Below are 139,856 nucleotides of genomic sequence, written 5' to 3'. Positions count from 1 at the left end.
CCCTTCGGGTCGCGATGGCCGAAAGCAACTTTTGAAGCCGAAAACGGCGACCCGGGCTGCGTTACCAGTAGTACACATCTGAAACCCGAAAACTTCCTCTTCGTGCTGCGGTGCCCGAAATCGACCTTTAAAGCCGAGAACGGCGATCCGGTCTGCGGAGCCAGAAATCCATGTCCTGAGCCTGAAAACACCCCCTTTGGGTCTCGATGGCCGAAAGCGACTTTTGAAGCCAAAAACGGCAAACTGGGCTGCAGAGCCAAAAATCCATGCCCGAAGCCCGAAAAAGCTCTCCTCGGGCCAAAATCGACTTTTGAAGCCGAAAATGGCGACCCGGGCCGCGAAGCGAAAAAATCACGTCCGGAGTCCGAAAACATCCTGTTCGGGCCGCGATGGCCGAAATCGACTTTTGAAGCCGAAAACGGTGACCTGGGCTGCGGAGCAAGAAATTCATGTTCAGAACCCGAAAACGTCCTCCTCGGGCCGCGATGGTCGAAATCGACTTTTGAAGGCGAAAACGGCGACCCAGGCCACGGAGCGAGAAATCACGTCCAGAGTCCGAAAACGTCCTGTTCGGGCCGCGATGGCCGAAATCGACTTTTGAAGCCAAAAACGGTGACACGGGCTTTGGATGCCAAAATGAACGTTCGGAGCCCGAAAACGACCTCCTCGAGCCGCGATGGCCGAAATCGACTTTTGAATCCGAAAATGGCGAATCTGGCTTCGGAGGCCTAAACCCACGTCTGGAGCCCGAAAACGCACTCTTTAGGCAGCGATGGCCGAAATCGACTTTTGAAGCCGAAAACGGCGACCCGGGCTGCGGAACCAGTAATCCACGACCTGAGCCCGAAAACGTCCTCTTCGGGCACCAATGGCTGAAATCGACTTTTAAAGCTGAAAACTGCAACCCGGGCGGTGGAGCACTAAAATCACTTCCGGAGCGCGAAATAGCTCTCCTCGGGCCACGATGGCTGAAATCGACTTTTGAAGCCGAAAATGGCGAAACTGGCTTCGGAGGCCTAAATCCACGTCTGGGTCCTGAAAACGCAATCTTCAGGCGCTGATGGCCGAAATCAACCTTTGAAGGAGAAAACGGCGACCCGGGCTGCCGAGTCGGAAATCCACATCAGGAACCGGAAAACGTCCCCCTCAGGCCACGATGGCCAAAATCGACTTTTGAAGCCGAAATTGGTGTCCCCGGCAGCGGAGCGAGAAATCCTTCTGGAGCCCGAAAAAGCTCTCCTCGGGCCAATATGGCCGAAATCGACTTTTGAAGCCGAAAACAGCAACACGGGCTACGGAGGCCAAAATGCACGCTCGGAGCCCGAAAACGCCCTCCTCGTGCCGCGATGGCCGAAATCGACTTTTGAAGCTGAAAACGACGACCTGTGCTGCTGAGCCAGAAATCCACGTCCGGAGCCCGAAACAGCTCTCCTCGGGCCACGATGGCCGAAATCAACTTTTGAAGCTGAAAACGACGACCTGTGCTGCTGAGCCAGAAATCCACGTCCGGAGCCCGAAACAGCTCTCCTCGGGCCACGATGGCCGAAATCAACTTTTGAAGCCGAAAACGGTGACCCAGGCCGCGGAGCGAGAAAACCACGTCCGGAGCCCGAAAACGCCCTACTTGGGCCGCAATGGACGAAATCAACTTTTGAACCCGAAAACGGCGAAACGGGCTTCGGAGGCCTAAATCCACGTCCAGAGGCGAAAGTGACCTACTCGGGCCGTGATGGCCGAAATCGACTTTTGAAGACGAAAACGGCTATCCTGGCCACCGGGTCAGTAATCCATGTCCCGAGCCCGAAAACGCCCCCCTCGGGCCACGATGGCAGAAATCGACTTTTGAAGCCAAAAACCGCGACCCGGGAGTCATGGATCAAATACTGTGTTCAGATACAGGATCACACTGTTAATGGGAATAAGGAGGGTGGAATATTGGGAATGCCTTACTTTTGTCAGGGGAGACGAATAGTGGATTTAGCCAATGGGCTTCTATGGGCAAATAGCGAAGAGCTAGGGGAAACATGAGTCGAAAAGTTTCCTGGGGGTTGGGCTAAAATAAATTGGTGTGGAAAAATTGATGCTTAGGTTTTAATTTGAGAGCCTGACCCTCCTCCACAGCATCAATACAAGTATCCCCAGGAGGTAGAAGGAAAGTTTGTTAGAACAGGGTGTTATTGTGCAAATGGCTAGCACTAAGAATGCCCCAATTTGGCCTGTACTGAGAGGGGATGGGAAAACCTGGTGAATGACAGTGGATTTTAGAGCATTACATGCAGTAACCCCTGCCACTGCAGCAGTCGAGGCTAAGTACCAAGAAGTAGTTGCTGCAGTAGCTGAAGGAGCACACTGCTTTTCAGTAATGGATTTACCAAATGCCTTTTTTGCCATTCTCTTGTACTCTGGCTATGTCTACTCTGCCCCCATTTAGGATAAAAAATATGCAAATGAGGCAGTGTGGAATATCACTGTGCCTCATTTGCATAATTAATGAGCAGCCGTTTTTGTGCAAGCGTCTTTTGCGCAAAAACGAGTACTGTAGTCTGCCCCTTTTTGCGCAAAAGCCTCTTGCAGCAAAACGGAGCCTCGTTAATTATGCAAATGAAGAGTGGCAATATTCCACACTTTGCCTCATTTGCATAATTTTTGGGCAAAATAGGAGCAGTGTAGACATAGCCCCTGAGTTGAGGTACAAATGTGGGTTCTCTTACAGGGGAAGCAGTTCTATTTCACAAGAACACCACAGGGTTTTCATAACACCCCTGCAATTTGTCACTCTCATGTGGTTAAGATATGGGAAAATTGACACCTGAAGACCAAAAGGGAGTAATTTCCTGTGTTGATGATATACTGGTGCAGGGGGACAAGAGGGAGGAGGTTGGTAGGATAACGGAGAGTGTGTTACAGATCATCCAAAACACTGGATTCAAGGTTAGCTGAGCCAAAGCCCAATTGGTGCAGCAAGAGGTAAAGTATTTAGGGGGGTCACATTGGGAAAAGAAGGAAGAACCTAAGATGCACAATGGGTGGAACTGATTGGAAAACTTCCTGCCTCTACTGATGTGGAGCCCTTTTGGGAACCCTGACTTTCTCGAAAATTTGATTGAAATGTTTGATGACAAGAGTCGCTCACTGTATTTTTCCTAAAGAAAGGGCGGCAATTGGAATGGGGACCTGATCAAGCAAATGCCTGTCTATTAAATATAATAACAATAACAATTAGTCTCCTTCCCATTACAAACACCAATGGCTAACAGTTATTTAGTTCCACCCAGATGCTCCTTATCTCAAGGTCCCTACCAGAGTCAGCATTCTATCCTTATCTCCGTATGGAGGTGAGAGGCGAAGGCAGCGTCTAATTACAGATCTCGCGTTGTCAGGCCACAGACTTAGCCTGACTCTTGCGCTCTTGTTAACAAGACCAAGATGGCTGCATACAAATTCCCTTATTCCCTTTTCCTGCCTCCACAGCTAGGAGGGTGATGAAGCACTGGAATGGGTTACCTAGGGAAGTAGTGGAGACTCCATCCTTAGAGGTGTTTAAGTCTCAGCTTGCCCAAAGCCCTGGCCGGGTTGATTTAGTTGGAATTGGTCCTGCCTAGAGCAGGGGGCTGGACTTGATGACCTTCTGAGGTCTCTTCCAGTTCTATGATTCTAAGGGCATTTTGGGGTGGACAAAACTGTGGAAAGAGTCAGATACAGGGTGGTGGCCCACCCTAAGGGAAGATGTAAAGTGGTGGTCTAATAATTGTTTACGATGTGCTATGGTCAATGCAGACCCATAGGTACAAAATAGCCCCATTGCTCACCATAGGGTTGAGGGTCCGTGGGCCTGGTTACAGACAGATTATGTCGGACCACTACCAGTTACTCAAAGGACTAACAAGTAATGTTTGGTAATTGGAGATCCATTTACAAAATGGATTGAAGTCATCCCAACAAAGATTAACACAGCTTTGACTACAGCCAGGCAATTGTTTAATGTGTTGTTTAGCCAGTGGGGGCTGCCAACAGGGCCGAATTAAGGGAGGGGGGCTAGCCAGGCAGCTGCCCAGGGCACCAACCTATGGGGGGCCACTTACTACTTCAATCAAGTACTCCCCATAGGTTGGCACCCGGGGGCGGGGCCATGGCACCCCTTACCATGTCAATCAGGTGACACACGGCTGGAGGCAGGGCTGCGCATGCGACATGCTCGCTGCCCAGGGCACAAGTATGGCTCGGTCCGGCACTGGCTGCCAAAGGAAATTGATTCAGATCAAAGTCCACACTTCATTGGGAAAGCTATGCATGAACTGTGTAAAATGTTAGGCATTAAGCAAAGGTTAGATATAGTGGGACACCCCCAATCCTCAGGTTAAGTGGAATGAACTAACCACACTCTAAAGGAAGCTCTGAGAAAAACGGTAAAAGAAAATGGAAAAGATTGGAATGAAAAGCTGCCTATGATTCTAATGGCCCTAACCAGCAAGTCATGGTTACACTCCCTTTGTAGCAATGACAGGAAGGGACATGCGAACACCCCAACAGTGATGGTTAGATGTTGATATTCCAGGTGGGTGTTACATGACCAGCAGATCTAGTCTCTTGTAGAGGCATTAACATAAATCTACAATGAAATAGAAGAACAGCTAGAGCCAGAAATCCAAGTCCGGAGCCCGAAAACGCCCCTTCGGGCCGTGTTGGCCGAAATCAACTTTTGAAGCCGAAAACGGCAACCCGTGCTGCGGAGCCAGAAATCCACGTGAGGAGCCCGAAAACATCCTCCTCGAGCCGAGTTGGCCCAAATCGACTTTTGAAGCCGAAAATGGCAAAATGGGCGTCGGAGGCCAAAATCCACATCCGGGGCCCGAAAACGCCCTTTTGGGGCCGTGATGGCCGAAATCAACTTTTGTAGCCGAAAAAGGCGACCCCGGCTGCGTAGCCAGTAATCCATGTCCGGAGCCCGAAAACGCCCTCCTCAAGCCGCGATGGCCGAAATCGACTTTTGAAGCCAAAGACGGTGAAACGGGCTTCGGGGGCCTAAATCCACGACCGGGGCCCGAAAATGCCCTCTTCGGTCCATGATGGCCAACATCAACTTTTGAAGGCGATAATGGCTACCCTGGCCGCCCAGCCAGAAATCCATGTCCGGAGCCTGAACGGGCCAGGATGGCTGAAATCGACATCGGAAGCCAAAAATGCCGATCCGGGCTGCAGAACCAGAAAAACACGTCTGGAGCCTGAAAATGTCCTCCACGGGCCGCGATGGCCGAAATCGACTTTTGAAGCCGAAAACTGCGACCCGCGCTGCGGAGCAGGAAATCCACGTCCGGAGCCTGAAAAAGCTCTCGAAGTGCCACGATGGCCGAAATCGACTTTTGAAGGCTGAAGCTCAAGTCTAGCATTTTCCTCCTTGGCTAGGGCCATCTTCTCTGCATGCTCCGCCATTTCCTTAAGCTGACGTCTGGCCCTCTCTGCCCTTCTCTCTGCATCCTCTGCCATTCTCTCTGCATGTTCTGCTTTTCTCATCTCAAGTTCCCGATCCATCTCCTGCTTTCTCTTAGCAATTTCTTCATCTGCCTTCCGCCTTCTTTCAGCAGCTTCCTTGGCTCGCTTCTGCTCCTTTTCATCCACATCTCTGGTTAGTAACAACACTACCAGATCTAGTTTACAGGCCCTTTTCCTAAAGGCAATGCTTCTCCCCGAGCACAAATCCTTCAGAGCCTCTTTATTTAGGCTCTCATACTGGCACTGACTCATTTTGGCTGCCTTTTCCCCAACCAAACTCTCAGTACTAAAAATCAAATTTAGACAGCGTGGGGTCCTGATCCCAAAGCTCAATTGACCAAGATCTGTGGATCCTGCCGACTACGCCACTGTGACGGACCGGGCCGTGTCTGGGCACAGCTGAGGGCATCCGCTCAGGGCGAATTGCTCAAATCCGGGGCTCCTTACAGCCCCCAGACTGGTGACCTCTCCAAACAGGCCACAAACCAGTCCCACAGAGTGCTTTAGCAACCTGCCTGAAGCCTCCCGAGCAAAACCCCTCTGATACCCCAGCAATATCCGTGCCCCAGGTGGCCCCGGGCCTCATACACAGGTGGGGGGGTCCTAGCACCCAATCCCACCTACCCAGAACAAGTTCTGTCCGGTTCCAAGAAACCAGCCACAGATCCCTGGTCAATTTACCCTCTGGATCTTACCCACAAATCACGCTGGGCCAAACCTTTAGAATATATATCTAAAGGTTTATTATTACAATAAAGAAAAGCATGAGAGTAAGGTTGTTAAAGAATAGTACGTTACATGCACCAAATCTCCCAGTCCTCGATGCAGGCTCTAGCAGAGATTTTACAGCTGCTGGTTTAAAAGTTCTTGTTGCACATCCTATCATCAGGATGGGTTCACAGGTCTTCTGGGCTCTTCGATCCCTGCAATGCTGCCTCTGGGATGAAGTGCTGAGCTGCGAACAAAATGTCATCGACAACATGGCCTCTTTATACCTCCTTCCTGGCCTTTTCTTGTATGCAGCAAGTCACCTGGTCAGAGGCCAATCTCTATGTTCCCTGCTGGCTGCTCTCAGGTGACAGCCCCCATTCTTTGGCCCATCAAGTGGCATTGTCCTACAGGGCCTGGCTAATTAGCCTGTCCATAGCAATGCTTAACCACATTCAGAGAAATATTCAGCTTCCACACAGATTACAGATTCCTACCTACACACATAGACATTATAAACTCACATAAATAGCGTACATAAGATCAACAAACAATAAGCTCCCATTCAACACCCCACATGGCTCTCTTTTATACCAATTTCTGGGGCAAACACCCCCGCCAAGGTGTGCAGCAGCGATCTGGCTGCTACCCTCCAATTCGGAAAAATGACAGAAGCCAAAAACGGTGCTGTGGAGCCAGAAATCCACGTCCGGAGCCTGAAAATGTCCTCCTTGGGCCGCGATGGCCGAAATCGACTTTTGAAGCCGAAAACGGCTACCCGGGCTGCAGAGCCAGAAATCCACATCCGGAGCTCGAAAAAGCTCTCCTCGGGCCACGATGGCTGAAATCGACTTTTGAAGCAGAAAACGGCGACACGGGCTTCAGAGGCCAAAATACACGTTCGGAGCCCATAAAAGGCCTTCCTCGAGCCACGATGGTCGAAATCGACTTTTGAAGCCCAAAACGGTGAAACAGGCTTCGGAGGCCTAAATCCACGTTAGGGGCCCGAAAATGCCCTCTAAGGGCCGTGATGGCCGAAATCAACCTTAGACGGCAAAAACGGCGACCCCGGCTGCGGAGACAGAAATCCACGTCTGGAGCCCGAAAAATCTCTCCTCGGGCCAATATGGCCGAAATCGACTTTTGAAGATGAAAACGGCGACACAGTCTTCGCAGGCCAAAATGCACGTCCGGAGCCCGAAAACGCCCTCCTCGAGCCGCGATAGCCGAAATCGAATTTGAAGCCGAAAACGGTGAAACTGGCTTCAGAGTCCTAAATCCAGGTCCGGAGCCTGAAAACACCCCCCTTGAGCAGCGATGGCCAAAATCGAATTTTGAAGCCGAAAATGGTGACTCCGGCTGCGGAGCCAGAAATTCACGTCTGGAGCCGGAAAACGTCCTCCTAGGGCCATGATGGCCGAAATCGACTTTTGAAGCCGAAAATGGCGACCCAGGCAACGGAGCCAGAAAATTCCGTCCGGAGCCTGAAAAAGTCCTCCTCGGGCCGAAATCAACTTTTGAAGGCGAAAATGGCGACCCGGACTGCGGAGCAAGAAATTCACGTCCGGTGCCCGAAAACGTCCTTCCCTGGGCAGCAATAGCAGAAATCGACTTTTGAAGGCGAAAACGCCTAACCTAGCTGTCGAGCCAGAAATCCACGTCTGGAGCCCGAAAAAGCTCTCCTCGGGCCAATATGGCCGAAATCGACTTTTGAAGCCGAAAACGGCAACCTGGGCTGTGGAGCCGGAAATCCCTGTCCGGAGCCCGAAAACGTCCTCCTCGGGTTGAGATGGCCGAAATCGACTTTTGAAGGTGAAAATGGCGACCCGGACAGCGGAGCAAGATATTCACGTCCGGTGCCTGAAAATGTCCTTCCCTCAGCAGCAATAGCAGAAATCGACTTTTGAAGGCGAAAACGGCGAACCCGGCTGCGGAGCCAGAAATCCACGTCTGGAGCCCGAAAAAGCTCTCCTCGGGCCATAATGGCCGAAATCGACTTTTAAAGCCGAAAACGGTGACCCGTGCCGCGGAAGCAGAAAATCACGTCCGGAGCCTGAATATGTCCTCCATGGTCAGCGATGGCCAGAATCGACTTTTGAAGGCGAAAACGGCGAACCGGGCTGTGGAGTCAGAAATCCACTTCCGGAGCCCGAAAAAGCTCTCATCGGGCCACGATGGCCGAAATCGACTTTTGAAGCCGAAAATGGTGACCCGTGCCGCAGAAGCAGAAAATCACGTCCGGAGCCTGAAAATGTCCTCCATGGTCCGCGATGGCCGGAATCGACTTTTGAAGGCGAAAACGGCGACCCAGGCTGCGGAGTCAGAAATCCACGTCCGGAGCCCGAAAAAGCTCTCCTCGGGCCACGATGGCCGAAATCGACTTTTGAAGCCGAAAATGGCGACCCGGGCCGCGGAGCCAGAAATTCACGTCCGGCGCCCGAAAAACGTCCTCCTCGGGCCGCGATTGCGGAAATCGACTTTTGAAGCCAAAAACGGCGACTCGGACCGCGGAACAAGAAAATCACTTTCAGAGCCCGAAAACGCCCTACTAGGGCCACGATGGCCGAAATCGACTTTTGAAGCCGAAAATGGCGACCCGGGCCGCGGAGCCAGAAATTCACGTCCGGCGCCCGAAAACGCCATCTTCGGGCCGTGATGGCCGAAATCGACTTTTGAAGCCGAAAACGGTGACCCCGGCCCCGCGGAGCGAGAAAATCACGTCCGTACCCCGAAAAAGCCCTATTCGGGCCGCGATGGCCGAATGCGACTTTTGAAGCCGAAAACTGCGACCTACGCTGCGAAGCCGGAAATCCACGTCCGGAGCCCGAAAAAGCTCTCCTCGGGTCACGATGGCCGAAATCGACTTTTGAAGGCTGAAGCTCAAGTCTAGCATTTTCCTCCTTGGCTAGGGCCATCTTCTCTGCATGCTCCGCCATTTCCTTAAGCTGACGTCTGGCCCTCTCTGCCCTTCTCTCTGCATCCTCTGCCATTCTCTCTGCATGTTCTGCTTTTCTCATCTCAAGTTCCCGATCCATCTCCTGCTTTCTCTTAGCAATTTCTTCATCTGCCTTCCGCCTTCTTTCAGCAGCTTCCTTGGCTCGCTTCTGCTCCTTTTCATCCACATCTCTGGTTAGTAACAACACTACCAGATCTAGTTTACAGGCCCTTTTCCTAAAGGCAATGCTTCTCCCCGAGCACAAATCCTTCAGAGCCTCTTTATTTAGGCTCTCATACTGGCACTGACTCATTTTGGCTGCCCTTTCCCCAACCAAACTCTCAGTACTAAAAATCAAATTTAGACAGCGTGGGGTCCTGATCCCAAAGCTCAATTGACCAAGATCTGTGGATCCTGCCGACTACGCCACTGTGACGGACCGGGCCGTGTCTGGGCACAGCTGAGGGCATCCGCTCAGGGCGAATTGCTCAAATCCGGGGCTCCTTACAGCCCCCAGACTGGTGACCTCTCCAAACAGGCCACAAACCAGTCCCACAGAGTGCTTCAGCAACCTGCCTGAAGCCTCCCGAGCAAAACCCCTCTGATACCCCAGCAATATCCGTGCCCCAGGTGGCCCCGGGCCTCATACACAGGTGGGGGGGTCCTAGCACCCAATCCCACCTACCCAGAACAAGTTCTGTCCGGTTCCAAGAAACCAGCCACAGATCCCTGGTCAATTTACCCTCTGGATCTTACTCACAAATCACGCTGGGCCAAACCTTTAGAATATATATCTAAAGGTTTATTATTACAATAAAGAAAAGCATGAGAGTAAGGTTGTTAAAGAATAGTACGTTACATGCACCAAATCTCCCAGTCCTCGATGCAGGCTCTAGCAGAGATTTTACAGCTGCTGGTTTAAAAGTTCTTGTTGCACATCCTATCATCAGGATGGGTTCACAGGTCTTCTGGGCTCTTCGATCCCTGCAATGCTGCCTCTGGGATGAAGTGCTGAGCTGCGAACAAAATGTCATCGACAACATGGCCTCTTTATACCTCCTTCCTGGCCTTTTCTTGTATGCAGCAAGTCACCTGGTCAGAGGCCAATCTCTATGTTCCCTGCTGGCTGCTCTCAGGTGACAGCCCCCATTCTTTGGCCCATCAAGTGGCATTGTCCTACAGGGCCTGGCTAATTAGCCTGTCCATAGCAATGCTTAACCACATTCAGAGAAATATTCAGCTTCCACACAGATTACAGATTCCTACCTACACACATAGACATTATAAACTCACATAAATAGCGTACATAAGATCAACAAACAATAAGCTCCCATTCAACACCCCACATGGCTCTCTTTTATACCAATTTCTGGGGCAAACACCCCCGCCAAGGTGTGCAGCAGCGATCTGGCTGCTACCCTCCAATTCGGAAAAATGACAGAAGCCAAAAACGGTGCTGTGGAGCCAGAAATCCACGTCCGGAGCCTGAAAAAGCTCTCCTCGGGCCACGATGGCTGAAATCGACTTTTGAAGCAGAAAACGGCGACACGGGCTTCAGAGGCCAAAATACACGTTCGGAGCCCATAAAAGGCCTTCCTCGAGCCACGATGGTCGAAATCGACTTTTGAAGCCCAAAACGGTGAAACAGGCTTCGGAGGCCTAAATCCACGTTAGGGGCCCGAAAATGCCCTCTAAGGGCCGTGATGGCCGAAATCAACCTTAGACGGCAAAAACGGCGACCCCGGCTGCGGAGACAGAAATCCACGTCTGGAACCCGAAAAATCTCTCCTCGGGCCAATATGGCCGAAATCGACTTTTGAAGATGAAAACGGCGACACAGTCTTCGCAGGCCAAAATGCACGTCCGGAGCCCGAAAACGCCCTCCTCGAGCCGCGATAGCCGAAATCGAATTTGAAGCCGAAAACGGTGAAACTGGCTTCAGAGTCCTAAATCCAGGTCCGGAGCCTGAAAACACCCCCCTCGAGCAGCGATGGCCAAAATCGAATTTTGAAGCCGAAAATGGTGACTCCGGCTGCGGAGCCAGAAATTCACGTCTGGAGCCGGAAAACGTCCTCCTAGGGCCATGATGGCCGAAATCGACTTTTGAAGCCGAAAATGGCGACCCAGGCAACGGAGCCAGAAAATTCCGTCCGGAGCCTGAAAAAGTCCTCCTCGGGCCGAAATCAACTTTTGAAGGCGAAAATGGCGACCCGGACTGCGGAGCAAGAAATTCACGTCCGGTGCCCGAAAACGTCCTTCCCTGGGCAGCAATAGCAGAAATCGACTTTTGAAGGCGAAAACGCCTAACCTAGCTGTCGAGCCAGAAATCCACGTCTGGAGCCCGAAAAAGCTCTCCTCGGGCCAATATGGCCGAAATCGACTTTTGAAGCCGAAAACGGCAACCTGGGCTGTGGAGCCGGAAATCCCTGTCCGGAGCCCGAAAACGTCCTCCTCGGGTTGAGATGGCCGAAATCGACTTTTGAAGGTGAAAATGGCGACCCGGACAGCGGAGCAAGATATTCACGTCCGGTGCCTGAAAATGTCCTTCCCTCAGCAGCAATAGCAGAAATCGACTTTTGAAGGCGAAAACGGCGAACCCGGCTGCGGAGCCAGAAATCCACGTCTGGAGCCCGAAAAAGCTCTCCTCGGGCCATAATGGCCGAAATCGACTTTTAAAGCCGAAAACGGTGACCCGTGCCGCGGAAGCAGAAAATCACGTCCGGAGCCTGAATATGTCCTCCATGGTCAGCGATGGCCAGAATCGACTTTTGAAGGCGAAAACGGCGAACCGGGCTGTGGAGTCAGAAATCCACTTCCGGAGCCCGAAAAAGCTCTCATCGGGCCACGATGGCCGAAATCGACTTTTGAAGCCGAAAATGGTGACCCGTGCCGCAGAAGCAGAAAATCACGTCCGGAGCCTGAAAATGTCCTCCATGGTCCGCGATGGCCGGAATCGACTTTTGAAGGCGAAAACGGCGACCCAGGCTGCGGAGTCAGAAATCCACGTCCGGAGCCCGAAAAAGCTCTCCTCGGGCCACGATGGCCGAAATCGACTTTTGAAGCCGAAAATGGCGACCCGGGCCGCGGAGCCAGAAATTCACGTCCGGCGCCCGAAAAACGTCCTCCTCGGGCCGCGATTGCGGAAATCGACTTTTGAAGCCAAAAACGGCGACTCGGACCGCGGAACAAGAAAATCACTTTCAGAGCCCGAAAACGCCCTACTAGGGCCACGATGGCCGAAATCGACTTTTGAAGCCGAAAATGGCGACCCGGGCCGCGGAGCCAGAAATTCACGTCTGGCGCCCGAAAACGTCCTCCTCGGGCCGCGATTGCGGAAATCGACTTTTGAAGCCAAAAACGGCGACTCGGACCGCGGAACAAGAAAATCACTTTCAGAGCCCGAAAACGCCCTACTAGGGCTGCGATGGCCGAAATCGACTTTTGAAGCCTAAAATGGCGACCCGGGCCACGGATCCAGAAATTCACGTCCGGAGCCCGAAAAAGTCCTCCTCGGGCCGCGATGGCCGAAATTGACTTTTGAAGCCAAAAACGGCGACCCAGACCGCGGAGCAAAAAAATAACATCCAGAGCCCGAAAAAGCCCTAATCGGGCCGCGATGGCCGAAATCGAATTTTGAAGCGAAAACGGCAACCCCGGCTGCGGAGCTAGAAATCCCTGTCTGGAGCCCGAAAACGTCCTCCCCGGGCCGCGATGGCTGAAATCGACTGTTGAAGCAGAAAACGGCGATCCGGGCCTCGGAGCGAGAAAATATCGTTCAGAGCCCGAAAAAGCCCTTCTCGGGCCACGATGGCAGAAATCAACTTTTGAATGCTGAAAACGGCGACTGCGGTCCGGAGCCAGATATCCACATCCGGAGCCCAAAAACGTCCTCCTCGGGCCACGTTATCCGAAATCGACTTTTGAAGATGAAAACGGTGACACGGGCTTCAGAGGCCAAAATACACGTTCGGATCCCGAAAATGCCCTCCTCGAGCTGCGATAGCTGAAATCAACTTTTGAAGCCAAAAATGGCGAAACTGTCTTTAGAGCCAAAAATGCACATCCGGAGCCCGAAAAAGCTCTCCTCGTGCCACGATGACCGAAATCTACTTTTGAGGCCGAAAACGGAGACACGGGCTTCGGAGGCCAAAATGCACGTTCGGAGCCTGAAAACGCCCTCTTCGGGCCGTGGTGGCCGAAATTAACTTTTGAAGCCAAAAACGGCGACCCGGGCCGCGGAGCGAGAAAATCACATCCAGAGCCTGAAAACGTCTTCCTCGGGCCGTGATGGCCGAAATCGACTTTTGAATCCTGAAAACGGCGACCCCTGCTCCGGAGCCAAAAATCCAAGTCCGGAGCCCTAAAACGCTCTCCTCGGGCCACGATGGCCGAAATCGACTTTCGAAACCGAAAACGGCGACCCGGGACGCCGAGCCAGTAATCCAAGTCTGGAGCTGGAAAACGCCCCCCTCGGGCCGCGATGGCCGAAATCGACTGTTGAAGCAGAAAACTGCGACCCGGGCCTCGGCGCGAGAAAATATCGTCCGGAGCCCGAAGAAGCCCTTCTTGGGCCGCGATGGCCGAAATCGAATTTTGAAGGGGAAAACGGGAACCCGGGTCGCGGAGTCAGAAATCCACGTCCAGATCCCGAAAAGACTATCCTAGGGCCGCGATGGCCGAAATCGGCATTTGAAGCTGAAAACGGCGACCCGGGCCACGGAGTGAAAAAATATCGTCCAGAGCCTGAAAAAGCCCTTCTCAGTCTTTTAAAGGTGAAAACAGCGACCCGGGCTGTGGATCCAGAAATCCAAGTCCGGAGCCCTAAAATGCTCTACTCGGGCCGCGATGGCCGAAATGGACTTTTGAAGCTGAAAACGGCGACCCGGGCCGCGGAGTGAGAAAATCAAATGCGGAGCCCGAATATGCCCTAATCAGGCTGCAATGGCCAAGATCGACTTTTGAAGCCAGAAATGGCGACCCGGGCTGCCGAGCCAGAAATTCACCTCTGGAGCCCAAAAACGTCCTCCTCATACTGCGATGGCCGAAATTGACTTTTGAAGCCAAATACGGCGACCCGGGCCGCGAAGTCAGAAATCCCCGTCCAGAGCCCGAAAACGCTATCCTCGCGCCCCGATAGCCAAAATCGAATTTTGAAGCCGAAAATGGTGACCCGGGCCGCGGCGCCAGAAATTCATCTCCGGAGACTGAAATCCTCCTCCTCGGGCCATGATGGCCGAAGTCCACTTCTAACGGTGACCCGGGCCGCGGAGGGAGAAAATCACGACCGAAGCCCGAAAACGCTCATATCGTGCTGCGATGGCCGAAATCGACTTCAGAAGTCGTAAACGGCGACCCAGGCCATGGAGCGAGAAAACGAAGTCCGGAGCCTGAAAATGGCCTACACGGGCCGCGATGGCCAAAATCGACTTTTGAAGCCGTTATACCAATTAAAATCAAGGAGGATCTTTTTAGGCGGATAAGGCAAAAAGCCACTTTTATTGTAAAGATAATAATAAAAAATATAAAGAAAAGATAGACGCAAACAACGTTGTTTAACTACATAGTCCTCCCATAATAGCCAAATTGCTGCTGCTTCTTCTTTGGCAGCATTAGAAGGCTTGAACATGTACTGTGCCAATCTATCCTCTAGGTCCAAAATATTCCAAACATCTTCAAGGGCTTTTTCAGTCCAAGGACTTGTACCCATATCTCTGAAGGATTTTTTTTAAAGGGTGTTCTTTCTTTATAAAAGGAGAGGTTTCAGTTCCTTCAAACTCTATTCCTCCCTCTGAGACCGCTTTCCCTGTTCTTTTTTAAAATATCTTTAATACTTGTTTAGTTTCCTTTATCACCCCTGAACCCTTGCAGCGATTGACAAAGCCTAGACTATCAATGAATAATCGTAGCTCCTTTTTAAAGCCTAAATTATTTCAATAATTGTAGCTTCTGGTTACACAGTCTAGATAATTCCAATTAGTAATCATAGCTTCTTACACAGCCTAGATTATTTCAATCAATAACCGTAGCTTCTATTTACAGCCTAAATTATTTCAATAATAGCTTCTTTTTACTATGAGCTCTTTTGTGAAACCTCTACCCTCTGGAGGTCAAAAGGCTTTGGTTAACCAAAAAAAGAAAGAAAAGAGAAAAAAAATAGCACTTCTCTCTGTAGTCAGCTGTGTGCACACCAATGTCCACAATACCTGAGGCTCTTTTACCAATATTATGTAACAATGCCCTTAGTCAATTACAGGGATGGGCTCCCATACAAGAGTTAGTGGCTTGACAATGCACTGTTACAATGTATGTCTGCAATGCCAATTTCAAGCAGCGCCGTGCACAAGATTGACTATGCCTGGGGCACGGGGGGGGGGAGGGAGGAGGGGAAGGGCTGTTTCTGGCTACATAGGCTTACATTCTTAACAGTTCTAAGTTTCATGACCTAATATATTATATTCTAAAGGGGCAATAATAATAAATCTAACTATTTAACAATCTTAACTAATAAGAAGAAGAGGAAGAATGAATTAATGAATAATAAATCTGAACAATTTAGGTTGTGGGGAACAAATTATGGGGGTCACTTCCATTTGGAGGAATCATTTTCAATACATTAATATTTTACATACTCCCCCTTTTGACACTACGATAACTGGTATAATCGTAGTGTCACTTTTTATTTAATGTGTTTAAGAGAAGATATTGTGAGGCAACATGTGTTTGTGATTGTAATGTAACAAATATGCTCTTTATCCAGGTTAGGTGACTTTGCCCAGAGCGAGAGAAAATAGTGATTTTTTCCATGGCAGCAATCTGAAACCCAATTAACAGTGCATGAATGTATGTGCACTCATCTCACATAGTGTAGGCATCCTTGCATCTAGTCGTGAAAACAAAATTGGTGGTGTGCCTCAGTTTCCCTTTTCACATTACACACTAATTTTGGATTCCCCTTTCTCAGGTGAGAGGCTCCAACACTAATTACAAGTACGAACAATAAAATACCAGTGTCACAAGGCTTTTGAACATACAATGTGCTCTTGGGTACATTTTTTTAACCATTTCCAGGGTTTTGATACAAAATCCTGCACATTCAACATTGTTACATTCTTAGTAACTGCAGTAAAGTGGTCATGAACGTTAGCATAAGTAGCAGGAACCAATCCATCCCAAGTGTACACTGACAATTTTGGGTTTCTAGGTTGAAAAACCTGCAGCCTTCCTCGGCCACACAAGTCTTGCCCCATTGCCCTGTGGTTTCAAATCTAAAACTCCCTCTTCCAAAGACAAAAGACATGACTGTGTGTGCCTCCCCTGGGAACACTCCTGTCCCAAACACACTGACTTCCCAGCAAGCTGGTCATATACCCAGTCACTTGGTTGCCAGACTGCTCCAATTCTCTGGCTGATTCTCCCTCTTCTGAAACAACCCTCAGTCCCTCTGAGATCTCTCCTCAGCATCCACACTGGGTTTCTCTAAATGCAGTTAAAATGTTTAATGCTTATTGATCCTTTCCTGCCTAGTGCAGATTACGTTTAACACAGTATTCTAGTTTGTCAGATAGACAGACATGAGACAAAAACAAAACAGAGAGAGATTTTTTTTTCTTCTTTGCAGGTAGCTAAGTGCAGGTAGCTGTTATTACATGCCTCCCATAATAGCCAAATTACTGCTGCATCTTCTTTGCCAGCATTAGAAGGTTTGTACATGTACTGTGCCAATCTATCCTCTAGGTCCAAAATATTACAAACATCTTCAAGGGCTTGTTCAGTCCAAGGACTGATATATGTGTGTGTGTATAACGGTTAAGTAGAGTTAAACAACATTGTTTGCTTATTATCTTTACAATAAATGTGGCTTTTTGCCATATCTCCCTCATAAGATCCTGCTTGCTTTTATTTGGTATAAGATTTTGGTGGAGAATGCGAAAGGGGGAATATTGGTAAAAGAACCTCATATATTGTGGACTTTGGTGTGCACACAGCTGACTACAGAGAGCAGTTCTATTTTTTTCTCTCGCTTTCTCTTGTCTTTTTTGAGGTGGTCCTCAAATTAAATGACTATAAGGATTCAGATATGAAACTGCAAAATGTAAAAGCCTCTGCTGCAGAAGCAAAAAGGTAGAAATGTCTGTCCCTCAGTACCCAGACAAAGCTAGATTCCCTTAAGGATGGGTACTGAGAGTTAAAGTAGCACTCTCAAACTTTTCAGGGAAAAAGGACCAGGAGGTGTGGGGTTTAGTGAACAAGTCCACCCCTCCTTACTAAACTGGTAATGGGACAAAGCCTGTGTCCATAGAAAAGGGGCATTCAGCAAGAAAAACAGGATCAGGCCCAGACAAGCAGAATTTAACTCTACAGAGTATGGAAGGAATTGAGCAGTTGTGAAAATGCTAAAATGTTATAGGAAAAGATTTCTTGGTTCGATGCAAAAATTAATATGGCTAAATAACATTATAAACAAAGAATGCACATTTTCCTGTAACATGCAATGTATACTGGAGAAGGGGTAAAAACTGGAAACAAATTAAACTCCTGGGAGGGCTCCAGGAGTCACAAGAGGATGTAATTTCCTTTTCATGCTGCTGTGAGAGAGCAGGTCTTAAATTAAAAACTCAAAACTGTAAATCTCTGGCAAAAGTTATTGTGTCCCTTTTTAAGACAAAGCTACAAACAGCTCTTAATCTAAAAGCAAGCCAGAAAGTGTCTGTGGTGCAAATGCCCTACCTGGCAACACAAAAAAAATGTTTGCAGGTAAATAAATAGTTAGATTAGCAAACTACCTGAGACCAGAACAAAAAGGGGTCTGCATATGGAAGAATTTCAAGATAGTTTTGAACACACTGGCCTCACGGCTAAGTTGTCTAAATAAAAGGCATGCTATCACAGGATACTTAAACACCTATTGAGAAGATGCACAGGGCTACTTGTTATATAATGCTAATGTTCATAAGTAACCCAGTAATATGTACATGATTTTCTTTAAAAAAAAAAAAAAAAAAAACCTTTAAAATGTTAAAATAATCATTGGAAACACATCTCACACTTAAAACCCTCCCAGCATTGTAGTAATAATGCTACTTGGCTACTCTCTATTCATAAATTTAACACAGCAGAAACTTACGAACTTAGTCTGCTGTATAAGAGGAAAACTAAAGTACACCTCCAAAAATTAATAATTACACAGTGGGATAATTCACCACAAGACGGGTAAAAACCAGTGAAACCTGTTTCGCCTACAAAACAAAAATATTTAACTATAGGAGTAAGTGTAAGCAGAGAGAAATGAAAACATATTTGTAAAACAGAAAGTATGTAAATAATGCCACCCAAAAAGGGGTAGAAGTATGGGTTTTTTTTAGGTCTTTCAGAAAATCAGGACACACTGGTACCAGCTAAATACCCTACAACACCATAGATGTATTGTTGCAACAAAGAATGTTTTGTGTTTGTCTCATGTCTGTCTGACTAACTAGTATACTGTGTTAAAGGTAATCTGCACTAGGCAGGAAAGGGTCAATAAGCATTAAACATTTTAACTGCATTTAGAGGAAACCCAGTGTGAATGGCTGTGGAGAGATCTCAGAGCGACTGAGGGTTGTTTCAGAAGAGGCAAAATCAGCCAGAGAATTGGAGCAGTCTGGCAACCAAGTGACTGGGTATATGACCAGCTTGCTGGGAAGTCAGTGTGTTTGGGACAGGAGTGTTCCCAGGGGAGGCACACACAGTCATGTCTTTTGTCTTTGGAAGAGGGAGTTTTAGATTTGAAACCACAGGGCAATGGGGCAAGACTTGTGTGGCCGAGGAAGGCTGCAGGTTTTTCAACCTAGAAACCCAAAATAGTCAGTGTACACTTGGGATGGATTGGTTCCTGCTACTTATGCTAACGTTCATGACCACTTTACTGCAGTTACTAAGAATGTAACAATGTTGAATGTGCAGGATTTTGTATCAAAACCCTGGAAATGGTTAAAAAAATGTACCCAAGAGCACATTGTATGTTCAAAAGCCTTGTGACACTGGTATTTTACTGTTCATACTTGTAATTAGTGTTGGAGCTTCTCACCTGAGAAAGGGGAATCCAAAATTGGTGTGTAATGTGAAAAGGGAAACTGAGGCACACCACCAATTTTGTTTTCACGACTAGATGCAAAGATGCCTACACTATGTGAGATGCCTCACAATATCTTCTCTTAAACAGATTAAATAAAAAGTGACACTACGATTATACCAGATATCGTAGTGTCAAAAGGGGCAGTATGTAGGGATAACATATTAATGTATTGAAAATGATTCCTCCAAATGGAAGTGACCCCCCCCATAATTTGTTCCCCACAACATAAAGTGTTTACATTTATTATTCATTCATTCTTCTTATGATTATTATTTGTTAAGATTGTTAAATGTTTAGATTTATTATTATTGCCCCTTTAGAATATAATATATTAGGTCATGTAACTTAGAACTGTTAAGAATAGAATCCTATGTAGCCGGACACAGCCCCCCCTCGTGCCCCAGGCATGGTCAAGCTTGTGCAAGGCACTGCTTGAAATTGACATTGCAGACATACATTGTAACACTGCATTGTCAAGCCACTAACTCTGCTATGGGAGCTAAGCCCTGTAATTGACCACGGGCATTGTTACTTAATTGACGCCTGTTCTCTTTAAAACATTGTAACTTTACTCAGCACTCTGAGAATGTTTTAATTACTACAACGCAGAAAATTTTGTTACTACAACTTTTATTATTATACAAAATACTGTATGAATGTATGAGAGAGTGCTTGGCCGATGAATGAATGGTTCTGAGAGGTGCCAGCCTGAGAATACAGTAAGAAAGAGCTGAATAATGCGTCAGGTGCCAGTGCAACCAAAAGGTGTCAAGTGGAGAAAACCAAGTACTGGCGGTCCACCCGATGGGATCACTGACGAGCACCTGGCAGCCACCCTGGAGACATCAGTATGATGCAGCAATTTCCATAGACTGGCATAGGAAAATATTCCTATAAGAAATGGACTAAAATATTCCTATAAGAACTGGACTAAAAAACCATGGAATCAGAGTCCAAGTTTCTGCTGCCAGCATACCAGGAGCTTCAGATGCGCATCTGAATTCAGATGCTCCCCACTACCATCACGTGTGTACAGAATACCTGGCCACTATTATGTTACAAGCAACATCCACAGAACTTGCATGAATGGATGTATTCCGGGCAGAGTAGGGCGTTTTCGCGCTCTGAACGTTATTTTCTCACTCCGCAACCTGGGTCGCCGTTTTCGGCTTCAAATGTCAATTTCGACCATCGATGCCCGAGAAGGGCATTTTCGGGATCCGGATGTGGATTTCTGGCTCCGCAGCCCGGGTCGCTGTTTTCGGCTTCAAAAGTCGATTTCGGCCATCGCGGCTCGAGAGGCACGTTTTCGGGCTCCGGATGTGGATTTCTGGCTTGACGGCCAGGGTAGCCGTTTTCGCCTTCAAATGTCGATTTCGGCTATCGCTGCCCAGGGGAGGACGTTTTCGGGCTCCGGACATGGATTTCTGTTTCCGCAGCCGGTGTCGCCATTTTCGGCTTGAAAAGTCGATTTCGGCCATCGCGGCCCGAGGAGGACGTTTTCGGGCTCCGGACATGGATTTCTGGCTTCGCAGCCGGGGTCACCATTTTCGGCTTCAAAAGTGGATTTCGGCCATCGCTGCTCGAGGGGGGCTTTTTCGGGCTCCGGACGTGATTTTCTAGCTCCGTGGCCCGGGTCGCCGTTTTATGCTTCAAAAGTCGATTTCAGCCATCATGGCCCGAGAAAGGCTTCTTCGGGCTCAATCCAATCCAATTGAATAAATCCAATAGTGTTCAGTCACACCCAGGAGTGGCAGGTTTCTATAATTTTTGGTGGTGCCCAGAACTGGTCTAGTCTCACCACTCCCCCCAATACCCCACCCACCCTGTAAGCCAATATATATTTTAAATTAGTTCCACGAGGAGTAACAGTTAATCCGAACTAAGGACATAGTTCGGATTAACTTTAAACTGCCGTGTGTAGCCAGTTAGTTCGGACTAAGGAGGATTTAAAAACGGCGGCACCTGGGAACATGCAAATGAAGCCCAGGATATTTAAATCCTGGGTTTCATTTGCAACTCTGGTTGCCCTCATTACCCCACCTAGCTCGAATTAACGAGCTAGTGTAGCCATACCCTAAGATATCACAGTGGGAATTTATTCAAAAGAGTATTAATAATGTTGATATTCTTAAATATTTTTTTCTTACGACAGTGATATAGTGCTCTAAAGGAAAACTGTTAAATGCTTACAGTTTTGAGTCAATTTTTACATTGACTCCCGGGCAGGGAGGGGGCAGTTAGAGGTTACTGCTTGGAGTCCCCTTTCCCTGGTTTAAGCTGGGAAGAATGGAAACATTTTAACTTTGCCTCTTTGACCACATTTCTACTTGGTACACTGTTGGGCTGGCCTTTTCCACAATATGCACTGGGCCTTCCCATTTCATTCTCAAAGTGTGATCTTGCTCTGTAAACTTCCGATACAGCACCTGATCTCTGACTTCCCATTCAACAGGCCTTTTCACCCAACTCAGCCTTCTATCCATGTTAACATCTAGCTGTTCTGCTATTTCATTGTAGATTTATGTTAATGCCTCTACAAGAGACGAGATCCGCTGGTCATGTAACACTTTGGGTTGCCACCCATCTGGAATATCAACATCTAACCATCACTGTTGGGGTGTTCACATGTCCCTTTCTGTCATTGCTACAAAGGGAGTGTAACCATGACTTGCTGGTTAGGGCCATTAGAATCATAGGCAGCTTTTCATCCCAATCTTTTCCATTTTCTTTTACCGTTTTTCTCAGAGCTTCCTTTAGAGTGCGGTTAGTTCATTCCACTTAACCTGAGGATTGGGGGTGGAACCTTTGCTTAATGCCTAATATTTTACACAGTTCATGCATAGTTTTCTGAATGAAGTGTGGACTTTGATCTGCAGCCTGGGTGGCCGTTTTAGGCTTCAAAAGTCGATTTCGGCCATCGCGGCCCGAGAAGGGCTTTTTCGGGCTCCGGACGTGGTTTTCTCGCTCTGCGGCCCGGGTCGCCGTTTTCACCTTCAAAAGTTGATTTCGGCCATCGCGGCCCAGGAAGGGCTTTTTCGGGCTCCGCACGTGATTTTCTCAGTCCTTGGCCCGGGTCGCCGTTTTCGGCTTCAAAAGTCGATTTCGGACATCGCGGCCCGAATAGGGCATTTTCGGGCTCCGCAGGTGATTTTCTCACTCCGCTGCCCAGGGTCACCGTTTTCACCTTCAGAAGTGGATTTCGGCCATCATGGCCCGAGGATGATGTTTTCAGGCTCCGGACATGAATTTCTGGCGCCGCGGCCCGGGTCGCCGTTTTCGGCTTCAAAACTCGATTTTGGCCATCGCGGCCCGAGTAGGGCGTATTCAGGCTCTGGAAGTGATTTTCTCGGTCCGCAGCCCGGGTCGCCGTTTTTGTCTTCAAAAGTCAATTTCGGCCATCGCAGCATGAGGAGGACGTTTTTGGGCTCCGGAGGTGAATTTCTGGCTCCACAGCCCGGGTCTCCGATCCGGCTTCAAAAGTCGATTTTCGCCATCGCGGCCCGAGTAGGGCGTATTCAGGCTCTGGAAGTGATTTTCTCGGTCCGCAGCCCGGGTCGCCGTTTTTGGCTTCAAAAGTCGATTTCGGTCATCGCGGCACGAGGATAGCGTTATCGGGCTCCGGACATGGATTACTGGCTCCACAGCCCGGGTCGCCGTTTTCGGCTTCAAAAGTCGATTTCGGCCATCAAGGCCCAAAGAGGGTGTTTTCGGGCACCGGATGTGGATTTAGGCCTACGCAGCCCGTTTCGACGTTTTCAACTACAGAAGTCAATTTTGTCCATCGCGGGTTGAGGAGGGCGTTTTCAGCCTCCGAACGTGCATTTTGGCCTCCGAAGCCCGTGTCTCCATTTTTGGCCTCAAAAGTCGATTTCGGTCATCGTGGTGCGAGGAGGACGTTTTTGCGCTCTGAATGTGGATTTCTGGCTCCGCAGCCCGGGTCGCCGTTTTCGGCTTCAAAAGTCGATTTCGGCCATCGCGGCCCGAGAAGGGATTTTTCGGGCTCCGCACGTGATTTAATCGATCCGCGGCCAGGGTCACCGTTTTCACCTTCAAAAGTCAATTTCGGCCATCGCGGCCCAGGAAGGGCATTTCGGGCTCCGCAGGTGATTTTCTCTCTCCGCCGCCCGGGGTCACCGTTTTCACCTTCAGAAGTGGATTTCGGACATCATGGCCCGAGGAGGATGTTTTCAGGCTCCGGACATGAATTTCTGGCGCCGCGGCCCGGGTCGCCGTTTTCGGCTTCAAAACTCGATTTTGGCCATCATGGCCCGAGGATGATGTTTTCAGGCTCCGGAAATGAATTTCTGGCGCCGCGGCCCGGGTCGCCGTTTTCGGCTTCAAAACTCGATTTTGGCCATCGCAGCATGAGGAGGACGTTTTTGGGCTCCGGAGGTGAATTTCTGGCTCCACAGCCCGGGTCTCCGATTCCGGCTTCAAAAGTCGATTTTGGCCATCGCGGCCCGAGTAGGGCGTATTCAGACTCTGGAAGTGATTTTCTCGGTACGCAGCCCGGGTCGCCGTTTTCGGCTTCAAAAGTCGATTTCGGCCACCGCGGCCCGAATAGGGCGTTTTCGGGCTCCGCAGATGATTTTCTCACTCCGCTGCCCGGGTCACCGTTTTCACCTTCAGAAGTGGATTTCGGCCATCATGGCCCGAGGAGGATGTTTTCAGGCTCCCGACATGAATTTCTGGCACCGCGGCCCGGGTCGCCGTTTTCGGCTTCAAAACTCGATTTTGGCCATCGCGGCCCGAGTAGGGCGTATTCAGGCTCTGGAAGTGATTTTCTCGGTCCGCAGCCCGGGTCACCGTTTTTGTCTTCAAAAGTCAATTTCGGCCATCGCAGCATGAGGAGGACGTTTTTGGGCTCCGGAGGTGAATTTCTGGCTCCAAAGCCTGGGTCTCCGATTCCGGCTTCAAAAGTCGATTTTGGCCATCGCGGCCCGAGTAGGGCGTATTCAGGCTCTGGAAGTGATTTTCTCGGTCCGCAGCCTGGGTCGCCGTTTTTGTCTTCAAACGTCAATTTCGGCCATCGCAGCATGAGGAGGACGTTTTTGGGCTCCGGAGGTGAATTTCTGGCTCCACAGCCCGGGTCTCCGATCCGGCTTCAAAAGTCGATTTCGGCCATCGCGGCCCGAATAGGGCGTTTTCGGGCTCCGCAGATGATTTTCTCACTCCGCTGCCCGGGTCACCGTTTTCACCTTCAGAAGTGGATTTCGGCCATCATGGCCCGAGGAGGATGTTTTCAGGCTCCGGACATGAATTTCTGGCGCCGCGGCCTGGGTCGCCGTTTTTGGCTTCAAAACTCGATTTTGGCCATCGCGGCCCGAGTAGGGCTTATTCAGGCTCTGGAAGTGATTTTCTCGGTCCGCAGCCCGGGTCGCCGTTTTTGGCTTCAAAAGTCGATTTCGGCCATCGCGGCACGAGGATAGCGTTTTCGGCCTCCGGACATGGATTACTGGCTCCGCAGCCCGGGTTGCCGTTTTCGGCTTCAAAAGTCGATTTCGGCCATCACGGCCCGAAGAGGGTGTTTTCGGGCACCGGACGTGGATTTAGGCCTACGCAGCCCGTTTCGACGTTTTCAACTACAGAAGTCAATTTTGTCCATCGCGGGTTGAGGAGGGCGTTTTCAGCCTCCGAACGTGCATTTTGGCCTCCGAAGCCCGTGTCTCCATTTTTGGCCTCAAAAGTCGATTTCGGTCATCGTGGTGCGAGGAGGACGTTTTAGCGCTCTGAATGTGGATTTCTGGCTCCGCAGCCCGGGTCGCCGTTTTCGGCTTCAAAAGTCGATTTCGGCCATCGCGGCACGAGGATAGCGTTTTCGGCCTCCGGACATGGATTACTGGCTCCGCAGCCCGGGTCGCCGTTTTCGGCTTCAAAAGTCGATTTCGGCCATCACGGCCCGAATAGGGCGTTTTCGGGCTCCGCAGGTGATTTTCTCTCTCCGCCGCCCGGGGTCACCGTTTTCACCTTCAGAAGTGGATTTCGGCCATCATGGCCCGAGGAGGATGTTCTCAGGCTCCGGACATGAATTTCTGGCGCCACGGCCCGTGTCGCCGTTTTCGGCTTCAAAACTCGATTTTGGCCATCGCGGCCCGAGTAGGGCGTATTCAGGCTCTGGAAGTGATTTTCTCGGTCCGCAGCCCGGGTCGCCGTTTTTGTCTTCAAAAGTCAATTTCGGCCATCGCAGCATGAGGAGGACGTTTTTGGGCTCCGGAGGTGAATTTCTGGCTCCACAGCCCGGAACTCCGATTCCGGCTTCAGAAGTCGATTTTGGCCATCGCGGCCCGAGTAGGGCGAATTCAGGGTCTGGAAGTGATTTTCTCGGTCCGCAGCCCGGGTCGCCGTTTTTGGCTTCAAAAGTCGATTTCGGCCATCGCGGCACGCGGATAGCGTTATCGGGCTCCGGACATGGATTACTGGCTCCGCAGCCCGGGTCGCCGTTTTCGGCTTCAAAAGTCTATTTTGGCCATCACGGCCCGAAGAGGGTGTTTTCGGGCACCGGACGTGGATTTAGGCCTACGAAGCCCGTTTCGACGTTTTCAGCTACAGAAGTCAATTTTGTCCATCGCGGCTTGAGGAGGGCATTTTCAGGCTCCGAACGTGCATTTTGGCGTCCGAAGCCCGTGTCTCCATTTTTGGCCTCAAAAGTCGATTACAGTCATAGTGGCACGAGGAGGAAGTTTTCGCGCTCTGGATGTGGATTTCTGGCTCCGCAGCCCGGGTCGCCGTTTTCGGCTTCAAAAGTCGATTTCGGCCATCGCGGCCCGAATAGGGCGTTTTCGGGCTCCGCAGGTGATTTTCTCACTCCGCTGCCCGGGTCACCGTTTTCACCTTCAGAAGTGGATTTCGGCCATCATGGCCCGAGGATGATGTTTTCAGGCTCCTGACATGAATTTCAGGCGCCGCGGCCCGGGTCGCCGTTTTCGGCTTCAAAACTCGATTTTGGCCATCGCGGCCCGAGTAGGGCGTATTCAGGCTCTGGAAGTGATTTTCTCGGTCCGCAGCCCGGGTCGCCGTTTTCGGCTTCAAAAGTCGATTTCGGCCATCGCGGCCCGAATAGGGTGTTTTCGGGCTCCGCAGGTGATTTTCTCACTCCGCTGCCCGGGTCACCGTTTTCACCTTCAGAAGTGGATTTCGGCCATCATGGCCCGAGGAGGATGTTTTCAGGCTCCGGACATGAATTTCTGGCGCCGCGGCCCGGGTCGCCGTTTTCGGCTTCAAAACTCGATTTTGGCCATCGCGGCCCGAGTAGGGCGTATTCAGGCTCTGGAAGTGATTTTCTCGGTCCACAGCCCGGGTCGCCGTTTTTGTCTTCAAAAGTCAATTTCGGCCATCGCAGCATGAGGAGGACGTTTTTGGGCTCCGGAGGTGAATTTCTGGCTCCACAGCCCGGAACTCCGATTCCGGCTTCAGAAGTCGATTTTGGCCATCGCGGCCCGAGTAGGGCGAATTCAGGGTCTGGAAGTGATTTTCTCGGTCCGCAGCCCGGGTCGCCGTTTTTGGCTTCAAAAGTCGATTTCGGCGATCGCGGCACGCGGATAGCGTTATCGGGCTCCGGACATGGATTACTGGCTCCGCAGCCCGGGTCGCCGTTTTCGGCTTCAAAAGTCTATTTTGGCCATCACGGCCCGAAGAGGGTGTTTTCGGGCACCGGACGTGGATTTAGGCCTACGAAGCCCGTTTCGACGTTTTCAGCTACAAAAGTCAATTTTGTCCATCGCGGCTTGAGGAGGGCGTTTTCAGGCTCCGAACGTGCATTTTGGCGTCCGAAGCCCGTGTCTCCATTTTTGGCCTCAAAAGTCGATTACAGTCATCGTGGCACGAGGAGGAAGTTTTCGCGCTCTGGATGTGGATTTCTGGCTCCGCAGCCCGGCTCGCCGTTTTCGGCTTCAAAAGTCGATTTCGGCCATCGCGGCCCGTGAAGGGATTTTTCGGGCTCCGCACGTGATTTTCTCGCTCCGCGGCCCGGGTCGCCGTTTTCACCTTCAAAAGTCGATTTCGGCCATCGCAGCATGAGGAGGACGTTTTTGGGCTCCGGAGGTGAATTTCTGGCTCCACAGCCCGGGTCTCCGATTCCGGCTTCAAAAGTCGATTTTGGCCATCGCGGCCCGAGTAGGGGGTATTCAGGCTCTGGAAGTGATTTTCTCGGTCCGCAGCCCGGGTCGCCGTTTTTGGCTTCAAAAGTCGATTTCGGCCATCGCGGCACGAGGATAGCGTTATCGGGCTCCGGACATGGATTACTGGCTCCGCAGCCCGGGTCGCCGTTTTCGGCTTCAAAAGTCTATTTTGGCCATCACGGCCCGAAGAGGGTGTTTTCGGGCACCGGACGTGGATTTAGGCCTACGAAGCCCGTTTCGACGTTTTCAGCTACAGAAGTCAATTTTGTCCATCGCGGCTTGAGGAGGGCGTTTTCAGGCTCCGAACGTGCATTTTGGCGTCCGAAGCCCGTGTCTCCATTTTTGGCCTCAAAAGTCGATTACAGTCATCGCGGCACGAGGATAGCGTTATCGGGCTCCGGACATGGATTACTGGCTCCGCAGCCCGGGTCGCCGTTTTCGGCTTCAAAAGTCTATTTTGGCCATCACGGCCCGAAGAGGGTGTTTTCGGGCACCGGACGTGGATTTAGGCCTACGAAGCCCGTTTCGACGTTTTCAGCTACAGAAGTCAATTTTGTCCATCGCGGCTTGAGGAGGGCGTTTTCAGGCTCCGAACGTGCATTTTGGCGTCCGAAGCCCGTGTCTCCATTTTTGGCCTCAAAAGTCGATTACAGTCATCGTGGCACGAGGAGGAAGTTTTCGCGCTCTGGATGTGGATTTCTGGCTCCGCAGCCCGGCTCGCCGTTTTCGGCTTCAAAAGTCGATTTCGGCCATCGTGGCCCGAGAAGGGATTTTTCGGGCTCCGCACGTGATTTTCTCGCTCCGCGGCCCGGTTCGCCGTTTTCACCTTCAAAAGTCGATTTCGGCCATCGCGGCCCAGGAAGGGCTTTTTCGGGCTCCGCACGTGATTTTCTCAGTCCTTGGCCTGGGTCGCCGTTTTCGGCTTCAAAAGTCGATTTCGGCCATCGCGGCCCAAATAGGGCGTTTTTGGGCTCCGCAGGTGATTTTCTCACTCCGCTGCCCGGGTCACCGTTTTCACCTTCAGAAGTGGATTTCGGCCATCATGGCCCGAGGAGGATGTTTTCAGGCTCCGGACATGAATTTCTGGCGCCGCGGCCCGGGTCGCCGTTTTTGGCTTCAAAACTCGATTTTGGCCATCGCGGCCCGAGTAGGGCGTATTCAGGCTCTGGAAGTGATTTTCTCGGTCCGCAGCCCGGGTCGCAGTTTTTGTCTTCAAAAGTCAATTTCGGCCATCGCGGCATGAGGAGGACGATTTTGGGCTCCGGAGGTGAATTTCTGGCTCCACAGCCCGGGTCTCCGATTCCGGCTTCAAAAGTCGATTTTGGCCATCGCGGCCCGAGTAGGGCGTATTCAGGCTCTGGAAGTGATTTTCTCGGTCCGCAGCCCGGGTCGCCGTTTTCGGCTTCAAAAATCGATTTCGGCCATCGCGGCCCGAATAGGGCGTTTTCGGGCTCCGCAGGTGATTTTCTCACTCCGCTGCCCGGGTCACCGTTTTCACCTTCAGAAGTGGATTTCGGCCATCATGGCCCGAGGATGATGTTTTCAGGCTCCTGACATGAATTTCTGGCGCCGCGGGTCGCCGTTTTAGGCTTCAAAACTCGATTTTGGCCATCGCGGCCCGAGTAGGGCGTATTCAGGCTCTGGAAGTGATTTTCTCGGTCCGCAGCCCGGGTCGCCGTTTTTGTCTTCAAAAGTCAATTTCGGCCATCGCAGCATGAGGAGGACGTTTTTGGGCTCTGGAGGTGAATTTCTGGCTCCACAGCCCGGGTCTCCGATTCCGGCTTCAAAAGTCGATTTCGGCCATCGCGGCCCGGATAGGGTGTTTTCGGGCTCCGCAGGTGATTTTCTCACTCCGCTGCCCGGGTCACCGTTTTCACCTTCAGAAGTGGATTTCGGCCATCGCGGCCCGAGAAGGGATTTTTCGGGCTCCGCACGTGATTTTCTCGCTCCGCGGCCCGGTTCGCCGTTTTCACCTTCAAAAGTCGATTTCGGCCATCGCGGCCCAGGAAGGGCTTTTTCGGGTTCCTCACGTGATTTTCTCAGTCCTTGGCCCGGGTCGCCGTTTTCGGCTTCAAATGTTGATTTCGGCCATCATGGCCCGAGGATGATGTTTTCAGGCTCCGGACATGAATTTCTGGCGCCGCGGCCAGGGTCGCCGTTTTCGGCTTCAAAACTCGATTTTGGCCATCGCGGCCCGAGTAGGGCGTACTCAGGCTCTGGAAGTGATTTTCTCACTCCGCTGCCCGGGTCACCGTTTTTGTCTTCAAAAGTCAATTTCGGCCATCGCAGCATGAGGATGATGTTTTCAGGCTCCTGACATGAATTTCAGGCGCCGCGGCCCGGGTCGCCGTTTTCGGCTTCAAAACTCGATTTTGGCCATCGCGGCCCGAGTAGGGCGTATTCAGGCTCTGGAAGTGATTTTCTCGGTCCGCAGCCCGGGTCTCCGTTTTTGGCTTCAAAAGTCGATTTCGGCCATCGCGGCACGAGGATAGCGTTTTCGGCCTCCGGACATGGATTACTGGCTCCGCAGCCCGGGTCGCCGTTTTCGGCTTCAAAAGTCTATTTTGGCCATCACGGCCCGAAGAGGGTGTTTTCGGGCACCGGACGTGGATTTAGGCCTACGAAGCCCGTTTCGACGTTTTCAGCTACAGAAGTCATTTTGTCCATCGCGGCTTGAGGAGGGAGTTTTCAAGCTCCGAACGTGCATTTTGGCCTCCGAAGCCCGTGTCTTCATTTTTGGCCTCAAAAGTCGATTACGGTCATCGTGGCGCGAGGAGGAAGTTTTCGCGCTCTGGATGTGGATTTCTGGCTCCGCAGCCCGGGTCGCCGTTTTCGGCTTCAAAAGTCGATTTCGGCCATTGCGGCCCAAGAAGGGATTTTTCGGGGTCCGCACGTGATTTTCTCGCTCCGCGGCCCGGTTCGCCGTTTTCACCTTCAAAAGTCGATTTCGGCCATCGCGGCCCAGGAAGGGCTTTTTCGGGTTCCGCACGTGATTTTCTCAGTCCTTGGCCCGGGTCGCCGTTTTCGGCTTCAAATGTCGATTTCGGCCATCACAGCCCGAAGAGGGTGTTTTCGGGCACCGGACGTGGATTTAGGCCTACGAAGCCCGTTTCGACGTTTTCAGCTACAGAAGTCAATTTTGTCCATCGCGGTTTGAGGAGGGCGTTTTCAGGCTCCGAACGTGCATTTTGGCCTCCGAAGCCCGTGTCTCCATTTTTGGCCTCAAAAGTCGATTTCGGTCATCGTGGCACGAGGAGGACGTTTTCGCGCTCTGGATGTGGATTTCTGGCTCCGCGGCCCGGGTCGCCATTTTGACCTTCAAAAGTCGATTTCGGCCATCGCGGCCCGAGAATTGATTTTTCGGGCTCCGCACGTGATTTTCTCTCTCCGCGGCCCGGGTCGCCGTTTTCACCTTCAAAAGTCGATTTCGGCCATCGCGGCCCAGGAAGGGCTTTTTCGGGCTCCGCACGTTATTTTCTCAGTCCTTGGCCCGGGTCGCCGTTTTCGGCTTCAAAAGTCGATTTCGGCCATCGCGGCACGAGGATAGCGTTATCGGGCTCCGGACATGGATTACTGGCTCCGCAGCCCGGGTCGCCGTTTTCAGCTTCAAAAGTCTATTTTGGCCATCACGGCCCGAAGAGGGTGTTTTCGGGCACCGGACGTGGATTTAGGCCTACGAAGCCCATTTCGATGTTTTCAGCTACAGAAGTCAATTTTGTCCATCGCGTCTTGAGGAGGCCGTTTTCAGGCTCTGAACGTGCATTTTGGCCTCCGAAGCCCGTGTCTCCATTTTTGGCCTCAAAAGTCGATTTCGGTCATCGTGGCGCGAGGAGGACGTTTTAGCGCTCTGGATGTGGATTTCTGGCTCCTCAGCCCGGGTCGCCATTTTCACCTTCAAAAGTCGATTTCGGCCATCGCGGCCCGAGAAGGGCTTTTTCGGGCTCCGGACGTGATTTTTTCGCTCCGCGGCCCGGGTCGCCATTTTGACCTTCAAAAGTCAATTTCGGCCATCGGGGCCCGAATAGGGCGTTTTCGGGCTCAGCAGGTGATTTCCTCTCTCCGCCGCCCGGGGTCACCGTTTTCACCTTCAGAAGTGGATTTCGGCCATCATGGCCCGAGGAGGATGTTTTCAGGCTCCGGACATGAATTTCTGGCGCCGCGGCCCGGGTCGCCGTTTTCGGCTTCAAAACTCGATTTTGGCCATCGCAGCCCGAGTAGGGCGTATTCAGGGTCTGGAAGTGATTTTCTCGGTCCGCAGCCCGGGTCGCCGTTTTTGTCTTCAAAAGTCAATTTCGGCCATCGCAGCATGAGGAGGACGTTTTTGGGCTCCGGAGGTGAATTTCTGGCTCCACAGCCCGGGTCTCCGATTCCGGCTTCAAAAGTCGATTTTGGCCATCGCGGCCCGAGTAGGGCGTATTCAGGCTCTGGAAGTGATTTTCTCGGTCCGCAGCCCGGGTCGCCGTTTTTGGCTTCAAAAGTCGATTTCGGCCATCGCAGCATGAGGAGGACGTTTTTGGGCTCCGGAGGTGAATTTCTGGCTCCACAGCCCGGGTCTCCGATTCCGGCTTCAAAAGTCGATTTTGGCCATCGCGGCCCGAGTAGGGCGTATTCAGGCTCTGGAAGTGATTTTCTCGGTCTGCAGCCCGGGTCGCCGTTTTTGGCTTCAAAAGTCGATTTCGGCCATCGCGGCACGAGGATAGCGTTATCGGGCTCCGGACATGGATTACTGGCTCCGCAGCCCGGGTCGCCGTTTTCGGCTTCAAAAGTCTATTTTGGCCATCACGGCCCGAAGAGGGTGTTTTCGGGCACCGGACGTGGATTTAGGCCTACGAAGCCCATTTCGACGTTTTCAGCTACAGAAGTCAATTTTGTCCATCGCGTCTTGAGGAGGCCGTTTTCAGGCTCTGAACGTGCATTTTGGCCTCCGAAGCCCGTGTCTCCATTTTTGGCCTCAAAAGTCGATTTCGGTCATCGTGGCGCGAGGAGGACGTTTTAGCGCTCTGGATGTGGATTTCTGGCTCCTCAGCCCGGGTCGCCATTTTCACCTTCAAAAGTCGATTTCGGCCATCGCGGCCCGAGAAGGGCTTTTTCGGGCTCCGGACGTGATTTTTTCGCTCCGCGGCCCGGGTCGCCATTTTGACCTTCAAAAGTCAATTTCGGCCATCGGGGCCCGAATAGAGCGTTTTCGGGCTCAGCAGGTGATTTCCTCTCTCCGCCGCCCGGGGTCACCGTTTTCACCTTCAGAAGTGGATTTCGGCCATCATGGCCCGAGGAGGATGTTTTCAGGCTCCGGACATGAATTTCTGGCGCCGCGGCCCGGGTCGCCGTTTTCGGCTTCAAAACTCGATTTTGGCCATCGCGGCCCGAGTAGGGCGTATTCAGGCTCTGGAAGTGATTTTCTCGGTCCGCAGCCCGGGTCGCCGTTTTTGTCTTCAAAAGTCAATTTCAGCCATCGCAGCATGAGGAGGACGTTTTTGGGCTCCGGAGGTGAATTTCTGGCTCCACAGCCCGGGTCTCCGATTCCGGCTTCAAAAGTCGATTTTGGCCATAGCGGCCCGAGTAAGGCGTATTCAGGCTCTCGAAGTGATTTTCTCGGTCCGCAGCCCGGGTCGCCGTTTTCGGCTTCAAAAGTCGATTTCGGCCATCGCGGTCCGAATAGGGCGTTTTCGGGCTCCGCAGGTGATTTTCTCACTCCGCTGCCCGTGTCACCGTTTTCACCTTCAGAAGTGGATTTCGGCCATCATGGCCCGAGGATGATGTTTTCAGGCTCCGGACATGAATTTCTGGCGCCGCGGCCAGAGTCGCCGTTTTCGGCTTCAAAACTCGATTTTGGCCATCGCGGCCCGAGTAGGGCGTACTCAGGCTCTGGAAGTGATTTTCTCGGTCCGCAGCCCGGGTCGCCGTTTTTGTCTTCAAAAGTCAATTTCGGCCATCGCAGCATGAGGAGGACGTTTTTGGGCTCCGGAGGGGAATTTCTGGCTCCACAGCCCGGGTCTCCGATTCCGGCTTCAAAAGTCGATTTTGGCCATCGCGGCCCGAGTAGGGCGTATTCAGGCTCTGGAAGTGATTTTCTCGGTCCGCAGCCCGGGTCGCCGTTTTTGGCTTCAAAAGTCGATTTCGGCCATCGCCGCACGAGGATAGCGTTTTCGGCCTCCGGACATGGATTACTGGCTCCGCAGCCCGGGTCGCCGTTTTCGGCTTCAAAAGTCAATTTCAGACATCACGGCCCGAAGAGGGTGTTTTCGGGCACCGGACGTGGATTTAGGCCTACGCAGCCCGTTTCGACGTTTTCAACTACAGAAGTCAATTTTGTCCATCGCGGGTTGAGGAGGGCGTTTTCAGCCTCCGAACGTGCATTTTGGCCTCCGAAGCCCGTGTCTCCATTTTTGGCCTCAAAAGTCGATTTCGGTCATCGTGGCGCGAGGAGGACGTTTTCGCGCTCTGGATGTGGATTTCTGGCTCCGCAGCCCGGGTCGCCGTTTTCACCTTCAAAAGTCGATTTCGGCCATCGCGGCCCGAGAAGGTATTTTTCGGGCTCCGCACGTGATTTTCTCGCTCCGCGGCCCGGTTCGCCGTTTTCACCTTCAAAAGTCGATTTCGGCCATCGCGGCCCTGGAAGGGCTTTTTTGGGTTCCGCACGTGATTTTCTCAGTCCTTGGCCCGGGTCGCCGTTTTCGGCTTCAAATGTCGATTTCGGCCATCACAGCCCGAAGAGGGTGTTTTCGGGCACCGGACGTGGATTTAGGCCTACGAAGCCCGTTTCGACGTTTTCAGCTACAGAAGTCAATTTTGTCCATCGCGGCTTGAGGAGGGCGTTTTCAGGCTCCGAACGTGCATTTTGGCCTCCGAAGCCCGTGTCTCCATTTTTGGCCTCAAAAGTCGATTTCGGTCATCGTGGCACGAGGAGGACGTTTTCGCGCTCTGGATGTGGATTTCTGGCTCCGCAGCCCGGGTCGCCGTTTTCACCTTCAAAAGTCGATTTCGGCCATCGCGGCCCGAGAAGGTATTTTTCGGGCTCCGCACGTGATTTTCTCGCTCCGCGGCCCGGTTCGCCGTTTTCACCTTCAAAAGTCGATTTCGGCCATCGCGGCCCAGGAAGGGCTTTTTTGGGTTCCGCACGTGATTTTCTCAGTCCTTGGCCCGGGTCGCCGTTTTCGGCTTCAAATGTCGATTTCGGCCATCACAGCCCGAAGAGGGTGTTTTCGGGCACCGGACGTGGATTTAGGCCTACGAAGCCCGTTTCGACGTTTTCAGCTACAGAAGTCAATTTTGTCCATCGCGGCTTGAGGAGGGCGTTTTCAGGCTCCGAACGTGCATTTTGGCCTCCGAAGCCCGTGTCTCCATTTTTGGCCTCAAAAGTCGATTTCGGTCATCGTGGCACGAGGAGGACGTTTTCGCGCTCTGGATGTGGATTTCTGGCTCCGCAGCCCGGGTCGCCATTTTCACCTTCAAAAGTCGATTTCGGCCATCGCGGCCCGAGAAGTGATTTTTCGGGCTCCGCACGTGATTTTCTCTCTCCGCGGCCTGGGTCGCCGTTTTTGGCTTCAAAAGTCGATTTCGGCCATCGCGGCACGAGGATAGCGTTATCGGGCTCCGGACATGGATTACTGGCTCCGCAGCCCGGGTCGCCGTTTTCGGCTTCAAAAGTCTATTTTGGCCATCACGGCCCGAAGAGGGTGTTTTCGGGCACCGGACGTGGATTTAGGCCTACGAAGCCCATATCGACGTTTTCAGCTACAGAAGTCAATTTTGTCCATCGCGTCTTGAGGAGGCCATTTTCAGGCTCTGAACGTGCATTTTGGCCTCCGAAGCCCGTGTCTCCATTTTTGGCCTCAAAAGTCGATTTCGGTCATCGTGGCGCGAGGAGGACGTTTTAGCGCTCTGGATGTGGATTTCTGGCTCCTCAGCCCGGGTCGCCATTTTCACCTTCAAAAGTCGATTTCGGCCATCGCGGCCCGAGAAGGGCTTTTTCGGGCTCCGGACGTGATTTTTTCGCTCCGCGGCCCGGGTCGCCATTTTGACCTTCAAAAGTCAATTTCGGCCATCGGGGCCCGAATAGAGCGTTTTCGGGCTCAGCAGGTGATTTCCTCTCTCCGCCGCCCGGGGTCACCGTTTTCACCTTCAGAAGTGGATTTCGGCCATCATGGCCCGAGGAGGATGTTTTCAGGCTCCGGACATGAATTTCTGGCGCCGCGGCCCGGGTCGCCGTTTTCGGCTTCAAAACTCGATTTTGGCCATCGCGGCCCGAGTAGGGCGTATTCAGGCTCTGGAAGTGATTTTCTCGGTCCGCAGCCCGGGTCGCCGTTTTTGTCTTCAAAAGTCAATTTCAGCCATCGCAGCATGAGGAGGACGTTTTTGGGCTCCGGAGGTGAATTTCTGGCTCCACAGCCCGGGTCTCCGATTCCGGCTTCAAAAGTCGATTTTGGCCATCGCGGCCCGAGTAAGGCGTATTCAGGCTCTCGAAGTGATTTTCTCGGTCCGCAGCCCGGGTCGCCGTTTTCGGCTTCAAAAGTCGATTTCGGCCATCGCGGTCCGAATAGGGCGTTTTCGGGCTCCGCAGGTGATTTTCTCACTCCGCTGCCCGTGTCACCGTTTTCACCTTCAGAAGTGGATTTCGGCCATCATGGCCCGAGGATGATGTTTTCAGGCTCCGGACATGAATTTCTGGCGCCGCGGCCAGAGTCGCCGTTTTCGGCTTCAAAACTCGATTTTGGCCATCGCGGCCCGAGTAGGGCGTACTCAGGCTCTGGAAGTGATTTTCTCGGTCCGCAGCCCGGGTCGCCGTTTTTGTCTTCAAAAGTCAATTTCGGCCATCGCAGCATGAGGAGGACGTTTTTGGGCTCCGGAGGTGAATTTCTGGCTCCACAGCCCGGGTCTCCGATTCCGGCTTCAAAAGTCGATTTTGGCCATCGCGGCCCGAGTAGGGCGTATTCAGGCTCTGGAAGTGATTTTCTCGGTCCGCAGCCCGGGTCGCCGTTTTCGGCTTCAAAAGTCGATTTCGGCCATCGCGGCACGAGGATAGCGTTTTCGGCCTCCGGACATGGATTACTGGCTCCGCAGCCCGGGTCGCCGTTTTCGGCTTCAAAAGTCAATTTCAGCCATCACGGCCCGAAGAGGGTGTTTTCGGGCACCGGACGTGGATTTAGGCCTACGCAGCCCGTTTCGACGTTTTCAACTACAGAAGTCAATTTTGTCCATCGCGGGTTGAGGAGGGCGTTTTCAGCCTCCGAACGTGCATTTTGGCCTCCGAAGCCCGTGTCTCCATTTTTGGCCTCAAAAGTCGATTTCGGTCATCGTGGCGCGTGGAGGACGTTTTCGCGCTCTGGATGTGGATTTCTGGCTCCGCAGCCCGGGTCGCCGTTTTCACCTTCAAAAGTCGATTTCGGCCATCGCGGCCCGAGAAGGTATTTTTCGGGCTCCGCACGTGATTTTCTCGCTCCGCGGCCCGGTTCGCCGTTTTCACCTTCAAAAGTCGATTTCGGCCATCGCGGCCCAGGAAGGGCTTTTTTGGGTTCCGCACGTGATTTTCTCAGTCCTTGGCCCGGGTCGCCGTTTTCGGCTTCAAATGTCGATTTCGGCCATCACAGCCCGAAGAGGGTGTTTTCGGGCACCGGACGTGGATTTAGGCCTACGAAGCCCGTTTCGACGTTTTCAGCTACAGAAGTCAATTTTGTCCATCGCGGCTTGAGGAGGGCGTTTTCAGGCTCCGAACGTGCATTTTGGCCTCCGAAGCCCGTGTCTCCATTTTTGGCCTCAAAAGTCGATTTCGGTCATCGTGGCACGAGGAGGACGTTTTCGCGCTCTGGATGTGGATTTCTGGCTCCGCAGCCCGGGTCGCCATTTTCACCTTCAAAAGTCGATTTCGGCCATCGCGGCCCGAGAAGTGATTTTTCGGGCTCCGCACGTGATTTTCTCTCTCCGCGGCCCGGGTCGCCGTTTTCACCTTCAAAAGTCGATTTCGGCCATCGCGGCCCAGGAAGGGCTTTTTCGGGCTCCGCACGTGATTTTCTCAGTCCTTGGCCCGGGTCGCCGTTTTCGGCTTCAAAAGTCGATTTCGGCCATCGCGGCCCGAATAGGGCGTTTTTGGGCTCCGCAGGTGATTTTCTCACTCCGCTGCCCGGGTCACCGTTTTCACCTTCAGAAGTGGATTTCGGCCATCATGGCCCGAGGATGATGTTTTCAGGCTCCGGACATGAATTTCTGGCGCCGCGGCCCGGGTCGCCGTTTTCGGCTTCAAAACTCGATTTTGGCCATCGCGGCCCGAGTAGGGCGTATTCAGGCTCTGGAAGTGATTTTCTCGGTCCGCAGCCCGGGTCGCCGTTTTTGGCTTCAAAAGTCGATTTCGGCCATCGCGGCACGAGGATAGCGTTATCGGGCTCCGGACATGGATTACTGGCTCCGCAGCCCGGGTCGCCGTTTTCGGCTTCAAAAGTCTATTTTGGCCATCACGGCCCGAAGAGGGTGTTTTCGGGCACCGGACGTGGATTTAGGCCTACGAAGCCTGTTTCGACGTTTTCAGCTACAGAAGTCAATTTTGTCCATCGCGTCTTGAGGAGGCCGTTTTCAGGCTCTGAACGTGCATTTTGGCCTCCGAAGCCCGTGTCTCCATTTTTGGCCTCAAAAGTCGATTTCGGTCATCGTGGCGGGAGGAGGACGTTTTCGCGCTCTGGATGTGGATTTCTGGCTCCGCAGCCCGGGTGGCCATTTTCACCTTCAAAAGTCGATTTCGGCCATCGCGGCCCGAGAAGGGCTTTTCGGGCTCCGGACGTGATTTTCGCTCCGCGGCCCGGGTCGCCATTTTGACCTTCAAAAGTCAATTTCGGCCATCGGGGCCCGAATAGAGCGTTTTCGGGCTCAGCAGGTGATTTCCTCTCTCCGCCGCCCGGGGTCACCGTTTTCACCTTCAGAAGTGGATTTCGGCCATCATGGCCCGAGGAGGATGTTTTCAGGCTCCGGACATGAATTTCTGGCGCCGCGGCCTGGGTCGCCGTTTTCGGCTTCAAAACTCGATTTTGGCCATCGCGGCCCGAGTAGGGCGTATTCAGGCTCTGGAAGTGATTTTCTCGGTCCGCAGCCCGGGTCGCCGTTTTTGTCTTCAAAAGTCAATTTCAGCCATCGCAGCATGAGGAGGACGTTTTTGGGCTCCGGAGGTGAATTTCTGGCTCCACAGCCCGGGTCTCCGATTCCGGCTTCAAAAGTCGATTTTGGCCATCGCGGCCCGAGTAGGGCGTATTCAGGCTCTGGAAGTGATTTTCTCGGTCCGCAGCCCGGGTCGCCGTTTTCGGCTTCAAAAGTCGATTTCGGCCATCGCGGTCCGAATAGGGCGTTTTCGGGCTCCGCAGGTGATTTTCTCACTCCGCTGCCCGGGTCACCGTTTTCACCTTCAGAAGTGGATTTCGGCCATCATGGCCCGAGGAGGATGTTTTCAGGCTCCGGACATGAATTTCTGGCGCCGCGGCCCGGGTCGCCGTTTTCGGCTTCAAAACTCGATTTTGGCCATCGCGGCCCGAGTAGGGCGTATTCAGGCTCTGGAAGTGATTTTCTCGGTCCGCAGCCCGGGTCGCCGTTTTTGTCTTCAAAAGTCAATTTCAGCCATCGCAGCATGAGGAGGACGTTTTTGGGCTCCGGAGGTGAATTTCTGGCTCCACAGCCCGGGTCTCCGATTCCGGCTTCAAAAGTCGATTTTGGCCATCGCGGCCCGAGTAGGGCGTATTCAGGCTCGGAAGTGATTTTCTCGGTCCGCAGCCCGGGTCGCCGTTTTCGGCTTCAAAAGTCGATTTCGGCCATCGCGGTCCGAATAGGGCGTTTTCGGGCTCCGCAGGTGATTTTCTCACTCCGCTGCCCGGGTCACCGTTTTCACCTTCAGAAGTGGATTTCGGCCATCATGGCCCGAGGATGATGTTTTCAGGCTCCGGACATGAATTTCTGGCGCCGCGGCCCGGGTCGCCGTTTTCGGCTTCAAAACTCGATTTTGGCCATCGCAGCCTGTGTAGGGCGTATTCAGGGTCTGGAAGTGATATTCTCGGTCCGCAGCCCGGGTCGCCGTTTTTGTCTTCAAAAGTCAATTTCGGCCATCGCAGCATGAGGAGGACGTTTTTGGGCTCCGGAGGTGAATTTCTGGCTCCACAGCCCGGGTCTCCGATTCCGGCTTCAAAAGTCGATTTTGGCCATCGCGGCCCGAGTAGGGCGTATTCAGGCTCTGGAAGTGATTTTCTCGGTCCGCAGCCCGGGTCTCCGTTTTTGGCTTCAAAAGTCGATTTCGGCCATCGCAGCATGAGGAGGACGTTTTTGGGCTCCGGAGGTGAATTTCTGGCTCCACAGCCCGGGTCTCCGATTCCGGCTTCAAAAGTCGATTTTGGCCATCGCGGCCCGAGTAGGGCGTATTCAGGCTCTGGAAGTGATTTTCTCGGTCTGCAGACCGGGTCGCCGTTTTTGGCTTCAAAAGTCGATTTCGGCCATCGCGGCACGAGGATAGCGTTATCGGGCTCCGGACATGGATTACTGGCTCCGCAGCCCGGGTCGCCGTTTTTGTCTTCAAAAGTCAATTTCGGCCATCGCAGCATGAGGAGGACGTTTTTGGGCTCCGGAGGTGAATTTCTGGCTCCACAGCCCGGGTCTCCGATTCTGGCTTCAAAAGTCGATTTTGGCCATCGCGGCCCGAGTAGGGCGTATTCAGGCTCTGGAAGTGATTTTCTCGGTCCGCAGCCCGGGTCGCCGTTTTTGGCTTCAAAAGTCGATTTCGGCCATCGCGGCACGAGGATAGCGTTTTCGGCCTCCGGACATGGATTACTGGCTCCGCAGCCCGGGTCGCCGTTTTCGGCTTCAAAAGTCAATTTCAGCCATCACGGCCCGAAGAGGGTGTTTTCGGGCACCGGACGTGGATTTAGGCCTACGCAGCCCGTTTCGACGTTTTCAACTACAGAAGTCAATTTTGTCCATCGCGGGTTGAGGAGGGCGTTTTCAGCCTCCAAACGTGCATTTTGGCCTCCGAAGCCCGTGTCTCCATTTTTGGCCTCAAAAGTCGATTTCGGTCATCGTGGCGCGTGGAGGACGTTTTCGCGCTCTGGATGTGGATTTCTGGCTCCGCAGCCCGGGTCGCCGTTTTCACCTTCAAAAGTCGATTTCGGCCATCGCGGCCCGAGAAGGTATTTTTCGGGCTCCGCACGTGATTTTCTCGCTCCGCGGCCTGGTTCGCCGTTTTCACCTTCAAAAGTCGATTTCGGCCATCGCGGCCCAGGAAGGGCTTTTTTGGGTTCCGCACGTGATTTTCTCAGTCCTTGGCCCGGTTCGCCGTTTTCGGCTTCAAATGTCGATTTCGGCCATCACAGCCCGAAGAGGGTGTTTTCGGGCACCGGACGTGGATTTAGGCCTACGAAGCCCGTTTCGACGTTTTCAGCTACAGAAGTCAATTTTGTCCATCGCGGCTTGAGGAGGGCGTTTTCAGGCTCCGAACGTGCATTTTGGCCTCCGAAGCCCGTGTCTCCATTTTTGGCCTCAAAAGTCGATTTCGGTCATCGTGGCACGAGGAGGACGTTTTCGCGCTCTGGATGTGGATTTCTGGCTCCGCAGCCCGGGTCGCCCTTTTCACCTTCAAAAGTCGATTTCGGCCATCGCGGCCCGAGAAGGTATTTTTCGGGCTCCGCACGTGATTTTCTCTCTCCGCGGCCCGGGTCGCCGTTTTCACCTTCAAAAGTCGATTTCGGCCATCGCGGCCCAGGAAGGGCTTTTTCGGGCTCCGCACGTGATTTTCTCAGTCCTTGGCCCGGGTCACCGTTTTCGGCTTCAAAAGTCGATTTCGGCCATCGCGGCCCGAATAGGGCGTTTTTGGGCTCCGCAGGTGATTTTCTCACTCCGCTGCCCGGGTCACCGTTTTCACCTTCAGAAGTGGATTTCGGCCATCATGGCCCGAGGATGATGTTTTCAGGCTCCGGACATGAATTTCTGGCGCCGCGGCCCGGGTCGCCGTTTTCGGCTTCAAAACTCGATTTTGGCCATCGCGGCCCGAGTAGGGCGTATTCAGGCTCTGGAAGTGATTTTCTCGGTCCGCAGCCCGGGTCGCAGTTTTTGTCTTCAAAAGTCAATTTCGGCCATCGCGGCATGAGGAGGACGTTTTTGGACTCCGGAGGTGAATTTCTGGCTCCACAGCCCGGGTCTCCGATTCCGGCTTCAAAAGTCGATTTTGGCCATCGCGGCCCGAGTAGGGCGTATTCAGGGTCTGAAAGTGAATTTCTCGGTCCGCAGCCCGGGTCGCCGTTTTCGGCTTCAAAAGTCGATTTCGGCCATCGCGGCCCGAATAGGGTGTTTTCGGGCTCAGCAGGTGATTTTCTCACTCCGCTGCCCGGGTCACCGTTTTCACCTTCAGAAGTGGATTTCGGCCATCATGGCCCGAGGAGGATGCTTTCAGGCTCCGGACATGAATTTCTGGTGCCGCGGCCCGGGTCGCCGTTTTCGGCTTCAAAACTCGATTTTGGCCATCGCGGCCCGAGTAGGGCGTATTCAGGCTCTGGAAGTGATTTTCTCGGTCCGCAGCCCGGGTCGCCGTTTTTGGCTTCAAAAGTCGATTTCGGCCATCGCGGCACGAGGATAGCGTTATCGGGCTCCGGACATGGATTACTGGCTCCGCAGCCTGGGTCGCCGTTTTCGGCTTCAAAAGTCTATTTTGGCCATCACGGCCCGAAGAGGGTGTTTTCGGGCACCGGACGTGGATTTAGGCCTACGAAGCCTGTTTCGACGTTTTCAGCTACAGAAGTCAATTTTGTCCATCGCGTCTTGAGGAGGCCGTTTTCAGGCTCTGAACGTGCATTTTGGCCTCCGAAGCCCGTGTCTCCATTTTTGGCCTCAAAAGTCGATTTCGGTCATCGTGGCGGGAGGAGGACGTTTTCGCGCTCTGGATGTGGATTTCTGGCTCCGCAGCCCGGGTGGCCATTTTCACCTTCAAAAGTCGATTTCGGCCATCGCGGCCCGAGAAGGGCTTTTTCGGGCTCCGGACGTGATTTTTTCGCTCCGCGGCCCGGGTCGCCATTTTGACCTTCAAAAGTCAATTTCGGCCATCGGGGCCCGAATAGAGCGTTTTCGGGCTCAGCAGGTGATTTCCTCTCTCCGCCGCCCGGGGTCACCGTTTTCACCTTCAGAAGTGGATTTCGGCCATCATGGCCCGAGGAGGATGTTTTCAGGCTCCGGACATGAATTTCTGGCGCCGCGGCCCGGGTCGCCGTTTTCGGCTTCAAAACTCGATTTTGGCCATCGCGGCCCGAGTAGGGCGTATTCAGGCTCTGGAAGTGATTTTCTCGGTCCGCAGCCCGGGTCGCCGTTTTTGTCTTCAAAAGTCAATTTCAGCCATCGCAGCATGAGGAGGACGTTTTTGGGCTCCGGAGGTGAATTTCTGGCTCCACAGCCCGGGTCTCCGATTCCGGCTTCAAAAGTCGATTTTGGCCATCGCGGCCCGAGTAGGGCGTATTCAGGCTCTGGAAGTGATTTTCTCGGTCCGCAGCCCGGGTCGCCGTTTTCGGCTTCAAAAGTCGATTTCGGCCATCGCGGTCCGAATAGGGCGTTTTCGGGCTCCGCAGGTGATTTTCTCACTCCGCTGCCCGGGTCACCGTTTTCACCTTCAGAAGTGGATTTCGGCCATCATGGCCCGAGGATGATGTTTTCAGGCTCCGGACATGAATTTCTGGCGCCGCGGCCCGGGTCGCCGTTTTCGGCTTCAAAACTCGATTTTGGCCATCGCGGCCCGAGTAGGGCGTATTCAGGCTCTGGAAGTGATTTTCTCGGTCCGCAGCCCGGGTCGCCGTTTTTGTCTTCAAAAGTCAATTTCAGCCATCGCAGCATGAGGAGGACGTTTTTGGGCTCCGGAGGTGAATTTCTGGCTCCACAGCCCGGGTCTCCGATTCCGGCTTCAAAAGTCGATTTTGGCCATCGCGGCCCGAGTAGGGCGTATTCAGGCTCGGAAGTGATTTTCTCAGTCCGCAGCCCGGGTCGCCGTTTTCGGCTTCAAAAGTCGATTTCGGCCATCGCGGTCCGAATAGGGCGTTTTCGGGCTCCGCAGGTGATTTTCTCACTCCGCTGCCCGGGTCACCGTTTTCACCTTCAGAAGTGGATTTCGGCCATCATGGCCCGAGGATGATGTTTTCAGGCTCCGGACATGAATTTCTGGCGCCGCGGCCCGGGTCGCCGTTTTCGGCTTCAAAACTCGATTTTGGCCATCGCGGCCCTAGTAGGGCGTATTCAGGCTCTGGAAGTGATTTTCTCGGTCCGCAGCCCGGGTCGCCGTTTTTGTCTTCAAAAGTCAATTTCAGCCATCGCAGCATGAGGAGGACGTTTTTGGGCTCCGGAGGTGAATTTCTGGCTCCACAGCCCGGGTCTCCGATTCCGGCTTCAAAAGTCGATTTTGGCCATCGCGGCCCGAGTAGGGCGTATTCAGGCTCGGAAGTGATTTTCTCGGTCCGCAGCCCGGGTCGCCGTTTTCGGCTTCAAAAGTCGATTTCGGCCATCGCGGTCCGAATAGGGCGTTTTCGGGCTCCGCAGGTGATTTTCTCACTCCGCTGCCCGGGTCACCGTTTTCACCTTCAGAAGTGGATTTCGGCCATCATGGCCCGAGGATGATGTTTTCAGGCTCCGGACATGAATTTCTGGCGCCACGGCCCGGGTCGCCGTTTTCGGCTTCAAAACTCGATTTTGGCCATCGCAGCCCGAGTAGGGCGTATTCAGGGTCTGGAAGTGATATTCTCGGTCCGCAGCCCGGGTCGCCGTTTTTGTCTTCAAAAGTCAATTTCGGCCATCGCAGCATGAGGAGGACGTTTTTGGGCTCCGGAGGTGAATTTCTGGCTCCACAGCCCGGGTCTCCGATTCCGGCTTCAAAAGTCGATTTTGGCCATCGCGGCCCGAGTAGGGCGTATTCAGGCTCTGGAAGTGATTTTCTCGGTCCGCAGCCCGGGTCGCCGTTTTTGGCTTCAAAAGTCGATTTCGGCCATCGCAGCATGAGGAGGACGTTTTTGGGCTCCGGAGGTGAATTTCTGGCTCCACAGCCCGGGTCTCCGATTCCGGCTTCAAAAGTCGATTTTGGCCATCGCGGCCCGAGTAGGGCGTATTCAGGCTCTGGAAGTGATTTTCTCGGTCTGCAGACCGGGTCGCCGTTTTTGGCTTCAAAAGTCGATTTCGGCCATCGCGGCACGAGGATAGCGTTATCGGGCTCCGGACATGGATTACTGGCTCCGCAGCCCGGGTCGCCGTTTTTCTCTTCAAAAGTCAATTTCGGCCATCGCAGCATGAGGAGGACGTTTTTGGGCTCCGGAGGTGAATTTCTGGCTCCACAGCCCGGGTCTCCGATTCTGGCTTCAAAAGTCGATTTTGGCCATCGCGGCCCGAGTAGGGCGTATTCAGGCTCTGGAAGTGATTTTCTCGGTCCGCAGCCCGGGTCGCCGTTTTCGGCTTCAAAAGTCGATTTCGGCCATCGCGGCACGAGGATAGCGTTTTCGGCCTCCGGACATGGATTACTGGCTCCGCAGCCCGGGTCGCCGTTTTCGGCTTCAAAAGTCAATTTCAGCCATCACGGCCCGAAGAGGGTGTTTTCGGGCACCGGACGTGGATTTAGGCCTACGCAGCCCGTTTCGACGTTTTCAACTACAGAAGTCAATTTTGTCCATCGCGGGTTGAGGAGGGCGTTTTCAGCCTCCGAACGTGCATTTTGGCCTCCGAAGCCCGTGTCTCCATTTTTGGCCTCAAAAGTCGATTTCGGTCATCGTGGCGCGTGGAGGACGTTTTCGCGCTCTGGATGTGGATTTCTGGCTCCGCAGCCCGGGTCGCCGTTTTCACCTTCAAAAGTCGATTTCGGCCATCGCGGCCCGAGAAGGTATTTTTCGGGCTCCGCACGTGATTTTCTCGCTCCGCGGCCCGGTTCGCCGTTTTCACCTTCAAAAGTCGATTTCGGCCATCGCGGCCCAGGAAGGGCTTTTTTGGGTTCCGCACGTGATTTTCTCAGTCCTTGGCCCGGGTCGCCGTTTTCGGCTTCAAATGTCGATTTCGGCCATCACAGCCCGAAGAGGGTGTTTTCGGGCACCGGACGTGGATTTAGGCCTACGAAGCCCGTTTCGACGTTTTCAGCTACAGAAGTCAATTTTGTCCATCGCGGCTTGAGGAGGGCGTTTTCAGGCTCCGAACGTGCATTTTGGCCTCCGAAGCCCGTGTCTCCATTTTTGGCCTCAAAAGTCGATTTCGGTCATCGTGGCACGAGGAGGACGTTTTCGCGCTCTGGATGTGGATTTCTGGCTCCGCAGCCCGGGTCGCCATTTTCACCTTCAAAAGTCGATTTCGGCCATCGCGGCCCGAGAAGTGATTTTTCGGGCTCCGCACGTGATTTTCTCTCTCCGCGGCCCGGGTCGCCGTTTTCACCTTCAAAAGTCGATTTCGGCCATCGCGGCCCAGGAAGGGCTTTTTCGGGCTCCGCACGTGATTTTCTCAGTCCTTGGCCCGGGTCGCCGTTTTCGGCTTCAAAAGTCGATTTCGGCCATCGCGGCCCGAATAGGGCGTTTTTGGGCTCCGCAGGTGATTTTCTCACTCCGCTGCCCGGGTCACCGTTTTCACCTTCAGAAGTGGATTTCGGCCATCATGGCCCGAGGATGATGTTTTCAGGCTCCGGACATGAATTTCTGGCGCCGCGGCCCGGGTCGCCGTTTTCGGCTTCAAAACTCGATTTTGGCCATCGCGGCCCGAGTAGGGCGTATTCAGGCTCTGGAAGTGATTTTCTCGGTCCGCAGCCCGGGTCGCAGTTTTTGTCTTCAAAAGTCAATTTCGGCCATCGCGGCATGAGGAGGACGTTTTTGGACTCCGGAGGTGAATTTCTGGCTCCACAGCCCGGGTCTCCGATTCCGGCTTCAAAAGTCGATTTTGGCCATCGCGGCCCGAGTAGGGCGTATTCAGGGTCTGAAAGTGAATTTCTCGGTCCGCAGCCCGGGTCGCCGTTTTCGGCTTCAAAAGTCGATTTCGGCCATCGCGGCCCGAATAGGGTGTTTTCGGGCTCAGCAGGTGATTTTCTCACTCCGCTGCCCGGGTCACCGTTTTCACCTTCAGAAGTGGATTTCGGCCATCATGGCCCGAGGAGGATGCTTTCAGGCTCCGGACATGAATTTCTGGCGCCGCGGCCCGGGTCGCCGTTTTCGGCTTCAAAACTCGATTTTGGCCATCGCGGCCCGAGTAGGGCGTATTCAGGCTCTGGAAGTGATTTTCTCGGTCCGCAGCCCGGGTCGCCGTTTTTGGCTTCAAAAGTCGATTTCGGCCATCGCGGCACGAGGATAGCGTTTTCGGCCTCCGGACATGGATTACTGGCTCCGCAGCCCGGGTCGCCGTTTTCGGCTTCAAAAGTCAATTTCAGCCATCACGGCCCGAAGAGGGTGTTTTCGGGCACCGGACGTGGATTTAGGCCTACGCAGCCCGTTTCGACGTTTTCAACTACAGAAGTCAATTTTGTCCATCGCGGGTTGAGGAGGGCGTTTTCAGCCTCCAAACGTGCATTTTGGCCTCCGAAGCCCGTGTCTCCATTTTTGGCCTCAAAAGTCGATTTCGGTCATCGTGGCGCGTGGAGGACGTTTTCGCGCTCTGGATGTGGATTTCTGGCTCCGCAGCCCGGGTCGCCGTTTTCACCTTCAAAAGTCGATTTCGGCCATCGCGGCCCGAGAAGGTATTTTTCGGGCTCCGCACGTGATTTTCTCGCTCCGCGGCCTGGTTCGCCGTTTTCACCTTCAAAAGTCGATTTCGGCCATCGCGGCCCAGGAAGGGCTTTTTTGGGTTCCGCACGTGATTTTCTCAGTCCTTGGCCCGGTTCGCCGTTTTCGGCTTCAAATGTCGATTTCGGCCATCACAGCCCGAAGAGGGTGTTTTCGGGCACCGGACGTGGATTTAGGCCTACGAAGCCCGTTTCGACGTTTTCAGCTACAGAAGTCAATTTTGTCCATCGCGGCTTGAGGAGGGCGTTTTCAGGCTCCGAACGTGCATTTTGGCCTCCGAAGCCCGTGTCTCCATTTTTGGCCTCAAAAGTCGATTTCGGTCATCGTGGCACGAGGAGGACGTTTTCGCGCTCTGGATGTGGATTTCTGGCTCCGCAGCCCGGGTCGCCCTTTTCACCTTCAAAAGTCGATTTCGGCCATCGCGGCCCGAGAAGGTATTTTTCGGGCTCCGCACGTGATTTTCTCTCTCCGCGGCCCGGGTCGCCGTTTTCACCTTCAAAAGTCGATTTCGGCCATCGCGGCCCAGGAAGGGCTTTTTCGGGCTCCGCACGTGATTTTCTCAGTCCTTGGCCCGGGTCACCGTTTTCGGCTTCAAAAGTCGATTTCGGCCATCGCGGCCCGAATAGGGCGTTTTTGGGCTCCGCAGGTGATTTTCTCACTCCGCTGCCCGGGTCACCGTTTTCACCTTCAGAAGTGGATTTCGGCCATCATGGCCCGAGGATGATGTTTTCAGGCTCCGGACATGAATTTCTGGCGCCGCGGCCCGGGTCGCCGTTTTCGGCTTCAAAACTCGATTTTGGCCATCGCGGCCCGAGTAGGGCGTATTCAGGCTCTGGAAGTGATTTTCTCGGTCCGCAGCCCGGGTCGCAGTTTTTGTCTTCAAAAGTCAATTTCGGCCATCGCGGCATGAGGAGGACGTTTTTGGACTCCGGAGGTGAATTTCTGGCTCCACAGCCCGGGTCTCCGATTCCGGCTTCAAAAGTCGATTTTGGCCATCGCGGCCCGAGTAGGGCGTATTCAGGGTCTGAAAGTGAATTTCTCGGTCCGCAGCCCGGGTCGCCGTTTTCGGCTTCAAAAGTCGATTTCGGCCATCGCGGCCCGAATAGGGTGTTTTCGGGCTCAGCAGGTGATTTTCTCACTCCGCTGCCCGGGTCACCGTTTTCACCTTCAGAAGTGGATTTCGGCCATCATGGCCCGAGGAGGATGCTTTCAGGCTCCGGACATGAATTTCTGGTGCCGCGGCCCGGGTCGCCGTTTTCGGCTTCAAAACTCGATTTTGGCCATCGCGGCCCGAGTAGGGCGTATTCAGGCTCTGGAAGTGATTTTCTCGGTCCGCAGCCCGGGTCGCCGTTTTTGGCTTCAAAAGTCGATTTCGGCCATCGCGGCACGAGGATAGCGTTATCGGGCTCCGGACATGGATTACTGGCTCCGCAGCCCGGGTCGCCGTTTTCGGCTTCAAAAGTCTATTTTGGCCATCACGGCCCGAAGAGGGTGTTTTCGGGCACCGGACGTGGATTTAGGCCTACGAAGCCTGTTTCGACGTTTTCAGCTACAGAAGTCAATTTTGTCCATCGCGTCTTGAGGAGGCCGTTTTCAGGCTCTGAACGTGCATTTTGGCCTCCGAAGCCCGTGTCTCCATTTTTGGCCTCAAAAGTCGATTTCGGTCATCGTGGCGGGAGGAGGACGTTTTCGCGCTCTGGATGTGGATTTCTGGCTCCGCAGCCCGGGTGGCCATTTTCACCTTCAAAAGTCGATTTCGGCCATCGCGGCCCGAGAAGGGCTTTTTCGGGCTCCGGACGTGATTTTTTCGCTCCGCGGCCCGGGTCGCCATTTTGACCTTCAAAAGTCAATTTCGGCCATCGGGGCCCGAATAGAGCGTTTTCGGGCTCAGCAGGTGATTTCCTCTCTCCGCCGCCCGGGGTCACCGTTTTCACCTTCAGAAGTGGATTTCGGCCATCATGGCCCGAGGAGGATGTTTTCAGGCTCCGGACATGAATTTCTGGCGCCGCGGCCCGGGTCGCCGTTTTCGGCTTCAAAACTCGATTTTGGCCATCGCGGCCCGAGTAGGGCGTATTCAGGCTCTGGAAGTGATTTTCTCGGTCCGCAGCCCGGGTCGCCGTTTTTGTCTTCAAAAGTCAATTTCAGCCATCGCAGCATGAGGAGGACGTTTTTGGGCTCCGGAGGTGAATTTCTGGCTCCACAGCCCGGGTCTCCGATTCCGGCTTCAAAAGTCGATTTTGGCCATCGCGGCCCGAGTAGGGCGTATTCAGGCTCTGGAAGTGATTTTCTCGGTCCGCAGCCCGGGTCGCCGTTTTCGGCTTCAAAAGTCGATTTCGGCCATCGCGGTCCGAATAGGGCGTTTTCGGGCTCCGCAGGTGATTTTCTCACTCCGCTGCCCGGGTCACCGTTTTCACCTTCAGAAGTGGATTTCGGCCATCATGGCCCGAGGATGATGTTTTCAGGCTCCGGACATGAATTTCTGGCGCCGCGGCCCGGGTCGCCGTTTTCGGCTTCAAAACTCGATTTTGGCCATCGCGGCCCGAGTAGGGCGTATTCAGGCTCTGGAAGTGATTTTCTCGGTCCGCAGCCCGGGTCGCCGTTTTTGTCTTCAAAAGTCAATTTCAGCCATCGCAGCATGAGGAGGACGTTTTTGGGCTCCGGAGGTGAATTTCTGGCTCCACAGCCCGGGTCTCCGATTCCGGCTTCAAAAGTCGATTTTGGCCATCGCGGCCCGAGTAGGGCGTATTCAGGCTCGGAAGTGATTTTCTCAGTCCGCAGCCCGGGTCGCCGTTTTCGGCTTCAAAAGTCGATTTCGGCCATCGCGGTCCGAATAGGGCGTTTTCGGGCTCCGCAGGTGATTTTCTCACTCCGCTGCCCGGGTCACCGTTTTCACCTTCAGAAGTGGATTTCGGCCATCATGGCCCGAGGATGATGTTTTCAGGCTCCGGACATGAATTTCTGGCGCCGCGGCCCGGGTCGCCGTTTTCGGCTTCAAAACTCGATTTTGGCCATCGCGGCCCTAGTAGGGCGTATTCAGGCTCTGGAAGTGATTTTCTCGGTCCGCAGCCCGGGTCGCCGTTTTTGTCTTCAAAAGTCAATTTCAGCCATCGCAGCATGAGGAGGACGTTTTTGGGCTCCGGAGGTGAATTTCTGGCTCCACAGCCCGGGTCTCCGATTCCGGCTTCAAAAGTCGATTTTGGCCATCGCGGCCCGAGTAGGGCGTATTCAGGCTCGGAAGTGATTTTCTCGGTCCGCAGCCCGGGTCGCCGTTTTCGGCTTCAAAAGTCGATTTCGGCCATCGCGGTCCGAATAGGGCGTTTTCGGGCTCCGCAGGTGATTTTCTCACTCCGCTGCCCGGGTCACCGTTTTCACCTTCAGAAGTGGATTTCGGCCATCATGGCCCGAGGATGATGTTTTCAGGCTCCGGACATGAATTTCTGGCGCCACGGCCCGGGTCGCCGTTTTCGGCTTCAAAACTCGATTTTGGCCATCGCAGCCCGAGTAGGGCGTATTCAGGGTCTGGAAGTGATATTCTCGGTCCGCAGCCCGGGTCGCCGTTTTTGTCTTCAAAAGTCAATTTCGGCCATCGCAGCATGAGGAGGACGTTTTTGGGCTCCGGAGGTGAATTTCTGGCTCCACAGCCCGGGTCTCCGATTCCGGCTTCAAAAGTCGATTTTGGCCATCGCGGCCCGAGTAGGGCGTATTCAGGCTCTGGAAGTGATTTTCTCGGTCCGCAGCCCGGGTCGCCGTTTTTGGCTTCAAAAGTCGATTTCGGCCATCGCAGCATGAGGAGGACGTTTTTGGGCTCCGGAGGTGAATTTCTGGCTCCACAGCCCGGGTCTCCGATTCCGGCTTCAAAAGTCGATTTTGGCCATCGCGGCCCGAGTAGGGCGTATTCAGGCTCTGGAAGTGATTTTCTCGGTCTGCAGACCGGGTCGCCGTTTTTGGCTTCAAAAGTCGATTTCGGCCATCGCGGCACGAGGATAGCGTTATCGGGCTCCGGACATGGATTACTGGCTCCGCAGCCCGGGTCGCCGTTTTTGTCTTCAAAAGTCAATTTCGGCCATCGCAGCATGAGGAGGACGTTTTTGGGCTCCGGAGGTGAATTTCTGGCTCCACAGCCCGGGTCTCCGATTCTGGCTTCAAAAGTCGATTTTGGCCATCGCGGCCCGAGTAGGGCGTATTCAGGCTCTGGAAGTGATTTTCTCGGTCCGCAGCCCGGGTCGCCGTTTTCGGCTTCAAAAGTCGATTTCGGCCATCGCGGCACGAGGATAGCGTTTTCGGCCTCCGGACATGGATTACTGGCTCCGCAGCCCGGGTCGCCGTTTTCGGCTTCAAAAGTCAATTTCAGCCATCACGGCCCGAAGAGGGTGTTTTCGGGCACCGGACGTGGATTTAGGCCTACGCAGCCCGTTTCGACGTTTTCAACTACAGAAGTCAATTTTGTCCATCGCGGGTTGAGGAGGGCGTTTTCAGCCTCCGAACGTGCATTTTGGCCTCCGAAGCCCGTGTCTCCATTTTTGGCCTCAAAAGTCGATTTCGGTCATCGTGGCGCGTGGAGGACGTTTTCGCGCTCTGGATGTGGATTTCTGGCTCCGCAGCCCGGGTCGCCGTTTTCACCTTCAAAAGTCGATTTCGGCCATCGCGGCCCGAGAAGGTATTTTTCGGGCTCCGCACGTGATTTTCTCGCTCCGCGGCCCGGTTCGCCGTTTTCACCTTCAAAAGTCGATTTCGGCCATCGCGGCCCAGGAAGGGCTTTTTTGGGTTCCGCACGTGATTTTCTCAGTCCTTGGCCCGGGTCGCCGTTTTCGGCTTCAAATGTCGATTTCGGCCATCACAGCCCGAAGAGGGTGTTTTCGGGCACCGGACGTGGATTTAGGCCTACGAAGCCCGTTTCGACGTTTTCAGCTACAGAAGTCAATTTTGTCCATCGCGGCTTGAGGAGGGCGTTTTCAGGCTCCGAACGTGCATTTTGGCCTCCGAAGCCCGTGTCTCCATTTTTGGCCTCAAAAGTCGATTTCGGTCATCGTGGCACGAGGAGGACGTTTTCGCGCTCTGGATGTGGATTTCTGGCTCCGCAGCCCGGGTCGCCATTTTCACCTTCAAAAGTCGATTTCGGCCATCGCGGCCCGAGAAGTGATTTTTCGGGCTCCGCACGTGATTTTCTCTCTCCGCGGCCCGGGTCGCCGTTTTCACCTTCAAAAGTCGATTTCGGCCATCGCGGCCCAGGAAGGGCTTTTTCGGGCTCCGCACGTGATTTTCTCAGTCCTTGGCCCGGGTCGCCGTTTTCGGCTTCAAAAGTCGATTTCGGCCATCGCGGCCCGAATAGGGCGTTTTTGGGCTCCGCAGGTGATTTTCTCACTCCGCTGCCCGGGTCACCGTTTTCACCTTCAGAAGTGGATTTCGGCCATCATGGCCCGAGGATGATGTTTTCAGGCTCCGGACATGAATTTCTGGCGCCGCGGCCCGGGTCGCCGTTTTCGGCTTCAAAACTCGATTTTGGCCATCGCGGCCCGAGTAGGGCGTATTCAGGCTCTGGAAGTGATTTTCTCGGTCCGCAGCCCGGGTCGCAGTTTTTGTCTTCAAAAGTCAATTTCGGCCATCGCGGCATGAGGAGGACGTTTTTGGACTCCGGAGGTGAATTTCTGGCTCCACAGCCCGGGTCTCCGATTCCGGCTTCAAAAGTCGATTTTGGCCATCGCGGCCCGAGTAGGGCGTATTCAGGGTCTGAAAGTGAATTTCTCGGTCCGCAGCCCGGGTCGCCGTTTTCGGCTTCAAAAGTCGATTTCGGCCATCGCGGCCCGAATAGGGTGTTTTCGGGCTCAGCAGGTGATTTTCTCACTCCGCTGCCCGGGTCACCGTTTTCACCTTCAGAAGTGGATTTCGGCCATCATGGCCCGAGGAGGATGCTTTCAGGCTCCGGACATGAATTTCTGGCGCCGCGGCCCGGGTCGCCGTTTTCGGCTTCAAAACTCGATTTTGGCCATCGCGGCCCGAGTAGGGCGTATTCAGGCTCTGGAAGTGATTTTCTCGGTCCGCAGCCCGGGTCGCCGTTTTTGGCTTCAAAAGTCGATTTCGGCCATCGCGGCACGAGGATAGCGTTATCGGGCTCCGGACATGGATTACTGGCTCCGCAGCCCGGGTCGCCGTTTTCGGCTTCAAAAGTCTATTTTGGCCATCACGGCCCGAAGAGGGTGTTTTCGGGCACCGGACGTGGATTTAGGCCTACGAAGCCTGTTTCGACGTTTTCAGCTACAGAAGTCAATTTTGTCCATCGCGTCTTGAGGAGGCCGTTTTCAGGCTCTGAACGTGCATTTTGGCCTCCGAAGCCCGTGTCTCCATTTTTGGCCTCAAAAGTCGATTTCGGTCATCGTGGCGGGAGGAGGACGTTTTCGCGCTCTGGATGTGGATTTCTGGCTCCGCAGCCCGGGTGGCCATTTTCACCTTCAAAAGTCGATTTCGGCCATCGCGGCCCGAGAAGGGCTTTTTCGGGCTCCGGACGTGATTTTTTCGCTCCGCGGCCCGGGTCGCCATTTTGACCTTCAAAAGTCAATTTCGGCCATCGGGGCCCGAATAGAGCGTTTTCGGGCTCAGCAGGTGATTTCCTCTCTCCGCCGCCCGGGGTCACCGTTTTCACCTTCAGAAGTGGATTTCGGCCATCATGGCCCGAGGAGGATGTTTTCAGGCTCCGGACATGAATTTCTGGCGCCGCGGCCCGGGTCGCCGTTTTCGGCTTCAAAACTCGATTTTGGCCATCGCGGCCCGAGTAGGGCGTATTCAGGCTCTGGAAGTGATTTTCTCGGTCCGCAGCCCGGGTCGCCGTTTTTGTCTTCAAAAGTCAATTTCAGCCATCGCAGCATGAGGAGGACGTTTTTGGGCTCCGGAGGTGAATTTCTGGCTCCACAGCCCGGGTCTCCGATTCCGGCTTCAAAAGTCGATTTTGGCCATCGCGGCCCGAGTAGGGCGTATTCAGGCTCTCGAAGTGATTTTCTCGGTCCGCAGCCCGGGTCGCCGTTTTCGGCTTCAAAAGTCGATTTCGGCCATCGCGGTCCGAATAGGGCGTTTTCGGGCTCCGCAGGTGATTTTCTCACTCCGCTGCCCGGGTCACCGTTTTCACCTTCAGAAGTGGATTTCGGCCATCATGGCCCGAGGAGGATGTTTTCAGGCTCCGGACATGAATTTCTGGCGCCGCGGCCCGGGTCGCCGTTTTCGGCTTCAAAACTCGATTTTGGCCATCGCGGCCCGAGTAGGGCGTATTCAGGCTCTGGAAGTGATTTTCTCGGTCCGCAGCCCGGGTCGCCGTTTTTGTCTTCAAAAGTCAATTTCAGCCATCGCAGCATGAGGAGGACGTTTTTGGGCTCCGGAGGTGAATTTCTGGCTCCACAGCCCGGGTCTCCGATTCCGGCTTCAAAAGTCGATTTTGGCCATCGCGGCCCGAGTAGGGCGTATTCAGGCTCTGGAAGTGATTTTCTCGGTCCGCAGCCCGGGTCGCCGTTTTCGGCTTCAAAAGTCGATTTCGGCCATCGCGGTCCGAATAGGGCGTTTTCGGGCTCCGCAGGTGATTTTCTCACTCCGCTGCCCGGGTCACCGTTTTCACCTTCAGAAGTGGATTTCGGCCATCATGGCCCGAGGATGATGTTTTCAGGCTCCGGACATGAATTTCTGGCGCCGCGGCCCGGGTCGCCGTTTTCGGCTTCAAAACTCGATTTTGGCCATCGCGGCCCGAGTAGGGCGTATTCAGGCTCTGGAAGTGATTTTCTCGGTCCGCAGCCCGGGTCGCCGTTTTTGTCTTCAAAAGTCAATTTCAGCCATCGCAGCATGAGGAGGACGTTTTTGGGCTCCGGAGGTGAATTTCTGGCTCCACAGCCCGGGTCTCCGATTCCGGCTTCAAAAGTCGATTTTGGCCATCGCGGCCCGAGTAGGGCGTATTCAGGCTCGGAAGTGATTTTCTCGGTCCGCAGCCCGGGTCGCCGTTTTCGGCTTCAAAAGTCGATTTCGGCCATCGCGGTCCGAATAGGGCGTTTTCGGGCTCCGCAGGTGATTTTCTCACTCCGCTGCCCGGGTCACCGTTTTCACCTTCAGAAGTGGATTTCGGCCATCATGGCCCGAGGATGATGTTTTCAGGCTCCGGACATGAATTTCTGGCGCCGCGGCCCGGGTCGCCGTTTTCGGCTTCAAAACTCGATTTTGGCCATCGCAGCCCGAGTAGGGCGTATTCAGGGTCTGGAAGTGATATTCTCGGTCCGCAGCCCGGGTCGCCGTTTTTGTCTTCAAAAGTCAATTTCGGCCATCGCAGCATGAGGAGGACGTTTTTGGGCTCCGGAGGTGAATTTCTGGCTCCACAGCCCGGGTCTCCGATTCCGGCTTCAAAAGTCGATTTTGGCCATCGCGGCCCGAGTAGGGCGTATTCAGGCTCTGGAAGTGATTTTCTCGGTCCGCAGCCCGGGTCGCCGTTTTTGGCTTCAAAAGTCGATTTCGGCCATCGCAGCATGAGGAGGACGTTTTTGGGCTCCGGAGGTGAATTTCTGGCTCCACAGCCCGGGTCTCCGATTCCGGCTTCAAAAGTCGATTTTGGCCATCGCGGCCCGAGTAGGGCGTATTCAGGCTCTGGAAGTGATTTTCTCGGTCTGCAGCCCGGGTCGCCGTTTTTGGCTTCAAAAGTCGATTTCGGCCATCGCGGCACGAGGATAGCGTTATCGGGCTCCGGACATGGATTACTGGCTCCGCAGCCCGGGTCGCCGTTTTCGGCTTCAAAAGTCTATTTTGGCCATCACGGCCCGAAGAGGGTGTTTTCGGGCACCGGACGTGGATTTAGGCCTACGAAGCCCATTTCGACGTTTTCAGCTACAGAAGTCAATTTTGTCCATCGTGTCTTGAGGAGGCCGTTTTCAGGCTCTGAACGTGCATTTTGGCCTCCGAAGCCCGTGTCTCCATTTTTGGCCTCAAAAGTCGATTTCGGTCATCGTGGCGCGAGGAGGACGTTTTAGCGCTCTGGATGTGGATTTCTGGCTCCTCAGCCCGGGTCGCCATTTTCACCTTCAAAAGTCGATTTCGGCCATCGCGGCCCGAGAAGGGCTTTTTCGGGCTCCGGACGTGATTTTTTCGCTCCGCGGCCCGGGTCGCCATTTTGACCTTCAAAAGTCAATTTCGGCCATCGGGGCCCGAATAGAGCGTTTTCGGGCTCAGCAGGTGATTTCCTCTCTCCGCCGCCCGGGGTCACCGTTTTCACCTTCAGAAGTGGATTTCGGCCATCATGGCCCGAGGAGGATGTTTTCAGGCTCCGGACATGAATTTCTGGCGCCGCGGCCCGGGTCGCCGTTTTCGGCTTCAAAACTCGATTTTGGCCATCGCGGCCCGAGTAGGGCGTATTCAGGCTCTGGAAGTGATTTTCTCGGTCCGCAGCCCGGGTCGCCGTTTTTGTCTTCAAAAGTCAATTTCAGCCATCGCAGCATGAGGAGGACGTTTTTGGGCTCCGGAGGTGAATTTCTGGCTCCACAGCCCGGGTCTCCGATTCCGGCTTCAAAAGTCGATTTTGGCCATCGCGGCCCGAGTAGGGCGTATTCAGGCTCTCGAAGTGATTTTCTCGGTCCGCAGCCCGGGTCGCCGTTTTCGGCTTCAAAAGTCAATTTCGGCCATCGCGGTCCGAATAGGGCGTTTTCGGGCTCCGCAGGTGATTTTCTCACTCCGCTGCCCGGGTCACCGTTTTCACCTTCAGAAGTGGATTTCGGCCATCATGGCCCGAGGATGCTGTTTTCAGGCTCCGGACATGAATTTCTGGCGCCGCGGCCAGAGTCGCCGTTTTCGGCTTCAAAACTCGATTTTGGCCATCGCGGCCCGAGTAGGGCGTACTCAGGCTCTGGAAGTGATTTTCTCGGTCCGCAGCCCGGGTCGCCGTTTTTGTCTTCAAAAGTCAATTTCGGCCATCGCAGCATGAGGAGGACGTTTTTGGGCTCCGGAGGTGAATTTCTGGCTCCACAGCCCGGGTCTCCGATTCCGGCTTCAAAAGTCGATTTTGGCCATCGCGGCCCGAGTAGGGCGTATTCAGGCTCTGGAAGTGATTTTCTCGGTCTGCAGCCCGGGTCGCCGTTTTTGGCTTCAAAAGTCGATTTCGGCCATCGCGGCACGAGGATAGCGTTATCGGGCTCCGGACATGGATTACTGGCTCCGCAGCCCGGGTCGCGGTTTTCGGCTTCAAAAGTCTATTTTGGCCATCACGGCCCGAAGAGGGTGTTTTCGGGCACCGGACGTGGATTTAGGCCTACGAAGCCCATTTCGACGTTTTCAGCTACAGAAGTCAATTTTGTCCATCGCGTCTTGAGGAGGCCGTTTTCAGGCTCTGAACGTGCATTTTGGCCTCCGAAGCCCGTGTCTCCATTTTTGGCCTCAAAAGTCGATTTCGGTCATCGTGGCGCGAGGAGGACGTTTTAGCGCTCTGGATGTGGATTTCTGGCTCCTCAGCCCGGGTCGCCATTTTCACCTTCAAAAGTCGATTTCGGCCATCGCGGCCCGAGAAGGGCTTTTTCGGGCTCCGGACGTGATTTTTTCGCTCCGCGGCCCGGGTCGCCATTTTGACCTTCAAAAGTCAATTTCGGCCATCGGGGCCCGAATAGAGCGTTTTCGGGCTCAGCAGGTGATTTCCTCTCTCCGCCGCCCGGGGTCACCGTTTTCACCTTCAGAAGTGGATTTCGGCCATCATGGCCCGAGGAGGATGTTTTCAGGCTCCGGACATGAATTTCTGGCGCCGCGGCCCGGGTCGCCGTTTTCGGCTTCAAAACTCGATTTTGGCCATCGCGGCCCGAGTAGGGCGTATTCAGGCTCTGGAAGTGATTTTCTCGGTCCGCAGCCCGGGTCGCCGTTTTTGTCTTCAAAAGTCAATTTCAGCCATCGCAGCATGAGGAGGACGTTTTTGGGCTCCGGAGGTGAATTTCTGGCTCCACAGCCCGGGTCTCCGATTCCGGCTTCAAAAGTCGATTTTGGCCATCGCGGCCCGAGTAGGGCGTATTCAGGCTCTCGAAGTGATTTTCTCGGTCCGCAGCCCGGGTCGCCGTTTTCGGCTTCAAAAGTCGATTTCGGCCATCGCGGTCCGAATAGGGCGTTTTCGGGCTCCGCAGGTGATTTTCTCACTCCGCTGCCCGGGTCACCGTTTTCACCTTCAGAAGTGGATTTCGGCCATCATGGCCCGAGGATGCTGTTTTCAGGCTCCGGACATGAATTTCTGGCGCCGCGGCCAGAGTCGCCGTTTTCGGCTTCAAAACTCGATTTTGGCCATCGCGGCCCGAGTAGGGCGTACTCAGGCTCTGGAAGTGATTTTCTCGGTCCGCAGCCCGGGTCGCCGTTTTTGTCTTCAAAAGTCAATTTCGGCCATCGCAGCATGAGGAGGACGTTTTTGGGCTCCGGAGGTGAATTTCTGGCTCCACAGCCCGGGTCTCCGATTCCGGCTTCAAAAGTCGATTTTGGCCATCGCGGCCCGAGTAGGGCGTATTCAGGCTCTGGAAGTGATTTTCTCGGTCTGCAGCCCGGGTCGCCGTTTTTGGCTTCAAAAGTCGATTTCGGCCATCGCGGCACGAGGATAGCGTTATCGGGCTCCGGACATGGATTACTGGCTCCGCAGCCCGGGTCGCCGTTTTCGGCTTCAAAAGTCTATTTTGGCCATCACGGCCCGAAGAGGGTGTTTTCGGGCACCGGACGTGGATTTAGGCCTACGAAGCCCATTTCGACGTTTTCAGCTACAGAAGTCAATTTTGTCCATCGCGTCTTGAGGAGGCCGTTTTCAGGCTCTGAACGTGCATTTTGGCCTCCGAAGCCCGTGTCTCCATTTTTGGCCTCAAAAGTCGATTTCGGTCATCGTGGCGCGAGGAGGACGTTTTCGCGCTCTGGATGTGGATTTCTGGCTCCTCAGCCCGGGTCGCCATTTTCACCTTCAAAAGTCGATTTCGGCCATCGCGGCCCAAGAAGGGCTTTTTCGGGCTCCGGACGTGATTTTTTCGCTCCGCGGCCCGGGTCGCCATTTTGACCTTCAAAAGTCAATTTCGGCCATCGGGGCCCGAATAGAGCGTTTTCGGGCTCAGCAGGTGATTTCCTCTCTCCGCCGCCCGGGGTCACCGTTTTCACCTTCAGAAGTGGATTTCGGCCATCATGGCCCGAGGAGGATGTTTTCAGGCTCCGGACATGAATTTCTGGCGCCGCGGCCCGGGTCGCCGTTTTCGGCTTCAAAACTCGATTTTGGCCATCGCGGCCCGAGTAGGGCGTATTCAGGCTCTGGAAGTGATTTTCTCGGTCCGCAGCCCGGGTCGCCGTTTTTGTCTTCAAAAGTCAATTTCAGCCATCGCAGCATGAGGAGGACGTTTTTGGGCTCCGGAGGTGAATTTCTGGCTCCACAGCCCGGGTCTCCGATTCCGGCTTCAAAAGTCGATTTTGGCCATCGCGGCCCGAGTAGGGCGTATTCAGGCTCTGGAAGTGATTTTCTCGGTCTGCAGCCCGGGTCGCCGTTTTCGGCTTCAAAAGTCGATTTCGGCCATCGCGGTCCGAATAGGGCGTTTTCGGGCTCCGCAGGTGATTTTCTCACTCCGCTGCCCGGGTCACCGTTTTCACCTTCAGAAGTGGATTTCGGCCATCATGGCCCGAGGATGCTGTTTTCAGGCTCCGGACATGAATTTCTGACGCCGCGGCCAGAGTCGCCGTTTTCGGCTTCAAAACTCGATTTTGGCCATCGCGGCCCGAGTAGGGCGTACTCAGGCTCTGGAAGTGATTTTCTCGGTCCGCAGCCCGGGTCGCCGTTTTTGTCTTCAAAAGTCAATTTCGGCCATCGCAGCATGAGGAGGACGTTTTTGGGCTCCGGAGGTGAATTTCTGGCTCCACAGCCCGGGTCTCCGATTCCGGCTTCAAAAGTCGATTTTGGCCATCGCGGCCCGAGTAGGGCGTATTCAGGCTCTGGAAGTGATTTTCTCGGTCCGCAGCCCGGGTCACCGTTTTTGTCTTCAAAAGTCAATTTCGGCCATCGCAGCATGAGGAGGACGTTTTTGGGCTCCGGAGGTGAATTTCTGGCTCCACAGCCCGGGTCTCCGATTCCGGCTTCAAAAGTTGATTTTGGCCATCGCGGCCCGAGTAGGGTGTATTCAGGCTCTGGAAGTGATTTTCTCGGTCCGCAGCCCGGGTCGCCGTTTTTGGCTTCAAAAGTCGATTTCGGCCATCGCGGCACGAGGATAGCGTTTTCGGCCTCCGGACATGGATTACTGGCTCCGCAGCCCGGGTCGCCGTTTTCGGCTTCAAAAGTCAATTTCAGCCATCACGGCCCGAAGAGGGTGTTTTCGGGCACCGGACGTGGATTTAGGCCTACGCAGCCCGTTTCGACGTTTTCAACTACAGAAGTCAATTTTGTCCATCGCGGGTTGAGGAGGGCGTTTTCAGCCTCCGAACGTGCATTTTGGCCTCCGAAGCCCGTGTCTCCATTTTTGGCCTCAAAAGTCGATTTCGGTCATCGTGGCGCGAGGAGGACGTTTTCGCGCTCTGGATGTGGATTTCTGGCTCCGCAGCCCGGGTCGCCGTTTTCACCTTCAAAAGTCGATTTCGGCCATCGCGGCCCGAGAAGGGATTTTTCGGGCTCCGCACGTGATTTTCTCGCTCCGCGGCCCGGTTCGCCGTTTTCACCTTCAAAAGTCGATTTCGGCCATCGCGGCCCAGGAAGGGCTTTTTTGGGTTCCGCACGTGATTTTCTCAGTCCTTGGCGCGGGTCGCCGTTTTCGGCTTCAAATGTCGATTTCGGCCATCACAGCCCGAAGAGGGTGTTTTCGGGCACCGGACGTGGATTTAGGCCTACGAAGCCCGTTTCGACGTTTTCAGCTACAGAAGTCAATTTTGTCCATCGCGTCTTGAGGAGGCCGTTTTCAGGCTCTGAACGTGCATTTTGGCCTCCGAAGCCCGTGTCTCCATTTTTGGCCTCAAAAGTCGATTTCGGTCATCGTGGCGGGAGGAGGACGTTTTCGCGCTCTGGATGTGGATTTCTGGCTCCGCAGCCCGGGTGGCCATTTTCACCTTCAAAAGTCGATTTCGGCCATCGCGGCCCGAGAAGGGCTTTTTCGGGCTCCGGACGTGATTTTTTCGCTCCGCGGCCCGGGTCGCCATTTTGACCTTCAAAAGTCAATTTCGGCCATCGGGGCCCGAATAGAGCGTTTTCGGGCTCAGCAGGTGATTTCCTCTCTCCGCCGCCCGGGGTCACCGTTTTCACCTTCAGAAGTGGATTTCGGCCATCATGGCCCGAGGAGGATGTTTTCAGGCTCCGGACATGAATTTCTGGCGCCGCGGCCCGGGTCGCCGTTTTCGGCTTCAAAACTCGATTTTGGCCATCGCGGCCCGAGTAGGGCGTATTCAGGCTCTGGAAGTGATTTTCTCGGTCCGCAGCCCGGGTCGCCGTTTTTGTCTTCAAAAGTCAATTTCGGCCATCGCGGCATGAGGAGGACGTTTTTGGGCTCCGGAGGTGAAATTCTGGCTCCACAGCCCGGGTCTCCGATTCCGGCTTCAAAAGTCGATTTTGGCCATCGCGGCCCGAGTAGGGCGTATTCAGGCTCTGGAAGTGATTTTCTCGGTCCGCAGCCCGGGTCGCCGTTTTTGGCTTCAAAAGTCGATTTCGGCCATCGCGGTCCGAATAGGGCGTTTTCGGGCTCCGCAGGTGATTTTCTCACTCCGCTGCCCGGGTCACCGTTTTCACCTTCAGAAGTGGATTTCGGCCATCATGGCCCGAGGATGATGTTTTCAGGCTCCGGACATGAATTACTGGCGCCGCGGCCCGGGTCACCGTTTTCGGCTTCAAAACTCGATTTTGGCCATCGCGGCCCGAGTAGGGCGTATTCAGGCTCTGGAAGTGATTTTCTCGGTCCGCAGCCCGGGTCGCCGTTTTTGTCTTCAAAAGTCAATTTCAGCCATCGCAGCATGAGGAGGACGTTTTTGGGCTCCGGAGGTGAATTTCTGGCTCCACAGCCCGGGTCTCCGATTCCGGCTTCAAAAGTCGATTTTGGCCATCGCGGCCCGAGTAGGGCGTATTCAGGCTCTGGAAGTGATTTTCTCGGTCTGCAGCCCGGGTCGCCGTTTTCGGCTTCAAAAGTCGATTTCGGCCATCGCGGTCCGAATAGGGCGTTTTCGGGCTCCGCAGGTGATTTTCTCACTCCGCTGCCCGTGTCACCGTTTTCACCTTCAGAAGTGGATTTCGGCCATCATGGCCCGAGGATGATGTTTTCAGGCTCCGGACATGAATTTCTGGCGCCGGGGCCAGAGTCGCCGTTTTCGGCTTCAAAACTCGATTTTGGCCATCGCGGCCCGAGTAGGGCGTACTCAGGCTCTGGAAGTGATTTTCTCGGTCCGCAGCCCGGGTCGCCGTTTTTGTCTTCAAAAGTCAATTTCGGCCATCGCAGCATGAGGAGGACGTTTTTGGGCTCCGGAGGTGAATTTCTGGCTCCACAGCACGGGTCTCCGATTCCGGCTTCAAAAGTCGATTTTGGCCATCGCGGCCCGAGTAGGGCGTATTCAGGCTCTGGAAGTGATTTTCTCGGTCCGCAGCCCGGGTCACCGTTTTTGTCTTCAAAAGTCAATTTCGGCCATCGCAGCATGAGGAGGACGTTTTTGGGCTCCGGAGGTGAATTTCTGGCTCCACAGCCCGGGTCTCCGATTCCGGCTTCAAAAGTTGATTTTGGCCATCGCGGCCCGAGTAGGGCGTATTCAGGCTCTGGAAGTGATTTTCTCGGTCCGCAGCCCGGGTCGCCGTTTTTGGCTTCAAAAGTCGATTTCGGCCATCGCCGCACGAGGATAGCGTTTTCGGCCTCCGGACATGGATTACTGGCTCCGCAGCCCGGGTCGCCGTTTTCAGCTTCAAAAGTCAATTTCAGACATCACGGCCCGAAGAGGGTGTTTTCGGGCACCGGACGTGGATTTAGGCCTACGCAGCCCGTTTCGACGTTTTCAACTACAGAAGTCAATTTTGTCCATCGCGGGTTGAGGAGGGCGTTTTCAGCCTCCGAACGTGCATTTTGGCCTCCGAAGCCCGTGTCTCCATTTTTGGCCTCAAAAGTCGATTTCGGTCATCGTGGCGCGAGGAGGACGTTTTCGCGCTCTGGATGTGGATTTCTGGCTCCGCAGCCCGGGTCGCCGTTTTCACCTTCAAAAGTCGATTTCGGCCATCGCGGCCCGAGAAGGTATTTTTCGGGCTCCGCACGTGATTTTCTCGCTCCGCGGCCCGGTTCGCCGTTTTCACCTTCAAAAGTCGATTTCGGCCATCGCGGCCCAGGAAGGGCTTTTTTGGGTTCCGCACGTGATTTTCTCAGTCCTTGGCCCGGGTCGCCGTTTTCGGCTTCAAATGTCGATTTCGGCCATCACAGCCCGAAGAGGGTGTTTTCGGGCACCGGACGTGGATTTAGGCCTACGAAGCCCGTTTCGACGTTTTCAGCTACAGAAGTCAATTTTGTCCATCGCGGCTTGAGGAGGGCGTTTTCAGGCTCCGAACGTGCATTTTGGCCTCCGAAGCCCGTGTCTCCATTTTTGGCCTCAAAAGTCGATTTCGGTCATCGTGGCACGAGGAGGACGTTTTCGCGCTCTGGATGTGGATTTCTGGCTCCGCAGCCCGGGTCGCCATTTTCACCTTCAAAAGTCGATTTCGGCCATCGCGGCCCGAGAAGTGATTTTTCGGGCTCCGCACGTGATTTTCTCTCTCCGCGGCCCGGGTCGCCGTTTTTGGCTTCAAAAGTCGATTTCGGCCATCGCGGCACGAGGATAGCGTTATCGGGCTCCGGACATGGATTACTGGCTCCGCAGCCCGGGTCGCCGTTTTCGGCTTCAAAAGTCTATTTTGGCCATCACGGCCCGAAGAGGGTGTTTTCGGGCACCGGACGTGGATTTAGGCCTACGAAGCCCATATCGACGTTTTCAGCTACAGAAGTCAATTTTGTCCATCGCGTCTTGAGGAGGCCGTTTTCAGGCTCTGAACGTGCATTTTGGCCTCCGAAGCCCGTGTCTCCATTTTTGGCCTCAAAAGTCGATTTCGGTCATCGTGGCGCGAGGAGGACGTTTTAGCGCTCTGGATGTGGATTTCTGGCTCCTCAGCCCGGGTCGCCATTTTCACCTTCAAAAGTCGATTTCGGCCATCGCGGCCCGAGAAGGGCTTTTTCGGGCTCCGGACGTGATTTTTTCGCTCCGCGGCCCGGGTCGCCATTTTGACCTTCAAAAGTCAATTTCGGCCATCGGGGCCCGAATAGAGCGTTTTCGGGCTCAGCAGGTGATTTCCTCTCTCCGCCGCCCGGGGTCACCGTTTTCACCTTCAGAAGTGGATTTCGGCCATCATGGCCCGAGGAGGATGTTTTCAGGCTCCGGACATGAATTTCTGGCGCCGCGGCCCGGGTCGCCGTTTTCGGCTTCAAAACTCGATTTTGGCCATCGCGGCCCGAGTAGGGCGTATTCAGGCTCTGGAAGTGATTTTCTCGGTCCGCAGCCCGGGTCGCCGTTTTTGTCTTCAAAAGTCAATTTCAGCCATCGCAGCATGAGGAGGACGTTTTTGGGCTCCGGAGGTGAATTTCTGGCTCCACAGCCCGGGTCTCCGATTCCGGCTTCAAAAGTCGATTTTGGCCATCGCGGCCCGAGTAAGGCGTATTCAGGCTCTCGAAGTGATTTTCTCGGTCCGCAGCCCGGGTCGCCGTTTTCGGCTTCAAAAGTCGATTTCGGCCATCGCGGTCCGAATAGGGCGTTTTCGGGCTCCGCAGGTGATTTTCTCACTCCGCTGCCCGTGTCACCGTTTTCACCTTCAGAAGTGGATTTCGGCCATCATGGCCCGAGGATGATGTTTTCAGGCTCCGGACATGAATTTCTGGCGCCGCGGCCAGAGTCGCCGTTTTCGGCTTCAAAACTCGATTTTGGCCATCGCGGCCCGAGTAGGGCGTACTCAGGCTCTGGAAGTGATTTTCTCGGTCCGCAGCCCGGGTCGCCGTTTTTGTCTTCAAAAGTCAATTTCGGCCATCGCAGCATGAGGAGGACGTTTTTGGGCTCCGGAGGTGAATTTCTGGCTCCACAGCCCGGGTCTCCGATTCCGGCTTCAAAAGTCGATTTTGGCCATCGCGGCCCGAGTAGGGCGTATTCAGGCTCTGGAAGTGATTTTCTCGGTCCGCAGCCCGGGTCGCCGTTTTTGGCTTCAAAAGTCGATTTCGGCCATCGCGGCACGAGGATAGCGTTTTCGGCCTCCGGACATGGATTACTGGCTCCGCAGCCCGGGTCGCCGTTTTCGGCTTCAAAAGTCAATTTCAGCCATCACGGCCCGAAGAGGGTGTTTTCGGGCACCGGACGTGGATTTAGGCCTACGAAGCCCGTTTCGACGTTTTCAGCTACAGAAGTCAATTTTGTCCATCGCGGCTTGAGGAGGGCGTTTTCAGGCTCCGAACGTGCATTTTGGCCTCCGAAGCCCGTGTCTCCATTTTTGGCCTCAAAAGTCGATTTCGGTCATCGTGGCACGAGGAGGACGTTTTCGCGCTCTGGATGTGGATTTCTGGCTCCGCAGCCCGGGTCGCCATTTTCACCTTCAAAAGTCGATTTCGGCCATCGCGGCCCGAGAAGTGATTTTTCGGGCTCCGCACGTGATTTTCTCTCTCCGCGGCCCGGGTCGCCGTTTTCACCTTCAAAAGTCGATTTCGGCCATCGCGGCCCAGGAAGGGCTTTTTCGGGCTCCGCACGTGATTTTCTCAGTCCTTGGCCCGGGTCGCCGTTTTCGGCTTCAAAAGTCGATTTCGGCCATCGCGGCCCGAATAGGGCGTTTTTGGGCTCCGCAGGTGATTTTCTCACTCCGCTGCCCGGGTCACCGTTTTCACCTTCAGAAGTGGATTTCGGCCATCATGGCCCGAGGATGATGTTTTCAGGCTCCGGACATGAATTTCTGGCGCCGCGGCCCGGGTCGCCGTTTTCGGCTTCAAAACTCGATTTTGGCCATTGCGGCCCGAGTAGGGCGTATTCAGGCTCTGGAAGTGATTTTCTCGGTCCGCAGCCCGGGTCGCAGTTTTTGTCTTCAAAAGTCAATTTCGGCCATCGCGGCATGAGGAGGACGTTTTTGGACTCCGGAGGTGAATTTCTGGCTCCACAGCCCGGGTCTCCGATTCCGGCTTCAAAAGTCGATTTTGGCCATCGCGGCCCGAGTAGGGCGTATTCAGGGTCTGAAAGTGAATTTCTCGGTCCGCAGCCCGGGTCGCCGTTTTCGGCTTCAAAAGTCGATTTCGGCCATCGCGGCCCGAATAGGGTGTTTTCGGGCTCAGCAGGTGATTTTCTCACTCCGCTGCCCGGGTCACCGTTTTCACCTTCAGAAGTGGATTTCGGCCATCATGGCCCGAGGAGGATGCTTTCAGGCTCCGGACATGAATTTCTGGCGCCGCGGCCCGGGTCGCCGTTTTCGGCTTCAAAACTCGATTTTGGCCATCGCGGCCCGAGTAGGGCGTATTCAGGCTCTGGAAGTGATTTTCTCGGTCCGCAGCCCGGGTCGCCGTTTTTGGCTTCAAAAGTCGATTTCGGCCATCGCGGCACGAGGATAGCGTTATCGGGCTCCGGACATGGATTACTGGCTCCGCAGCCCGGGTCGCCGTTTTCGGCTTCAAAAGTCTATTTTGGCCATCACGGCCCGAAGAGGGTGTTTTCGGGCACCGGACGTGGATTTAGGCCTACGAAGCCTGTTTCGACGTTTTCAGCTACAGAAGTCAATTTTGTCCATCGCGTCTTGAGGAGGCCGTTTTCAGGCTCTGAACGTGCATTTTGGCCTCCGAAGCCCGTGTCTCCATTTTTGGCCTCAAAAGTCGATTTCGGTCATCGTGGCGGGAGGAGGACGTTTTCGCGCTCTGGATGTGGATTTCTGGCTCCGCAGCCCGGGTGGCCATTTTCACCTTCAAAAGTCGATTTCGGCCATCGCGGCCCGAGAAGGGCTTTTTCGGGCTCCGGACGTGATTTTTTCGCTCCGCGGCCCGGGTCGCCATTTTGACCTTCAAAAGTCAATTTCGGCCATCGGGGCCCGAATAGAGCGTTTTCGGGCTCAGCAGGTGATTTCCTCTCTCCGCCGCCCGGGGTCACCGTTTTCACCTTCAGAAGTGGATTTCGGCCATCATGGCCCGAGGAGGATGTTTTCAGGCTCCGGACATGAATTTCTGGCGCCGCGGCCCGGGTCGCCGTTTTCGGCTTCAAAACTCGATTTTGGCCATCGCGGCCCGAGTAGGGCGTATTCAGGCTCTGGAAGTGATTTTCTCGGTCCGCAGCCCGGGTCGCCGTTTTTGTCTTCAAAAGTCAATTTCAGCCATCGCAGCATGAGGAGGACGTTTTTGGGCTCCGGAGGTGAATTTCTGGCTCCACAGCCCGGGTCTCCGATTCCGGCTTCAAAAGTCGATTTTGGCCATCGCGGCCCGAGTAGGGCGTATTCAGGCTCTGGAAGTGATTTTCTCGGTCCGCAGCCCGGGTCGCCGTTTTCGGCTTCAAAAGTCGATTTCGGCCATCGCGGTCCGAATAGGGCGTTTTCGGGCTCCGCAGGTGATTTTCTCACTCCGCTGCCCGGGTCACCGTTTTCACCTTCAGAAGTGGATTTCGGCCATCATGGCCCGAGGATGATGTTTTCAGGCTCCGGACATGAATTTCTGGCGCCGCGGCCCGGGTCGCCGTTTTCGGCTTCAAAACTCGATTTTGGCCATCGCGGCCCGAGTAGGGCGTATTCAGGCTCTGGAAGTGATTTTCTCGGTCCGCAGCCCGGGTCGCCGTTTTTGTCTTCAAAAGTCAATTTCAGCCATCGCAGCATGAGGAGGACGTTTTTGGGCTCCGGAGGTGAATTTCTGGCTCCACAGCCCGGGTCTCCGATTCCGGCTTCAAAAGTCGATTTTGGCCATCGCGGCCCGAGTAGGGCGTATTCAGGCTCGGAAGTGATTTTCTCGGTCCGCAGCCCGGGTCGCCGTTTTCGGCTTCAAAAGTCGATTTCGGCCATCGCGGTCCGAATAGGGCGTTTTCGGGCTCCGCAGGTGATTTTCTCACTCCGCTGCCCGGGTCACCGTTTTCACCTTCAGAAGTGGATTTCGGCCATCATGGCCCGAGGATGATGTTTTCAGGCTCCGGAGATGAATTTCTGGCGCCGCGGCCCGGGTCGCCGTTTTCGGCTTCAAAACTCGATTTTGGCCATCGCGGCCCGAGTAGGGCGTATTCAGGCTCTGGAAGTGATTTTCTCGGTCCGCAGCCCGGGTCGCCGTTTTTGTCTTCAAAAGTCAATTTCAGCCATCGCAGCATGAGGAGGACGTTTTTGGGCTCCGGAGGTGAATTTCTGGCTCCACAGCCCGGGTCTCCGATTCCGGCTTCAAAAGTCGATTTTGGCCATCGCGGCCCGAGTAGGGCGTATTCAGGCTCGGAAGTGATTTTCTCGGTCCGCAGCCCGGGTCGCCGTTTTCGGCTTCAAAAGTCGATTTCGGCCATCGCGGCCCGAATAGGGCGTTTTCGGGCTCCGCAGGTGATTTTCTCACTCCGCTGCCCGGGTCACCGTTTTCACCTTCAGAAGTGGATTTCGGCCATCATGGCCCGAGGATGATGTTTTCAGGCTCCGGACATGAATTTCTGGCGCCGCGGCCCGGGTCGCCGTTTTCGGCTTCAAAACTCGATTTTGGCCATCGCAGCCCGTGTAGGGCGTATTCAGGGTCTGGAAGTGATATTCTCGGTCCGCAGCCCGGGTCGCCGTTTTTGTCTTCAAAAGTCAATTTCGGCCATCGCAGCATGAGGAGGACGTTTTTGGGCTCCGGAGGTGAATTTCTGGCTCCACAGCCCGGGTCTCCGATTCCGGCTTCAAAAGTCGATTTTGGCCATCGCGGCCCGAGTAGGGCGTATTCAGGCTCTGGAAGTGATTTTCTCGGTCCGCAGCCCGGGTCGCCGTTTTTGGCTTCAAAAGTCGATTTCGGCCATCGCAGCATGAGGAGGACGTTTTTGGGCTCCGGAGGTGAATTTCTGGCTCCACAGCCCGGGTCTCCGATTCCGGCTTCAAAAGTCGATTTTGGCCATCGCGGCCCGAGTAGGGCGTATTCAGGCTCTGGAAGTGATTTTCTCGGTCTGCAGACCGGGTCGCCGTTTTTGGCTTCAAAAGTCGATTTCGGCCATCGCGGCACGAGGATAGCGTTATCGGGCTCCGGACATGGATTACTGGCTCCGCAGCCCGGGTCGCCGTTTTTGTCTTCAAAAGTCAATTTCGGCCATCGCAGCATGAGGAGGACGTTTTTGGGCTCCGGAGGTGAATTTCTGGCTCCACAGCCCGGGTCTCCGATTCTGGCTTCAAAAGTCGATTTTGGCCATCGCGGCCCGAGTAGGGCGTATTCAGGCTCTGGAAGTGATTTTCTCGGTCCGCAGCCCGGGTCGCCGTTTTTGGCTTCAAAAGTCGATTTCGGCCATCGCGGCACGAGGATAGCGTTTTCGGCCTCCGGACATGGATTACTGGCTCCGCAGCCCGGGTCGCCGTTTTCGGCTTCAAAAGTCAATTTCAGCCATCACGGCCCGAAGAGGGTGTTTTCGGGCACCGGACGTGGATTTAGGCCTACGCAGCCCGTTTCGACGTTTTCAACTACAGAAGTCAATTTTGTCCATCGCGGGTTGAGGAGGGCGTTTTCAGCCTTCGAACGTGCATTTTGGCCTCCGAAGCCCGTGTCTCCATTTTTGGCCTCAAAAGTCGATTTCGGTCATCGTGGCGCGTGGAGGACGTTTTCGCGCTCTGGATGTGGATTTCTGGCTCCGCAGCCCGGGTCGCCGTTTTCACCTTCAAAAGTCGATTTCGGCCATCGCGGCCCGAGAAGGTATTTTTCGGGCTCCGCACGTGATTTTCTCGCTCCGCGGCCCGGTTCGCCGTTTTCACCTTCAAAAGTCGATTTCGGCCATCGCGGCCCAGGAAGGGCTTTTTTGGGTTCCGCACGTGATTTTCTCAGTCCTTGGCCCGGGTCGCCGTTTTCGGCTTCAAATGTCGATTTCGGCCATCACAGCCCGAAGAGGGTGTTTTCGGGCACCGGACGTGGATTTAGGCCTACGAAGCCCGTTTCGACGTTTTCAGCTACAGAAGTCAATTTTGTCCATCGCGGCTTGAGGAGGGCGTTTTCAGGCTCCGAACGTGCATTTTGGCCTCCGAAGCCCGTGTCTCCATTTTTGGCCTCAAAAGTCGATTTCGGTCATCGTGGCACGAGGAGGACGTTTTCGCGCTCTGGATGTGGATTTCTGGCTCCGCAGCCCGGGTCGCCATTTTCACCTTCAAAAGTCGATTTCGGCCATCGCGGCCCGAGAAGTGATTTTTCGGGCTCCGCACGTGATTTTCTCTCTCCGCGGCCCGGGTCGCCGTTTTCACCTTCAAAAGTCGATTTCGGCCATCGCGGCCCAGGAAGGGCTTTTTCGGGCTCCGCACGTGATTTTCTCAGTCCTTGGCCCGGGTCACCGTTTTCGGCTTCAAAAGTCGATTTCGGCCATCGCGGCCCGAATAGGGCGTTTTTGGGCTCCGCAGGTGATTTTCTCACTCCGCTGCCCGGGTCACCGTTTTCACCTTCAGAAGTGGATTTCGGCCATCATGGCCCGAGGATGATGTTTTCAGGCTCCGGACATGAATTTCTGGCGCCGCGGCCCGGGTCGCCGTTTTCGGCTTCAAAACTCGATTTTGGCCATCGCGGCCCGAGTAGGGCGTATTCAGGCTCTGGAAGTGATTTTCTCGGTCCGCAGCCCGGGTCGCAGTTTTTGTCTTCAAAAGTCAATTTCGGCCATCGCGGCATGAGGAGGACGTTTTTGGACTCCGGAGGTGAATTTCTGGCTCCACAGCCCGGGTCTCCGATTCCGGCTTCAAAAGTCGATTTTGGCCATCGCGGCCCGAGTAGGGCGTATTCAGGGTCTGAAAGTGAATTTCTCGGTCCGCAGCCCGGGTCGCCGTTTTCGGCTTCAAAAGTCGATTTCGGCCATCGCGGCCCGAATAGGGTGTTTTCGGGCTCAGCAGGTGATTTTCTCACTCCGCTGCCCGGGTCACCGTTTTCACCTTCAGAAGTGGATTTCGGCCATCATGGCCCGAGGAGGATGCTTTCAGGCTCCGGACATGAATTTCTGGCGCCGCGGCCCGGGTCGCCGTTTTCGGCTTCAAAACTCGATTTTGGCCATCGCGGCCCGAGTAGGGCGTATTCAGGCTCTGGAAGTGATTTTCTCGGTCCGCAGCCCGGGTCGCCGTTTTTGTCTTCAAAAGTCAATTTCAGCCATCGCAGCATGAGGAGGACGTTTTTGGGCTCCGGAGGTGAATTTCTGGCTCCACAGCCCGGGTCTCCGATTCCGGCTTCAAAAGTCGATTTTGGCCATCGCGGCCCGAGTAGGGCGTATTCAGGCTCTGGAAGTGATTTTCTCGGTCCGCAGCCCGGGTCGCCGTTTTCGGCTTCAAAAGTCGATTTCGGCCATCGCGGTCCGAATAGGGCGTTTTCGGGCTCCGCAGGTGATTTTCTCACTCCGCTGCCCGGGTCACCGTTTTCACCTTCAGAAGTGGATTTCGGCCATCATGGCCCGAGGATGATGTTTTCAGGCTCCGGACATGAATTTCTGGCGCCGCGGCCCGGGTCGCCGTTTTCGGCTTCAAAACTCGATTTTGGCCATCGCGGCCCGAGTAGGGCGTATTCAGGCTCTGGAAGTGATTTTCTCGGTCCGCAGCCCGGGTCGCCGTTTTTGTCTTCAAAAGTCAATTTCAGCCATCGCAGCATGAGGAGGACGTTTTTGGGCTCCGGAGGTGAATTTCTGGCTCCACAGCCCGGGTCTCCGATTCCGGCTTCAAAAGTCGATTTTGGCCATCGCGGCCCGAGTAGGGCGTATTCAGGCTCGGAAGTGATTTTCTCGGTCCGCAGCCCGGGTCGCCGTTTTCGGCTTCAAAAGTCGATTTCGGCCATCGCGGTCCGAATAGGGCGTTTTCGGGCTCCGCAGGTGATTTTCTCACTCCGCTGCCCGGGTCACCGTTTTCACCTTCAGAAGTGGATTTCGGCCATCATGGCCCGAGGATGATGTTTTCAGGCTCCGGACATGAATTTCTGGCGCCACGGCCCGGGTCGCCGTTTTCGGCTTCAAAACTCGATTTTGGCCATCGCAGCCCGAGTAGGGCGTATTCAGGGTCTGGAAGTGATATTCTCGGTCCGCAGCCCGGGTCGCCGTTTTTGTCTTCAAAAGTCAATTTCGGCCATCGCAGCATGAGGAGGACGTTTTTGGGCTCCGGAGGTGAATTTCTGGCTCCACAGCCCGGGTCTCCGATTCCGGCTTCAAAAGTCGATTTTGGCCATCGCGGCCCGAGTAGGGCGTATTCAGGCTCTGGAAGTGATTTTCTCGGTCCGCAGCCCGGGTCGCCGTTTTTGGCTTCAAAAGTCGATTTCGGCCATCGCAGCATGAGGAGGACGTTTTTGGGCTCCGGAGGTGAATTTCTGGCTCCACAGCCCGGGTCTCCGATTCCGGCTTCAAAAGTCGATTTTGGCCATCGCGGCCCGAGTAGGGCGTATTCAGGCTCTGGAAGTGATTTTCTCGGTCTGCAGACCGGGTCGCCGTTTTTGGCTTCAAAAGTCGATTTCGGCCATCGCGGCACGAGGATAGCGTTATCGGGCTCCGGACATGGATTACTGGCTCCGCAGCCCGGGTCGCCGTTTTTGTCTTCAAAAGTCAATTTCGGCCATCGCAGCATGAGGAGGACGTTTTTGGGCTCCGGAGGTGAATTTCTGGCTCCACAGCCCGGGTCTCCGATTCTGGCTTCAAAAGTCGATTTTGGCCATCGCGGCCCGAGTAGGGCGTATTCAGGCTCTGGAAGTGATTTTCTCGGTCCGCAGCCCGGGTCGCCGTTTTCGGCTTCAAAAGTCGATTTCGGCCATCGCGGCACGAGGATAGCGTTTTCGGCCTCCGGACATGGATTACTGGCTCCGCAGCCCGGGTCGCCGTTTTCGGCTTCAAAAGTCAATTTCAGCCATCACGGCCCGAAGAGGGTGTTTTCGGGCACCGGACGTGGATTTAGGCCTACGCAGCCCGTTTCGACGTTTTCAACTACAGAAGTCAATTTTGTCCATCGCGGGTTGAGGAGGGCGTTTTCAGCCTCCGAACGTGCATTTTGGCCTCCGAAGCCCGTGTCTCCATTTTTGGCCTCAAAAGTCGATTTCGGTCATCGTGGCGCGTGGAGGACGTTTTCGCGCTCTGGATGTGGATTTCTGGCTCCGCAGCCCGGGTCGCCGTTTTCACCTTCAAAAGTCGATTTCGGCCATCGCGGCCCGAGAAGGTATTTTTCGGGCTCCGCACGTGATTTTCTCGCTCCGCGGCCCGGTTCGCCGTTTTCACCTTCAAAAGTCGATTTCGGCCATCGCGGCCCAGGAAGGGCTTTTTTGGGTTCCGCACGTGATTTTCTCAGTCCTTGGCCCGGGTCGCCGTTTTCGGCTTCAAATGTCGATTTCGGCCATCACAGCCCGAAGAGGGTGTTTTCGGGCACCGGACGTGGATTTAGGCCTACGAAGCCCGTTTCGACGTTTTCAGCTACAGAAGTCAATTTTGTCCATCGCGGCTTGAGGAGGGCGTTTTCAGGCTCCGAACGTGCATTTTGGCCTCCGAAGCCCGTGTCTCCATTTTTGGCCTCAAAAGTCGATTTCGGTCATCGTGGCACGAGGAGGACGTTTTCGCGCTCTGGATGTGGATTTCTGGCTCCGCAGCCCGGGTCGCCATTTTCACCTTCAAAAGTCGATTTCGGCCATCGCGGCCCGAGAAGTGATTTTTCGGGCTCCGCACGTGATTTTCTCTCTCCGCGGCCCGGGTTGCCGTTTTCACCTTCAAAAGTCGATTTCGGCCATCGCGGCCCAGGAAGGGCTTTTTCGGGCTCCGCACGTGATTTTCTCAGTCCTTGGCCCGGGTCGCCGTTTTCGGCTTCAAAAGTCGATTTCGGCCATCGCGGCCCGAATAGGGCGTTTTTGGGCTCCGCAGGTGATTTTCTCACTCCGCTGCCCGGGTCACCGTTTTCACCTTCAGAAGTGGATTTCGGCCATCATGGCCCGAGGATGATGTTTTCAGGCTCCGGACATGAATTTCTGGCGCCGCGGCCCGGGTCGCCGTTTTCGGCTTCAAAACTCGATTTTGGCCATCGCGGCCCGAGTAGGGCGTATTCAGGCTCTGGAAGTGATTTTCTCGGTCCGCAGCCCGGGTCGCAGTTTTTGTCTTCAAAAGTCAATTTCGGCCATCGCGGCATGAGGAGGACGTTTTTGGACTCCGGAGGTGAATTTCTGGCTCCACAGCCCGGGTCTCCGATTCCGGCTTCAAAAGTCGATTTTGGCCATCGCGGCCCGAGTAGGGCGTATTCAGGGTCTGAAAGTGAATTTCTCGGTCCGCAGCCCGGGTCGCCGTTTTCGGCTTCAAAAGTCGATTTCGGCCATCGCGGCCCGAATAGGGTGTTTTCGGGCTCAGCAGGTGATTTTCTCACTCCGCTGCCCGGGTCACCGTTTTCACCTTCAGAAGTGGATTTCGGCCATCATGGCCCGAGGAGGATGCTTTCAGGCTCCGGACATGAATTTCTGGCGCCGCGGCCCGGGTCGCCGTTTTCGGCTTCAAAACTCGATTTTGGCCATCGCGGCCCGAGTAGGGCGTATTCAGGCTCTGGAAGTGATTTTCTCGGTCCGCAGCCCGGGTCGCCGTTTTTGGCTTCAAAAGTCGATTTCGGCCATCGCGGCACGAGGATAGCGTTATCGGGCTCCGGACATGGATTACTGGCTCCGCAGCCCGGGTCGCCGTTTTCGGCTTCAAAAGTCTATTTTGGCCATCACGGCCCGAAGAGGGTGTTTTCGGGCACCGGACGTGGATTTAGGCCTACGAAGCCTGTTTCGACGTTTTCAGCTACAGAAGTCAATTTTGTCCATCGCGTCTTGAGGAGGCCGTTTTCAGGCTCTGAACGTGCATTTTGGCCTCCGAAGCCCGTGTCTCCATTTTTGGCCTCAAAAGTCGATTTCGGTCATCGTGGCGGGAGGAGGACGTTTTCGCGCTCTGGATGTGGATTTCTGGCTCCGCAGTCCGGGTGGCCATTTTCACCTTCAAAAGTCGATTTCGGCCATCGCGGCCCGAGAAGGGCTTTTTCGGGCTCCGGACGTGATTTTTTCGCTCCGCGGCCCGGGTCGCCATTTTGACCTTCAAAAGTCAATTTCGGCCATCGGGGCCCGAATAGAGCGTTTTCGGGCTCAGCAGGTGATTTCCTCTCTCCGCCGCCCGGGGTCACCGTTTTCACCTTCAGAAGTGGATTTCGGCCATCATGGCCCGAGGAGGATGTTTTCAGGCTCCGGACATGAATTTCTGGCGCCGCGGCCCGGGTCGCCGTTTTCGGCTTCAAAACTCGATTTTGGCCATCGCGGCCCGAGTAGGGCGTATTCAGGCTCTGGAAGTGATTTTCTCGGTCCGCAGCCCGGGTCGCCGTTTTTGTCTTCAAAAGTCAATTTCAGCCATCGCAGCATGAGGAGGACGTTTTTGGGCTCCGGAGGTGAATTTCTGGCTCCACAGCCCGGGTCTCCGATTCCGGCTTCAAAAGTCGATTTTGGCCATCGCGGCCCGAGTAGGGCGTATTCAGGCTCTGGAAGTGATTTTCTCGGTCCGCAGCCCGGGTCGCCGTTTTCGGCTTCAAAAGTCGATTTCGGCCATCGCGGTCCGAATAGGGCGTTTTCGGGCTCCGCAGGTGATTTTCTCACTCCGCTGCCCGGGTCACCGTTTTCACCTTCAGAAGTGGATTTCGGCCATCATGGCCCGAGGATGATGTTTTCAGGCTCCGGACATGAATTTCTGGCGCCGCGGCCCGGGTCGCCGTTTTTGGCTTCAAAACTCGATTTTGGCCATCGCAGCCCGAGTAGGGCGTATTCAGGGTCTGGAAGTGATATTCTCGGTCCGCAGCCCGGGTCGCCGTTTTTGTCTTCAAAAGTCAATTTCGGCCATCGCAGCATGAGGAGGACGTTTTTGGGCTCCGGAGGTGAATTTCTGGCTCCACAGCCCGGGTCTCCGATTCCGGCTTCAAAAGTCGATTTTGGCCATCGCGGCCCGAGTAGGGCGTATTCAGGCTCTGGAAGTGATTTTCTCGGTCCGCAGCCCGGGTCGCCGTTTTTGGCTTCAAAAGTCGATTTCGGCCATGGCAGCATGAGGAGGACGTTTTTGGGCTCCGGAGGTGAATTTCTGGCTCCACAGCCCGGGTCTCCGATTCCGGCTTCAAAAGTCGATTTTGGCCATCGCGGCCCGAGTAGGGCGTATTCAGGCTCTGGAAGTGATTTTCTCGGTCTGCAGCCCGGGTCGCCGTTTTTGGCTTCAAAAGTCGATTTCGGCCATCGCGGCACGAGGATAGCGTTATCGGGCTCCGGACATGGATTACTGGCTCCGCAGCCCGGGTCGCCGTTTTCGGCTTCAAAAGTCTATTTTGGCCATCACGGCCCGAAGAGGGTGTTTTCGGGCACCGGACGTGGATTTAGGCCTACGAAGCCCATTTCGACGTTTTCAGCTACAGAAGTCAATTTTGTCCATCGCGTCTTGAGGAGGCCGTTTTCAGGCTCTGAACGTGCATTTTGGCCTCCGAAGCCCGTGTCTCCATTTTTGGCCTCAAAAGTCGATTTCGGTCATCGTGGCGCGAGGAGGACGTTTTAGCGCTCTGGATGTGGATTTCTGGCTCCTCAGCCCGGGTCGCCATTTTCACCTTCAAAAGTCGATTTCGGCCATCGCGGCCCGAGAAGGGCTTTTTCGGGCTCCGGACGTGATTTTTTCGCTCCGCGGCCCGGGTCGCCATTTTGACCTTCAAAAGTCAATTTCGGCCATCGGGGCCCGAATAGAGCGTTTTCGGGCTCAGCAGGTGATTTCCTCTCTCCGCCGCCCGGGGTCACCGTTTTCACCTTCAGAAGTGGATTTCGGCCATCATGGCCCGAGGAGGATGTTTTCAGGCTCCGGACATGAATTTCTGGCGCCGCGGCCCGGGTCGCCGTTTTCGGCTTCAAAACTCGATTTTGGCCATCGCGGCCCGAGTAGGGCGTATTCAGGCTCTGGAAGTGATTTTCTCGGTCCGCAGCCCGGGTCGCCGTTTTTGTCTTCAAAAGTCAATTTCAGCCATCGCAGCATGAGGAGGACGTTTTTGGGCTCCGGAGGTGAATTTCTGGCTCCACAGCCCGGGTCTCCGATTCCGGCTTCAAAAGTCGATTTTGGCCATCGCGGCCCGAGTAGGGCGTATTCAGGCTCTCGAAGTGATTTTCTCGGTCCGCAGCCCGGGTCGCCGTTTTCGGCTTCAAAAGTCGATTTCGGCCATCGCGGTCCGAATAGGGCGTTTTCGGGCTCCGCAGGTGATTTTCTCACTCCGCTGCCCGGGTCACCGTTTTCACCTTCAGAAGTGGATTTCGGCCATCATGGCCCGAGGATGCTGTTTTCAGGCTCCGGACATGAATTTCTGGCGCCGCGGCCAGAGTCGCCGTTTTCGGCTTCAAAACTCGATTTTGGCCATCGCGGCCCGAGTAGGGCGTACTCAGGCTCTGGAAGTGATTTTCTCGGTCCGCAGCCCGGGTCGCCGTTTTTGTCTTCAAAAGTCAATTTCGGCCATCGCAGCATGAGGAGGACGTTTTTGGGCTCCGGAGGTGAATTTCTGGCTCCACAGCCCGGGTCTCCGATTCCGGCTTCAAAAGTCGATTTTGGCCATCGCGGCCCGAGTAGGGCGTATTCAGGCTCTGGAAGTGATTTTCTCGGTCTGCAGCCCGGGTCGCCGTTTTTGGCTTCAAAAGTCGATTTCGGCCATCGCGGCACGAGGATAGCGTTATCGGGCTCCGGACATGGATTACTGGCTCCGCAGCCCGGGTCGCCGTTTTCGGCTTCAAAAGTCTATTTTGGCCATCACGGCCCGAAGAGGGTGTTTTCGGGCACCGGACGTGGATTTAGGCCTACGAAGCCCATTTCGACGTTTTCAGCTACAGAAGTCAATTTTGTCCATCGCGTCTTGAGGAGGCCGTTTTCAGGCTCTGAACGTGCATTTTGGCCTCCGAAGCCCGTGTCTCCATTTTTGGCCTCAAAAGTCGATTTCGGTCATCGTGGCGCGAGGAGGACGTTTTCGCGCTCTGGATGTGGATTTCTGGCTCCTCAGCCCGGGTCGCCATTTTCACCTTCAAAAGTCGATTTCGGCCATCGCGGCCCGAGAAGGGCTTTTTCGGGCTCCGGACGTGATTTTTTCGCTCCGCGGCCCGGGTCGCCATTTTGACCTTCAAAAGTCAATTTCGGCCATCGGGGCCCGAATAGAGCGTTTTCGGGCTCAGCAGGTGATTTCCTCTCTCCGTCGCCCGGGGTCACCGTTTTCACCTTCAGAAGTGGATTTCGGCCATCATGGCCCGAGGAGGATGTTTTCAGGCTCCGGACATGAATTTCTGGCGCCGCGGCCCGGGTCGCCGTTTTCGGCTTCAAAACTCGATTTTGGCCATCGCGGCCCGAGTAGGGCGTATTCAGGCTCTGGAAGTGATTTTCTCGGTCCGCAGCCCGGGTCGCCGTTTTTGTCTTCAAAAGTCAATTTCAGCCATCGCAGCATGAGGAGGACGTTTTTGGGCTCCGGAGGTGAATTTCTGGCTCCACAGCCCGGGTCTCCGATTCCGGCTTCAAAAGTCGATTTTGGCCATCGCGGCCCGAGTAGGGCGTATTCAGGCTCTCGAAGTGATTTTCTCGGTCTGCAGCCCGGGTCGCCGTTTTCGGCTTCAAAAGTCGATTTCGGCCATCGCGGTCCGAATAGGGCGTTTTCGGGCTCCGCAGGTGATTTTCTCACTCCGCTGCCCGGGTCACCGTTTTCACCTTCAGAAGTGGATTTCGGCCATCATGGCCCGAGGATGCTGTTTTCAGGCTCCGGACATGAATTTCTGACGCCGCGGCCAGAGTCGCCGTTTTCGGCTTCAAAACTCGATTTTGGCCATCGCGGCCCGAGTAGGGCGTACTCAGGCTCTGGAAGTGATTTTCTCGGTCCGCAGCCCGGGTCGCCGTTTTTGTCTTCAAAAGTCAATTTCGGCCATCGCAGCATGAGGAGGACGTTTTTGGGCTCCGGAGGTGAATTTCTGGCTCCACAGCCCGGGTCTCCGATTCCGGCTTCAAAAGTCGATTTTGGCCATCGCGGCCCGAGTAGGGCGTATTCAGGCTCTGGAAGTGATTTTCTCGGTCCGCAGCCCGGGTCACCGTTTTTGTCTTCAAAAGTCAATTTCGGCCATCGCAGCATGAGGAGGACGTTTTTGGGCTCCGGAGGTGAATTTCTGGCTCCACAGCCCGGGTCTCCGATTCCGGCTTCAAAAGTTGATTTTGGCCATCGCGGCCCGAGTAGGGTGTATTCAGGCTCTGGAAGTGATTGTCTCGGTCCGCAGCCCGGGTCGCCGTTTTTGGCTTCAAAAGTCGATTTCGGCCATCGCGGCACGAGGATAGCGTTTTCGGCCTCCGGACATGGATTACTGGCTCCGCAGCCCGGGTCGCCGTTTTGGGCTTCAAAAGTCAATTTCAGCCATCACGGCCCGAAGAGGGTGTTTTCGGGCACCGGACGTGGATTTAGGCCTACGCAGCCCGTTTCGACGTTTTCAACTACAGAAGTCAATTTTGTCCATCGCGGGTTGAGGAGGGCGTTTTCAGCCTCCGAACGTGCATTTTGGCCTCCGAAGCCCGTGTCTCCATTTTTGGCCTCAAAAGTCGATTTCGGTCATCGTGGCGCGAGGAGGACGTTTTCGCGCTCTGGATGTGGATTTCTGGCTCCGCAGCCCGGGTCGCCGTTTTCACCTTCAAAAGTCGATTTCGGCCATCGCGGCCCGAGAAGGGATTTTTCGGGCTCCGCACGTGATTTTCTCGCTCCGCGGCCCGGTTCGCCGTTTTCACCTTCAAAAGTCGATTTCGGCCATCGCGGCCCAGGAAGGGCTTTTTTGGGTTCCGCACGTGATTTTCTCAGTCCTTGGCGCGGGTCGCCGTTTTCGGCTTCAAATGTCGATTTCGGCCATCACAGCCCGAAGAGGGTGTTTTCGGGCACCGGACGTGGATTTAGGCCTACGAAGCCCGTTTCGACGTTTTCAGCTACAGAAGTCAATTTTGTCCATCGCGTCTTGAGGAGGCCGTTTTCAGGCTCTGAACGTGCATTTTGGCCTCCGAAGCCCGTGTCTCCATTTTTGGCCTCAAAAGTCGATTTCGGTCATCGTGGCGGGAGGAGGACGTTTTCGCGCTCTGGATGTGGATTTCTGGCTCCGCAGCCCGGGTGGCCATTTTCACCTTCAAAAGTCGATTTCGGCCATCGCGGCCCGAGAAGGGCTTTTTCGGGCTCCGGACGTGATTTTTTCGCTCCGCGGCCCGGGTCGCCATTTTGACCTTCAAAAGTCAATTTCGGCCATCGGGGCCCGAATAGAGCGTTTTCGGGCTCAGCAGGTGATTTCCTCTCTCCGCCGCCCGGGGTCACCGTTTTCACCTTCAGAAGTGGATTTCGGCCATCATGGCCCGAGGAGGATGTTTTCAGGCTCCGGACATGAATTTCTGGCGCCGCGGCCCGGGTCGCCGTTTTCGGCTTCAAAACTCGATTTTGGCCATCGCGGCCCGAGTAGGGCGTATTCAGGCTCTGGAAGTGATTTTCTCGGTCCGCAGCCCGGGTCGCCGTTTTTGTCTTCAAAAGTCAATTTCGGCCATCGCGGCATGAGGAGGACGTTTTTGGGCTCCGGAGGTGAAATTCTGGCTCCACAGCCCGGGTCTCCGATTCCGGCTTCAAAAGTCGATTTTGGCCATCGCGGCCCGAGTAGGGCGTATTCAGGCTCTGGAAGTGATTTTCTCGGTCCGCAGCCCGGGTCGCCGTTTTCGGCTTCAAAAGTCGATTTCGGCCATCGCGGTCCGAATAGGGCGTTTTCGGGCTCCGCAGGTGATTTTCTCACTCCGCTGCCCGGGTCACCGTTTTCACCTTCAGAAGTGGATTTCGGCCATCATGGCCCGAGGATGATGTTTTCAGGCTCCGGACATGAATTACTGGCGCCGCGGCCCGGGTCACCGTTTTCGGCTTCAAAACTCGATTTTGGCCATCGCGGCCCGAGTAGGGCGTATTCAGGCTCTGGAAGTGATTTTCTCGGTCCGCAGCCCGGGTCGCCGTTTTTGTCTTCAAAAGTCAATTTCAGCCATCGCAGCATGAGGAGGACGTTTTTGGGCTCCGGAGGTGAATTTCTGGCTCCACAGCCCGGGTCTCCGATTCCGGCTTCAAAAGTCGATTTTGGCCATCGCGGCCCGAGTAGGGCGTATTCAGGCTCTGGAAGTGATTTTCTCGGTCTGCAGCCCGGGTCGCCGTTTTCGGCTTCAAAAGTCGATTTCGGCCATCGCGGTCCGAATAGGGCGTTTTCGGGCTCCGCAGGTGATTTTCTCACTCCGCTGCCCGTGTCACCGTTTTCACCTTCAGAAGTGGATTTCGGCCATCATGGCCCGAGGATGATGTTTTCAGGCTCCGGACATGAATTTCTGGCGCCGCGGCCAGAGTCGCCGTTTTCGGCTTCAAAACTCGATTTTGGCCATCGCGGCCCGAGTAGGGCGTACTCAGGCTCTGGAAGTGATTTTCTCGGTCCGCAGCCCGGGTCGCCGTTTTTGTCTTCAAAAGTCAATTTCGGCCATCGCAGCATGAGGAGGACGTTTTTGGGCTCCGGAGGTGAATTTCTGGCTCCACAGCCCGGGTCTCCGATTCCGGCTTCAAAAGTCGATTTTGGCCATCGCGGCCCGAGTAGGGCGTATTCAGGCTCTGGAAGTGATTTTCTCGGTCCGCAGCCCGGGTCACCGTTTTTGTCTTCAAAAGTCAATTTCGGCCATCGCAGCATGAGGAGGACGTTTTTGGGCTCCGGAGGTGAATTTCTGGCTCCACAGCCCGGGTCTCCGATTCCGGCTTCAAAAGTTGATTTTGGCCATCGCGGCCCGAGTAGGGCGTATTCAGGCTCTGGAAGTGATTTTCTCGGTCCGCAGCCCGGGTCGCCGTTTTTGGCTTCAAAAGTCGATTTCGGCCATCGCGGCACGAGGATAGCGTTTTCGGCCTCCGGACATGGATTACTGGCTCCGCAGCCCGGGTCGCCGTTTTCAGCTTCAAAAGTCAATTTCAGCCATCACGGCCCGAAGAGGGTGTTTTCGGGCACCGGACGTGGATTTAGGCCTACGCAGCCCGTTTCGACGTTTTCAACTACAGAAGTCAATTTTGTCCATCGCGGGTTGAGGAGGGCGTTTTCAGCCTCCGAACGTGCATTTTGGCCTCCGAAGCCCGTGTCTCCATTTTTGGCCTCAAAAGTCGATTTCGGTCATCGTGGCGCGAGGAGGACGCTTTCGCGCTCTGGATGTGGATTTCTGGCTCCGCAGCCCGGGTCGCCGTTTTCACCTTCAAAAGTCGATTTCGGCCATCGCGGCCCGAGAAGGTATTTTTCGGGTTCCGCACGTGATTTTCTCGCTCCGCGGCCCGGTTCGCCGTTTTCACCTTCAAAAGTCGATTTCGGCCATCGCGGCCCAGGAAGGGCTTTTTTGGGTTCCGCACGTGATTTTCTCAGTCCTTGGCCCGGGTCGCCGTTTTCGGCTTCAAATGTCGATTTCGGCCATCACAGCCCGAAGAGGGTGTTTTCGGGCACCGGACGTGGATTTAGGCCTACGAAGCCCGTTTCGACGTTTTCAGCTACAGAAGTCAATTTTGTCCATCGCGGCTTGAGGAGGGCGTTTTCAGGCTCCGAACGTGCATTTTGGCCTCCGAAGCCCGTGTCTCCATTTTTGGCCTCAAAAGTCGATTTCGGTCATCGTGGCACGAGGAGGACGTTTTCGCGCTCTGGATGTGGATTTCTGGCTCCGCAGCCCGGGTCGCCATTTTCACCTTCAAAAGTCGATTTCGGCCATCGCGGCCCAGGAAGGGCTTTTTCGGGCTCCGCACGTGATTTTCTCAGTCCTTGGCCCGGGTCGCCGTTTTCGGCTTCAAAAGTCGATTTCGGCCATCGCGGCCCGAATAGGGCGTTTTTGGGCTCCGCAGGTGATTTTCTCACTCCGCTGCCCGGGTCACCGTTTTCACCTTCAGAAGTGGATTTCGGCCATCATGGCCCGAGGAGGATGTTTTCAGGCTCCGGACATGAATTTCTGGCGCCGCGGCCCGGGTCGCCGTTTTCGGCTTCAAAACTCGATTTTGGCCATCGCGGCCCGAGTAGGGCGTATTCAGGCTCTGGAAGTGATTTTCTCGGTCCGCCGCCCGGGTCGCAGTTTTTGTCTTCAAAAGTCAATTTCGGCCATCGCGGCATGAGGAGGACGTTTTTGGACTCCGGAGGTGAATTTCTGGCTCCACAGCCCGGGTCTCCGATTCCGGCTTCAAAAGTCGATTTTGGCCATCGCGGCCCGAGTAGGGCGTATTCAGGGTCTGAAAGTGAATTTCTCGGTCCGCAGCCCGGGTCGCCGTTTTCGGCTTCAAAAGTCGATTTCGGCCATCGCGGCCCGAATAGGGTGTTTTCGGGCTCAGCAGGTGATTTTCTCACTCCGCTGCCCGGGTCACCGTTTTCACCTTCAGAAGTGGATTTCGGCCATCATGGCCCGAGGATGATGTTTTCAGGCTCCGGACATGAATTTCTGGCGCCGCGGCCCGGGTCGCCGTTTTCGGCTTCAAAACTCGATTTTGGCCATCGCGGCCCGAGTAGGGCGTATTCAGGCTCTGGAAGTGATTTTCTCGGTCCGCAGCCCGGGTCGCCGTTTTTGTCTTCAAAAGTCAATTTCAGCCATCGCAGCATGAGGAGGACGTTTTTGGGCTCCGGAGGTGAATTTCTGGCTCCACAGCCCGGGTCTCCGATTCCGGCTTCAAAAGTCGATTTTGGCCATCGCGGCCCGAGTAGGGCGTATTCAGGCTCTCGAAGTGATTTTCTCGGTCTGCAGCCCGGGTCGCCGTTTTCGGCTTCAAAAGTCGATTTCGGCCATCGCGGTCCGAATAGGGCGTTTTCGGGCTCCGCAGGTGATTTTCTCACTCCGCTGCCCGTGTCACCGTTTTCACCTTCAGAAGTGGATTTCGGCCATCATGGCCCGAGGATGATGTTTTCAGGCTCCGGACATGAATTTCTGGCGCCGCGGCCAGAATCGCCGTTTTCGGCTTCAAAACTCGATTTTGGCCATCGCGGCCCGAGTAGGGCGTACTCAGGCTCTGGAAGTGATTTTCTCGGTCCGCAGCCCGGGTCGCCGTTTTTGTCTTCAAAAGTCAATTTCGGCCATCGCAGCATGAGGAGGACGTTTTTGGGCTCCGGAGGTGAATTTCTGGCTCCACAGCCCGGGTCTCCGATTCCGGCTTCAAAAGTCGATTTTGGCCATCGCGGCCCGAGTAGGGCGTATTCAGGCTCTGGAAGTGATTTTCTCGGTCCGCAGCCCGGGTCACCGTTTTTGTCTTCAAAAGTCAATTTCGGCCATCGCAGCATGAGGAGGACGTTTTTGGGCTCCGGAGGTGAATTTCTGGCTCCACAGCCCGGGTCTCCGATTCCGGCTTCAAAAGTTGATTTTGGCCATCGCGGCCCGAGTAGGGCGTACTCAGGCTCTGGAAGTGATTTTCTCGGTCCGCAGCCCGGGTCGCCGTTTTTGGCTTCAAAAGTCGATTTCGGCCATCGCGGCACGAGGATAGCGTTTTCGGCCTCCGGACATGGATTACTGGCTCCGCAGCCCGGGTCGCCGTTTTCGGCTTCAAAAGTCAATTTCAGCCATCGCGGCCCGAGTAGGGCGTATTCAGGCTCTGGAAGTGATTTTCTCGGTCCGCCGCCCGGGTCGCAGTTTTTGTCTTCAAAAGTCAATTTCGGCCATCGCGGCATGAGGAGGACGTTTTTGGACTCCGGAGGTGAATTTCTGGCTCCACAGCCCGGGTCTCCGATTCCGGCTTCAAAAGTCGATTTTGGCCATCGCGGCCCGAATAGGGTGTTTTCGGGCTCAGCAGGTGATTTTCTCACTCCGCTGCCCGGGTCACCGTTTTCACCTTCAGAAGTGGATTTCGGCCATCATGGCCCGAGGAGGATGCTTTCAGGCTCTGGACATGAATTTCTGGCGCCGCGGCCCGGGTCGCCGTTTTCGGCTTCAAAACTCGATTTTGGCCATCGCGGCCCGAGTAGGGCGTATTCAGGCTCTGGAAGTGATTTTCTCGGTCCGCAGCCCGGGTCGCCGTTTTTGGCTTCAAAAGTCGATTTCGGCCATCGCGGCACGAGGATAGCGTTATCGGGCTCCGGACATGGATTACTGGCTCCGCAGCCCGGGTCGCCGTTTTCGGCTTCAAAAGTCTATTTTGGCCATCACGGCCCGAAGAGGGTGTTTTCGGGCACCGGACGTGGATTTAGGCCTACGAAGCCTGTTTCGACGTTTTCAGCTACAGAAGTCAATTTTGTCCATCGCGTCTTGAGGAGGCCGTTTTCAGGCTCTGAACGTGCATTTTGGCCTCCGAAGCCCGTGTCTCCATTTTTGGCCTCAAAAGTCGATTTCGGTCATCGTGGCGCGAGGAGGACGTTTTCGCGCTCTGGATGTGGATTTCTGGCTCCGCAGCCCGGGTGGCCATTTTCACCTTCAAAAGTCGATTTCGGCCATCGCGTCCCGAGAAGGGCTTTTTCGGGCTCCGGACGTGATTTTTTCGCTCCGCGGCCCGGGTCGCCATTTTGACCTTCAAAAGTCAATTTCGGCCATCGGGGCCCGAATAGAGCGTTTTCGGGCTCAGCAGGTGATTTCCTCTCTCCGCCACCCGGGGTCACCGTTTTCACCTTCAGGAGTGGATTTCGGCCATCATGGCCCGAGGAGGATGTTTTCAGGCTCCGGACATGAATTTCTGGCGCCGCGGCCCGGGTCGCCGTTTTCGGCTTCAAAACTCGATTTTGGCCATCGCGGCCCGAGTAGGGCGTATTCAGGCTCTGGAAGTGATTTTCTCGGTCCGCAGCCCGGGTCGCCGTTTTTGTCTTCAAAAGTCAATTTCAGCCATCGCAGCATGAGGAGGACGTTTTTGGGCTCCGGAGGTGAATTTCTGGCTCCACAGCCCGGGTCTCCGATTCCGGCTTCAAAAGTCGATTTTGGCCATCGCGGCCCGAGTAGGGCGTATTCAGGCTCTGGAAGTGATTTTCTCGGTCCGCAGCCCGGGTCGCCGTTTTCGGCTTCAAAAGTCGATTTCGGCCATCGCGGTCCGAATAGGGCGTTTTCGGGCTCCGCAGGTGATTTTCTCACTCCGCTGCCCGGGTCACCGTTTTCACCTTCAGAAGTGGATTTCGGCCATCATGGCCCGAGGATGATGTTTTCAGGCTCCGGACATGAATTACTGGCGCCGCGGCCCGGGTCGCCGTTTTCGGCTTCAAAACTCGATTTTGGCCATCGCGGCCCGAGTAGGGCGTATTCAGGCTCTGGAAGTGATTTTCTCGGTCCGCAGCCTGGGTCGCCGTTTTTGTCTTCAAAAGTCAATTTCGGCCATCGCAGCATGAGGAGGACGTTTTTGGGCTCTGGAAGTGATTTTCTCGGTCCGCAGCCCGGGTCACCGTTTTCGGCTTCAAAAGTCGATTTCGGCCATCGCGGCCCGAATAGGGTGTTTTCGGGCTCCGCAGGTGATTTTCTCACTCCGCTGCCCGGGCCACCGTTTTCACCTTCAGAAGTGGATTTCGGCCATCATGGCCCGAGGAGGATGTTTTCAGGCTCCGGACATGAATTTCTGGCGCCGCGGCCCGGGTCGCTGTTTTCGGCTTCAAAACTCGGTTTTGGCCATCGCGGCCCGAGTAGGGCGTATTCAGGCTCTGGAAGTGATTTTCTCGGTCCGCAGCCCGGGTCGCCGTTTTTGTCTTCAAAAGTCAATTTCGGCCATCGCAGCATGAGGAGGACGTTTTTGGGCTCCGGAGGTGAATTTCTGGCTCCACAGCCCGGGTCTCCGATTCCGGCTTCAAAAGTCGATTTTGGCCATCGCGGCCCGAGTAGGGCGTATTCAGGTTCTGGAAGTGATTTTCTCGGTCCGCAGCCCGGGTCGCCGTTTTTGGCTTCAAAAGTCGATTTCGGCCATCGCGGCACGAGGATAGCGTTATCGGGCTCCAGACATGGATTACTGGCTCCGCAGCCCGGGTCGCCGTTTTCGGCTTCAAAAGTCTATTTTGGCCATCATGGCCCGAAGAGGGTGTTTTCGGGCACCGGACGTGGATTTAGGCCTACGAAGCCCATTTCGACGTTTTCAGCTACAGAAGTCAATTTTGTCCATCGCGTCTTGAGGAGGGCGTTTTCAGGCTCTGAATGTGCATTTTGGCCTCCGAAGCCCGTGTCTCCATTTTTGGCCTCAAAAGTCGATTTCGGTCATCGTGGCGCGAGGAGGACGTTTTCGCGCTCTGGATGTGGATTTCTGGCTCCGCAGCCCGGGTCGCCGTTCTCGGCTTCAAAAGTCAATTTCGGCCATCGCGGCCCAGGAAGGGCTTTTTCGGGCTCCGCACGTGATTTTCTCAGTCCTTGGCCCGGGTCGCCGTTTTCGGCTTCAAAAGTCGATTTCCGCCATCGCGGCCCGAATAGGGTGTTTTCGGGCTCCGCAGGTGATTTTCTCACTCCGCTGCCCGTGTCTCCGTTTTCACCTTCAGAAGTGGATTTCGGCCATCATGGCCCGAGGATGATGTTTTCAGGCTCCGGACATGAATTTCTGGCGCCGCGGCCAGGGTCGCCGTTTTCGGCTTCAAAACTCGATTTTGGCCATCACGGCCCGAGTAGGGCGTACTCAGGCTCTGGAAGTGATTTTCTCGGTCCGCAGCCCGGGTCGCCGTTTTTGTCTTCAAAAGTCAATTTCGACCATCGCAGCATGAGGAGGACGTTTTTGGGCTCCGGAGGTGAATTTCTGGCTCCACAGCCCGGGTCTCCGATTCCGGCTTCAAAAGTCGATTTTGGCCATCGCGGCCCGAGTAGGGCGTATTCAGGTTCTGGAAGTGATTTTCTCGGTCCGCAGCCCGGGTCGCCGTTTTTGGCTTCAAAAGTCGATTTCGGCCATCGCGGCACGAGGATAGCGTTATCGGGCTCCAGACATGGATTACTGGCTCCGCAGCCCGGGTCGCCGTTTTCGGCTTCAAAAGTCTATTTTGGCCATCATGGCCCGAAGAGGGTGTTTTCGGGCACCGGACGTGGATTTAGGCCTACGAAGCCCATTTCGACGTTTTCAGCTACAGAAGTCAATTTTGTCCATCGCGTCTTGAGGAGGGCGTTTTCAGGCTCTGAATGTGCATTTTGGCCTCCGAAGCCCGTGTCTCCATTTTTGGCCTCAAAAGTCGATTTCGGTCATCGTGGCGCGAGGAGGACGTTTTCGCGCTCTGGATGTGGATTTCTGGCTCCGCAGCCCGGGTCGCCGTTCTCGGCTTCAAAAGTCAATTTCGGCCATCGCGGCCCAGGAAGGGCTTTTTCGGGCTCCGCACGTGATTTTCTCAGTCCTTGGCCCGGGTCGCCGTTTTCGGCTTCAAAAGTCGATTTCCGCCATCGCGGCCCGAATAGGGTGTTTTCGGGCTCCGCAGGTGATTTTCTCACTCCGCTGCCCGTGTCTCCGTTTTCACCTTCAGAAGTGAATTTCGGCCATCATGGCCCGAGGATGATGTTTTCAGGCTCCGGACATGAATTTCTGGCGCCGCGGCCAGGGTCGCCGTTTTCGGCTTCAAAACTCGATTTTGGCCATCACGGCCCGAGTAGGGCGTACTCAGGCTCTGGAAGTGATTTTCTCGGTCCGCAGCCCGGGTCGCCGTTTTTGTCTTCAAAAGTCAATTTCGGCCATCGCAGCATGAGGAGGACGTTTTTGGGCTCCGGAGGTGAATTTCTGGCTCCACAGCCCGGGTCTCCGATTCTGGCTTCAAAAGTCGATTTTGGCCATCGCGTCCCGAGTAGGGCGTATTCAGGCTCTGGAAGTGATTTTCTCGGTCCGCAGCCCGGGTCACCGTTTTTGGCTTCAAAAGTCGATTTCGGCCATCGCGGCACGAGGATAGCGTTTTCGGCCTCCGGACATGGATTACTGGCTCCGCAGCCCGGGTCGCCGTTTTTGGCTTCAAAAGTCGATTTCGGCCATCGCGGCACGAGGATAGCGTTATCGGGCTCCGGACATGGATTACTGGCTCCGGGTCGCCGTTTTCGGCTTCAAAAGTCTATTTTGGCCATCACGGCCCGAAGAGGGTGTTTTCGGGCACCGGACGTGGATTTAGGCCTACGAAGCCCGTTTCGACGTTTTCAGCTACAGAAGTCAATTTTGTCCATCGCGTCTTGAGGAGGGCGTTTTCAGGCTCTGAACGTGCATTTTGGCCTCCGAAGCCCGTGTCTCCATTTTTGGCCTCAAAAGTCGATTTTGGTCATCGTGGCGCGAGGGGGACGTTTTCGCGCTCTGGATGTGGATTTCTGGCTCCGCAGCCCGGGTCGCCTTTTTCGGCTTCAAAAGTCAATTTCGGCCATCGCGGCCCAGGAAGGGCATTTTCGGGCTCCGCACGTGATTTTCTCAGTCCTTGGCCCGGGTCGCCGTTTTCGGCTTCAAAAGTCGATTTCGGCCATCGCGGCCCGAATAGGGTGTTTTCGAGCTCCGCAGGTGATTTTCTCACTCCGCTGCCCGTGTCACCGTTTTCACCTTCAGAAGTGGATTTCGGCCATCATGGCCCGAGGATGATGTTTTCAGGCTCCGGACATGAATTTCTGGCGCCGCGGCCAGGGTCGCCGTTTTCGGCTTCAAAACACGATTTTGGCCATCACGGCCCGAGTAGGGCGTACTCAGGCTCTGGAAGTGATTTTCTCGGTCCGCAGCCCGGGTCGCCGTTTTTGTCTTCAAAAGTCAATTTCGGCCATCGCAGCATGAGGAGGACGTTTTTGGGCTCCGGAGGTGAATTTCTGGCTCCACAGCCCGGGTCTCCGATTCCGGCTTCAAAAGTCGATTTTGGCCATCGCGGCCCGAGTTGGGCGTATTCAGGCTCTGGAAGTGATTTTCTCGGTCCGCAGCCCGGGTCGCCGTTTTTGGCTTCAAAAGTCGATTTCGGCCATCGCGGCACGAGGATAGCGTTATCGGGCTCCGGACATGCATTACTGCCTCCGCAGCCCGGGTCGCCGTTTTCCGCTTCAAAAGTCTATTTTAGCCATCACGGCCCGAAGAGGGTGTTTTCGGGCACCGGACGTGGATTTAGGCCTACGAAGCCCATTTCGACGTTTTCAGCTACAGAAGTCAATTTTGTCCATCGCGTCTTGAGGAGGCCGTTTTCAGGCTCTGAACGTACATTTTGGCCTCCGAAGCCCGTGTCTCCATTTTTGGCCTCAAAAGTCGATTTCGGTCATCGTGGCGCGAAGAGGACGTTTTCGCGCTCTGGATGTGGATTTCTGGCTCCGCAGCCCGGGTCGCCGTTTTCGGCTTCAAAAGTCGATTTCGGCCATCGCGGCCCGAGAAGGGCTTTTTCGGGCTCCGGACGTGATTTTTTCGCTCCGCGGCCCGGGTCGCCATTTTGACCTTCAAAAGTCAATTTCGGCCATCGGGGCCCGAATAGAGCGTTTTCGGGCTCCGCAGGTGATTTCCTCTCTCCACCGCCCGGGGTCACCGTTTTCACCTTCAGAAGTGGATTTCGGCCATCATGGCCCGAGGAGGATGTTTTCAGGCTCCGGACATGAATTTCTGGCGCCGCGGCCCGGGTCGCCGTTTTCGGCTTCAAAACTCGATTTTGGCCATCGCGGCCCGAGTAGGGCGTATTCAGGCTCTGGAAGTGATTTTCTCGGTCCGCAGCCCGGGTCGCCGTTTTTGTCTTCAAAAGTCAATTTCAGCCATCGCAGAATGAGGAGGACGTTTTTGGGCTCCGGAGGTGAATTTCTGGCTCCACAGCCCGGGTCTCCGATTCCGGCTTCAAAGTCGATTTTGGCCATCGCGGCCCGAGTAGGGCGTATCCAGGCTCTGGAAGTGATTTTCTCGGTCCGCAGCCCGGGTCGCCGTTTTCGGCTTCAAAACTCGGTTTTGGCCATCGCGGCCCGAGTAGGGCGTATTCAGGCTCTGGAAGTGATTTTCTTGGTCCGCAGCCTGGGTCGCCGTTTTTGTCTTCAAAAGTCAATTTCGGCCATCGCAGCATGAGGACGACGTTTTTGGGCTCCGGAGGTGAATTTCTGGCTCCACAGCCCGGGTCTCCGATTCCGGCTTCAAAACTCGGTTTTGGCCATCGCGGCCCGAGTAGGGCGTATTCAGGCTCTGGAAGTGATTTTCTTGGTCCGCAGCCCGGGTCGCCGTTTTCGGCTTCAAAAGTCGATTTCGGCCATCGCGGTCCGAATAGGGCGTTTTCGGGCTCCGCAGGTGATTTTCTCACTCCGCTGCCCGGGTCACCGTTTTCACCTTCAGAAGTGGATTTCGGCCATCATGGCCCGAGGATGATGTTTTCAGGCTCCGGACATGAATTACTGGCGCCGTGGCCCGGGTCGCCGTTTTCGGCTTCAAAACTCGATTTTGGCCATCGCGGCCCGAGTAGGGCGTATTCAGGCTCTGGAAGTGATTTTCTCGGTCCGCAGCCCGGGTCGCCGTTTTTGGCTTCAAAAGTCGATTTCGGCCATCGCGGCACGAGGATAGCGTTTTCGGCCTCCGGACATGGATTACTGGCTCCGCAGCCCGGGTCGCCGTTTTCGGCTTCAAAAGTCGATTTCGGCCATCGCGGCCCGAGAAGGGATTTTTCGGGCTCCGCATGTGATTTTCTCGCTCCGCGGCCCGGGTCGCCGTTTTCACCTACAAAAATCGATTTCGGCCATCGCAGCCCAGGAAGGGCTTTTTCGGGTTCCGCACGTGATTTTCTCAGTCCTTGGCCCGGGTCGCCATTTTCGGCTTCAAAAGTCGATTTCGGCCATCACGGCCCGAAGAGGGTGTTTTCGGGCACCGGACGTGGATTTAGGCCTACGAAGCCCGTTTCGACGTTTTCAGCTACAGAAGTCAATTTTGTCCATCGCGGCTTGAGGAGGGCGTTTTCAGGCTCCGAACGTGCATTTTGGCCTCCGAAGCCCGTGTCTCCATTTTTGGCCTCAAAAGTCGATTTCGGTCATCGTGGCACGAGGAGGACGTTTTTGGGCTCCGGAGGTGAATTTCTGGCTCCACAGCCCGGGTCTCCGATTCTGGCTTCAAAGGTCGATTTTGGCCATCGCGGCCCCAGTAGGGCGTATTCAGGCTCTGGAAGTGATTTTCTCGGTCCGCAGCCCGGGTCGCCGTTTTTGGCTTCAAAAGTCGATTTCGGCCATCGCGGCACGAGGATAGCGTTTTCGGCCTCCGGACATGGATTACTGGCTCCGCAGCCCGGGTCGCCGTTTTTGGCTTCAAAAGTCGATTTCGGCCATCGCGGCACGAGGATAGCGTTATCGGGCTCCGGATATGGATTACTGGCTCCGCAGCCCGGGTCGCCGTTTTCGGCTTCAAAAGTCTATTTCGGCCATCACGGCCCGAAGAGGGTGTTTTCGGGCACCGGACGTGGATTTAGGCCTACGAAGCCCGTTTCGACGTTTTCAGCTACAGAAGTCAATTTTGTCCATCGCGTCTTGAGGAGGGCGTTCTCAGGCTCCGAACGTGCATTTTGGCCTCCGAAGCCCGTGTCTCCATTTTTGGCCTCAAAAGTCGATTTCGGTCATCATGGCGCGAGGAGGACGTTTTCGCGCTCTGGATGTGGATTTCTGGCTCCGCAGCCCGGGTCGCCGTTTTCGGCTTCAAAAGTCGATTTCGGCCATCGCGGCCCAAGAAGGGCTTTTTCGGGCTCCGGACGTGATTTTTTCGCTCCGCGGCCCGGGTCGCCATTTTGACCTTCAAAAGTCAATTTCGGCCATCGCGGCCCGAATAGAGCGTTTTCGGGCTCCGCAGGTGATTTCCTCTCTCCGCCGCCCGGGGTCACCGTTTTCACCTTCAGAAGTGGATTTCGGCCATCATGGCCCGAGGAGGATGTTTTCTGGCTCCGGACATGAATTTCTGGCGCCGCGGCCCGGGTCGCCGTTTTCGGCTTCAAAACTCGATTTTGGCCATCGCGGCCCGAGTAGGGCGTATTCAGGCTCTGGAAGTGATTTTCTCGGTCCGCAGCCCGGGTCACCGTTTTTGGCTTCAAAAGTCGATTTCGGCCATCGCGGCACGAGGATAGCGTTTTCGGCCTCCGGACATGGATTACTGGCTCCGCAGCCCGGGTCGCCGTTTTTGGCTTCAAAAGTCGATTTCGGCCATCGCGGCACGAGGATAGCGTTATCGGGCTCCGGACATGGATTACTGGCTCCGGGTCGCCGTTTTCGGCTTCAAAAGTCTATTTTGGCCATCACGGCCCGAAGAGGGTGTTTTCGGGCACCGGACGTGGATTTAGGCCTACGAAGCCCGTTTCGACGTTTTCAGCTACAGAAGTCAATTTTGTCCATCGCGTCTTGAGGAGGGCGTTTTCAGGCTCTGAACGTGCATTTTGGCCTCCGAAGCCCGTGTCTCCATTTTTGGCCTCAAAAGTCGATTTTGGTCATCGTGGCGCGAGGGGGACGTTTTCGCGCTCTGGATGTGGATTTCTGGCTCCGCAGCCCGGGTCGCCGTTTTCGGCTTCAAAAGTCAATTTCGGCCATCGCGGCCCAGGAAGGGCATTTTCGGGCTCCGCACGTGATTTTCTCAGTCCTTGGCCCGGGTCGCCGTTTTCGGCTTCAAAAGTCGATTTCGGCCATCGCGGCCCGAATAGGGTGTTTTCGAGCTCCGCAGGTGATTTTCTCACTCCGCTGCCCGTGTCACCGTTTTCACCTTCAGAAGTGGATTTCGGCCATCATGGCCCGAGGATGATGTTTTCAGGCTCCGGACATGAATTTCTGGCGCCGCGGCCAGGGTCGCCGTTTTCGGCTTCAAAACACGATTTTGGCCATCACGGCCCGAGTAGGGCGTACTCAGGCTCTGGAAGTGATTTTCTCGGTCCGCAGCCCGGGTCGCCGTTTTTGTCTTCAAAAGTCAATTTCGGCCATCGCAGCATGAGGAGGACGTTTTTGGGCTCCGGAGGTGAATTTCTGGCTCCACAGCCCGGGTCTCCGATTCCGGCTTCAAAAGTCGATTTTGGCCATCGCGGCCCGAGTAGGGCGTATTCAGGCTCTGGAAGTGATTTTCTCGGTCCGCAGCCCGGGTCGCCGTTTTTGGCTTCAAAAGTCGATTTCGGCCATCGCGGCACGAGGATAGCGTTATCGGGCTCCGGACATGCATTACTGCCTCCGCAGCCCGGGTCGCCGTTTTCGGCTTCAAAAGTCTATTTTAGCCATCACGGCCCGAAGAGGGTGTTTTCGGGCACCGGTCGTGGATTTAGGCCTACGAAGCCCATTTCGACGTTTTCAGCTACAGAAGTCAATTTTGTCCATCGCGTCTTGAGGAGGCCGTTTTCAGGCTCTGAACGTACATTTTGGCCTCCGAAGCCCGTGTCTCCATTTTTGGCCTCAAAAGTCGATTTCGGTCATCGTGGCGCGAGGAGGACGTTTTCGCGCTCTGGATGTGGATTTCTGGCTCCGCAGCCCGGGTCGCCGTTTTCGGCTTCAAAAGTCGATTTCGGCCATCGCGGCCCGAGAAGGGCTTTTTCGGGCTCCGGACGTGATTTTTTCGCTCCGCGGCCCGGGTCGCCATTTTGACCTTCAAAAGTCAATTTCGGCCATCGGGGCCCGAATAGAGCGTTTTCGGGCTCAGCAGGTGATTTCCTCTCTCCACCGCCCGGGGTCACCGTTTTCACCTTCAGAAGTGGATTTCGGCCATCATGGCCCGAGGAGGATGTTTTCAGGCTCCGGACATGAATTTCTGGCGCCGCGGCCCGGGTCGCCGTTTTCGGCTTCAAAACTCGATTTTGGCCATCGCGGCCCGAGTAGGGCGTATTCAGGCTCTGGAAGTGATTTTCTCGGTCCGCAGCCCGGGTCGCCGTTTTTGTCTTCAAAAGTCAATTTCAGCCATCGCAGAATGAGGAGGACGTTTTTGGGCTCCGGAGGTGAATTTCTGGCTCCACAGCCCGGGTCTCCGATTCCGGCTTCAAAGTCGATTTTGGCCATCGCGGCCCGAGTAGGGCGTATCCAGGCTCTGGAAGTGATTTTCTCGGTCCGCAGCCCGGGTCGCCGTTTTCGGCTTCAAAACTCGGTTTTGGCCATCGCGGCCCGAGTAGGGCGTATTCAGGCTCTGGAAGTGATTTTCTTGGTCCGCAGCCTGGGTCGCCGTTTTTGTCTTCAAAAGTCAATTTCGGCCATCGCAGCATGAGGAGGACATTTTTGGGCTCCGGAGGTGAATTTCTGGCTCCACAGCCCGGGTCTCCGATTCCGGCTTCAAAACTCGGTTTTGGCCATCGCGGCCCGAGTAGGGCGTATTCAGGCTCTGGAAGTGATTTTCTTGGTCCGCAGCCCGGGTCGCCGTTTTCGGCTTCAAAAGTCGATTTCGGCCATCGCGGTCCGAATAGGGCGTTTTCGGGCTCCGCAGGTGATTTTCTCACTCCGCTGCCCGGGTCACCGTTTTCACCTTCAGAAGTGGATTTCGGCCATCATGGCCCGAGGATGATGTTTTCAGGCTCCGGACATGAATTACTGGCGCCGCGGCCCGGGTCGCCGTTTTCGGCTTCAAAACTCGATTTTGGCCATCGCGGCCCGAGTAGGGCGTATTCAGGCTCTGGAAGTGATTTTCTCGGTCCGCAGCCCGGGTCGCCGTTTTTGGCTTCAAAAGTCGATTTCGGCCATCGCGGCACGAGGATAGCGTTTTCGGCCTCCGGACATGGATTACTGGCTCCGCAGCCCGGGTCGCCGTTTTCGGCTTCAAAAGTCGATTTCGGCCATCGCGGCCCGAGAAGGGATTTTTCGGGCTCCGCATGTGATTTTCTCGCTCCGCGGCCCGGGTCGCCGTTTTCACCTACAAAAATCGATTTCGGCCATCGCGGCCCAGGAAGGGCTTTTTCGGGTTCCGCACGTGATTTTCTCAGTCCTTGGCCCGGGTCGCCATTTTCGGCTTCAAAAGTCGATTTCGGCCATCACGGCCCGAAGAGGGTGTTTTCGGGCACCGGACGTGGATTTAGGACTACGAAGCCCGTTTCGACGTTTTCAGCTACAGAAGTCAATTTTGTCCATCGCGGCTTGAGGAGGGCGTTTTCAGGCTCCGAACGTGCATTTTGGCCTCCGAAGCCCGTGTCTCCATTTTTGGCCTCAAAAGTCGATTTCGGTCATCGTGGCACGAGGAGGACGTTTTCGCGCTCTGGATGTGGATTTCTGGCTCCGCAGCCCGGGTCGCCGTTTTCGGCTTCAAAACACGATTTTGGCCATCACGGCCCGAGTAGGGCGTACTCAGGCTCTGGAAGTGATTTTCTCGGTCCGCAGCCCGGGTCGCCGTTTTTGTCTTCAAAAGTCAATTTCGGCTATGGCAGCATGAGGAGGACGTTTTTGGGCTCCGGAGGTGAATTTCTGGCTCCACAGCCCGGGTCTCCGATTCTGGCTTCAAAGGTCGATTTTGGCCATCGCGGCCCCAGTAGGGCGTATTCAGGCTCTGGAAGTGATTTTCTCGGTCCGCAGCCCGGGTCGCCGTTTTTGGCTTCAAAAGTCGATTTCGGCCATCGCGGCACGAGGATAGCGTTTTCGGCCTCCGGACATGGATTACTGGCTCCGCAGCCCGGGTCGCCGTTTTTGGCTTCAAAAGTCGATTTCGGCCATCGCGGCACGAGGATAGCGTTATCGGGCTCCGGATATGGATTACTGGCTCCGCAGCCCGGGTCGCCGTTTTCGGCTTCAAAAGTCTATTTCGGCCATCACGGCCCGAAGAGGGTGTTTTCGGGCACCGGACGTGGATTTAGGCCTACGAAGCCCGTTTCGACGTTTTCAGCTACAGAAGTCAATTTTGTCCATCGCGTCTTGAGGAGGGCGTTCTCAGGCTCCGAACGTGCATTTTGGCCTCCGAAGCCCGTGTCTCCATTTTTGGCCTCAAAAGTCGATTTCGGTCATCATGGCGCGAGGAGGACGTTTTCGCGCTCTGGATGTGGATTTCTGGCTCCGCAGCCCGGGTCGCCGTTTTCGGCTTCAAAAGTCGATTTCGGCCATCGCGGCCCGAGAAGGGCTTTTTCGGGCTCCGGACGTGATTTTTTCGCTCCGCGGCCCGGGTCGCCATTTTGACCTTCAAAAGTCAATTTCGGCCATCGCGGCCCGAATAGAGCGTTTTCGGGCTCCGCAGGTGATTTCCTCTCTCCGCCGCCCGGGGTCACCGTTTTCACCTTCAGAAGTGGATTTCGGCCATCATGGCCCGAGGAGGATGTTTTCTGGCTCCGGACATGAATTGCTGGCGCCGCGGCCCGGGTCGCCGTTTTCGGCTTCAAAACTCGATTTTGGCCATCGCGGCCCGAGTAGGGCGTATTCAGGCTCTGGAAGTGATTTTCTCGGTCCACAGCCCGGGTCGCAGTTTTTGTCTTCAAAAGTCAATTTCGGCCATCGCAGCATGAGGAGGACGTTTTTGGGCTCCGGAGGTGAATTTCTGGCTCCACAGTCCGGGTCTCCCATTCCGGCTTCAAAAGTCGATTTTGGCCATCGCGGCCCGAGTAGGGCGTATTCAGGCTCTGGAAGTGATTTTCCCGGTCCGCAGCCCGGGTCGCCGTTTTTGGCTTCAAAAGTCGATTTCGGCCATCGCGGCACGAGGATAGCGTTTTCGGCCTCCGGACATGGATTACTGGCTCCGCAGCCCGGGTCGCTGTTTTGGCTTCAAAAGTCGATTTCGGCCATCACGGCCCGAAGAGGGTGTTTTCGGGCACCGGACGTGGATTTAGGCCTACGCAGCCCGTTTCGACGTTTTCAACTACAGAAGTCAATTTTGTCCATCGCGGGTTGAGGAGGGCGTTTTCAGGCTCCGAACGTGCATTTTGGCCTCCGAAGCCCGTGTCTCCATTTTTGGCCTCAAAAGTCGATTTCGGTCATCGTGGCACGAGGAGGACGTTTTCGCGCTCTGGATGTGGATTTCTGGCTCCGCAGCCCGGGTCGCCGTTTTCGGCTTCAAAAGTCGATTTCGGCCATCGCGGCCCGAGAAGGGATTTTTCGGGCTCCGCATGTGATTTTCTCGCTCCGCGGCCCGGGTCGCCGTTTTCACCTACAAAAATCGATTTCGGCCATCGCGGCCCAGGAAGGGCTTTTTCGGGTTCCGCACGTGATTTTCTCAGTCCTTGGCCCGGGTCGCCATTTTCGGCTTCAAAAGTCGATTTCGGCCATCACGGCCCGAAGAGGGTGTTTTCGGGCACCGGACGTGGATTTAGGCCTACGAAGCCCGTTTCGACGTTTTCAGCTACAGAAGTCAATTTTGTCCATCGCGGCTTGAGGAGGGCGTTTTCAGGCTCCGAACGTGCATTTTGGCCTCCGAAGCCCGTGTCTCCATTTTTGGCCTCAAAAGTCGATTTCGGTCATCGTGGCACGAGGAGGACGTTTTCGCGCTCTGGATGTGGATTTCTGGCTCCGCAGCCCGGGTCGCCGTTTTCGGCTTCAAAAGTCGATTTCGGCCATCGCGGCCCGAGAAGGGATTTTTCAGGCTCCGCACGTGATTTTCTCGCTCCGCGGCCCGGGTCGCCGTTTTCACCTTCGAAAGTTGATTTCGGCCATCGCGGCCCAGGAAGGGCTTTTTCGGGCTCCGCACGTGATTTTCTCAGTCCTTGGCCCGGGTCGCCGTTTTCGGCTTCAAAAGTCGATTTCGGCCATCGCGGCCCCAATAGGGTGTTTTCGAGCTCCGCAGGTGATTTTCTCACTCCGCTGCCCGTGTCACCGTTTTCACCTTCAGAAGTGGATTTCGGCCATCATGGCCCGAGGATGATGTTTTCAGGCTCCGGACATGAATTTCTGGCGCCGCGGCCAGGGTCGCCGTTTTCGGCTTCAAAACACGATTTTGGCCATCACGGCCCGAGTAGGGCGTACTCAGGCTCTGGAAGTGATTTTCTCGGTCCGCAGCCCGGGTCGCCGTTTTTGTCTTCAAAAGTCAATTTCGGCTATGGCAGCATGAGGAGGACGTTTTTGGGCTCCGGAGGTGAATTTCTGGCTCCACAGCCCGGGTCTCCGATTCTGGCTTCAAAAGTCGATTTTGGCCATCGCGGCCCCAGTAGGGCGTATTCAGGCTCTGGAAGTGATTTTCTCGGTCCGCAGCCCGGGTCGCCGTTTTTGGCTTCAAAAGTCGATTTCGGCCATCGCGGCACGAGGATAGCGTTTTCGGCCTCCGGACATGGATTACTGGCTCCGCAGCCCGGGTCGCCGTTTTTGGCTTCAAAAGTCGATTTCGGCCATCGCGGCACGAGGATAGCGTTATCGGGCTCCGGACATGGATTACTGGCTCCGCAGCCCGGGTCGCCGTTTTCGGCTTCAAAAGTCTATTTCGGCCATCACGGCCCGAAGAGGGTGTTTTCGGGCACCGGATGTGGATTTAGGCCTACGAAGCCCGTTTCAACGTTTTCAGCTACAGAAGTCAATTTTGTCCATCGCGTCTTGAGGAGGGCGTTCTCAGGCTCCGAACGTGCATTTTGGCCTCCGAAGCCCGTGTCTCCATTTTTGGCCTCAAAAGTCGATTTCGGTCATCATGGCGCGAGGAGGACGTTTTCGCGCTCTGGATGTGGATTTCTGGCTCTGCAGCCCGGGTCGCCGTTTTCGGCTTCAAAAGTCGATTTCGGCCATCGCGGCCCGAGAAGGGCTTTTTCGGGCTCCGGACGTGATTTTTTCGCTCCGCGGCCCGGGTCGCCATTTTGACCTTCAAAAGTCAATTTCGGCCATCGCGGCCCGAATAGAGCGTTTTCGGGTTCTGCAGGTGATTTCCTCTCTCCGCCGCCCGGGGTCACCGTTTTCACCTTCAGAAGTGGATTTCGGCCATCATGGCCCGAGGAGGATGTTTTCAGGCTCCGGACATGAATTTCTGGCGCCGCGGCCCGGGTCGCCGTTTTCGGCTTCAAAACTCGATTTTGGCCATCGCGGCCCGAGTAGGGCGTATTCAGGCTCTGGAAGTGATTTTCTCGGTCCGCAGCCCGGGTCGCAGTTTTTGTCTTCAAAAGTCAATTTCGGCCATCGCAGCATGAGGAGGACGTTTTTGGGCTCCGGAGGTGAATTTCTGGCTCCACAGTCCGGGTCTCCCATTTCGGCTTCAAAAGTCGATTTTGGCCATCGCGGCCGGAGTAGGGCGTATTCAGGCTCTGGAAGTGATTTTCTCGGTCCGCAGCCCGGGTCGCCGTTTTTGGCTTCAAAAGTCGATTTCGGCCATCGCGGCACGAGGATAGCGTTTTCGGCCTCCGGACATGGATTACTGGCTCCGCAGCCCGGGTCGCTGTTTTGGCTTCAAAAGTCGATTTCGGCCATCACGGCCCGAAGAGGGTGTTTTCGGGCACCGGACGTGGATTTAGGCCTACGCAGCCCGTTTCGACGTTTTCAACTACAGAAGTCAATTTTGTCCATCGCGGGTTGAGGAGGGCGTTTTCAGGCTCCGAACGTGCATTTTGGCCTCCGAAGCCAGTGTCTCCATTTTTGGCCTCAAAAGTCGATTTCGGTCATCGTGGCACGAGGAGGACGTTTTCGCGCTCTGGATGTGGATTTCTGGCTCCGCAGCCCGGGTCGCCGTTTTCGGCTTCAAAAGTCGATTTCGGCCATCGCGGCCCGAGAAGGGATTTTTCGGGCTCCGCATGTGATTTTCTCGCTCCGCGGCCCGGGTCGCCGTTTTCACCTACAAAAATCGATTTCGGCCATCGCGGCCCAGGAAGGGCTTTTTCGGGTTCCTCACGTGATTTTCTCAGTCCTTGGCCCGGGTCGCCATTTTCGGCTTCAAAAGTCGATTTCGGCCATCACGGCCCGAAGAGGGTGTTTTCGGGCACCGGACGTGGATTTAGGCCTACGAAGCCCGTTTCGACGTTTTCAGCTACAGAAGTCAATTTTGTCCATCGCGGCTTGAGGAGGGCATTTTCAGGCTCCGAACGTGCATTTTGGCCTCCGAAGCCTGTGTCTCCATTTTTGGCCTCAAAAGTCGATTTCGGTCATCGTGGTGCGAGGAGGACGTTTTCGCGCTCTGGATGTGGATTTCTGGCTCCGCAGCCCGGGTCGCCGTTTTTGGCTTCAAAAGTCGATTTCGGCCATCGCGGCCCGAGAAGGGATTTTTCGGGCTCCGCACGTGATTTTCTCGCTCCGCGGCCCGGGTCGCCGTTTTCACCTTCGAAAGTCGATTTCGGCCATCGCGGCCCAGGAAGGGCTTTTTCGGGCTCCGCACGTGATTTTCTCAGTCCTTGGCCCGTGTCGCCGTTTTCGGCTTCAAAAGTCGATTTCCGCCATCGCGGCCCGAATAGGGCGTTTTCGGGCTCCGCAGGTGATTTTCTCACTCCGCTGCCCGGGTCACCGTTTTCACCTTCAGAAGCGTATTTCGGCCATCATGGCCCGAGTAGGGCGTATTCAGGCTCTGGAAGTGATTTTCTCGGTCCGCAGCCCGGGTCGCCGTTTTTGTCTTCAAAAGTCAATTTCGGCCATCGCAGCATGAGGAGGACGTTTTTGGGCTCCGGAGGAGAATTTCTGGCTCCACAGCCCGGGTCTCCGATTCCGGCTTCAAAAGTCGATTTTGGCCATCGCGGCCCGAGTAGGGCGTATTCAGGCACTGGAAGTGATTTTCTCGGTCCGCAGCCTGGGTCGCCGTTTTTGGCTTTAAAAGTCGATTTCGGCCATCGCGGCACGAGGATAGCGTTATCGGGCTCCGGACATGGATTACTGGCTCCGCCGCCCGGGTCGCCGTTTTCGGCTTCAAAAGTCTATTTTGGCCATCACGGCCCGAAGAGGGTGTTTTCGGGCACCGGATGTGGATTTAGGCCTACGAAGCCCGTTTCGACGTTTTCAGCTACAGAAGTCAATTTTGTCCATCGCGGCTTGAGGAGGGCGTTTTCAGGCTCCGAATGTGCATTTTGGCCTCCGAAGCCCGTGTCTCCATATTTGACCTTCAAAATTAAATTTCGGCCATCGCGGCCCGAATAGGGCGTTTTCGGGCTCCGCAGGTGATTTTCTCTCTCCGCCGCCCGGGGTCACCGTTTTCATCTTCAGAAGTGGATTTCGGCCATCATGGCCCGAGGAGGATGTTTTCAGGCTCCGGACATGAATTTCTGGCGCCGCGGCCCGGGTCGCCGTTTTCGGCTTCAAAACTCGATTTTGGCCATCGCGGCCCGAGTAGGGCGTATTCAGGCTCTGGAAGTGATTTTCTCGGTCCGCAGCCCGGGTCGCCGTTTTTGTCTTCAAAAGTCAATTTCGGCCATCGCAGCATGAGGAGGACGTTTTTGGGCTCCGGAGGTGAATTTCTGGCTCCACAGCCCGGGTCTCCTATTCCGGCTTCAAAAGTCGATTTTGGCCATCGCGGCCCGAGTAGGGCGTATTCAGGCTCTGGAAGTGATTTTCGCGGTCCGCAGCCAGGGTCACCGTTTTTGGCTTCAAAAGTCGATTTCGGCCATCGCGGCCCAGGAAGGGCTTTTTCGGGCTCCGCACGTGATTTTCTCAGTCCTTGGCCCGGGTCGCCGTTTTCGGCTTCAAAAGTCGATTTCCGCCATCGCGGACCGAATAGGGCGTTTTCGGGCTCCGCAGGTGATTTTCTCACTCCGCTGCCCGGGTCGCAGTTTTCACCTTCAAAAGTCGATTTCGGCCATCGCGGCCCAGGAAGGGCTTTTTCGGGTTCCGCACGTGATTTTCTCAGTCCTTGGCCCGGGTCGCCGTTTTCGGCTTCAAAAGTCGATTTCGGCCATCACGGCCCGAAGAGGGTGTTTTCGGGCACCGGATGTGGATTTAGGCCTACGAAGCCCGTTTCGACGTTTTCAGCTGCAGAAGTCAATTTTGTCCATCGCGGCTTGAGGAGGGCGTTTTCAGGCTCCGAACGTGCATTTTGGCCTCCGAAGCCCGTTTCGACGTTTTCAGCTACAGAAATCAATTTTGTCCATCGCGGCTTGAGGAGGGCGTTTTCAGGCTCCGAACGTGCATTTTGGCTTCCGAAGCCCGTTTCGACGTTTTCAGCTACAGAAGTCAATTTTGTCCATCGCGGCTTGAGGAGGGCGTTTTCAGGCTCCGAACGTGCATTTTGGCCTCCGAAGCCCGTGTCTCCATTTTTGGCCTCAAAAGTCGATTTCGGTCATCGTGGCGCGAGGAGGACGTTTTCGCGCTCTGGATGTGGATTTCTGGTTCCGCAGCCCGGGTCGCCATTTTCACCTTCAAAAGTCGATTTCGGCCATCGCGGCCCGATAAGGGCTTTTTCGGGCTCCGGACGTGATTTTTTCGCTCCGCGGCCCGGGTCGCCATTTTGACCTTCAAAATTAAATTTCGGCCATCACGGCCAGAATAGGGCGTTTTAGGGCTCCGCAGGTGATTTTCTCTCTCCACCGCCCGGGGTCACCGTTTTCATCTTCAGAAGTGGATTTCGGCCATCATGGCCCGAGGAGGATGTTTTCAGGCTCCGGACATGAATTTCTGGCGCCACGGCCCGGGTCGCCGTTTTCGGGTTCAAAACTCGATTTTGGCCATCGCGGCCCGAGTAGGGCGTATTCAGGCTCTGGAAGTGATTTTCTCGGTCCGCAGCCCGGGTCGCCGTTTTTGTCTTCAAAAGTCAATTTCGGCCATCGCAGCATGAGGAGGACGTTTTTGGGCTCCGGAGGTGAATTTCTGGCTCCGCAGCCCGGGTCGCCGTTTTCGGCTTCAAAAGTCTATTTTGGCCATCACAGCCCGAAGAGGGTGTTTTCGGGCACCGGATGTGGATTTAGGCCTACGAAGCCCGTTTCGACGTTTTCAGCTACAGAAGTCAATTTTGTCCATCGCGGCTTGAGGAGGGCGTTTTCAGGCTGCGAACGTGCATTTTGGCCTCCGAAGCCCGTGTCTCCGGAGCCCAGGAAGGGCTTTTTCTGGTTCCGCACGTGATTTTCTCAGTCCTTGGCCCGGGTCACCGTTTTCGGCTTCAAAAGTCGATTTCGGCCATCACGGCCCGAAGAGGGTGTTTTCGGGCACCGGATGTGGATTTAGGCCTACGAAGCCCGTTTCGACGTTTTCAGCTACTAAGTCAATTTTGTCCATCGCGGCTTGAGGAGGGCGTTTTCAGGCTCCGAACGTGCATTTTGGCCTCCGAAGCCTGTGTCTCCATTTTTGGCCTCAAAAGTCGATTTCGGTCATCGTGGCGCGAGGAGGACGTTTTCGCGCTCTGGATGTGGATTTCTGGCTCCGCAGCCCGGGTCGCCGTTTTCGGCTTCAAAAGTGATTTCGGCCATCGCGGCCCGAGAAGGGATTTTTCGGGCTCCGCACGTGATTTTCTCGCTCCGCGGCCCGGGTCGCCGTTTTCACCTTCGAAAGTCGATTTCGGCCATCGCGGCCCAGGAAGGGCTTTTTCGGGCTCCGCACGTGATTTTCTCAGTCCTTGGCCCGTGTCGCCGTTTTCGGCTTCAAAAGTCGATTTCCGCCTCGCGGCCCGAATAGGGCGTTTTCGGGCTCCGCAGGTGATTTTCTCACTCCGCTGCCCGGGTCACCGTTTTCACCTTCAGAAGCGTATTTCGGCCATCATGGCCCGAGTAGGGCGTATTCAGGCTCTGGAAGTGATTTTCTCGGTCCGCAGCCCGGGTCGCCGTTTTTGTCTTCAAAAGTCAATTTCGGCCATCGCAGCATGAGGAGGACGTTTTTGGGCTCCGGAGGTGAATTTCTGGCTCCACAGCCCAGGTCTCCGATTCCGGCTTCAAAAGTCGATTTTGGCCATCGCGGCCCGAGTAGGGCGTATTCAGGCACTGGAAGTGATTTTCTCGGTCCGCAGCCTGGGTCGCCGTTTTTGTCTTCAAAAGTCAATTTCGGCCATCGCAGCATGAGGAGGACGTTTTTGGGCTCCGGGGGTGAATTTCTGGCTCCACAGCCCGGGTCTCCGATTCCGGCTTCAAAAGTCGATTTTGGCCATCGCGGCCCGAGTAGGGCGTATTCAGGCTCTGGAAGTGATTTTCGCGGTCCGCAGCCCGGGTCGCCGTTTTTGGCTTCAAAAGTCGATTTCGGCCATCGCGGCACGAAGATAGCGTTATCGGGCTCCGGACATGGATTACTGGCTCCGCAGCCCGGGTCGCCGTTTTCGGCTTCAAAAGTCTATTTTGGCCATCACGGCCCGAAGAGGGTGTTTTCGGGCACCGGACGTGGATTTAGGCCTACGAAGCCCGTTTCGACGTTTTCAGCTACTAAGTCAATTTTGTCCATCGCGGCTTGAGGAGGGCGTTTTCAGGCTCCGAACGTGCATTTTGGCCTCCGAAGCCTGTGTCTCCATTTTTGGCCTCAAAAGTCGATTTCGGTCATCGTGGCGCGAGGAGGACGTTTTCGCGCTCTGGATGTGGATTTCTGGCTCCGCAGCCCGGGTCGCCGTTTTCGGCTTCAAAAGTCGATTTCGGCCATCGCGGCCCGAGAAGGGATTTTTCGGGCTCCGCACGTGATTTTCTCGCTCCGCGGCCCGGGTCGCCGTTTTCACCTTCGAAAGTCGATTTCGGCCATCGCGGCCCAGGAAGGGCTTTTTCGGGTTCCGCACGTGATATTCTCAGTCCTTGGCCCGGGTCGCCGTTTTCGGCTTCAAAAGTCGATTTCGGCCATCATGGCCCGAAGAGGGTGTTTTCGGGCACCGGACGTGGATTTAGGCCTACGAAGCCCGTTTCGACGTTTTCAGCTACAGAAGTCAATTTTGTCCATCGCGGCTTGAGGAGGGCGTTTTCAGGCTCCGAACGTGCATTTTGGCCTCTGAAGCCCGTGTCTCCATTTTTGGCCTCAAAAGTCGATTTCGGTCATCGTGGCACGAGGAGGACGTTTTCGCGCTCTGGATGTGGATTTCTGGCTCCGCAGCCCGGGTCGCCGTTTTCGGCTTCAAAAGTCGATTTCGGCCATCGCGGCCCGAGAAGGGATTTTTCGGGCTCCGCATGTGATTTTCTCGCTCCGCGGCCCGGGTCGCCGTTTTCACCTACAAAAATCGATTTCGGCAATCGCGGCCCAGGAAGGGCTTTTTCGGGTTCCGCACGTGATTTTCTCAGTCCTTGGCCCGGGTCGCCGTTTTCGGCTTCAAAAGTCGATTTCGGCCATCACGGCCCGAAGAGGGTGTTTTCGGGCACCGGACGTGGATTTAGGCCTACGAAGCCCGTTTCGACGTTTTCAGCTACAGAAGTCAATTTTGTCCATCGCGGCTTGAGGAGGGCGTTTTCAGGCTCCGAACGTGCATTTTGGCCTCCGAAGCCCGTGTCTCCATTTTTGGCCTCAAAAGTCGATTTCGGTCATCGTGGCACGAGGAGGACGTTTTCGCGCTCTGGATGTGGATTTCTGGCTCCGCAGCCCGGGTCGCCGTTTTCGGCTTCAAAAGTCGATTTCGGCCATCGCGGCCCGAGAAGGGATTTTTCAGGCTCCGCACGTGATTTTCTCGCTCCGCGGCCCGGGTTGCCGTTTTCACCTTCGAAAGTTGATTTCGGCCATCGCGGCCCAGGAAGGGCTTTTTCGGGTTCCGCACGTGATTTTCTCAGTCCTTGGCCCGGGTCGCCGTTTTCGGCTTCAAAAGTCGATTTCGGCCATCGCGGCCCGAATAGGGTGTTTTCGAGCTCCGCAGGTGATTTTCTCACTCCGCTGCCCGTGTCACCGTTTTCACCTTCAGAAGTGGATTTCGGCCATCATGGCCCGAGGATGATGTTTTCAGGCTCCGGACATGAATTTCTGGCGCCGCGGCCAGGGTCGCCGTTTTCGGCTTCAAAACACGATTTTGGCCATCACGGCCCGAGTAGGGCGTACTCAGGCTCTGGAAGTGATTTTCTCGGTCCGCAGCCCGGGTCGCCGTTTTTGTCTTCAAAAGTCAATTTCGGCTATGGCAGCATGAGGAGGACGTTTTTGGGCTCCGGAGGTGAATTTCTGGCTCCACAGCCCGGGTCTCCGATTCTGGCTTCAAAGGTCGATTTTGGCCATCGCGGCCCCAGTAGGGCGTATTCAGGCTCTGGAAGTGATTTTCTCGGTCCGCAGCCCGGGTCGCCGTTTTTGGCTTCAAAAGTCGATTTCGGCCATCGCGGCACGAGGATAGCGTTTTCGGCCTCCGGACATGGATTACTGGCTCCGCAGCCCGGGTCGCTGTTTTGGCTTCAAAAGTCGATTTCGGCCATCACGGCCCGAAGAGGGTGTTTTCGGGCACCGGACGTGGATTTAGGCCTACGCAGCCCGTTTCGACGTTTTCAACTACAGAAGTCAATTTTGTCCATCGCGGGTTGAGGAGGGCGTTTTCAGGCTCCGAACGTGCATTTTGGCCTCCGAAGCCCGTGTCTCCATTTTTGGCCTCAAAAGTCGATTTCGGTCATCGTGGCACGAGGAGGACGTTTTCGCGCTCTGGATGTGGATTTCTGGCTCCGCAGCCCGGGTCGCCGTTTTCGGCTTCAAAAGTCGATTTCGGCCATCGCGGCCCGAGAAGGGATTTTTCGGGCTCCGCATGTGATTTTCTCGCTCCGCGGCCCGGGTCGCCGTTTTCACCTACAAAAATCGATTTCGGCCATCGCGGCCCAGGAAGGGCTTTTTCGGGTTCCGCACGTGATTTTCTCAGTCCTTGGCCCGGGTCGCCATTTTCGGCTTCAAAAGTCGATTTCGGCCATCACGGCCCGAAGAGGGTGTTTTCGGGCACCGGACGTGGATTTAGGCCTACGAAGCCCGTTTCGACGTTTTCAGCTACAGAAGTCAATTTTGTCCATCGCGGCTTGAGGAGGGCGTTTTCAGGCTCCGAACGTGCATTTTGGCCTCCGAAGCCCGTGTCTCCATTTTTGGCCTCAAAAGTCGATTTCGGTCATCGTGGCACGAGGAGGACGTTTTCGCGCTCTGGATGTGGATTTCTGGCTCCGCAGCCCGGGTCGCCGTTTTCGGCTTCAAAAGTCGATTTCGGCCATCGCGGCCCGAGAAGGGATTTTTCAGGCTCCGCACGTGATTTTCTCGCTCCGCGGCCCGGGTCGCCGTTTTCACCTTCGAAAGTTGATTTCGGCCATCGCGGCCCAGGAAGGGCTTTTTCGGGCTCCGCACGTGATTTTCTCAGTCCTTGGCCCGGGTCGCCGTTTTCGGCTTCAAAAGTCGATTTCGGCCATCGCGGCCCGAATAGGGTGTTTTCGAGCTCCGCAGGTGATTTTCTCATTCCGCTGCCCGTGTCACCGTTTTCACCTTCAGAAGTGGATTTCGGCCATCATGGCCCGAGGATGATGTTTTCAGGCTCCGGACATGAATTTCTGGCGCCGCGGCCAGGGTCGCCGTTTTCGGCTTCAAAACACGATTTTGGCCATCACGGCCCGAGTAGGGCGTACTCAGGCTCTGGAAGTGATTTTCTCGGTCCGCAGCCCGGGTCGCCGTTTTTGTCTTCAAAAGTCAATTTCGGCTATGGCAGCATGAGGAGGACGTTTTTGGGCTCCGGAGGTGAATTTCTGGCTCCACAGCCCGGGTCTCCGATTCTGGCTTCAAAGGTCGATTTTGGCCATCGCGGCCCCAGTAGGGCGTATTCAGGCTCTGGAAGTGATTTTCTCGGTCCGCAGCCCGGGTCGCCGTTTTTGGCTTCAAAAGTCGATTTCGGCCATCGCGGCACGAGGATAGCGTTTTCGGCCTCCGGACATGGATTACTGGCTCCGCAGCCCGGGTCGCTGTTTTGGCTTCAAAAGTCGATTTCGGCCATCACGGCCCGAAGAGGGTGTTTTCGGGCACCGGACGTGGATTTAGGCCTACGCAGCCCGTTTCGACGTTTTCAACTACAGAAGTCAATTTTGTCCATCGCGGGTTGAGGAGGGCGTTTTCAGGCTCCGAACGTGCATTTTGGCCTCCGAAGCCCGTGTCTCCATTTTTGGCCTCAAAAGTCGATTTCGGTCATCGTGGCACGAGGAGGACGTTTTCGCGCTCTGGATGTGGATTTCTGGCTCCGCAGCCCGGGTCGCCGTTTTCGGCTTCAAAAGTCGATTTCGGCCATCGCGGCCCGAGAAGGGATTTTTCGGGCTCCGCATGTGATTTTCTCGCTCCGCGGCCCGGGTCGCCGTTTTCACCTACAAAAATCGATTTCGGCCATCGCGGCCCAGGAAGGGCTTTTTCGGGTTCCGCACGTGATTTTCTCAGTCCTTGGCCCGGGTCGCCATTTTCGGCTTCAAAAGTCGATTTCGGCCATCACGGCCCGAAGAGGGTGTTTTCGGGCACCGGACGTGGATTTAGGCCTACGAAGCCCGTTTCGACGTTTTCAGCTACAGAAGTCAATTTTGTCCATCGCGGCTTGAGGAGGGCGTTTTCAGGCTCCGAACGTGCATTTTGGCCTCCGAAGCCCGTGTCTCCATTTTTGGCCTCAAAAGTCGATTTCGGTCATCGTGGCACGAGGAGGACGTTTTCGCGCTCTGGATGTGGATTTCTGGCTCCGCAGCCCGGGTCGCCGTTTTCGGCTTCAAAAGTCGATTTCGGCCATCGCGGCCCGAGAAGGGATTTTTCAGGCTCCGCACGTGATTTTCTCGCTCCGCGGCCCGGGTCGCCGTTTTCACCTTCGAAAGTTGATTTCGGCCATCGCGGCCCAGGAAGGGCTTTTTCGGGCTCCGCACGTGATTTTCTCAGTCCTTGGCCCGGGTCGCCGTTTTCGGCTTCAAAAGTCGATTTCGGCCATCGCGGCCCGAATAGGGTGTTTTCGAGCTCCGCAGGTGATTTTCTCATTCCGCTGCCCGTGTCACCGTTTTCACCTTCAGAAGTGGATTTCGGCCATCATGGCCCGAGGATGATGTTTTCAGGCTCCGGACATGAATTTCTGGCGCCGCGGCCAGGGTCGCCGTTTTCGGCTTCAAAACACGATTTTGGCCATCACGGCCCGAGTAGGGCGTACTCAGGCTCTGGAAGTGATTTTCTCGGTCCGCAGCCCGGGTCGCCGTTTTTGTCTTCAAAAGTCAATTTCGGCTATGGCAGCATGAGGAGGACGTTTTTGGGCTCCGGAGGTGAATTTCTGGCTCCACAGCCCGGGTCTCCGATTCTGGCTTCAAAAGTCGATTTTGGCCATCGCGGCCCCAGTAGGGCGTATTCAGGCTCTGGAAGTGATTTTCTCGGTCCGCAGCCCGGGTCGCCGTTTTTGGCTTCAAAAGTCGATTTCGGCCATCGCGGCACGAGGATAGCGTTTTCGGCCTCCGGACATGGATTACTGGCTCCGCAGCCCGGGTCGCTGTTTTGGCTTCAAAAGTCGATTTCGGCCATCACGGCCCGAAGAGGGTGTTTTCGGGCACCGGACGTGGATTTAGGCCTACGCAGCCCGTTTCGACGTTTTCAACTACAGAAGTCAATTTTGTCCATCGCGGGTTGAGGAGGGCGTTTTCAGGCTCCGAACGTGCATTTTGGCCTCCGAAGCCCGTGTCTCCATTTTTGGCCTCAAAAGTCGATTTCGGTCATCGTGGCACGAGGAGGACGTTTTCGCGCTCTGGATGTGGATTTCTGGCTCCGCAGCCCGGGTCGCCGTTTTCGGCTTCAAAAGTCGATTTCGGCCATCGCGGCCCGAGAAGGGATTTTTCGGGCTCCGCATGTGATTTTCTCGCTCCGCGGCCCGGGTCGCCGTTTTCACCTACAAAAATCGATTTCGGCCATCGCGGCCCAGGAAGGGCTTTTTCGGGTTCCGCACGTGATTTTCTCAGTCCTTGGCCCGGGTCGCCATTTTCGGCTTCAAAAGTCGATTTCGGCCATCACGGCCCGAAGAGGGTGTTTTCGGGCACCGGACGTGGATTTAGGCCTACGAAGCCCGTTTCGACGTTTTCAGCTACAGAAGTCAATTTTGTCCATCGCGGCTTGAGGAGGGCGTTTTCAGGCTCCGAACGTGCATTTTGGCCTCCGAAGCCCGTGTCTCCATTTTTGGCCTCAAAAGTCGATTTCGGTCATCGTGGCACGAGGAGGACGTTTTCGCGCTCTGGATGTGGATTTCTGGCTCCGCAGCCCGGGTCGCCGTTTTCGGCTTCAAAAGTCGATTTCGGCCATCGCGGCCCGAGAAGGGATTTTTCAGGCTCCGCACGTGATTTTCTCGCTCCGCGGCCCGGGTCGCCGTTTTCACCTTCGAAAGTTGATTTCGGCCATCGCGGCCCAGGAAGGGCTTTTTCGGGCTCCGCACGTGATTTTCTCAGTCCTTGGCCCGGGTCGCCGTTTTCGGCTTCAAAAGTCGATTTCGGCCATCGCGGCCCGAATAGGGTGTTTTCGAGCTCCGCAGGTGATTTTCTCATTCCGCTGCCCGTGTCACCGTTTTCACCTTCAGAAGTGGATTTCGGCCATCATGGCCCGAGGATGATGTTTTCAGGCTCCGGACATGAATTTCTGGCGCCGCGGCCAGGGTCGCCGTTTTCGGCTTCAAAACACGATTTTGGCCATCACGGCCCGAGTAGGGCGTACTCAGGCTCTGGAAGTGATTTTCTCGGTCCGCAGCCCGGGTCGCCGTTTTTGTCTTCAAAAGTCAATTTCGGCTATGGCAGCATGAGGAGGACGTTTTTGGGCTCCGGAGGTGAATTTCTGGCTCCACAGCCCGGGTCTCCGATTCTGGCTTCAAAGGTCGATTATGGCCATCGCGGCCCCAGTAGGGCGTATTCAGGCTCTGGAAGTGATTTTCTCGGTCCGCAGCCCGGGTCGCCGTTTTTGGCTTCAAAAGTCGATTTCGGCCATCGCGGCACGAGGATAGCGTTTTCGGCCTCCGGACATGGATTACTGGCTCCGCAGCCCGGGTCGCTGTTTTGGCTTCAAAAGTCGATTTCGGCCATCACGGCCCGAAGAGGGTGTTTTCGGGCACCGGACGTGGATTTAGGCCTACGCAGCCCGTTTCGACGTTTTCAACTACAGAAGTCAATTTTGTCCATCGCGGGTTGAGGAGGGCGTTTTCAGGCTCCGAACGTGCATTTTGGCCTCCGAAGCCCGTGTCTCCATTTTTGGCCTCAAAAGTCGATTTCGGTCATCGTGGCACGAGGAGGACGTTTTCGCGCTCTGGATGTGGATTTCTGGCTCCGCAGCCCGGGTCGCCGTTTTCGGCTTCAAAAGTCGATTTCGGCCATCGCGGCCCGAGAAGGGATTTTTCGGGCTCCGCATGTGATTTTCTCGCTCCGCGGCCCGGGTCACCGTTTTCACCTACAAAAATCGATTTCGGCCATCGCGGCCCAGGAAGGGCTTTTTCGGGTTCCTCACGTGATTTTCTCAGTCCTTGGCCCGGGTCGCCATTTTCGGCTTCAAAAGTCGATTTCGGCCATCACGGCCCGAAGAGGGTGTTTTCGGGCACCGGACGTGGATTTAGGCCTACGAAGCCCGTTTCGACGTTTTCAGCTACAGAAGTCAATTTTGTCCATCGCGGCTTGAGGAGGGCATTTTCAGGCTCCGAACGTGCATTTTGGCCTCCGAAGCCCGTGTCTCCATTTTTGGCCTCAAAAGTCGATTTCGGTCATCGTGGCACGAGGAGGACGTTTTCGCGCTCTGGATGTGGATTTCTGGCTCCGCAGCCCGGGTCGCCGTTTTCGGCTTCAAAAGTCGATTTCGGCCATCGCGGCCCGAGAAGGGATTTTTCAGGCTCCGCACGTGATTTTCTCGCTCCACGGCCCGGGTCGCCGTTTTCACCTTCGAAACTTGATTTCGGCCATCGCGGCCCAGGAAGGGCTTTTTCGGGCTCCGCAGGTGATTTTCTCAGTCCTTGGCCCGCGTCGCCGTTTTCGGCTTCAAAAGTCGATTTCCGCCATCGCGGCCCGAATAGGGCGTTTTCGGGTTCCGCAGGTGATTTTCTCACTACGCTGCCCGGGTCACCGTTTTCACCTTCAGAATCGGATTTCGGCCATCATGGCCCGAGGAGGATGTTTTCAGGCTCCGGACATGAATTTCTGGCGCCGCGGCCAGGGTCGCCGTTTTCGGCTTCAAAACACGATTTTGGCCATCACGGCCCGAGTAGGGCGTACTCAGGCTCTGGAAGTGATTTTCTCGGTCCGCAGCCCGGGTCGCCGTTTTTGGCTTCAAAAGTCGATTTCGGCCATCGCGGCACGAGGATAGCGTTTTCGGCCTCCGGACATGGATTACTGGCTCCGCAGCCCGGGTCGCTGTTTTGGCTTCAAAAGTCGATTTCGGCCATCACGGCCCGAAGAGGGTGTTTTCGGGCACCGGACGTGGATTTAGGCCTACGCAGCCCGTTTCGACGTTTTCAACTACAGAAGTCAATTTTGTCCATCGCGGGTTGAGGAGGGCGTTTTCAGGCTCCGAACGTGCATTTTGGCCTCCGAAGCCCGTGTCTCCATTTTTGGCCTCAAAAGTCGATTTCGGTCATCGTGGCACGAGGAGGACGTTTTCGCGCTCTGGATGTGGATTTCTGGCTCCGCAGCCCGGGTCGCCGTTTTCGGCTTCAAAAGTCGATTTCGGCCATCGCGGCCCGAGAAGGGATTTTTCGGGCTCCGCATGTGATTTTCTCGCTCCGCGGCCCGGGTCACCGTTTTCACCTACAAAAATCGATTTCGGCCATCGCGGCCCAGGAAGGGCTTTTTCGGGTTCCTCACGTGATTTTCTCAGTCCTTGGCCCGGGTCGCCATTTTCGGCTTCAAAAGTCGATTTCGGCCATCACGGCCCGAAGAGGGTGTTTTCGGGCACCGGACGTGGATTTAGGCCTACGAAGCCCGTTTCGACGTTTTCAGCTACAGAAGTCAATTTTGTCCATCGCGGCTTGAGGAGGGCATTTTCAGGCTCCGAACGTGCATTTTGGCCTCCGAAGCCCGTGTCTCCATTTTTGGCCTCAAAAGTCGATTTCGGTCATCGTGGCACGAGGAGGACGTTTTCGCGCTCTGGATGTGGATTTCTGGCTCCGCAGCCCGGGTCGCCGTTTTCGGCTTCAAAAGTCGATTTCGGCCATCGCGGCCCGAGAAGGGATTTTTCAGGCTCCGCACGTGATTTTCTCGCTCCACGGCCCGGGTCGCCGTTTTCACCTTCGAAACTTGATTTCGGCCATCGCGGCCCAGGAAGGGCTTTTTCGGGCTCCGCAGGTGATTTTCTCAGTCCTTGGCCCGCGTCGCCGTTTTCGGCTTCAAAAGTCGATTTCCGCCATCGCGGCCCGAATAGGGCGTTTTCGGGTTCCGCAGGTGATTTTCTCACTACGCTGCCCGGGTCACCGTTTTCACCTTCAGAATCGGATTTCGGCCATCATGGCCCGAGGAGGATGTTTTCAGGCTCCGGACATGAATTTCTGGCGCCGCGGCCAGGGTCGCCGTTTTCGGCTTCAAAACACGATTTTGGCCATCACGGCCCGAGTAGGGCGTACTCAGGCTCTGGAAGTGATTTTCTCGGTCCGCAGCCCGGGTCGCCGTTTTTGTCTTCAAAAGTCAATTTCGGCTATGGCAGCATGAGGAGGACGTTTTTGGGCTCCGGAGGTGAATTTCTGGCTCCACAGCCCGGGTCTCCGATTCTGGCTTCAAAAGTCGATTTTGGCCATCGCGGCCCCAGTAGGGCGTATTCAGGCTCTGGAAGTGATTTTCTCGGTCCGCAGCCCGGGTCGCCGTTTTTGGCTTCAAAAGTCGATTTCGGCCATCGCGGCACGAGGATAGCGTTTTCGGCCTCCGGACATGGATTACTGGCTCCGCAGCCCGGGTCGCCGTTTTTGGCTTCAAAAGTCGATTTCGGCCATCGCGGCACGAGGATAGCTTTATCGGGCTCCGGACATGGATTACTGGCTCCGCAGCCCGGGTCGCCGTTTTCGGCTTCAAAAGTCTATTTTGGCCATCACGGCCCGAAGAGGGTGTTTTCGGGCACCGGACGTGGATTTAGGCCTACGAAGCCCGTTTCGACGTTTTCAGCTACAGAAGTCAATTTTGTCCATCGCGTCTTGAGGAGGGCGTTCTCAGGCTCCGAACGTGCATTTTGGCCTCCGAAGCCCGTGTCTCCATTTTTGGCCTCAAAAGTCGATTTCGGTCATCATGGCGCGAGGAGGACGTTTTCGCGCTCTGGATGTGGATTTCTGGCTCTGCAGCCCGGGTCGCCGTTTTCGGCTTCAAAAGTCGATTTCGGCCATCGCGGCCCGAGAAGGGCTTTTTCGGGCTCCGGACGTGATTTTTTCGCTCCGCGGCCCGGGTCGCCATTTTGACCTTCAAAAGTCAATTTCGGCCATCGCGGCCCGAATAGAGCGTTTTCGGGCTCCGCAGGTGATTTCCTCTCTCCGCCGCCCGGGGTCACCGTTTTCACCTTCAGAAGTGGATTTCGGCCATCATGGCCCGAGGAGGATGTTTTCAGGCTCCGGACATGAATTTCTGGCTCCACAGTCCGGGTCTCCCATTCCGGCTTCAGAAGTCGATTTTGGCCATCGCGGCCCGAGTAGGGCGTATTCAGGCTCTGGAAGTGATTTTCTCGGTCCGCAGCCCGGGTCGCCGTTTTTGTCTTCAAAAGTCAATTTCGGCCATCGCAGCATGAGGAGGACGTTTTTGGGCTCCGGAGGTGAATTTCTGGCTCCACAGCCTGGGTCTCCGATTCCGGCTTCAAAAGTCGATTTGGCCACCGCAGCCCGAGTAGGGCGTATTCAGGCTCTGGAAGTGATTTTCTCGGTCCGCAGCCCGGGTCGCCGTTTTTGGCTTCAAAAGTCGATTTCGGCCATCGCGGCACGAGGATAGCTTTATCGGGCTCCGGACATGGATTACTGGCTCCGCAGCCCGGGTCGCCGTTTTCGGCTTCAAAAGTCTATTTTGGCCATCACGGCCCGAAGAGGGTGTTTTCGGGCACCGGACGTGGATTTAGGCCTACGAAGCCCGTTTCGACGTTTTCAGCTACAGAAGTCAATTTTGTCCATCGCGTCTTGAGGAGGGCGTTCTCAGGCTCCGAACGTGCATTTTGGCCTCCGAAGCCCGTGTCTCCATTTTTGGCCTCAAAAGTCGATTTCGGTCATCATGGCGCGAGGAGGACGTTTTCGCGCTCTGGATGTGGATTTCTGGCTCTGCAGCCCGGGTCGCCGTTTTCGGCTTCAAAAGTCGATTTCGGCCATCGCGGCCCGAGAAGGGCTTTTTCGGGCTCCGGACGTGATTTTTTCGCTCCGCGGCCCGGGTCGCCATTTTGACCTTCAAAAGTCAATTTCGGCCATCGCGGCCCAGGAAGGGCTTTTTCGGGTTCCTCACGTGATTTTCTCAGTCCTTGGCCCGGGTCGCCATTTTCGGCTTCAAAAGTCGATTTCGGCCATCACGGCCCGAAGAGGGTGTTTTCGGGCACCGGACGTGGATTTAGGCCTACGAAGCCCGTTTCGACGTTTTCAGCTACAGAAGTCAATTTTGTCCATCGCGGCTTGAGGAGGGCATTTTCAGGCTCCGAACGTGCATTTTGGCCTCCGAAGCCCGTGTCTCCATTTTTGGCCTCAAAAGTCGATTTCGGTCATCGTGGCACGAGGAGGACGTTTTCGCGCTCTGGATGTGGATTTCTGGCTCCGCAGCCCGGGTCGCCGTTTTCGGCTTCAAAAGTCGATTTCGGCCATCGCGGCCCGAGAAGGGATTTTTCAGGCTCCGCACGTGATTTTCTCGCTCCACGGCCCGGGTCGCCGTTTTCACCTTCGAAACTTGATTTCGGCCATCGCGGCCCAGGAAGGGCTTTTTCGGGCTCCGCAGGTGATTTTCTCAGTCCTTGGCCCGCGTCGCAGTTTTCGGCTTCAAAAGTCGATTTCCGCCATCGCGGCCCGAATAGGGCGTTTTCGGGTTCCGCAGGTGATTTTCTCACTACGCTGCCCGGGTCACCGTTTTCACCTTCAGAATCGGATTTCGGCCATCATGGCCCGAGGAGGATGTTTTCAGGCTCCGGACATGAATGTCTGGCGCCGCGGCCCGGGTCGCCGTTTTCGGCTTCAAAACTCGATTTTGGCCATCGCGGCCCGAGTAGGGCGTATTCAGGCTCTGGAAGTGATTTTCTCGGTCCGCAGCCCGGGTCGCCATTTTGACCTTCAAAAGTCAATTTCGGCCATCGCGGCCCAGGAAGGGCTTTTTCGGGTTCCTCACGTGATTTTCTCAGTCCTTGGCCCGGGTCGCCATTTTCGGCTTCAAAAGTCGATTTCGGCCATCACGGCCCGAAGAGGGTGTTTTCGGGCACCGGACGTGGATTTAGGCCTACGAAGCCCGTTTCGACGTTTTCAGCTACAGAAGTCAATTTTGTCCATCGCGGCTTGAGGAGGGCATTTTCAGGCTCCGAACGTGCATTTTGGCCTCCGAAGCCCGTGTCTCCATTTTTGGCCTCAAAAGTCGATTTCGGTCATCGTGGCACGAGGAGGACGTTTTCGCGCTCTGGATGTGGATTTCTGGCTCCGCAGCCCGGGTCGCCGTTTTCGGCTTCAAAAGTCGATTTCGGCCATCGCGGCCCGAGAAGGGATTTTTCAGGCTCCGCACGTGATTTTCTCGCTCCACGGCCCGGGTCGCCGTTTTCACCTTCGAAACTTGATTTCGGCCATCGCGGCCCAGGAAGGGCTTTTTCGGGCTCCGCAGGTGATTTTCTCAGTCCTTGGCCCGCGTCGCAGTTTTCGGCTTCAAAAGTCGATTTCCGCCATCGCGGCCCGAATAGGGCGTTTTCGGGTTCCGCAGGTGATTTTCTCACTACGCTGCCCGGGTCACCGTTTTCACCTTCAGAATCGGATTTCGGCCATCATGGCCCGAGGAGGATGTTTTCAGGCTCCGGACATGAATGTCTGGCGCCGCGGCCCGGGTCGCCGTTTTCGGCTTCAAAACTCGATTTTGGCCATCGCGGCCCGAGTAGGGCGTATTCAGGCTCTGGAAGTGATTTTCTCGGTCCGCAGCCCGGGTCGCCGTTTTTGTCTTCAAAAGTCAATTTCGGCCATCGCAGCATGAGGAGGACGTTTTTGGGCTCCGGAGGTGAATTTCTGGCTCCACAGCCCGGGTCTCCGATTCCGGTTTCAAAAGTCGATTTTGGCCATCGCGGCCCGAGTAGGGCGTATTCAGGCTCTGGAAGTGATTTTCTCGGTCCGCAGCCCGGGTCACCGTTTTTGGCTTCAAAAGTCGATTTCGGCCATCGCGGCACGAGGATAGCGTTATCGGGCTCCGGACATGGATTACTGGCTCCTCAGCCCGGGTCGCCGTTTTTGGCTTCAAAAGTCGATTTCGGCCATCGCGGCCCGAATAGGGCGTTTTCGGGCTCCGCAGGTGATTTTCTCACTCCGCTGCCCGGGTCACCGTTTTCACCTTCAGAAGGGGAATTCGGCCATCATGGCCCGAGGATGATGTTTTCAGGCTCCGGACATGAATTTCTGGCGCCGCGGCCTGGGTCGCCGTCTTTGGCTTCAAAACTCGATTTTGGCCATCGCGGCCTGAGTAGGGCGTATTCAGGCTCTGGAAGTGATTTTCTCGGTCCGCAGCCCGGGTCGCCGTTTTCGGCTTCAAAAGTCAATTTCGGCCATCACGGCCAGAAGAGGGTGTTTTCGGGCACCGGACGTGGATTTAGGCCTACGCAGCTCGTTTCGACGTTTTCAACTACAGAAGTCAATTTTGTCCATCGTGGGTTGAGGAGGGCGGTTTCAGCCTCCGACCGTGCTTATTGGCCTCCGAAGCCCGTGTCTCCATTTTTGGCCTCAAAAGTCGATTTCGCTCATCGTGGCGCGAGGAGGACGTTTTCGCGCTCTGGATGTGGATTTCTGGCTCCGCAGCCCGGGTCGCCATTTTCGCCTTCAAAAGTCGATTTCGGCCATCGCGGCCCGATAAGGGCTTTTTCGGGCTCCGGACGTGATTTTTTCGCTCCGCGGCCCGGGTCGCCATTTTGACCTTCAAAATTAAATTTCGGCCATCGTGGCCCGAATATGGCGTTTTAGGGCTCCGCAGGTGATTTTCTCACTCCGCGGCCCGGGTCGCCGTTTTCACCTTCAAAAGTCGATTTCGGCCATCGCGGCCCAGGAAGGGCTTTTTCGGGTTCCGCACGTGATTTTCTCAGTCCTTGGCCCAGGTCGCCGTTTTCGGCTTAAAAAGTCGATTTCGGCCATCACGGCCCAAGAGGGTGTTTTCGGGCACCGGACGTGGATTTAGGCCTACGAAGCCCGTTTCGACGTTTTAGCTACAGAAGTCAATTTTGTCCATCGCGGGTTGAGGAGGGCGTTTTCAGGCTCCGAACGTGCATTTTGGCCTCTGAAGCCCGTGTCTCCATTTTTGGCCTCAAAAGTCGATTTCGGCCATCGCGGCACGAGGATAGCGTTTTCGGCCTCCCGACATGGATTACTGGCTCCGCAGCCCGGGTCGCCGTTTTTGTCTTCAAAAGTCAATTTCGGTCATCGTGGCACGAGGAGGACGTTTTCGCGCTCTGGATGTGGATTTCTGGCTCCGCAGCCCGGGTCGCCGTTTTCGGCTACAAAAGTCGATTTCGGCCATCGCGGCCCGAGAAGGGATTTTTCGGGCTCCGCACGTGATTTTCTCGCTCCGCGGCCCGGGTCGCCGTTTTCACCTTCGAAAGTCGATTTCGGCCATCGCGGCCCAGGAAGGGCTTTTTCGGGCTCCGCACGTGATTTTCTCTTTCCTTGGCCCAGGTCGCCGTTTTCGGCTTCAAAAGTCGATTTCCGCCATCGCGGACCGAATAGGGCGTTTTCGGGCTCCGCAGGTGATTTTCTCACTCCGCTGCCCGGGTCACCGTTTTCACCTTCAGAAGTGGATTTCGGCCATCATGGCCCGAGGAGGATGTTTTCAGGCTCCGGACATGAATTTCTGGCGCCGCGGCCCGGGTCGCCGTTTTCGGCTTCAAAACTCGATTTTGGCCATCGCGGCCCGAGTACGGCGTATTCAGGCTCTGGAAGTGATTTTCTCGGTCCGCAGCCCGGGTCGCCGTTTTTGTCTTCAAAAGTCAATTTCGGCCATCGCAGCATGAGGAGGACGTTTTTGGGCTCCGGAGGTGAATTTCTGGCTCCACAGCCCGGGTCTCCGATTCCGGCTTCAAAAGTCGATTTTGGCCATCGTGGCCCGAGTAGGGCGTATTCAGGCTCTGGAAGTAATTTTCTCGGTCCGCAGCCCGGGTCGCCGTTTTTGGCTTCAAAAGTCGATTTCGGCCATCGCGGCACGAAGATAGCGTTATCGGGCTCCGGACATGGATTACTGGCTCCGCCGCCCGGGTCGCCGTTTTCGGCTTCAAAAGTCTATTTTGGCCATCACGGCCCGAAGAGGGTGTTTTCGGGCACCGGATGTGGATTTAGGCCTACGAAGCCCGTTTCGACGTTTTCAGCTACTAAGTCAATTTTGTCCATCGCGGCTTGAGGAGGGCGTTTTCAGGCTCCGAACGTGCATTTTGGCCTCCGAAGCCCGTGTCTCCATTTTTGGCCTCAAAAGTCGATTTCGGTCATCGTGGAGCGAGGAGGACGTTTTCGCGCTCTGGATGTGGATTTCTGGCTCCGCAGCCCGGGTCGCCGTTTTTGGCTTCAAAAGTCGATTTCGGCCATCGCGGCCCAGGAAGGGCTTTTTCGGGCTCCGCACGTGATTTTCTCAGTCCTTGGCCCGTGTCGCCGTTTTCGGCTTCAAAAGTCGATTTCCGCCATCGCGGCCCGAATAGGGCGTTTTCGGGCTCCGCAGGTGATTTTCTCACTCCGCTGCCCGGGTCACCGTTTTCACCTTCAGAAGCGTATTTCGGCCATCATGGCCCGAGTAGGGCGTATTCAGGCTCTGGAAGTGATTTTCTCGGTCCGCAGCCCGGGTCGCCGTTTTTGTCTTCACAAGTCAATTTCGGCCATCGCAGCATGAGGAGGACGTTTTTGGGCTCCGGAGGTGAATTTCTGGCTCCACAGCCCGGGTCTCCGATTCCGGCTTCAAAAGTCGATTTTGGCCATCGCGGCCCGAGTAGGGCGTATTCAGGCACTGGAAGTGATTTTCTCGGTCCGCAGCCTGGGTCGCCGTTTTTGGCTTTAAAAGTCGATTTCGGCCATCGCGGCACGAGGATAGCGTTATCGGGCTCCGGACATGGATTACTGGCTCCGCCGCCCGGGTCGCCGTTTTCGGCTTCAAAAGTCTATTTTGGCCATCACGGCCCGAAGAGGGTGTTTTCGGGCACCGGATGTGGATTTAGGCCTACGAAGCCCGTTTCGACGTTTTCAGCTACAGAAGTCAATTTTGTCCATCGCGGCTTGAGGAGGGCGTTTTCAGGCTCCGAACGTGCATTTTGGCCTCCGAAGCCCGTGTCTCCATATTTGGCCTCAAAAGTCGATTTCGGTCATCGTGGCACGAGGAGGACGTTTTCGCGCTCTGGATGTGGTTTCTGGCTCCGCAGCCCGGGTCGCCGTTTTCGGCTTCAAAACTCGATTTTGGCCATCGCGGCCCGAGTACGGCGTATTCAGGCTCTGGAAGTGATTTTCTCGGTCCGCAGCCCGGGTCGCCGTTTTTGTCTTCAAAAGTCAATTTCGGCCATCGCAGCATGAGGAGGACGTTTTTGGGCTCCGGAGGTGAATTTCTGGCTCCACAGCCCGGGTCTCCGATTCCGGCTTCAAAAGTCGATTTTGGCCATCGCGGCCCGAGTAGGGCGTATTCAGGCTCTGGAAGTGATTTTCGCGGTCCGCAGCCCGGGTCGCCGTTTTTGGCTTCAAAAGTCGATTTCGGCCATCGCGGCACGAAGATAGCGTTATCGGGCTCCGGACATGGATTACTGGCTCCGCAGCCCGGGTCGCCGTTTTCGGCTTCAAAAGTCTATTTTGGCCATCACGGCCCGAAGAGGGTGTTTTCGGGCACCGGATGTGGATTTAGGCCTACGAAGCCCGTTTCGACGTTTTCAGCTACTAAGTCAATTTTGTCCATCGCGGCTTGAGGAGGGCGTTTTCAGGCTCCGAACGTGCATTTTGGCCTCCGAAGCCTGTGTCTCCATTTTTGGCCTCAAAAGTCGATTTCGGTCATCGTGGCGCGAGGAGGACGTTTTCGCGCTCTGGATGTGGATTTCTGGCTCCGCAGCCCGGGTCGCCGTTTTCGGCTTCAAAAGTCGATTTCGGCCATCGCGGCCCGAGAAGGGATTTTTCGGGCTCCGCACGTGATTTTCTCGCTCCGCGGCCCGGGTCGCCGTTTTCACCTTCGAAAGTCGATTTCGGCCATCGCGGCCCAGGAAGGGCTTTTTCGGGCTCCGCACGTGATTTTCTCAGTCCTTGGCCCGTTTCGCCGTTTTCGGCTTCAAAAGTCGATTTCCGCCTCGCGGCCCGAATAGGGCGTTTTCGGGCTCCGCAGGTGATTTTCTCACTCCGCTGCCCGGGTCACCGTTTTCACCTTCAGAAGCGTATTTCGGCCATCATGGCCCGAGTAGGGCGTATTCAGGCTCTGGAAGTGATTTTCTCGGTCCGCAGCCCGGGTCGCCGTTTTTGTCTTCAAAAGTCAATTTCGGCCATCGCAGCATGAGGAGGACGTTTTTGGGCTCCGGAGGTGAATTTCTGGCTCCACAGCCCGGGTCTCCGATTCCGGCTTCAAAAGTCGATTTTGGCCATCGCGGCCCGAGTAGGGCGTATTCAGGCACTGGAAGTGATTTTCTCGGTCCGCAGCCTGGGTCGCCGTTTTTGGCTTTAAAAGTCGATTTCGGCCATCGCGGCACGAGGATAGCGTTATCGGGCTCCGGACATGGATTACTGGCTCCGCAGCCCGGGTCGCCGTTTTCGGCTTCAAAAGTCTATTTTGGCCATCACGGCCCGAAGAGGGTGTTTTCGGGCACCGGATGTGGATTTAGGCCTACGAAGCCCGTTTCGACGTTTTCAGCTACAGAAGTCAATTTTGTCCATCGCGGCTTGAGGAGGGCGTTTTCAGGCTCCGAACGTGCATTTTGGCCTCCGAAGCCCGTGTCTCCATTTTTGGCCTCAAAAGTCGATTTCGGTCATCGTGGCACGAGGACGACGTTTTCGCGCTCTGGATGTGGATTTCTGGCTCCGCAGCCCGGGTCGCCGTTTTCAGCTTCAAAAACGATTTCGGCCATCGCGGCCCGAGAAGGGATTTTTCGGGCTCCGCACGTGATTTTCTCGCTCCGCGGCCCGGGTTGCCGTTTTCACCTTCGAAAGTCGATTTCGGCCATCGCGGCCCAGGAAGGGCTTTTTCGGGTTCCGCACGTGATTTTCTCAGTCCTTGGCCCGGGTCGCCGTTTTCGGCTTCAAAAGTCGATTTTGGCCATCACGGCCCGAAGAGGGTGTTTTCGGGCACCGGACGTGGATTTAGGCCTACGAAGCCCGTTTCGACGTTTTCAGCTACAGAAGTCAATTTTGTCCATCGCGGCTTGAGGAGGGCGTTTTCAGGCTCCGAACGTGCATTTTGGCCTCCGAAGCCCGTGTCTCCATTTTTGGCCTCAAAAGTCGATTTCGGTCATCGTGGCACGAGGAGGACGTTTTCGCGCTCTGGATGTGGATTTCTGGCTCCACGGCCCTGGTCGCCGTTTTCGGCTACAAAAGTCGATTTCGGCCATCGCGGCCCGAGAAGGGATTTTTAGGGCTCCACACGTGATTTTCTCGCTCCGCGGCCCGGGTCGCCGTTTTCACCTTCGAAAGTCGATTTCGGCCATCGCGGCCCAGGTAGGGCTTTTTCGGGCTCCGCACGTGATTTTCTCAGTCCTTGGCCCGGGTCGCCGTTTTCGGCTTCAAAAGTCGATTTCGGCCATCGCGGCCCAGGAAGGGCTTTTTCGGGTTCCGCACGTGATTTTCTCAGTCCTTGGCCCAGGTCGCCGTTTTCGGCTTAAAAAGTCGATTTCGGCCATCACGGCCCAAGAGGGTGTTTTCGGGCACCGGACGTGGATTTAGGCCTACGAAGCCCGTTTCGACGTTTTAGCTACAGAAGTCAATTTTGTCCATCGCGGGTTGAGGAGGGCGTTTTCAGGCTCCGAACGTGCATTTTGGCCTCTGAAGCCCGTGTCTCCATTTTTGGCCTCAAAAGTCGATTTCGGCCATCGCGGCACGAGGATAGCGTTTTCGGCCTCCCGACATGGATTACTGGCTCCGCAGCCCGGGTCGCCGTTTTTGTCTTCAAAAGTCAATTTCGGTCATCGTGGCACGAGGAGGACGTTTTCGCGCTCTGGATGTGGATTTCTGGCTCCGCAGCCCGGGTCGCCGTTTTCGGCTACAAAAGTCGATTTCGGCCATCGCGGCCCGAGAAGGGATTTTTCGGGCTCCGCACGTGATTTTCTCGCTCCGCGGCCCGGGTCGCCGTTTTCACCTTCGAAAGTCGATTTCGGCCATCGCGGCCCAGGAAGGGCTTTTTCGGGCTCCGCACGTGATTTTCTCTTTCCTTGGCCCAGGTCGCCGTTTTCGGCTTCAAAAGTCGATTTCCGCCATCGCGGACCGAATAGGGCGTTTTCGGGCTCCGCAGGTGATTTTCTCACTCCGCTGCCCGGGTCACCGTTTTCACCTTCAGAAGTGGATTTCGGCCATCATGGCCCGAGGAGGATGTTTTCAGGCTCCGGACATGAATTTCTGGCGCCGCGGCCCGGGTCGCCGTTTTCGGCTTCAAAACTCGATTTTGGCCATCGCGGCCCGAGTACGGCGTATTCAGGCTCTGGAAGTGATTTTCTCGGTCCGCAGCCCGGGTCGCCGTTTTTGTCTTCAAAAGTCAATTTCGGCCATCGCAGCATGAGGAGGACGTTTTTGGGCTCCGGAGGTGAATTTCTGGCTCCACAGCCCGGGTCTCCGATTCCGGCTTCAAAAGTCGATTTTGGCCATCGTGGCCCGAGTAGGGCGTATTCAGGCTCTGGAAGTAATTTTCTCGGTCCGCAGCCCGGGTCGCCGTTTTTGGCTTCAAAAGTCGATTTCGGCCATCGCGGCACGAAGATAGCGTTATCGGGCTCCGGACATGGATTACTGGCTCCGCCGCCCGGGTCGCCGTTTTCGGCTTCAAAAGTCTATTTTGGCCATCACGGCCCGAAGAGGGTGTTTTCGGGCACCGGATGTGGATTTAGGCCTACGAAGCCCGTTTCGACGTTTTCAGCTACTAAGTCAATTTTGTCCATCGCGGCTTGAGGAGGGCGTTTTCAGGCTCCGAACGTGCATTTTGGCCTCCGAAGCCCGTGTCTCCATTTTTGGCCTCAAAAGTCGATTTCGGTCATCGTGGAGCGAGGAGGACGTTTTCGCGCTCTGGATGTGGATTTCTGGCTCCGCAGCCCGGGTCGCCGTTTTTGGCTTCAAAAGTCGATTTCGGCCATCGCAGCCCGAGAAGGGATTTTTCGGGCTCCGCACGTGATTTTCTCGCTCCGCGGCCCGGGTCGCCGTTTTCACCTTCGAAAGTCGATTTCGGCCATCGCGGCCCAGGAAGGGCTTTTTCGGGCTCCGCACGTGATTTTCTCAGTCCTTGGCCCGTGTCGCCGTTTTCGGCTTCAAAAGTCGATTTCCGCCATCGCGGCCCGAATAGGGCGTTTTCGGGCTCCGCAGGTGATTTTCTCACTCCGCTGCCCGGGTCACCGTTTTCACCTTCAGAAGCGTATTTCGGCCATCATGGCCCGAGTAGGGCGTATTCAGGCTCTGGAAGTGATTTTCTCGGTCCGCAGCCCGGGTCGCCGTTTTTGTCTTCACAAGTCAATTTCGGCCATCGCAGCATGAGGAGGACGTTTTTGGGCTCCGGAGGTGAATTTCTGGCTCCACAGCCCGGGTCTCCGATTCCGGCTTCAAAAGTCGATTTTGGCCATCGCGGCCCGAGTAGGGCGTATTCAGGCACTGGAAGTGATTTTCTCGGTCCGCAGCCTGGGTCGCCGTTTTTGGCTTTAAAAGTCGATTTCGGCCATCGCGGCACGAGGATAGCGTTATCGGGCTCCGGACATGGATTACTGGCTCCGCCGCCCGGGTCGCCGTTTTCGGCTTCAAAAGTCTATTTTGGCCATCACGGCCCGAAGAGGGTGTTTTCGGGCACCGGATGTGGATTTAGGCCTACGAAGCCCGTTTCGACGTTTTCAGCTACAGAAGTCAATTTTGTCCATCGCGGCTTGAGGAGGGCGTTTTCAGGCTCCGAACGTGCATTTTGGCCTCCGAAGCCCGTGTCTCCATATTTGGCCTCAAAAGTCGATTTCGGTCATCGTGGCACGAGGAGGACGTTTTCGCGCTCTGGATGTGGTTTCTGGCTCCGCAGCCCGGGTCGCCGTTTTCGGCTTCAAAACTCGATTTTGGCCATCGCGGCCCGAGTACGGCGTATTCAGGCTCTGGAAGTGATTTTCTCGGTCCGCAGCCCGGGTCGCCGTTTTTGTCTTCAAAAGTCAATTTCGGCCATCGCAGCATGAGGAGGACGTTTTTGGGCTCCGGAGGTGAATTTCTGGCTCCACAGCCCGGGTCTCCGATTCCGGCTTCAAAAGTCGATTTTGGCCATCGCGGCCCGAGTAGGGCGTATTCAGGCTCTGGAAGTGATTTTCGCGGTCCGCAGCCCGGGTCGCCGTTTTTGGCTTCAAAAGTCGATTTCGGCCATCGCGGCACGAAGATAGCGTTATCGGGCTCCGGACATGGATTACTGGCTCCGCAGCCCGGGTCGCCGTTTTCGGCTTCAAAAGTCTATTTTGGCCATCACGGCCCGAAGAGGGTGTTTTCGGGCACCGGATGTGGATTTAGGCCTACGAAGCCCGTTTCGACGTTTTCAGCTACTAAGTCAATTTTGTCCATCGCGGCTTGAGGAGGGCGTTTTCAGGCTCCGAACGTGCATTTTGGCGTCCGAAGCCCGTGTCTCCATTTTTGGCCTCAAAAGTCGATTTCGGTCATCGTGGCGCGAGGAGGACGTTTTCGCGCTCTGGATGTGGATTTCTGGCTCCGCAGCCCGGGTCGCCGTTTTCGGCTTCAAAAGTCGATTTCGGCCATCGCGGCCCGAGAAGGGATTTTTCGGGCTCCGCACGTGATTTTCTCGCTCCGCGGCCCGGGTCGCCGTTTTCACCTTCGAAAGTCGATTTCGGCCATCGCGGCCCAGGAAGGGCTTTTTCGGGCTCCGCACGTGATTTTCTCAGTCCTTGGCCCGTTTCGCCGTTTTCGGCTTCAAAAGTCGATTTCCGCCTCGCGGCCCGAATAGGGCGTTTTCGGGCTCCGCAGGTGATTTTCTCACTCCGCTGCCCGGGTCACCGTTTTCACCTTCAGAAGCGTATTTCGGCCATCATGGCCCGAGTAGGGCGTATTCAGGCTCTGGAAGTGATTTTCTCGGTCCGCAGCCCGGGTCGCCGTTTTTGTCTTCAAAAGTCAATTTCGGCCATCGCAGCATGAGGAGGACGTTTTTGGGCTCCGGAGGTGAATTTCTGGCTCCACAGCCCGGGTCTCCGATTCCGGCTTCAAAAGTCGATTTTGGCCATCGCGGCCCGAGTAGGGCGTATTCAGGCACTGGAAGTGATTTTCTCGGTCCGCAGCCTGGGTCGCCGTTTTTGGCTTTAAAAGTCGATTTCGGCCATCGCGGCACGAGGATAGCGTTATCGGGCTCCGGACATGGATTACTGGCTCCGCAGCCCGGGTCGCCGTTTTCGGCTTCAAAAGTCTATTTTGGCCATCACGGCCCGAAGAGGGTGTTTTCGGGCACCGGATGTGGATTTAGGCCTACGAAGCCCGTTTCGACGTTTTCAGCTACAGAAGTCAATTTTGTCCATCGCGGCTTGAGGAGGGCGTTTTCAGGCTCCGAACGTGCATTTTGGCCTCCGAAGCCCGTGTCTCCATTTTTGGCCTCAAAAGTCGATTTCGGTCATCGTGGCACGAGGACGACGTTTTCGCGCTCTGGATGTGGATTTCTGGCTCCGCAGCCCGGGTCGCCGTTTTCAGCTTCAAAAACGATTTCGGCCATCGCGGCCCGAGAAGGGATTTTTCGGGCTCCGCACGTGATTTTCTCGCTCCGCGGCCCGGGTTGCCGTTTTCACCTTCGAAAGTCGATTTCGGCCATCGCGGCCCAGGAAGGGCTTTTTCGGGTTCCGCACGTGATTTTCTCAGTCCTTGGCCCGGGTCGCCGTTTTCGGCTTCAAAAGTCGATTTTGGCCATCACGGCCCGAAGAGGGTGTTTTCGGGCACCGGACGTGGATTTAGGCCTACGAAGCCCGTTTCGACGTTTTCAGCTACAGAAGTCAATTTTGTCCATCGCGGCTTGAGGAGGGCGTTTTCAGGCTCCGAACGTGCATTTTGGCCTCCGAAGCCCGTGTCTCCATTTTTGGCCTCAAAAGTCGATTTCGGTCATCGTGGCACGAGGAGGACGTTTTCGCGCTCTGGATGTGGATTTCTGGCTCCACGGCCCGGGTCGCCGTTTTCGGCTACAAAAGTCGATTTCGGCCATCGCGGCCCGAGAAGGGATTTTTAGGGCTCCACACGTGATTTTCTCGCTCCGCGGCCCGGGTCGCCGTTTTCACCTTCGAAAGTCGATTTCGGCCATCGCGGCCCAGGTAGGGCTTTTTCGGGCTCCGCACGTGATTTTCTCAGTCCTTGGCCCGGGTCGCCGTTTTCGGCTTCAAAAGTCGATTTCCGCCATCGCGGACCGAATAGGGCGTTTTCGGGCTCCGCAGGTGATTTTCTCACTCCGCGGCCCGGGTCGCCGTTTTCACCTTCAAAAGTCGATTTCGGCCATCGCGGCCCAGGAAGGGCTTTTTCGGGTTCCGCACGTGATTTTCTCAGTCCTTGGCCCGGGTCGCCGTTTTCGGCTTCAAAAGTCGATTTCGGACATCACGGCCCGAAGAGGGTGTTTTCGGGCACCGGATGTGGATTTAGGCCTACGAAGCCCGTTTCGACGTTTTCAGCTGCAGAAGTCAATTTTGTCCATCGCGGCTTGAGGAGGGCGTTTTCAGGCTCCGAACGTTCATTTTGGCTTCCGAAGCCCGTTTCGACGTTTTCAGCTACAGAAGTCAATTTTGTCCATCGCGGCTTGAGGAGGGCGTTTTCAGGCTCCGAACGTGCATTTTGGCCTCCGAAGCCCGTGTCTCCATTTTTGGCCTCAAAAGTCGATTTCGGTCATCGTGGCGCGAGGAGGACGTTTTCGCGCTCTGGATGTGGATTTCTGGCTCCGCAGCCCGGGTCGCCATTTTCACCTTCAAAAGTCGATTTCGGCCATCGCGGCCCGATAAGGGCTTTTTCGGGCTCCGGACGTGATTTTTTCGCTCCGCGGCCCGGGTCGCCATTTTGACCTTCAAAATTAAATTTCGGCCATCGCGGCCCGAATAGGGCGTTTTCGGGCTCCGCAGGTGATTTTCTCTCTCCGCCGCCCGGGGTCACCGTTTTCATCGTCAGAAGTGGATTTCGGCCATCATGGCCCGAGGAGGATGTTTTCAGGCTCCGGACATGAATTTCTGGCGCCGCGGCCCGGGTCGCCGTTTTCGGCTTCAAAACTCGATTTTGGCCATCGCGGCCCGAGTAGGGCGTATTCAGGCTCTGGAAGTGATTTTCTCGGTCCGCAGCCCGGGTCGCCGTTTTTGTCTTCAAAAGTCAATTTCGGCCATCGCAGCATGAGGAGGACGTTTTTGGGCTCCGGAGGTGAATTTCTGGCTCCACAGCCCGGGTCTCCTATTCCGGCTTCAAAAGTCGATTTTGGCCATCGCGGCCCGAGTAGGGCGTATTCAGGCTCTGGAAGTGATTTTCGCGGTCCGCAGCCAGGGTCACCGTTTTTGGCTTCAAAAGTCGATTTCGGCCATCGCGGCCCAGGAAGGGCTTTTTCGGGCTCCGCACGTGATTTTCTCAGTCCTTGGCCCGGGTCGCCGTTTTCGGCTTCAAAAGTCGATTTCCGCCATCGCGGACCGAATAGGGCGTTTTCGGGCTCCGCAGGTGATTTTCTCACTCCGCTGCCCGGGTCGCAGTTTTCACCTTCAAAAGTCGATTTCGGCCATCGCGGCCCAGGAAGGGCTTTTTCGGGTTCCGCACGTGATTTTCTCAGTCCTTGGCCCGGGTCGCCGTTTTCGGCTTCAAAAGTCGATTTCGGCCATCACGGCCCGAAGAGGGTGTTTTCGGGCACCGGATGTGGATTTAGGCCTACGAAGCCCGTTTCGACGTTTTCAGCTGCAGAAGTCAATTTTGTCCATCGCGGCTTGAGGAGGGCGTTTTCAGGCTCCGAACGTGCATTTTGGCCTCCGAAGCCCGTTTCGACGTTTTCAGCTACAGAAATCAATTTTGTCCATCGCGGCTTGAGGAGGGCGTTTTCAGGCTCCGAACGTGCATTTTGGCTTCCGAAGCCCGTTTCGACGTTTTCAGCTACAGAAGTCAATTTTGTCCATCGCGGCTTGAGGAGGGCGTTTTCAGGCTCCGAACGTGCATTTTGGCCTCCGAAGCCCGTGTCTCCATTTTTGGCCTCAAAAGTCGATTTCGGTCATCGTGGCGCGAGGAGGACGTTTTCGCGCTCTGAATGTGGATTTCTGGTTCCGCAGCCCGGGTCGCCATTTTCACCTTGAAAAGTCGATTTCGGCCATCGCGGCCCGATAAGGGCTTTTTCGGGCTTCGGACGTGATTTTTTCGCTCCGCGGCCCGGGTCGCCATTTTGACCTTCAAAATTAAATTTCGGCCATCACGGCCAGAATAGGGCGTTTTAGGGCTCCGCAGGTGATTTTCTCTCTCCGCCGCCCGGGGTCACCGTTTTCATCTTCAGAAGTGGATTTCGGCCATCATGGCCCGAGGAGGATGTTTTCAGGCTCCGGACATGAATTTCTGGCGCCACGGCCCGGGTCGCCGTTTTCGGCTTCAAAACTCGATTTTGGCCATCGCGGCCCGAGTAGGGCGTATTCAGGCTCTGGAAGTGATTTTCTCGGTCCGCAGCCCGGGTCGCCGTTTTTGTCTTCAAAAGTCAATTTCGGCCATCGCAGCATGAGGAGGACGTTTTTGGGCTCCGGAGGTGAATTTCTGGCTCCGCAGCCCGGGTCGCCGTTTTCGGCTTCAAAAGTCTATTTTGGCCATCACAGCCCGAAGAGGGTGTTTTCGGGCACCGGATGTGGATTTAGGCCTACGAAGCCCGTTTCGACGTTTTCAGCTACAGAAGTCAATTTTGTCCATCGCGGCTTGAGGAGGGCGTTTTCAGGCTGCGAACGTGCATTTTGGCCTCCGAAGCCCGTGTCTCCGGAGCCCAGGAAGGGCTTTTTCTGGTTCCGCACGTGATTTTCTCAGTCCTTGGCCCGGGTCACCGTTTTCGGCTTCAAAAGTCGATTTCGGCCATCACGGCCCGAAGAGGGTGTTTTCGGGCACCGGATGTGGATTTAGGCCTACGAAGCCCGTTTCGACGTTTTCAGCTACTAAGTCAATTTTGTCCATCGCGGCTTGAGGAGGGCGTTTTCAGGCTCCGAACGTGCATTTTGGCCTCCGAAGCCTGTGTCTCCATTTTTGGCCTCAAAAGTCGATTTCGGTCATCGTGGCGCGAGGAGGACGTTTTCGCGCTCTGGATGTGGATTTCTGGCTCCGCAGCCCGGGTCGCCGTTTTCGGCTTCAAAAGTGATTTCGGCCATCGCGGCCCGAGAAGGGATTTTTCGGGCTCCGCACGTGATTTTCTCGCTCCGCGGCCCGGGTCGCCGTTTTCACCTTCGAAAGTCGATTTCGGCCATCGCGGCCCAGGAAGGGCTTTTTCGGGCTCCGCACGTGATTTTCTCAGTCCTTGGCCCGTGTCGCCGTTTTCGGCTTCAAAAGTCGATTTCCGCCTCGCGGCCCGAATAGGGCGTTTTCGGGCTCCGCAGGTGATTTTCTCACTCCGCTGCCCGGGTCACCGTTTTCACCTTCAGAAGCGTATTTCGGCCATCATGGCCCGAGTAGGGCGTATTCAGGCTCTGGAAGTGATTTTCTCGGTCCGCAGCCCGGGTCGCCGTTTTTGTCTTCAAAAGTCAATTTCGGCCATCGCAGCATGAGGAGGACGTTTTTGGGCTCCGGAGGTGAATTTCTGGCTCCACAGCCCGGGTCTCCGATTCCGGCTTCAAAAGTCGATTTTGGCCATCGCGGCCCGAGTAGGGCGTATTCAGGCACTGGAAGTGATTTTCTCGGTCCGCAGCCTGGGTCGCCGTTTTTGGCTTTAAAAGTCGATTTCGGCCATCGCGGCACGAGGATAGCGTTATCGGGCTCCGGACATGGATTACTGGCTCCGCAGCCCGGGTCGCCGTTTTCGGCTTCAAAAGTCTATTTTGGCCATCACGGCCCGAAGAGGGTGTTTTCGGGCACCGGATGTGGATTTAGGCCTACGAAGCCCGTTTCGACGTTTTCAGCTACAGAAGTCAATTTTGTCCATCGCGGCTTGAGGAGGGCGTTTTCAGGCTCCGAACGTGCATTTTGGCCTCCGAAGCCCGTGTCTCCATTTTTGGCCTCAAAAGTCGATTTCGGTCATCGTGGCACGAGGAGGACGTTTTCGCGCTCTGGATGTGGATTTCTGGCTCCGCAGCCCGGGTCGCCGTTTTCGGCTTCAAAACTCGATTTTGGCCATCGCGGCCCGAGTACGGCGTATTCAGGCTCTGGAAGTGATTTTCTCGGTCCGCAGCCCGGGTCGCCGTTTTTGTCTTCAAAAGTCAATTTCGGCCATCGCAGCACGAGGAGGACGTTTTCGCGCTCTGGATGTGGATTTCTGGCTCCGCAGCCCGGGTCGCCGTTTTCGGCTTCAAAAACGATTTCGGCCATCGCGGCCCAGGAAGGGCTTTTTCGGGTTCCGCACGTGATTTTCTCAGTCCTTGGCCCGGGTCGCCGTTTTCGGCTTCAAAAGTCGATTTCGGCCATCACGGCCCGAAGAGGGTGTTTTCGGGCACCGGACGTGGATTTAGGCCTACGAAGCCCGTTTCGACGTTTTCAGCTACAGAAGTCAATTTTGTCCATTGCGGCTTGAGGAGGGCGTTTTCAGGCTCCGAACGTGCATTTTGGCCTCCGAAGCCCGTGTCTCCATTTTTGGTCTCAAAAGTCGATTTCGGTCATCGTGGCACGAGGAGGACGTTTTCGCGCTCTGAATGTGGATTTCTGGCTCCGCAGCCCGGGTCGCCGTTTTCGGCTTCAAAAGTCGATTTCGGCCATCGCGGCCCGAGAAGGGATTTCTCGGGCTCCGCACGTGATTTTCTCGCTCCGCGGCCCGGGTCGCAGTTTTCGGCTTCAAAAGTCGATTTCGGCCATCGCGGCCCGAATAGGGCGTTTTCGGCCTCCGCAGGTGATTTTCTCACTCCGCTGCCCGGGTCACCGGTTTCACCTTCAGAAGTGGATATCGGCCATCATGGCCTGAGGATGATGTTTTCAGGCTCCGGACATGAATTTCTCGCGCCGCGGCCCGGGTCGCCGTTTTCGGCTTCAAAACTCGATTTTGGCCATCGCGGCCCGTGTAGGGTGTATTCAGGCTCTGGAAGTGATTTTCTGGGTCCGCAGTCCGGGTCGCAGTTTTCGGCTTCAAAAGTCGATTTCGGCCATCGCGGCCTGAATAGGGCGTTTTCGGGCTCCGCAGGTGATTTTCTCACTCCGCTGCCCGGGTCACCGTTTTCACCTTCAGAAGTGGATTTCGGCCATCATGGCCCGAGGACGAAGTTTTCAGGCTCCGGACATGAATTTCTGGCGCCCCGGCCTGGGTCGCCGTTTTCGGCTTCAAAAGTCGATTTTGGCCATCGCGGCCTGAGTAGGGCGTATTCAGGCTCTGGAAGTGATTTTCTCGGTCCGCAGCCCGGGTCGCCGTTTTCGGCTTCAAAAGTCTATTTCGGCCATCACGGCCCGAAGAGGGTGTTTTCGGGCACCGGACGTGGATTTAGGCCTACGCAGCTCGTTTCGACGTTTTCAACTACAGAAGTCAATTTTGTCCATCGTGGGTTGAGGAGGGCGTTTTCAGCGTCCGAACGTGCATTTTGGCCTCCGAAGCCCGTGTCTCCATTTTTGGCCTCAAAAGTCAATTTCGGTCATCGTGGCGTGAGGAGGACGTTTTCGCGCTCTGGATGTGGATTTCTGGCTCAGCAGCCCGGGTCGCCATTTTCACCTTCAAAAGTCGATTTCGGCCATCGCGGCCCAGGAAGGGCTTTTTCGGGCTCCGCATGTGATTTTCTCAGTCCTTGGCCCGGGTCGCCGTTTTCGGCTTCAAAAGTCGATTTCGGCCATCGCGGCCCGAATAGGGCGTTTTCGGGCTCCGCAGGTGATTTTCTCACTCCACTGCCCGGGTCACCGTTTTCACCTTCAGAAGTGGATTTCGGCCATCATGGCCCGAGGAGGATGTTTTCAGGCTCCGGACATGAATTTCTGGCGCCGCGGCCCGGGTCGCCGTTTTCGGCTTCTAAACTCGATTTTGGCCATCGCGGTCCGAGTAGGGCGTATTCAGGCTCTGGAAGTGATTTTCTCGGTCCGCAGCCCGGGTCGCCGTTTTTGTCTTCAAAAGTCAATTTCGGCCATCGCAGCATGAGGAGGACGTTTTTGGGCTCCGGAGGTGAATTTCTGGCTCCAGAGCCCGGGTCTCCGATTCCGGCTTCAAAAGTCGATTTTGGCCATCGCGGCCCGAGTAGGGCGTATTCAGGCTCTGGAAGTGATTTTCTCGGTCCGCAGCCCGGGTCGCCGTTTTTGGCTTCAAAAGTCGATTTCGGCCATCGCGGCACGAGGATAGCGTTATCGGGCTCTGGACATGGATTACTGGCTCCGCAGCCCGGGTCGCCGTTTTCGGCTTCAAAAACGATTTCGGCCATCACGGCCCGAGAAGGGATTTTTCAGGCTCCGCACGTGATTTTCTCGCTCCGCGGCCCGGGTCGCCGTTTTCACCTTCAAAAGTCGATTTCGGCCATCGCGGCCCAGGAAGGGCTTTTTCGGGTTCCGCACGTGATTTTCTCAGTCCTTGGCCCGGGTCGCCGTTTTCGGCTTCAAAAGTCGATTTCGGCCATCACGGCCCGAAGAGGGTGTTTTCGGGCACCGGACGTAGATTTAGGCCTACGCAGCTCGTTTCGACGTTTTCAACTACAGAAGTCAATTTTGTCCATCGTGGGTTGAGGAGGGCGTTTTCAGGCTCCGAACGTGCATTTTGGCCTCCGAAGCCCGTGTCTCCATTTTTGGCCTCATAAGTCGATTTCGGTCATCGTGGCACGAGGAGGACGTTTTCGCGCTCTGGATGTGGATTTCTGGCTCCGCAGCCCGGGTCACCGTTTTCGGCTTCAAAGACGATTTCGGCCATCGCGGCCCGAGAAGGGATTTTTCGGGCTCCGCACGTGATTTTCTCGCTCCGCGGCCCGGGTCGCCGTTTTCACCTTCAAAAGTCGATTTCGGCCATTGCTGCCCGAATAGGGCGTTTTCGGGCTCCGCACGTGATTTTCTCGCTCCGCGGCCCGGGTCGCCGTTTTCACCTTCAAAAGTCGATTTCGGCCATTGCGGCCCAGGAAGGGCTTTTTCGGGCTCCGCACGTGATTTTCTCAGTCCTTGGCCCGGGTCGCCGTTTTCACCTTCAGAAGTGGATTTCGGCCATCATGGCCCGAGGAGGATGTTTTCAGGCTCCGGACATGAATTTCTGGCGCCGCGGCCTGGGTCGCCGTTTTCGGCTTCAAAAGTCGATTTCGGCCATCGCGGCCCGAATAGGGCGTTTTCGGGCTCCGCAGGTTATTTTCTCTCTCCGCTGCCCGGGTCACCGTTTTCACCTTCAGAAGTGGAATTCGGCCATCATGGCCCGAGGATGATGTTTTCAGGCTCCAGACATGAATTTCTGGCGCCGCGGCCCGGGTCGCCGTTTTCGGCTTCAAAAGTCGATTTTGGCCATCGCGGCCCGAGATGGGCTTTTTCGGGCTCCGGACGTGATTTTTTCGCTCCGCGGCCCGGGTCGCCATTTTGACCTTCAAAAGTTGATTTCGGCCATCGCGGCCCGAATAGGGCGTTTTCGGGCTCCGCAGGTGATTTTCTCTCTCCGCCTGGGGTCACCGTTTTCACCTTCAGAAGTGGATTTCGGCCATCATGGCCCGAGGAGGATGTTTTCAGGCTCCGGACATGAATTTCTGGCGACGCGGCCCGGGTCGCCGTTTTCGGCTTCAAAACTCGATTTTGGCCATCGCGGCCCGAGTAGGGCGTATTCAGGCTCTGGAAGTGATTTTCTCGGTCCGCAGCCCGGGTCGCCGTTTTTGTCTTCAAAAGTCAATTTCGGCAATCGCAGCATGAGGAGGACGTTTTTGGGCTCCGGAGGTGAATTTCTGGCTCCACAGCCCGGGTCTCCGATTCCGGCTTCAAAACTCGATTTTGGCCATCGCGGCCCGAGTAGGGCGTATTCAGGCTCCGGACGTGATTTTCTCGTTCCGCGGCCTGGGTCGCCGTTTTCGGATTCAAAAGTTAATTTCGGCCATCATGGCCGGAGGAGGATGTTTTCGGGCTCCAGACATGGATTTCTGGCTCCGCAGCCGGGGTTGCCGTTTTCGGCTTCAAGAGTCGATTTCGGCCACCGTGGCCCGATTTCGGCCATCGGCCATCCTGCTCCGGACGTGGATTTCTGGCTCGTCTGCACCGGTTGCTGTTTTTGGCTTCAAAAGTCGATTTCAGCCATCGTGGCCTGACGACAGCTTTTTCGGGCTTGGGACGTGGATTTCTGGCTCTGCAGCCGGGTCGCCGTTTTCATCTTCAAAAGTCGATTTCGGCCATCGCAGCCCAAGTAGGGCGTTTTCGGGCTCCGGACATGCATTTAGGCCTCCGAAGCCCGTTTCGCCGTTTTCGGCTTCAAAAGTCGATTTCAGCTATCGCAGCTCGAGGAGGGCGTTTTCGGGATCCGAATGTGCATTTTGAACTCTGAAGCCCATGTCGCCGTTTTTGTCTTCAAAAGTCAATTTCGGATATCGCGGCCCGAGAAGGATGTTTTCGGGCTCCGGATGTGGATTTCTTGCTCCGGAGCAGGGGTCGCCGTTTTCAGCATCGACTTTTGAGGCCGAAAACGGAGACACGGGATTCGGAGGCTAAAATGCACATTCAGAGCCTGCAAACGCCCCCCTCGTGCCGCGATGGCCGAAATTGACTTTTGAAGCCGAAAACGGCGACCCGGGCCGCAGAGCGAGAAAACCATGTTCGGAGCCCAAAAACGCCCTACTCGGGCCGCGACGGCCGAAATCAACATTTGAAGCCGAATAAGGTGACCCTGTAATACCAAAGAAAAGCAAGCAGGATCTTATGAGGGGGATAAGGCAAAAAGCCACTTTTTTTTGTAAAGATAATAATAAAATAAAGAAAATATAGAAGCAAACAACTTTGTTTAACTACTTATTCCTAACACTACTTAACCCTTTTTCACTTATATATATATATATATATATATATATATATAAAGCATTCATTCATACATCCATTCATTCACGTTCTGTGTATAGTTACTTTTGTAACTACAATTTTATTTAGACAACTTAGCCTTGAGGCCAGTGTGTTCAAAACCTTCTTGAAATTTTTCCATATGCAGACACCGTTTTGTTCTGGTCTCAGGTAGTTTGCTAATCAAACTATTTATTTACCTGCAAACATTTTTTTTGGTGCTGCCAGCTAGGGCATTTGCACCACAGACACTTTCTGGCTTGCTTTTAGATTAAAAGCTGTTTGTAGCTTTGTCTTAAAAAGGGACACAATAACTTTAGCCAGAGATGTACAGTTTTGAGATTTTACTTAAAGTCCTGATCTCTCTCACAGCAACCTGAAAAGGAAATTACATCCTGTTGTGGCTCCTGGAGCCCTCCCAGGATTTTAATTTGTTTCCAGTTTTTACCCCTTCTACAGTATACATTGCATGTTACAGGAAAATGTGCATTCTTTGTTTATAATGTTATTTAGCCATATTAATTTTTGCATCCGGTATAACTATTTCTTTTATGCTCACTGAGTTTTCCTATACTTTTATTAAACAACTTGGTATGAAATGGCTTTACTGAAAGCAAAACAAACCAATTTGTTTTAAGCATACAAAACATGTACTAACCTACATAACAGTAGTTCTGGATCTGAAAAACCTTACCTACTATTTACACTATATTTACACACAGATCCATGCATATATTCGCTGAATATTTCTAACACTATTTTTACATACCTGTACAAAGATTACATTCACTTTTATTCATTTGGGGGTAGTTAAGTTCCCAATAGTACCCTCTTGAAGTTCTTTAGTCAAATTTGCCTGGATTATTTACAGACACTCTTTTGGAAAAGGGCCCATTTTTCCTTCAGAATGGCTGCAAAGAAACCAAGAAATCTTTTCCTATAACATTTTAGCATTTTCACAACTGCTCAATTCCTTCCATACTCTGTAGAGTTAATTTCTGCTTGTCTGGGCCTGATCCTGTTTTTCTTGCTGAATGGCCCTTTTCCATGGACACAGGCTTTGTCCCATAACCAGTTGAGCAAGGAGGGTGGACTTGTTCACTAAACCCCACACCTCCTGGTCCTTTTTCTTAAGCATTTCCCTGAAAATTTTGAGAGTGCTACTTTAACTCTCAGTACCCATCCTTAAGGGAATCTAGCTGTGTCTGGGTACTGAGGGACAGACATTTCAACCTTTTTGCTTCTGCAGCAGAGGCTTTTACATTTTGCAGTTTCATATCTGAATCCTTATATTCATTTAATTTGAGGAACACCTCTTTACAGGTTTCATAGGAGCCAAACTGAATCTTTGTTTTCTTTTTCTTTTGGGTTAAGCTTTTCCTGCAGAGAGAGATTTTTTTTTCTTCTTTGCTAAGTGGTAGCTAAGTGGAGGTAACTGTTATTACATGCCTCCCATAATAGCCAAATTGCTGCTGTATCTTCTTTGGCAGCATTAGAAGGTTTGTCCATGTACTTATTATTATTATTATTTGTTAAGATTGTTAAATGTTTAGCTTTATTATTATTATTGCCCCTTTAGAATATAATATATTAGGTCATGTAACTTAGAACTGTTAAGAATATAATCCTATGTAGCCAGAAACAGCCCCCCCCCCCCCCCCCCCCGTGCCCCAGGCATGCTCAAGCTTGTGCAAGGCGCTGCTTGAAATTGACATTGCAGACATACATTGTAACAGTGCATTGTCAAGCCACTAACTCTGCTATGGGAGATTTCGGCTTCACGATTTTCGGCTTCAAAAGTCAATTTCGGCCATCGCGGCCCGAATAGGGCTTTTTCGGGGTACGGACGTGATTTTCTCGCTCCGTGGCCCGGGTCACCGTTTTCGGCTTCAAAAGTCGATTTCGGCCATCACGGCCCGAAGACGGCGTTTTCGGGCACCGGATGTGGATTTAGGCCTCCCCAGACCGTTTCGCCGTTTTCAGCTTCAAAAGGCGATTTTGACCATTGCGGCTTGAGGAGGGCGCTTTTGGGCTCCCAACGTGCATTTTGGCCTCCGAAGCCCATTTTCGGCTTCAAAAGTCGATTTCGGCCATCGTGGCACTACGAGAGCTTTTTCGGGCTCCGGACGTGGATTTCCTGCTCCGCAGCGTGGGTCACAGTTTTCGGCTTCAAAAGTCGATTTCGGCCATCGCGGCCCGTGGAGGACATTTTCAGGCTCCAGACGTGTTTTTCTGGTTCTGCAGCCCGGATCGGCATTTTTGGCTTCAGATGTCGATTTCAGCCATCGTGGCCCGAGGGGGCCGTTTTCAGGCTCCGGACATGGATTTCTGGCTGGGCGGCCAGGGTAGCCATTATCGCCTTCAAAAGTTGATGTTGGCCATCATGGACCGAAGAGGGCATTTTCGGGCCCCGGACGTGGATTTAGGCCCCCGAAGCCCGTTTCACCGTCTTTGGCTTCAAAAGCCGATTTCGGCCATCGCGGCTTGAGGAGGGCGTTTTCGGGCTCCGGACGTGGATTACTGGCTACGCAGCCGGGGTCGCCTTTTTCGGCTACAAAAGTTGATTTCGGCCATCACGGCCCCAAAGGGGCGTTTTCGGGCCCCGGATGTGGATTTCGGCCTCCGACGCCCATTTTGCCATTTTCGGCTTCAAAACTCGATTTGGGCCAAATCGGCTCAAGGAGGATGTTTTCGGGCTCCTCACGTGGATTTCTGGCTCCGCAGCACGGGTTGCCGTTTTCGGCTTCAAAAGTTGATTTCGGCCAACACGGCCCGAAGGGGCGTTTTCGGGCTCCGGACTTGGATTTCTGGCTCTAGCTGTTCTGCTATTTCATTGTAGATTTATGTTAATGCCTCTACAAGAGACTAGATCCGCTGGTTATGTAACACCCAT

The sequence above is a fragment of the Pelodiscus sinensis genome, chromosome 1, assembly GCF_052426305.1.
Source record: "Pelodiscus sinensis isolate ZL-2025 chromosome 1, ASM5242630v1, whole genome shotgun sequence".
Classification (NCBI taxonomy): Eukaryota; Metazoa; Chordata; order Testudines; family Trionychidae; genus Pelodiscus; species Pelodiscus sinensis.
Note: the sequence above shows the minus strand (reverse complement) of the source record.